This window comes from Diadema antillarum, unplaced genomic scaffold (genome assembly GCF_040938485.1).
Source record: "Diadema antillarum isolate AM-2024a unplaced genomic scaffold, OU_Dant_1.0 scf00000123, whole genome shotgun sequence".
Lineage (NCBI taxonomy): Eukaryota > Metazoa > Echinodermata > Echinoidea > Diadematoida > Diadematidae > Diadema > Diadema antillarum.
Window position 1 is genome coordinate 1948681 of NW_027271012.1, and position 144179 is coordinate 2092859.

Below are 144179 nucleotides of genomic sequence, written 5' to 3' on the forward strand. Positions count from 1 at the left end.
TTTTGTTGTTTAATTTTGCTCGCCTACCAAAAAAACCGACACTCTTACAGACACATACAAACCGTATACCCTATGTTATGTTTTGTAGACTGGCAATTTACATGCCTTTTCACCTTGCAAAACATTTGTGATAAAGCTCTTGAGCTCCAACGATCTGTAATAATCAACTATCATTATGTTAAATTCACACGATAAAATAAAGAGGATTTAAAATATTGACTACCCCTTTTATTCGATAGTGTAAACATGGCGTATAATACAGCATATCGTAGTAATGTTGTAGTCAGACATTCAAAACCATCAAACTTTCGGGACTAATATCTTTTGTTGTATTTTGATTTTTAAGTTATTTTTATTTTATCCAGCAAAGTTAAGCGTACGGAAAACTCGAACGCTTTGTTCCTTTATTTCACCGCTATGTTAGGTATATCTCCGACTCCTCGTTCACCATCTCCAAGATTGCATAAGAATATGTTCTTGTTACACAAGTAACATTACAAATCTGTCGACATTAATTCGTACTTTTTGCTCATTTTTGTGTGCGTATGCGTTTGAGTTAGTGAAATATTTTTTCTGATAGAAGTAATGTATCTTCATAAAATACATGGTGTGTGTGCAGGGATGCCTCCGGTGGAGGATTAAAACATATTATACTAACCAACTGAATAGGTATATTGTATGAAATAATCAAACATAACTGGACCGAGCGTACCAGGAGTTGAAGAGGGACGAATTGTCACGCCACACTTCCAGCTTCATGACGGGTCCGCTGTCCACGAGTTCCTTGGGGTTGAACGTGTTGAACTGGCCCCGCTCAAAATTGTCCTGCCAGAACGCCCCGGAGAGCTGCACGTTCTTCGTCCGCGTCTCCTGGGCCCCATGCAGCGCGATGAAGATATTGGCGTCCGTGCCTGCTCCCCGGCAGTCGCCGGTCTTGACGCGAATCGTGAAGGGGGTCTTCTGCTCCCCTTCAATATCCTCTCGGAGCTTGCTTAGGAACTCACCCATGGTTCCCCAAGCTGACCCACCTTTACCTTTTTTGCAAACAAAAAACTTTTAGTCGATTGCAGACGGCGTGTGGTTTTTCAATTCGCAATCAATCCAGATGGACTAGATGGCAATTGGCGCCACGAACTTATCGCGGATATATGGCGGTGAGGACTAATCAGTCAGAGCAAAGACGATCGCAAGGCCGAAATCACGATCCAGACGACACGATTGATGAAAAGTAAAAAGAACAACTACCATCACTGCCACCCGTAGAAAGGATGCAAAGTTGAAATGAATGCCGCAGTCGAGCCCCCCCCCCCCCCCCACCCACACACATAAAGTTAGCATTATCTTTATCATCTAAACGTCTTACGTCGGATCAAACTGGACCGGATAAGTGAAAACATCCCGGTTACCCACAACTCGACTGTCACCCGAAGATAGATCGGATGGTCAAATTTGACACTTGCGCGACTCCTCGAAAACACAGCATCTTTTCTTTTTATTTTATTTCTTTTTTCGGTGCGGGTTGTCCAAATGATTGATGGACACATGGATAAAAAGATCTTGTAGAAAGGCGTTGGTCTTATAATGGTTGTGTAGAGATGTTGCATGTACTAGCAGCATACATTATGATTTTCATTTCCGGGTAAGATCATTGTATTGGAGGTTATGTAAGGGACATACTTTATTACGTCAATGAGATATACAAGAATAATAGTGGAGATATACATAATAGATAAAGGGATACATTAATAGATAAAAATATAAAAAGTTAGATAAACAAATACAAACAAAACAGAGTAATGAATAGAATTGATTTCTGAATGGGCATTCAGAGTCAGACTGATGGGAAACGATTACTTAAGCAGGTACTAAGTGAATAGAAAAAAATAGTAAAAAGAATAAAATTAAGGAATGACTTAATGAATAAATAAATGAATGAATAAATGAATCAACGGATGAATGAATAAATGAATGAAAGTGTTTACCAATTTGAAAATGGAAATCATATATAAATACAGGGAAAAACAAGAATATTGATTATAAAGTATACAAGGCCATTTCACCATAAAGCACAAACACGTTAACATGTACGCACAACTAAGCAAGTAACTAACACAACTGCTAAAAAAACGATAGTACCCTTCAAAGCATTTGTAAGAGAAACACATAGACTGATTAACACACATACTGATTTGACCTCAAACACAATGCATATGAATATTATAAGATTAAAGATTAAATATACGTAATACGCAAAACTGCACACCTTACGCACAATATTATTACTTCTATGGTGTGTCACGGCAATTGGTCAGATCCTATCTATTGTCTAGATACTTTCAAAAATAAATTGTTGCCATTCTAGTCGAAAGGTGTACCGTATCTCGATGAGCTTTATCTAATGTCACTAGGCAGGGAATTCCATATACTTGGACCTGTATATGACAGTGAATGTTGTTCAGCACATGATCTTTGTTCCTTTTTTGCGTAGTTTGATACTCATGTTTAAAGAATGTGCAGTAATCGTCATAAGTAACGGGTTGTGTATCAAATAAAAAGCAAACGTAGCAATGAGCAATTATAGGTAGCAGGCCTCTTAAAATTGATGTACACTTTTCAAGTCAGAAAATGAACATACATGGAAAGATGACTGGGAAATACAAACAAACCATTTGACTAAAAGGCATCAGCCATCTCACTCCACACGAGAAAGAAAAATCATCATAAAATAACGTTTTACCCTGATGTAAACACGGGTACGTCACACACAATTGCACACACACGCACACACACACACACACACACACACACACACACACACACACACACACACACACACACACACACACACACACACACACACACACACACACACACACTGACCTCGCCTGCGTGCACTCGGCGGTTTTCAGACCCTGACATATGGGGCTGTATGACCGGTAGTTGAGCCCCAGTCGATATTTGATATTCCATGGAAAATATACAAGAAAATGACCTCGGATTGATGTCAATTGTGATTGATGGAGACACTCGAACGTCTGATCGATTTATTAGTGTATCTTCTTATCACAAGGCTATCCAGCCATCTTCTCAGATGGAAATAAACAAACAAACAAACAAACAAAACACATCTGCGAAGGTTTTGTGACAGATGAACACGTATAGGTGATTTCATCAGTTTATTTCTTAGTCACGTGATTACACAGATGACAAACAGAATGCGCACAACCAAATAATACATGTAAGTGAATAAAATAAATACATAATGCCTTGGATGTCGTCTGTATTGGAGAAAGCCACACCTAGCTATTCAGTTTGTTGAAGATATTTCACCTGTCACATCTGTAGAACAAAATTTATCATGAATGACTAAATTACTTTTGCAGATATTCTGTACGTCCAATGTGTATCATAGCCAAATAATCACGACGAAAATTGTCTTTGTTTATCATTCAACATTCGGCCTCAGAAGTGTTTCACATTTACGCTGTCCATCGGAGCATATGACAGTATTTTGATGGCGCCACCTATCGTCTTCACTAGCAAATGAGAGTACTGTGTGGTATAGTGGATGAGACTGTTCTTGACTTTGAAACTCAGGTCCCTCGTTTGAGTTCCGCTACGTTCTTACGCCCTTTGATGCATTTTTCCCCCAATAATGACGCCCCTTTCGCCCGAGGTGTTTATCAACAGGTACTTAAGAATGCTGTCGGTGGTTAAATAATAGCCTACTTGCAGGGTCCTCTGGAAGAGCGGTGCTATAAGACCAAAGAGGCAACTTTGGGGAAATGATATTATAATTATTTTGTAATTTTCAATGTTGTTGTCATCGTTACGATAATTATGATTTTTGTAATTGTCATTATCGTTAGTAGTAACCTTAGTTGTATATAGAAATATTCATATTAACATCATTATAATTATCATAAACGTACTGAATTATTAACGCGATCAGCGGTAGTACTGAAAAATCAAGAAATACCAAGAAACGGACAGACAATAATTCTTGATTTGACAGTCCTATACACAATTCTTTCCTTATCACCACTGTTTGACTATCCTTTGCGTCTTTGAAAAGACGCTGTTTAAGGTAATGCAGCTGGTAATACATCCATAAGGAGAGCCAGATTATTTTTTCTTTGACCCTACAACGTTTGTATATACGATCCATACAGTAATCCTTTAACAAAGGTGGCTCAAGGGCAACGCGAAATAGGGTTTTTGTAGACAGTTTGCCTTTATGAACAGGTTTGATGTGGCAGTCCTTGTAGCAAAGACATTCCAAATTTTCCAGTACAATGTACGTATAAGCGGCCTACCATCTATATAGACATGAACACGCACATAAACTTATCCATACACCACCGGCATCTGATCTATCGAGCACTTTGCTCTATGCACAAGGTGAGCAGTAGAAGGGATTTCTTTTGGAGTGTTTTTATTGTATTGAAGTAGATCAAATCTCCTCTCATGGCAATTTACCTTATAAATGCAGAGCTGTCACACGGATTTTCAAGGGAAATATTGAGCTTGTATATTACTTAACTCAGCTCAATGGCGATGAAATGCTTGATTAAATTAAGTAAATTCAGACGGAGTGATTAACCACTGCCTTCCATCTGTTAAACCCGTTCCATACTGAATTCTGCAATCTCCTTAGACTTGATACACAAGCCACCAGGTTCCCGTATGAAAGGGTTATAGTCGTTAAGCGAAGGATTCCATGGTAATTGTATACCCTACCATTGAAAATGAACTGAGATATATAGCCTTAGTAATTTGAATGTAATTGGAGGCGAATTTCGTTTGTTTTACAGAGTCCTTTTGTTCTTTTTTTATGCCAGGATTGAATACGTTCTTTCATATTATCTAACTATTCACTCAAACATTTTGAAAGCACCCATCACCAAAGGCGTGATAACTTTATCAAAATTAGCTATTTGCCAAGTCTATTATAACTGTTACAAGTGCATTTCAAAGGTATAATAGTCTTTGTATAGAATGTGTATCATATACGACTCTAGGATATACACCTTGCTAAGCGCATTGGGCAGCTTCTGATATGATTTGCGCTATATAAAAATATATTGTCATACACACTTATATTAACATGAATTTACAACGTGGGATATTGTGAATATGTTATGACTTTTGTTTTATTTACTAAACTGTCATCTTCTCTTTATTATTTTTGTTTATAATAATTGTTTTATTATTGAAATCTCAAATATCATAAAATTCCTTTTTGGAAGGGTTTCTTACACTCAGGAAGGAGTTGTCAGAAAGGAATAAATCACGGTTCAAAGTTCGAGTTCAAGCGAGCAATAGCATCAACTTATTTCCTTGCCATAATATTATTATCGACCCATTGTACGTTGCAGTTACCGTATATTAGCTAGACACCAAATCGGAGGAGGCTTTTAAACGTAGCAGAACGTTATTACCATTTGATCGCCAGGTAAGTGTTTTGCATTATCATTATTGCTGCTGAAATATGTCTATATACGGTATTCTTTCTTTATGTATATGTTTCTTGTTGATAATGATTACCATAAATGCACTTTAGATAACTACAGCGGTGGCCTAAATAACTCGGTAAACGAGTATAATGTAGCCCAAGGCCGAGCATCTGGAGACTCGGGTTTTGCCGAAGAAAAAATAGATTGTGCGTAACGGGCGAAATATGAAGCTGTTGATGATGCACACGTGCAAATACATGCCATACACACGGAACAGGAGCTAGATACCGCGATTTACTCATTCACATTTCTACGTGAATATTTGAATAGTTCGGTTTCAAAAGGAGCTACAACCATAATTTCAAGTTCTGAGAAAAACTTATATTTGTTTTACCTTTTGAAACTGAAATTGATTTTCACATACCAGAGATGGATTCATTTTGATATCATGAGTTATTTCATTGATTTACTTTTTCTAGGCATGGGGTTGATGGGGATGGGATACGAGGTCAAAGTGGCCTACAAGTAGGTAACTGACAATGCCCTGCCTCATTTAAAGGCATAATTTACCGTTTGCAGATGAAACAAAAACCCAGCATTAGTGCTTCAAAATAGTTCTAAAGTTAAGGAGGAAACAACCAATGCAAACATTTGAACCAGTATAATTGATATACAGTATTGTCAAATAATAAAAATGTGAACAATAGCTACAATAAAAATGTTTCCGGACTATAAAACCGTCTACAGTTATGATTTAATGAGAAAAATAGTGATATCTCCTTATATTTTAGGCTTTATTGCAAAAATGTTATACGGTAGGATGTTTTGTGATGCCACTGACCTACACATCTGCATCAAAAGTGATATCTTGAATATCTTTTAAATCACTGCTCCCAAAGGTAAACATGACGTTTAACAGCTAGAAATAACAAACCAAAGTTCACACCTACATTTGTAACCCCCATTCCCCACTGCTGACCAATATTTTGAATCAATGATTGTCATTGGTCAAAAGCATTCAAAACAAATTTCGCCAACTCCAATGTCCTGGATCCATCGAACATTTGGGGGGGGGGGGTCCATCATTCATTAAATGTAGTCGTAGGGGAGGGGTCACAAAAGGACAGCGCCCCAACACAGGATTATCGAACAAGGGCGCAGGGACAGTTGAACATAGTATGGTACTTACTGTTTCCCAATGCAGCTGCGTCTGCCCCCCCCCCCCCACAGGCTTTATTTCTCGTCTTCCTTCGCCACCACCCACTTTTTGTTCTTGTTTTCTTCCATTTCTTGATTTCCTGTCATTCTCACCATAACAGTTTTCTGTACCCACTTCTATTTCTTTCTTTCTTTTCTCTCACGGGTTTTTCTTATGATTTATTTTGTATTTCTTCTTTGTATTCACTTTTGGTTATGTTGCTTTCTCTACTACTCTGCTATTCATTATCTGTTTCCCGTACTTTCTTCATTTTCTTCACTGGACCTTTAAGAGCAAAAGAGGGAACCGAAAGCAGCATCTGAATGTGCTGTATTTTCTTAACATGTTATCAAATTTTTTACATGAATTTCATTCTGGAATTTATCTATAAGGCTAATAAAATCAAAATGGTTGATAAATATCACATGAGTGTTAGGACCAACTATACTTAAAACATGTTTGGCAATAGGAACCTATGTTTGTGACCTTGTAAAGTAAAATGTGAAATTAAACGAATTAATATGAATCCAGCTTATCTAGCGTTCGAATCAAGCTTCATGTCAATACTTTCCTGCCCTCGCACTGTACATTATGCGCCTATAGAAAAGCACCGAAGAAAACACTGTAAGGTGTCAATACACAAACAGTGCAGTCATACACACAGAAGCATAAGTACGAAGAGGAGCCATAAACTTCATGCCATAATTAAGATAAAGTAACTTTGCTTCCAGATTACTTGTCACACATTTAATTGCTGTGATGCCATAAAAGACATAGTCCATGCCTACAAAGTGCTTGAACTTGGGGACAATATGGCTCAAACACGACCAATGCATCAAAGTCAACACCCTATGCCGCACAGTAACTAACGCAGTGCATGGGTCTACACAAAAATCACTTATTTCTCCAGTTTCTACGCCGTTTCTCATTTGCTCTTGTCCTATCCTTTTCACCCCTTATCTTGGGATGACTTGTTATGTAAATACATTTTCCTTCATTTTCCTCACTTGCTTGCTAAAAATGTGATGAGTTTTTCCAAGATATTTGTCAGATTTGCGTGATGATTTTAACAGGAAGCCAAAAGCCAAAATCCAACTTCTATTGTTCACAGATTAGGTCAGCAGACAATGGTAGAGCGGTCATGTCAATACTACTCTCTGATCTGTCAATTTCTATATGATGTCATTGGAATGGATGTAGTACCTTTTAAAACCTAACTGATTTTTAAATTCATCTATTCGACACTTTCTGGTTAAAAATTCAGCTTTTTGTAAAGAGCGTAAAGCGTAAAGCGTAAAGAGGTCCTAAAAAAGAGTACATTCAGACCAAACAGTGAATTTTAGTGAAAAATAGATGTAGTACCTTTTGCAACTGAGCTCTTCATTTATGTTTTCTTATTCATTGGTTAAAAAAAAAATCTAAAACATTTCACCAAAGACGTGTATCATAGAGAATCGCTGGATTTCAAGTCCGAAAATGCAAAACTCCCTCGGTGGGATGAGGGATACCCCGCTCTTCCAAATCTAAATTTTGTCCTCCACCTCCCCAGTATACAGGTAACAGTGTTTGTTATAGATCTAAGGCTCTCACGATAAAGAATACAAAAGAGAACCATAAAGAGGATCGAAACTATAGGCTTTCATATTTCAAGTGGATTTGTATTAATCAACCCCCCCCCTTTAAGAGGACATAGATAAATGAGAAACAAGATGAGAAAAATGTACCTAATTGCTATTTTCATGCCTACAGTTTCAAAAAAAAAAATCATAGCTAAATATGGCTGCCCATCTTCCTGAAACGTATAAAAGTCGGGTTTTTTTTCAGCTTGATTGTAATAAACTCAGTGAGTGGCAAGATTGTCTTTATGTATCTCTTTACCTGGGGCCATCTTCCTCGTCAAGCTTAGCTTTAATATGATGATGGTCCCCTGCATTTCATTTTTATCATTTCCTATTGCTTCCTTTCATATATGATATTCGTTCTTGAAAAAAAGAAAATGATCCAAACGTTACGAATATTAGCTGTGTAAATGACTATGTAAGTATTTTGTTGATTTGTTGATTTGCATTGATTTTGAAATGCAGAAATAAAAACTGAACTGAACTGAACTGAACTGAAATAATAACAATAATAATAATAATAATAATAATAATAATAATAAGGTCTTCTTTACCCAGGGTAGCCTCTTCAGTGTTACCACTGCTCTACCAGAGGGCCCTGCCATTATCATTACCCTAGCATTGCCAGGTACCCATTTATACACCTGAGTCGAGAGGGACTTGGTGGGTAAAACATCTTGTCCAAGGATGTAAGCGCTGGGCGGGACTCGAACTGGGGTCCTCCGAGTCGGGAGACGCGAGTCGTATCCACTGTGCCACAGCGCCCCCACTAATGGTAACTCATTCTAATGTGCTGATGCAGAATATTGGTGTGTTGAATTTTTTTATGTTTAAAACAGGTCTTAATCCGAAGCAGCACAAAATCAACGATGAGTTTTGTGCGCAATCTTATACATAATGTGTAAAGCTTGTTCCGTCTCTTATCTATAATTTATCAATGGATAATATTGTGGATAGACATTCAGTAGGGAACCTACAGTTTGTTTGTAATGTATGTTTATTACAGTACGCAGTGATCTATTTTGAAGAATTTGAAGTCTTTGAACATGATATTTCTTAGTGTTCTTCCATAAGACATCGAAATGATTCTCGCTTACTGTATGATTATGACCAATTTCTAGAACAAAGGGGCAATATCTTCAGAAATAAAAGCCCTAGCTGTTTTCCACGAATTAATTGTACAATACTTTTAAGGTACTTTTGCATAAATGATCAATGAAAGGGATTGATCAACATAAACGCTAAAATATTTGCAACAAGAGACAATGTTTGATGAAATAATTATTGATATAATTGAAATTGTGATATTTTCTTTGTAAGTCGTTTATATGACTGATATGATCCAATTATCATAGTTTTGTAATTTTCAAATTTGAACCTAAATGACTACACTTCAGCCATTTAGATATTTATCATTTTCATAATCTGTTTTAAACTTTGCTTCAATTTGACTAATTCTTTTTTCAGAAAGATGAATACACGTGTCATCCGTATAGTATTTCACTGCTGATTTACCTGAATATGAATTGTATATTGATGGTACGTCTTTCGAAAAGAATCTCGGTGTGGTTATAAATGAAACCTGAAATGGGGTGATCATGTAAAACACGTTATGTTGCCTGTATCCCGAAACTTTGGTCTGTTAACTAAGCTTCAGTATTTTTTACCAACTCGTGTATTGTTTACACTGTATAATGCTTTGATCGTGCCATATATATCGTATTGCAACATTATTTGGGGCAACCCACAAATGTAACACAGACCGTATACTTCTGCAGAAAAAAAAAGCAATTCGAGTGTGCAGTCGAGATCGAGATCACACCGACACATTGTTTTTCCAGCTTAAATCCCTTAAGATAAATGATATAAACTTTCTCCAAAAAGCTGTATTTATGTTTTGCCTCAAGTCAAACCTCTTGCCTCCGATATTTAACAGAATATTTCGGTAAAAATTCAGAGATTCACTCTTGTCCTACCAGACAATCCACAAATTTGCATCAATTTAATCCCAAAACCACTTTGTATTCATTAAAGAAGGCTGTAAAACTTCACCTCCTTAAGCAGTATTCCCCAGGATAATATTTTGATTTCTTTATTGTTATACATTATAATCAAATATGTATATTAACATGTACGTGGTACATGATGCATTTATGTGTGCATACATAACTATTGATTTATCTATCTACCCATTAATATATTATAAATATGGGTATGTATGTGTATGTACAGGATAGGTACATAGCGTATATTATTTATATGAGCATGTATGTATGTATATCATGTGTCTTACCAATACTGTGCACATATAACCGCGACATATATTTTGTTATTTCATGTCAGATAAACACATGTAAGAATGCTTTGTATCCATTTATTACTATTTTCATAGTGCATATTCGGTTATTACTACGGCAAGGGCAACTGAACGTGTTAAATTTAATAGCAGACGCATTTATTATCATTACTGTAAAGTAGTTGTAACGTACTTGGAGTGGTACATATACACGCTGTAATTTTCCCTTTTCCCCCTATACCCTTCCCCCTTTTTCTATCCCTTATTCTATTCAGAGTAGCTAAGTATAGGGTCTCCATACCGTCAAGCCCCGGCTTATTTTGGAGACCCTTCTGTTTAAGTTCCCTTCCTAAGCTGTTCGTATTTGTTTTATTTTGTACCAAAAATATGTGTTGATATACTGTTTGTCATAAATGACTTGTATAAAATCATATCTGATGTAACGGAATTAAGCAAAAATAAATCAAATCAAATCAAATGAACAATTAACAAAAGTGAACAGAGATTAGACTCCAGTGCTGATTCCCCTACACCTCACATTTATTTATTTATTTATTTATTTATTGGTTTCAAACAATATTTCATTTCGATTAAGTCATCCAAACTTTATTACAATTGAACATTCAGTTATTGCTTGGGAGCCGCGTGACATTTCCAACACATCAAAAAGATATCACACAGTGATTCTTAGGACTGTCATTGTGTCAGATTTCTAATTATTGTACACTACAAAAATAATACACAGTAATTGCTTGTATAAACTCATCTAGAAAAATAATCACTAAATAATGCTATCAGTTAATGATAATGAGTCAACAAAACCGTATTACATATACAATATACATTACAAAAATATTTTACCCATCAACTGCATGCACTATTCTCGTCACAGCAGTAATTATTAAACGAGGGAATCAATTATTGATAAGAGGTCAACAGAAGGCCTATCTATAAAATGTAACACTTCTTCGTACAATTTGCAAAATGTACATTATCAATGTCTGTGCATATTAAGCCATATATACCAGTCTACAAAACATTAAAGGGATCGTATAGTTTTGGTTGAGACCTAATTTCAGGTTTTTAACATTTTTGGGTGAGATAATGAGAAACCTCTTTTGAAATATGAAAGAACATGTAATTCTATGTGTCTATGAGGAATTTAACATTTATTTGATAAAAATTGGTTTTCAAATGGCTGAGATATCTAAAAAAAGAGGGATTCTAATAAAGTGTTGGACCCACACTTTATTACGATTGCTCTGTTTTACTTTGTTTTTGGATGTTTCAGTCATTCCAAACCCGATTTACATCAAATAAACTTTGAATTCCTCTTAAAATGGTATGCTCTGTACTATATCAATTTCTTGGTATCTCGCAAAAAGTTTAAAGCCCGATTCTCATCTCCACCAATAACTGTACCATCCCTTTAACCCTCCATCGCTCACCTCATCAACAGTTCCCACTGGACTAGGCACACCCCATACAGGTATTCAAAACCTCACTCAAGCACTGACACAACTTAACAAACACATACACAAGCACACACACACACACACACACACACACACACACACACACACACACACACACACACAAAGAAACAAAACACAGAGCCTGTTCACCAAACGCAATCAACCACACAAGAGTCGTGCAGAAATGGTATAGCTATGACTGTGTTATCACCGTGCTACTCCCTGTACGAGCTGAAATTTTCGCGAATTTCACGAATCGCCTTTGAACCGCGAAAATAACAACACGAGAAAATAACAACGCCCGAATAACTAAGTTCAGTTAGACCCTCACAACCGCGAAATTAAAAACACGCGAAAATGTCATCCAAGTACATTGTAGCAATTCGCGAAAATATCTGAAAATTTCAGCTCGTACATGTACAAAATCATATTTGGCTCCATTTCTAGCTGTGCAAGGCAAGGGTATCCCGTTTCATTGCTGATTTCCTGTCTTTTTCTTAACTTTCCAACATACTTTCGCTAATTTCCCTTATAAATGGGCACTTTTTCTTTTCTTATCAAAAAATATAGGTACGAAAATCCGTTTTATCTATGATATCAAATGGTTTATCAATTGCCCTCTTTAGATATTCTGCGTTTCAGTACCGACAAGAACAGATTGCCAAACTTAAACTTGACTTCACAATTTCCAAATCTGGTTAATTTTTCACAATCGGAAAACTTAGTGTCTCAACGTCAGAACAACAAAATTTACCATGATTATCTCCTGCAAAAGAAAATTACCAATCATTGGTATACATTTAACCGTACAAAATGTTATTTTGAAGGGTTGGGATTTAAGTGCATTAACTTCAGTGCACTGAAAGCAACCACTCAAATAATCCCTAAACCTTTCATACGCAATAGAGGAGGACACATACCAATGGAGTGATCAACTGTATCAAATACTTTTTTGCACATCAATAGTAACCATGCCAACTATATTCCCTTGATCCATAGAACTTAACCAGTCTCGCGTGACTTGACTAGTGTGATTTTTACACGGGCATATTTATGGCTCTGTAGAATGAATTTGCTTTAGATTATGAATTCGGATGTTTACGCGTCACTGTGTATTGCATATACAGCGCCTATACTCTCGATAGGACGGCACTTCGCGACGGGCCTAAAGATACGTTGTTTTGCTCACGAAGCCCGCACATATCAATTCAACACCAAAGTACAAAATCCGCAAATAAGAGTTCTTATTTCTGAACGCGGTTCCAGCTGCCATAACTGTGGACGTTAACACGGCATGAGAGATATTTTCTGCTCATCTCGGCGGGTACGAGTTGCACCCTCTGCGTCTTAATGGTCAACCAATCCCCGGGGACTGATCTTTTTGAACCCAGTCAGTTGGTCGCACGTGCTTGTTGTTTGTTTACGTTTCGATGAAAGGTTAGTAGCAATGTGATCTTTTGAACGGTTTGACGAAGCCTGTGTTTGTCAATCAAAATAAAGGTGATCTATGACTGATATTACTTTTTTAGTGTGATCGGGTCAGAGTGAAAAAGTTTGTCAAACTGACAAACGGAATTTGATTTTGCGTCGGACGGTAATAAACATAGAAAAATGAGGCCAGTGACGCTTCCTATGTCGAGTGGTCGCTATTCTTTTCTTATGAGGATTACCTCAAACACCCATACCACTACCCAGCAATGGAACCACGGAGTCACGCACACAAGCTATAGAAGGTCGTATCACAGCCTGAAAGAAAAAAAAAAGAGCTTGTTGCGACGCAAAGTGAGGCATTAGGGAATGGTGTACAAAGTATAGAGACATCGGTCGCGCATATTGATCATCTGCAGGCCTCTGACGGTAGGCCGAAAAGGTTCTTTAGGCTATGGTAACTTTTTAATACTGAGGCAGGTGGGGTCACCTGAAATGAATAATAGTAGTGGGCCCTGAAGAAGTAAAGGTTGAGAGCCATACTCTACAGTATTTGAACATGTGTGTGTTAATTGCTCATGTAGACGCAGGAGATGATTGGTTCAATGGAGTCGATCTACTTTCAAGGCAGGGAAAGATTCAATCAACATGGCTCTCCAAGTGGTTAAGTCTGAACCTGCAAGGCTATCGCCAAGACTGGTGAAAAGAGGGCAGGGTTAAAGAAATGCACCCGTAAACTTGTCAGTTCTGGTGCCAGGTACGTGGTATGTAAGCCCAAATACTGCAAGAAAGCAGAGTAATAGGTCCCTTTTCTCTGTCTGTTGCATCATGGAACCCTTTCTTCAAGATTCATAGAACAACCAAACAGGCCAATGGTCAACAATGTTGAGGCATTTGCCTCAAAGGCGTTTTTGCCTCACAGGAAAAGCAGGTCTGGACAAGGAGAAACTCCCTCAAGGGGACTGGAAACTCGTTATCTGACTCGAACTAGGCCTGAGACCTGGACAAACCCCAATTCAGACTTATCATGAAGAATTCCTTTATCGAAAGTTAGAGAGCATTCGATAATATTTCCACATAATATTTTGGTAAATTTGGTCCCACGCCTTCATCGGCTACTAGGCGCAAGTGGCAAAGTGGATAGGCTCTCAGACAAAGACTGTTCAAGTCTTATTTCTTACATCTGACATCCATGGAAAGTTCTTCCCTCTATATAGATAGGGAATCGACACTTTTGTGTCTAATGTTAGACCTATGCCAATGCTAGGAGTAGACCCCAAACTGCCCGTGGCCCTGCCTGACTTTGACTCACACTTTTACACAGACGGGCTTGCGCATAGCCCTGTCAGTGCCATTTCATACTTGTTTAATCAGCATTATGCAGAATAAAAAAAAAAGGCAAACTAAAACGAAATCGCTTGACTCAGCAACCCCTTCCTGTATAAGCGGGGGAAAAAATAAGAATGGAATCAAAGATATATATTTTTTTAAATTTCAATTCAATCATAGTTTATTTCCAATCAACGAAAATCAAAACATAGTACAAAGTATACATGTCATGAAATGATATTGTTCAAACACTTGCAGAAGATCCATGTACTATACAAGATAAGTTATATAACAACAACGATAATTAGGAGAAACAATCCATATATACTTCGTGGGCATGCGGAAAATAAATTCGATTATGGGAAATAGTGATGCACTAAAAAGCAAAGCTTGTGGGACGTGGATCGCTAGATGATTAATAAGTAAACAATGTATTATTCAAAATTCTTTATAACTATTGTATCTAATATATATTATTTAAGTCATCTGTAAAAATATACATATAGTTATTTTAAGATACGCAGGTCGGGAAAAAAAAATTATATCATAAAGTATCAATGCTAATGCCCGGACACTGGTCATTGAACCGCGTGTACCGGGAAAATACGACAAGGACAACACACTCGTATACACAGATTCAATTACCCTCAAACATTGACGCGAGACAATACCGAGAAGAGAGAAGACGATAACAATACAAGTCTACGAAGAACAAAGGACACGAAAGGAAGAGGAGAGAAGAAAGAAAGAAGAGAGGTCTGCATACAGAACACGCCATGTTTCTCATTAGGCAAAAAAAAAAAAAAAAAATAAAAAATCGTTGTATTGGCGGGACCCGCCCGACCCTAACAAAAACCCCTACCCTGAACTTTTCAAAAAAAAAAGGAAATACATCGTTTTTACCAAGAGAGGGCGCGATACGGGTTTGCGAATTATCAACAACAACAACAACAACAACAACAGCTGGTGTCGGAAAATGGCCGCACAGTATAGTACAGCGTGTCGGCGACCGGCAAGTGCGGTTCGAAGATTTCAATTAATATTATTCGGAGAATCGATTTGTCTGTGGCGCTGGGTGATTTAGCCCAGGAATTTGTTCGTTCGTATTCTGACCGGTATGTCGTGACGGCTTTTAAACCGGTGATATAACAAACCTTGGATGCAACAGACCCTCTCTATCGAATGGGGTTTTGTTAAATACGAGTTTTACACGTAAAATACATGTAGCAAAAAACAAACAAACAAACAAAAAAATTCCGCCCGCCCGACCCTATTTGAAAATCTCATATTACGCCAATACAACATTTTTTTTTTGGCCTTATTTCATTCAAACGTTAATCTTAAATCTTTACTACACACAGTTATACACATATATGAGGAAATACGCATGGATTGCAAGAAGCTGTCTTGCACTGAAACTACTGTGTTTTTAAAACAAGTTGATGTGCAAGTCATACAAAACATATTACACGTATCAAAGACTGGATCAGGAAAAAAAAACCAGAAATCATACTATGTTCTAAATTTTGCACTTTTGCGTTTATTCTCACAGTTCAAGTCAACTCAAAAATAATCCAAGATGTGCGGCATTTGGGCAATTTTCGGCAGCGAAGTTGAGGTGTACAAGCATATTGGCTGCGCTATGCAGATAGCCCACCGCGGGCCCGACGCCTTCCGTGTGGAGAATGTGCCGGAGTTCAACAACTGCTGCCTGGGGTTCCATCGGCTGGTTATCGTGGGGAACGTGTTTGGCATGCAGCCACTGAAAATTCAGCAGTTCCCGAACCTCTGTCTCCTTTACAACGGCGAGATCTACAACTACGAGAAGGTGTGGAGACTAAAATAATTAAAAACAAACAAAACAAGCAAGCAAATAAGAAAAAAAAAGGTAAAACAGTGTCAGGCGTTATTTGTTTGTTTGTGTTTTTTTTTTCTTTTTTTGGTCGAGCTCGTGGGCTGTATGACTCATGGGTGTCGGTCTCGTGGGATGACCCCCAAGAGTCCTCCATTGAATGTCCTGAATGACCCCCAAGAGTCCTCCATTGAATGTCCTGTGTCGCACCTCGCAGATGTTCTTTTGGCAATGAACAAAGACAAAATACCTCAGTACAGTACGACAGTGCACTCCCGTTAGTTCTGTTAAAACGGAATTCAGTGGAATGGTTCATGGTTATAACGAAGTAAACATTCAGGCCGCAGCATTATCCGCTCTTTGTTTATGATTTTGTTTGTTTTTGACTGTGGTCATAACCAAATCACACAGGTCGGTGATGCCTTCAACTTCCGTTATGAGACCAACTTGGATGGTGAGGCGATCCTCCACCTCTACGCGCGAGCTGGCGTGGAGTATGCCGCCAGCATGTGCGACGGCGTCTTTGCCTTTTGCATCGTCGACACGGCCACTAGGAGTAGGAAGGTAAGTACAATAGTGAATCGTGCAAAGCATGTCCAAAGGGTTAAGATCGTCCCATAGCGGGAGCACTTCATCTATCTATAGCAAATATAAAGCTATGATATCTTGATATGATACATGTATATGTCAAATATAAAATCCTGTTATTATCCGTTAATTCAGTGGATCAAACTGAATGATTAAAATGCTATAATTGCACAAAATAAACCATAAAATACAGATATCAGGCATCACTGATGGTCCCATTCACTATAAATGAGTACCGAAGTTGATAAGATCTTTTATTTTGTCCCAATTGCATATCAGAAGCAAGACATAAGCGTCGTATTGGTGTAATCTCAATAACTTCCTACAGCTTTGAGTTATTACCATCATTCTATCAAATTACTTCACACATGATAATAACATGCAAATTAAAATGTCGGTCATGTTCGCATATTGGTTTAGTACAACAAAGCCAAAGGTCAAAAGGTCGATCAACTTGCACTGAAGCAATCTTATTTCGTGCATCTTTTCTGTGATGGTGCCAGGTACATATTGCTCGTGATACCTACGGAGTAAAGCCCATGTTCGCTTTGCTGAAGGACGATGGGTTCCTTGCCATCTGCTCCGAGGCTAAAGGTACGACCTTCGTAAATGTCTGCGCAAAAACCTAAAAATCAGAGGCGATCTATAGAGTACCATGAGCTTCTTAAAAACCGTAAGGTCAGGGATTTGGGCTTTCTGCTTCCATCGGGATCGACGCTGCGTAATTCTAAACAACACCCTGCGTAGGGTACAAACATGTCTTCTTGTGCTTTCAGATTGGAATGCGGTATCATGTTGAAGTTACCTTTAATGATGTATGTACAGTGAGGACAGTGAGACTGCAGTGGTAGAAGTTTCATCGAATGAGACACACCATGAAAATTATCGCATTCCAAGATTTCAGATTTTTTTTTATAAAGATAATAAATCAGCTACAATCACACATACAAAATACAATATGTGATGGTGTTATATCCTAGAAACTCTTCTACCAGTTTGCGTACAAAAGAAGTAAAATAATCCATGCTTTAAAATCAGTTCAGTTCAACAAATGCATGCATGAACTCTTTGACCATGTTCAACCGTGGAAGAAGTACTCCAGAGGTTCGACGAACATACAGATTTAGGGTTGCAAGGTTACTACAAGACTACTATAATGTGATGCAAATGATAAAACTTGCTCTCTTTCTCATTTGCCCTAGTCTAAAACATTTTCTTGAATGTCCAAAAATGAATCATACAACAGGACGGACACTTATGGTATTCAGTTGTTTATTGAATCTACTGTACTGTATTTTTCCCGTTTGTTTGATTTTCTATAATAAATATTTCTACAGTAATGTTGCGGTAAATTTGTATTACGTTTTCTTTTCGTTTAGGAGTGACTACATTTTCACCTACATTACGGGACAAGGACAAGGACTTTATTTTTAACAGAATTTTATGTATCCCTATGCGTATGTAGCCTGTATTTTTAATCTACTATGTAGATATTGATACCTCTGAATGTATGATAACTATACCTTTTATTGTATCTTTATGCTTTTAGTTCTGGTCCGTTGTTGACATTTACAGTGTACGCCATCCATGTGAAGTAAAAGATGGCATGTTGCGTTCAAGTATACAACAAGGGAATAAGTGTTTGTGCTATATAGAAGGAGTTTTCTTCTGTCTGTCTCCTCAGGGTTATTGGGCTTGATGCATGGATGCGACGATTCCGAGGTTACCATCAACCAGTTTCCTCCGGGTCACGCACAGTCTTTTAACCTCCTCCCCAGTGGGAAGGTGTCTCCACTGGAGCGCATCCAGTACACCACGGTTGGGCAGACTCCGAAATGGGCATCCGTGGAAGGCAGTGTCCAACCTGTAGGTGAGTAATGTATCCAATAACTTGTCTTCTAGCAAGAAATAGATATTATTAGATAGATAGATAGATGGATTTGAGATGGATAGATAGATAGATAGATAGATAGAAAATTATGTACATACATGTAGATAGATAGATAGATGGATAGATACATAGAAAATTATATACATATATAGATAGATAGAAATTATATACGTAGATAGATAGATAGATAGATAGAAAGATAGATAGATAAATAAATAAATAGATAAATTTGATATAGATATATAGACAGATGAATAAAAAAGGAGAGGGAGGGAGAGAGAGAGTTGTAAAAGAGAGAAAAAAGACTGACAGAAGAGGAAAGAGAAGGAAAATAAGGAAGAGAAAAAGAGAATTGGGAATAATATCATCAACCCTGCTCTATGACATGAATAAGGATTATTTACTTGTCAAGGAGGACTTACTGCAGAAGTAGTAAGCAATACATAGAGAGCGTTGTCTTTGCTTGCATTGTGCAATCAGGGAGGTCCCTGGTGCAGTCAATCGTGAGGGAACCTATAAAAGACCTGGCCTTTTCATTAATACAGTAGTAGATGAGAGAACTATAAGCGTGGAGCTACCATGTCTTTTTGGTAGCTCCATGCTATAAGTATAGCCGATCTTGAAGTCGTATACTGAGCTAGATAGCTACTTGCATAGAGCTTCAATTAGTCCATGTATTTATTACTCACACTCAAAGAATGCCTGTGAACTGACCGTACTTTCAGTACGTGTTCAGATGAATTCATAAGATCTACCTACCACCTTGTTGATATAAAAAAAGAATAGACATGAAAGAGATATGAATCGATTAATATGTCAGTTCAACTTGACTTCAAAGTTAGAAGTTATATGACATATCAGGATAAAGTTCAGAAGATGGGGAAAATCACCTCTGGAATGTTAGCATTATTTTGACGAAAAAAAAACAAAATTTTGGGATTTACTTTCGTTATTTTGTCTTGCTACAAGTGTATCTTTTCTGAAGTCTTGAATTTCTCGTTTTGTACAGATGAAGACATACACGCCAACATTCGGACCCTGTTCGAGGAGGCTGTGCGCAAGCGTCTGATGAGCGCCCGTCGTATTGGCTGCATGCTGTCTGGTGAGTTTAGCAAGTCGTCAACATAATGATGACACCTCTTTCGAGTTTTCTCTCGACTTTCCTCTACTAAAACCCGATGTCAAAGTGTCACCGGGATTAGCGAGCTTTAAATCTGCGACGGGAACGCTAAGACGACGCTTTTTAGGCAGAAAAAAACTAGTGTTCTGCACACCCGCAAAACATTTTTTTTCCCAATGTCCTAGCCAGGAGGAGGTATGGATTGCAGGCACAAACGCTTGTTGGTTGTAAAGGAGTCTGCACCAAGACTACTACATGTACCACTTAAACTGTCCCATGGGCCCTGAGTTGTAGCATGAGAGGCCGGTGTTTGACTGTGCAAAGATGACTGTGAGATAGACATGGCATATTATGAGAAGGATGACTATGAAATGAATGATTAACACGTTGTTCACAGTTACATTATCATAGACATAAAACGTGTTAAACAGACACAATTCACCTGTATTCACCTGTCTTGTCGGGCCTGTATCACTCACTTTGCTTCCTAAAATGGCCCCTGCAGCTGTCTACACGTGTATGAGCGTACTGTGCAAAATCGAGAGAGGAGGCCCAATTGGCGCGCTACCTGCGCTTCTATGCTGTTTGGTGTCCACTGTTTCTGCAAACAATCAGCTTGGCGATCTCGAGAGAGTCCATAGGAATCGCTGAATATGCACGACTGCTCACGATAGCCGAAAGAGTCTAGTACACGGAGGCTGCGTTTATCATCTTTCCCCTGTTTGAAACGGCTTTCAAAGGCCGTTTCCAAAGCCCTTTAGAAACGGCTCCCAAAATAGTTGCGTTTATCAACTCATCGCTAAAACGAAAACTGCGCCTTGTCACTGCGCCCCTGCATTGCGCAGTTTGGTTCGTAACCGCAGTATGTTTTTCTCGCTTCAAAGGGCTTCTAGAAACAGGTTTCTGGAAACCTGTTTCGAAAACCTGTTTCGGAAAGCACAGATTTGCTGTTTGGAGTGTCCGTACTCATAATACACAGGTGCAGGCCACAAGCTCTGCGATTCCTGTACACATCATGCGTTAGTGTTGAGCTTCCGAGGCGCTCTATCGTCCTTGGTGTCCCACTGTCTCTGCAAACGAATAGCTGAGCTAGAAAGCAAGATTTCGGCGTAATCGCTGAATATGCCCGGAGACTGCGCTCGATATGCATAATCTAATCATTTTGTTTTCCTTGCCACCCTCAACGTCGACACGGAAACGGACGAAACCCGGCCCATTCGATGTAAGATACTCTCTCGCTCCCGACGACACCGGTCGCGGCGGCCCGGGGCCGACGGCTTCGGAGGAGTAATATTCGAATAAACAAAGGAAATACACACGTTCATGCATAGGAATGACCTCTCGCGTCACCATAAGGCGTTTTCACATCAGCCCGATGTTTCGAAATAGCGCGCTATTTTCTGACTTGGGAAATTAACCCGACTACGAAATAGCGCGCTATTTGATAGTAGGCGTTTTCACATCAGCCCGATGTTTCGAAATAGCGCGCTATTTTCTGACTTGGGAAATTGGAAAATATCTCGAGCTTGGATTTTTATCGGGCTGATGTGAAAACGCTTAAAAATGTGAACACAAATTAGCGCGCTAATTGTATCGCTCTGATCGAGAAAATTTCTCGAGTCCAACTCTGGAAATTTCTGAAATAGCGGGATAGTAGCGCGCTATTTGATAATGTGAAAACGACTCGAGAAATTAGTGCGATGCGTCCCATCATGCCTAGCGTGTGTAACCCGATCGATCGAGGCAAACTGCACACAAATCATGAGGAATTTTTGAGAGGACACACATTACTGATGCTGTTTGCACATACTCAGCTGTCGAATTAGCTCGAAAAATATTCGGGCTGATTCTCTTCGGGCTGATGTGAACAAGAAATGAAATAGCGCTCTAATTCGCAATCTCGAAAAATATCTCGAGCTTGGACTTTTATCGGGCTGATTTGAAAACGCCTTTAGCGAGTTTATTGTTTAGATATATCTATGTAATTATGTATGTGTATGTCCACATGTACATTATTGTAAAAAGAGAGATGCCCCTGCTATGAAATCTTTCTCACAATCAAAACAGCTATAGCAATGCAAAGAGTATAATATCTTGCTCTGTCCTTTTAAGAGCTTTCTCTTCTTCTCTCTCTTTTTTTTTTGGGGGGGGGGTGTGTTTTGTAGTACGTCAGGAGAAATAGAATTAATGAATGAATTAAAGAAAAAAATCCTTTAACTATGATACAGGCGTAATATGTTCTCTTACTGTCACTGACATAAACTTGCAAAGTTGGAACATTTCATTGACTGTTTAAATCTCGACTTTGTTCTCCCACTTTGAAGACGTTTATCTGAACAAAATCAAACAGTTTATGTCAGTGGGTGTTTTTGTAATAAACGTCATGTTGTTGTTTTTTTTAAATGCTTAAAATGCTCAACTATAACATGAGTACTCTATTCACAATCTTTTTTTTTATGAGTGGATCAACTTAAGCTCTAAAATGTTTAGTTTTATACGACTTTATCAGTTCTTTTATTGTTTTTCTCTCTTTTATCTTCTTGAAAACGCAATATATTCATTTATGGAAAAAGTAAAAAAATGAAAACACACAAGTAAGTCTCCGCAATGAAATGCTGCTCTTTATATACGATCACTTCTTTGTGTCATCTGCAAAGTTCTCCAAAGCCACCAGTCTGTGTTTCCGTGAGCCTTGATTGATTTGAAAAGAACTGGGGGAAAATATTTAGAACGCGGTCACGAAGGCAAATCTTTTGACTTCGTCCTACGCATCATTATTGTTATCACTCCTCCTCCCTGCAAACCGGTTTGTTGCTCCTGGTATTATCAATCAAAAAGCTATGATTCTGAAGATTCAATGTCACTGAGCTCTATTGTTGGGGTAAATATTGCAACGCAGTTTCCTGGCATCGCACTCAAATCTTTAAGAAGCACTTTAAGCTCTTGCCACACCATGTATTTTCATCAAGTACTTGTCAGAAGCTCATTGGACCTTTCACCTGCCATGGATAATATATCGGGTGATATTTTTTTTTTTCGTTTTTGTAGTTAATCATGGATGAATTTCATACAGACTTGTAAAATACAGTGCATGGAATTGATCTTGCCTTTAACAGGGACTAGATGGGTCGAACTGCTAACACCATGATCTATTAGCTGTTCAGTTTTAAGTTAGATAAAGCACAGTCTCGCCCTGTCTCACTTTTCATAACAATGTTCAGTGCTTTTTGGAAACTTCATCCTTTTTTCCAGTTATTTCTGACTTTGTGTTTGTGTCGATTTGTAGCTGTTGCTGTTTTTTTTCCATTGATAATCCGTGCACTTCGAAGTTTTTTTCTCGACATTCTTTGCCTCGCTTGAGGTGCACAATGCGTTAGAGATGTGTTTCTTTCTTTTCGAATATCACCGCGGCATTACAATGTACGTGATGAGTTTTTGGAATGTTAGCTTTTAAGTCATACGTGCCTATCCACTTGTCCAGTCTCTTCCAAATCATATTTTCGCAGTGTATTGTGTAATTTCAATAATTCATTTCTCAGACATGTTAGTCTTACAACGATACAAGCTAGCTATGATTTGTTTTTAAAAAAATCATTAAATATTTAAAATTATCAAGTTCTTACTGTTTTTAGATAAAACCCTGTATGTCATCAACTTATTATGATCTATAGCTATGTGTACATTCCTAATCTAAATAGTATAATGTGTTGTTCATGCAATGTGTATTCTAAGTGTTCTTACTACAGTACTTTCCGCATAATCGGGTAGGCTCGGGCAGAGCGTTTCTTACCCGATTAAGCGGAATACCCGATTAACAGAAGAACACGTTTCATTCACAATTGACACACACAATGTGTATGTACATGCACTGTACACTGCACCAAACACCATGTATGCTTAACACGCGTGCTTGCACGGCACATAATACATACCTTACACTTGCTCAGTCACGAGCAATAATTTACACTCTTTTTACGGACAAACATGTCTTCAGAAAACTTTGTCGTTTGTCTATAGACTCCTCGCAACACGCAGGCGTTTTCCGAAATGAACTCGTCTCTTTGCCTGCACTAGTCAGGTAGGACGTCGGGTTACTTTTCAAGAAGTGACTGGGGAAAAGCAAAATTATGGAGCTGGTGAATGGCCTGATTTTCGTCGCAAAACTTCTTGTATTATGAATGTTGTTGCAGAGCAAGGGAGGAGCGCAAGTGTGTTCAACTATTGTCTGTCTATGCAGTTGTGAGTGCCAGCTACATGTGTAATTTTCGTTTACGTGTGGCAAGTCGGTACTGATGTGTTTTCATGTTTAATCACTCCCCAAATGACCAGTCTTCTTTGCAAAGTAAGCAGAGAATGCGATTAGCTGTGGACAATTTGACATTCATGATTTCTTTAAGTGTTATATCTGCGATAAAATGTGGGTAGAAATTACATATGAAGAAAATTATTTACCCATTTATGCGGAGAGGCAACCCGATTATCAGGTAATTTTAATGTGCATTGGAACTGATTTTGACATTACTACCCAATTAAACGGAGTACCCGTTTAAGCGATACCCGATTACACGGAGAGTACTGTACTAAGCACTGCTGGTATGCAGTTTCGATGCATGGTTGTTAATTACAGTGTATTTGCTTGTGCATGTGTTTGCTTGGCTTTGTTTTGATGCATGCAAAATCATTGTAATAGCAGACCCTGTAGAGGATAAATTTTTGGTAATTCTGAATAAACAACAATAATAAGAGAATCTACGTGTGCAATATCTCATGCTAATGTCTGACAAAAAAATAATCAGAATGTTTATGCAAAGAAACAAGCATAATATGCGAGGATATACAAGCATAGTCTTTTAAATGGGTGCCTCCACTTTTTGTTTCGCAGAGTGTTATAGAGTGTGTGTTTCTTTCTTTTTTTTACTGATCGTGTAGACATGAACATGTTGGTATCTCTATCTGGTTATGTATAGTTATTTTCAACGACTTGCATACAAATTCATCATTATTGTTTAAGGTACAATGTGTTAAAAAAGTGAAAATAAAGTTTGAATTTGAATTTGAATGTTAAAACAAACAGTTGTAAGGGGGGAAAAGTCGGCCAATGGGATGTATTGAATATATTTCTAAAGAAACACAAACACAATACACACACGCATACACGCCAACAGCCACATTACACCCACACGCACATACAGACACACACACATTGCGCTTTAGCACTTAAATGAAATATAAAAAAATCAACCATGTTTGACAATTCATCGACTCCGATGACATGTAGATTACATCATCCGCCCAAAGAAAAAGTCCTGATTCGTTCTGTGTCGTCAGTTTGTTTGAATGTTTGATGGATTGTATATTCGTGTTTTTTTGTTTGTTTGTTTTTACCCACAAATACTTTTTTCCCTTTTTACTCAGGGAAATTGGTAGTTGTATACAAGCTCTGCCGTTTATGCAAGTTCCCGCCATTCTCCTTACTCGCTAATGCTATTTCAGCTCAAAGTGATTTCATGACGGATCAAATCATTTGTATCTTTATTACGTATATTCATAATGATGTGCTTGTAAAGGTGCAGGGTATTTAATGTCTGTATACTGTGAACCACTCATCATACTAAAAGGGTGTTGCAGAATCGTATGTTGTCCATTGCCACTGCAACGGTTCTTGAAGACATAATGTATTACAAAATTCTGCATGACGGGCAACTCTCACGTGAGGACACAAATGTGACCCTGCACCTCAAAACAAACAAAAAGTCGCCAGACATGAATTTTTAGTTAAGACCATATTCTAAAAGAACAGACTTTAAGCTTTAAAATGATATATAACTCAAATCAAATGGACTCTCTTAACCAATCTAAATATTGGAAAGAAAGCACAAACTCAGGAAAAGTGTGAACTGAGGAAAGAGGCTCTAAAGTACAGTGTCTATTCAAGCGCTTAATCTTTACCAAACCGTGCTGGCTGTGCGATGAATGGGACAAAAACAGGAAGTAAACCACCAGAGAATGAAGGGATTATCAGATTAAACTGAAATCAAGCATGCCTCATTAACACATTCTGTTCATAATTAAGCAGTAGCACTATCCTTTCAAAAGTTATTAGACTTGAAAGTGAAGAGTGTGGACAAGGTTTTTCAGAAATCAAGAAGGGATTCTAAAGACACACCTAATCACACTATTCTACCAAAAATGTTCGAGATAAACTGCTAAAAAAACACACTTTCCTGCCCGTTTTATGATACCAAATTTTAGCATAATGTAAAAGAAGACCTGCTCTTTCAGAAAATATGAAAAAGTCAAGTTCGACTAGGTTGACCCATTTCACTTATTTTCAGTCCTCATGCAAAATCAGTGTGTGCGACTTTATGTTCGTTTTGAGGTGCACGGTCACAAAATGGTACAGAATAAAAAGTTTTATGCTGTGGTAGTATCAAAAAAATGAAGAGAATAGCCTGGTCTGAAAGCAAATCAAACGCAGAATTGCTGCAGATCGTATCGACGGAGATGCCCTTGGCCGTCAGGAAACGACGGATGCAGTTTTGGGGGACACGACAGAAAAGAAACAAACGGAGAATCTAGCCTTGACTGCATTTGTATCTGGCTAAAGGGTGCTACAACGTTTCAATTTCCTGTAAGCTATGGTTTAAGATATCTGGAAAGACGAGCAACCACAATGCTGTACTCATGCCTTCGAGAAGGATTTTAATGCATCAGCGACTGCCAACTGGCAGTGGTGTCCATAGCAAAGCAGAGAAACAAAGACACACGCGCACAAACTCCAATGGAGCTACTTCTTCCGTCCTAACAACAACAACAACAACAACAACAACAACAACAAAACAAGACAAGATAAGAAACAAAACAACTCATAGACTGCAAATGATCCATGAATTTTGTTTCTTTCGTATCTGGGATGAAAATTGATACGTTTTCACCCAGAGGAAGTAATTGATAAAAATTGATAAAAAATCGAATAAACGAATAAACGATGTATTAAAAAAGAAATCGATTCGAGTAAGTAATACCGGTATCCTCTCTCTTTGTCAATGTAGCAACTAAGATAAGATATTTAAAGCTACACTGTATTCGAAATAGAGCACAATTAACTGTTAGATTTGATTTTTCTGGTGATATGTCTATCTTGTGAGGGATCATATTGTACAGAATGATTAATCGTAAGGGTGAAAATGCAATCGAAGATTTTGTGAGTTTAATTCGTCCTTCGACGTGTTACCTCCTCGGAGAAGTATTTCAAACTCTACGATACAGACATATCTGTATGTTACTAACTACAGGAGTCATAATCTGAGATGAGTATATAGGTATGAGTGATTTTATTAACAACTATATCAAGAACTTAGAACAAAATGGGATATTCAGTTCAATTGAATTCAATCTAACTAAACAAATTTTATTTCATTCTTTTATCACACAAAATATAACATACAATGAATCAGGAATTCTTTCATAGGCATACATTCGACTGCGTGAAAGTCGATTGTCTTCAGATCTGCTCTTTCAATAACAATGAAAATAAGATAAGAATAAGAATAAGGGTAAACAGAACCATCATTATTACAAGGAACAATGCAGTGATGTAAAGAGTAATCAATGTAATTGAACGTCAGTGCATTTACAAATGATAAGGTGGATGTTATATTGTACTTAATGAACCAGTATGTAGGCCTACATAGCGCAAGTGAGTCTATTTCTTGCTATCTTTGGTAAGATTTAAAAAAAAATGTAACTGTGACGTAACTCTCAGATATGAAACCGAAGTGTATGCATGAACCTTTTGATTTTCTTAATCATTTTCTTTTTTTATACGAATCCATGTCACTTTGATTTCATATCATTTATCTTAGTTGTTCTTCATCTTCTTATGATTTTTGCATCATTATTATGCTGTGACACTGAACATTTTGCCTGTTGCGATACACCGTATCAGACCTGTGAACAAACAAGTTCGTTCACAAAAAATGATTTAAAGCGTAAATGTACATGCTTCTTTGCCTAAATAAGTTCATCTATTTATAACATATCGCAACACAAAAATGATCATCGCTGAAAACAAGATGGCTTGCACTCTATCTCATAAGATGTTTTTTTTTTATCTACACGTCTTTGATTGGTTAATGACTCGTTAATAATGTAGCTGTCGAACAGAGTTCGACCAAAAGTGAAGAGCAAATATCCGGGTATGTGTATTGCACTGAATTTCTTAACAACATGGGAGATCGAAAGCGGACTGGACACTGTGTTCGAGATACGATCTGTTGTCCATCATAAAACAGAGTACATCACCTATACGTGATGTCTTACCTTGGCCGATTATTGCTATAACCCTGTAAGAGCTATCAGAAAATACAGTCAACACTGCACTTCCCTACACGCATCCTATAACTCACTCACCCGTGCACTAATATATTTTCTATAATTATACTCACTCCCTCCACGCAATAAAACTTACTTAGTATGAAATAATTTGCAATTATACGTTGACCATTTTATGCCTATACTGTCTTGTAGAAGGCCGTCATCGAAATCAAACATCTGCTTAAGATAGCGGTATCCTTCATTACATTTTTTGCAATTACTTGAATGAATAATGAAAGATTTCCCCATTTTTCAAGGATACTACACTATAACGCTCAATATCATTGTTCATTATATCATTGTTTTCTTAAATTTGTTTGTAACCATTAATTCACTTTGTGAAAAGTGCAGAAATAAATTCTGTCAAAACATTCAATCAATTAATCAATCAAGCAATCGATCGGTCAATCAATCTATCTATCTATCTATCAAATAAATAATCAATTCATGAATGAAACACCTCATACACGTTGCTAGGTTGTTGTTGTTTTTTGTAAGTTTGTGTGCGTAATTTTGCTATTGTAATCCGTATACTATAGTATAATAATTATATTCTACACGTGCACTACTCTTGCTGTAATGAACGAACGGTGAAAATGTCATCATGGATACAATACCTACATGTTAAATGAGAATCTTCAATTAAAGTATGATTATCCGGCTCTTCATTATTTCAGACGACGTATTTCCATATAGTGAACTTAGTAAAAAGTTAAAATCGTTCAAAGTGTAAAAGATATTTTACATGTTTCGTTCTGGTCTCTCATTTTATTAGTCAGTCAAAATGTGAAATGAAGCAAAGTTTGTCTTCAAGCCCCTGTTTGCCACATGTAGCAGTACATTATCTTAATAAATTGATAAAATATTTGAAATATTGCATTTTAAGATACACTTTCAAATATACGGGACCCGTTCTATGGAACGATTTGCCAAATGTGATAAAGCTGTCTAATAGACTTTCAATATTCAAAAGAAGATACAAATCATTCCTTGTTCAGAAATATATATTATAGATTTGAAGCTTTATGCAGTGTACAAGCACCACACTTACTCTTGCCTTCTCATATGTATTGTGCACTTTTTGTAGTATAGTTTTTCTTGTGTCTATTGCATCAATGTAATTATTCTTAGCTGTAACATTTGGGATCAGCCATAGAAAGACAAATGGTCTATGTTGATCCCCCCCCCCCCCACAAACTTAAATAGCTGCTTTTATGTTGTGTTTGTCTGTTGTAAAATCCTTGTAAGTTGGACTTATTTAATGACATGAAAGGAACTTGGAAAGTTATAAGACAATTACATAATACAAAATCAAAACTCACAGAAGCCACAAAAACTTAATGATTAATGGCCACCAAACTGGAGACAAATAGCGAATCATTTAATGAATACTTTGTGAATGTATTCAAAAGGTTGTCAGAAAATGTTCCAAACAGCGCAAAGAAATCCTTTGACTTTTTAGAAAGTCCAAATTCTGAAACTTTTTTTTTAATCATTGTTTCCAGTCATGTGGAAGAGGAGGTAATTGATATTGTCAGTAACCTCAAGATAAACATATCCCAAAGATGTGATGGCCTCACAAACAAGCTAGTGAAGAAAGTCGCTGCATTTTTTGTGAAACTTTTCACTCATGTATTCAATATCTATTTTAAACGGTTACGTACGACAAAATATGAAAATTGCAAAAGTAGTCTTCAAGAAAGGAGAATTTCAAGAAGTACGTAATTATAAACCGCACTACTTCTTTACTCAAAACCTTTTCCAGAATCCTCGAAAAGCTCTTTTATAATTTTCATTTCATTTGAAAATCAGTTGAAAAGCATATTTATGTTCGTTTGATCAAATTTTCCAAGTCATGTGAAATATTAACTAATTTACAATTTTGCTTTCATGAAATATCACATGCGATGCTATATTCTATTAATAATGTTGCCTCGGCAATTGAGAAGAAGTTACATACTGTAGGTATATTTTTATACTATGCTAAAGCTTTAGATACCATTGATCAGAATATTTTATTGTACAAACTATCATATTATGGAATCAGAAGAAAGGCCCTGGAATAGTTTAGAAGTTACCTAACTAATATGAAACAATTTGTTTCTTTAAATGATGCGGAGTCTATATATATTGCGATCTATTTCTTGTGGTGTTCCACATGGGTTGCTGCTTGGTCCCCTACTTTTTATTTTGTATATGAACAATTTTCCCGAATTTCCTCCCATACTTCTTTCTTTCATATCATTTGCCGATGATTCTAGTATTTTCTTCTCTCGCAAAAATCCACACCAACTACTAAATATTATAAATTCGGAACTGAAATCGGCATGGATCCATGCAAACAGGCAGTGGCGTATCTAGGGGGGGGGGGGGCAAGGGGGACACGTACCCCGGGCGCCACTACTTGAGGGCGCCGCAAAACGAAAAAAACGAAGAAAAAAAAGAAAAGAAGAAGGAAAAACAGAAGAAGAAGAAGAAAAAAAAAAACTTTGCCGGACCGGGGGTGGGGGGGGGGGGGGGGGGCAGGGAGAATGGGGGAGGGAGAAAACCAAATCAACCACAAAAACAAGAAATGACAATGTGTTCACACAAGAATTCCATGTTTTGTAAGCTGAAATTTCGGCTCGCTCACTGCGCTCGCTCGCCAAAATTTATATACACATGTATATAAAAAAGAAGATAAGATCAAAACATTATGATGACGTGGACAAAATGACAATGTATACTAGCATTGTGTTCACACATGCCATCGCTAGAAGGCAAAATGTTATACGGAGCACCGGCTGCAATTTTATTTCCTTCGTTCTGAAGCGATCGCCCATTGGATCAAACGAGAGCGCCAAAGGTGTCGAACATATGGGGGGGGGGGGGGGGGAGGGGGCAAAAAAAATCAAACAAGATAACAAAACATAATGATGACGCGGCATTATACAAATTTCGGCTCACTAGCGCATATCTTTTTTTTTGTTTGTTCAAGTCCTCTGTTTGTTGGTATAAATCGTTATCTACAAGGTCGTCACTTTATCTTGATTGGAATTTTAAGATATAATAAGTAAAATATGACAAGAATTCCATGATTTGTAAGCTGAAATACAAGAAAAAAATGTTTTGCTTGCTCGCTGCGCTCACTGCCAAACTTTATATTTAAAAAAAATATTAACAAAACTTTATGGCGCGGAAATATGTAAATTTCGGCTCAATCGTGCTTACTAATTTGGAGTATTTTTTTCAATTCCTCAGTTTGTTGGTATAAATCGTTATCTTAATAAGGCCGTCATTATATATGTTGATTAGAAATGTAAGAGTTAATAAGCCAAAAAATGATAAGAATTCCCTGTTTTGTATGCTGAAATACATAAATTTTCGGCTCGCTCGCAGCGCTCTCTCGCTAGAATTAATCCAAAAAAAGAAGAAAAAGAGGAGATTAAAACATGATGATGATGCCAAAAAATATATTAAAAAATTCGGCTTGCTCGCTACGCTCACTCGCCAAAATTTATCTGAATTTATTACAAATAAAGACAGATTAAACTGACCAGAAAGAATATAAATTATTAGTGGAAAAGTGAGCAAAGAAAATGGGATTCCATCGGGATTCGAACCCGAGACCTCCGGATTGCTAGACCGGTGCTCTACCGACTGAGCTATAGAAAGCCCTAGTACAGTGTTCGTCCCAGAAACCCTTAATTCTCAATGCTCGGGTGGTCAGAAGCTATAGCAGTGTGTATGTGTGTGACACACACGCACACACTTGAACCTGGCATAAACCCGAAGGATAATTCAACTTGGGGATAAATGCGAGGGATCACCGAAGTGATGCAGCTTTTTGAGTTTGTAACAAATAAAGACAGATTAAACTGACCAGAAAGAATATAAATTATTAGTGGAAAAGTGAGCAAAGAAAATGGGATTCCATCGGGATTCGAACCCGAGACCTCCGGATTGCTAGACCGGTGCTCTACCGACTGAGCTATAGAAAGCCCTAGTACAGTGTTCGTCCCAGAAACCCTTAATTCTCAATGCTCGGGTGGTCAGAAGCTATAGCAGTGTGTATGTGTGTGACACACACGCACACACTTGAACCTGGCATAAACCCGAAGGATAATTCAACTTGGGGATAAATGCGAGGGATCACCGAAGTGATGCAGCTTTTTGAGTTTGTAACAAATAAAGACAGATTAAACTGACCAGAAAGAATATAAATTATTAGTGGAAAAGTGAGCAAAGAAAATGGGATTCCATCGGGATTCGAACCCGAGACCTCCGGATTGCTAGACCGGTGCTCTACCGACTGAGCTATAGAAAGCCCTAGTACAGTGTTCGTCCCAGAAACCCTTAATTCTCAATGCTCGGGTGGTCAGAAGCTATAGCAGTGTGTATGTGTGTGACACACACGCACACACTTGAACCTGGCATAAACCCGAAGGATAATTCAACTTGGGGATAAATGCGAGGGATCACCGAAGTGATGCAGCTTTTTGAGTTTGTAACAAATAAAGACAGATTAAACTGACCAGAAAGAATATAAATTATTAGTGGAAAAGTGAGCAAAGAAAATGGGATTCCATCGGGATTCGAACCCGAGACCTCCGGATTGCTAGACCGGTGCTCTACCGACTGAGCTATAGAAAGCCCTAGTACAGTGTTCGTCCCAGAAACCCTTAATTCTCAATGCTCGGGTGGTCAGAAGCTATAGCAGTGTGTATGTGTGTGACACACACGCACACACTTGAACCTGGCATAAACCCGAAGGATAATTCAACTTGGGGATAAATGCGAGGGATCACCGAAGTGATGCAGCTTTTTGAGTTTGTAACAAATAAAGACAGATTAAACTGACCAGAAAGAATATAAATTATTAGTGGAAAAGTGAGCAAAGAAAATGGGATTCCATCGGGATTCGAACCCGAGACCTCCGGATTGCTAGACCGGTGCTCTACCGACTGAGCTATAGAAAGCCCTAGTACAGTGTTCGTCCCAGAAACCCTTAATTCTCAATGCTCGGGTGGTCAGAAGCTATAGCAGTGTGTATGTGTGTGACACACACGCACACACTTGAACCTGGCATAAACCCGAAGGATAATTCAACTTGGGGATAAATGCGAGGGATCACCGAAGTGATGCAGCTTTTTGAGTTTGTAACAAATAAAGACAGATTAAACTGACCAGAAAGAATATAAATTATTAGTGGAAAAGTGAGCAAAGAAAATGGGATTCCATCGGGATTCGAACCCGAGACCTCCGGATTGCTAGACCGGTGCTCTACCGACTGAGCTATAGAAAGCCCTAGTACAGTGTTCGTCCCAGAAACCCTTAATTCTCAATGCTCGGGTGGTCAGAAGCTATAGCAGTGTGTATGTGTGTGACACACACGCACACACTTGAACCTGGCATAAACCCGAAGGATAATTCAACTTGGGGATAAATGCGAGGGATCACCGAAGTGATGCAGCTTTTTGAGTTTGTAACAAATAAAGACAGATTAAACTGACCAGAAAGAATATAAATTATTAGTGGAAAAGTGAGCAAAGAAAATGGGATTCCATCGGGATTCGAACCCGAGACCTCCGGATTGCTAGACCGGTGCTCTACCGACTGAGCTATAGAAAGCCCTAGTACAGTGTTCGTCCCAGAAACCCTTAATTCTCAATGCTCGGGTGGTCAGAAGCTATAGCAGTGTGTATGTGTGTAACACACACGCACACACTTGAACCTGGCATAAACCCGAAGGATAATTCAACTTGGGGATAAATGCGAGGGATCACCGAAGTGATGCAGCTTTTTGAGTTTGTAACAAATAAAGACAGATTAAACTGACCAGAAAGAATATAAATTATTAGTGGAAAAGTGAGCAAAGAAAATGGGATTCCATCGGGATTCGAACCCGAGACCTCCGGATTGCTAGACCGGTGCTCTACCGACTGAGCTATAGAAAGCCCTAGTACAGTGTTCGTCCCAGAAACCCTTAATTCTCAATGCTCGGGTGGTCAGAAGCTATAGCAGTGTGTATGTGTGTGACACACACGCACACACTTGAACCTGGCATAAACCCGAAGGATAATTCAACTTGGGGATAAATGCGAGGGATCACCGAAGTGATGCAGCTTTTTGAGTTTGTAACAAATAAAGACAGATTAAACTGACCAGAAAGAATATAAATTATTAGTGGAAAAGTGAGCAAAGAAAATGGGATTCCATCGGGATTCGAACCCGAGACCTCCGGATTGCTAGACCGGTGCTCTACCGACTGAGCTATAGAAAGCCCTAGTACAGTGTTCGTCCCAGAAACCCTTAATTCTCAATGCTCGGGTGGTCAGAAGCTATAGCAGTGTGTATGTGTGTGACACACACGCACACACTTGAACCTGGCATAAACCCGAAGGATAATTCAACTTGGGGATAAATGCGAGGGATCACCGAAGTGATGCAGCTTTTTGAGTTTGTAACAAATAAAGACAGATTAAACTGACCAGAAAGAATATAAATTATTAGTGGAAAAGTGAGCAAAGAAAATGGGATTCCATCGGGATTCGAACCCGAGACCTCCGGATTGCTAGACCGGTGCTCTACCGACTGAGCTATAGAAAGCCCTAGTACAGTGTTCGTCCCAGAAACCCTTAATTCTCAATGCTCGGGTGGTCAGAAGCTATAGCAGTGTGTATGCGTGTGACACACACGCACACACTTGAACCTGGCATAAACCCGAAGGATAATTCAACTTGGGGATAAATGCGAGGGATCACCGAAGTGATGCAGCTTTTTGAGTTTGTAACAAATAAAGACAGATTAAACTGACCAGAAAGAATATAAATTATTAGTGGAAAAGTGAGCAAAGAAAATGGGATTCCATCGGGATTCGAACCCGAGACCTCCGGATTGCTAGACCGGTGCTCTACCGACTGAGCTATAGAAACTTCCCTCAAAAGACCCCTTTTAAGTGCTTGAGAAAGCATATCATGTGAACTTTTCTGAAGTCCCTACCGGGATGGGGTTGGGGTTGAACTCTAACTTTTTCAGAAATTATAGTGGCGCGATTTTCGCGCTTGTCCCAGGCGCAGTTTTCCGTAGATACGACAGTGCAAACAGGTTATTTTTAAATTTCTTGAAAACCAAGTACTGTATGTGCTATTTAACCGTCCATTATCATCCTTGCCAGGCCATTATTATACTCTTTGATAATGTGCAATTTGACAAAGTCACGAATACAAAAATTTTAGGCCTACATATAGATGACAAATTGAATTTGAGAATTCATATATTATATGCTACTTTGGTAAATGTCTTTCCAGAAATGTTGGCGTTATCAATAATATAAAATCTATATTTCCAAAGAATATAGTGCGTATACTACTGTATACTCAACCCTTGTACTACACTATCTCAATTATGGTGTTCTTATGGTCTTATGGTGTTATAAATGAAAAAGTGCACAATAACTACACTCGGCAGTCTTCTTCTTACAACTGCCATCCATTAGAACCAACTTAAAAGGGGAAGGCTAGTAACTGATCAGTGGGAATCAGTGGAAATGCTGGGAGATGATTGTTCCAATCCTCATGGGATTCATTCAAGAGTTCATTGTATATCTATTGTTGTGTGAAAATGATTTGCTTCAGAACGGTCTCATATTCAAGTAATGTGCAGATTAATGCTCCGTCACTGACCAGGGACGCTCACCTGGAAGCATTAAACTGTACATTACTTGAATATGAGACCATTCTGAAGCAAATCATTTTCACACAACAATAGATATACAATGAACTCTTGAATGAATCCCATAAGGATTGGAACAATCATCTCCAAGCATTTCCACTGATTCCCACTGATCAGTTAATAGCCTTCCCCTTTAAACACAATACATTTGCTTTTTGAAAAAGGTTGAATTTCAGGGGTTATCAGGATAGTAGGACTACTGATGTGTGGTTTATAACATAATGGAGAAAGATTTCCACCCCAAAAATTGATCTAACCTACAATATCAACAACTTTCATGTACAAGCGATAGCGGCCATTTTGGAAAATGGCCACCATTTTTGTCACAGGTCGAATTTGAGATCATGTTGTGTGGACAGTAAAACTACTGAAGGGTGATTCTTAATGCATGAAAAAAGATTTTCATCCCTAGAATTGATCCCACTTACACTGAAATGTCAACAATTTCTAGCGAGAAATGGCGGCCATCTTGATATATGGCCGCCATTTTGAAACAAGTCAAATTTGAGATGTTACCTAAACAGTAGAACTACTGATGTGTGGTTTATAACATAATGGAAAAAAATCCATCCCAAGAATTGATCAAACCTACAATATCAATGACTTTCATATAAGAGATGGCGGCCATTTTGGAAAATGGCTGCCATTTTTGCCACAGGTCGAATCTGAAATATTGTGTGGACAGTAGAACTACTAAAGGGTGATTTTCAATGCATGAGAAAAGATTTTCACCCCTAGAATTGATCTCACGTACAATGTCAACAATTTCTAATGAGCAATGGTGGCAATCTTGAAAAAATGGCCGCCATTTTGAAAAAGGTTGAATTTCAGGGGTTATCAGGATAGTAGGACTACTGATGTGTGGTTTATAACATAATGGAAAAAGATTTCCACCCAAAGAATTAATCTAACTTAGAATATCAACGACTTTCATATAAGCCATGGCGGCCATTTTGGAAAATGGCCGACATTTTTCGTCACAGGTCGAATCTGAGATGTTTTGTGGAACGTAAAACTACCGAAGGGTGATTCTTAATGCATGAAAAAAGATTTTTACCCCTAGAATTGATCTCACTTACACTGAAATGTCAACAATTTCTAACGAGAAATGGCGGCCATTTTGAAAAATGGCGGCCATTTTCAAACAGGTCGAATTTGAGATGTTATCTGAACAGTAGAACTACTGATGTGTGGTTTATAACATCATGGAAAAAGATTTTCATCCCAAGAATTGATCTAACCTCCAATATCAATGACTTTAATATATACGATGGCGGCCATTTTGGAAAATGGCCGCCATTTTTGTCACAGGCCGAATCTGCGATGGCCCTATATCTAAAAATCACCACTGGGGCATAGTCTACACGCATGCCAAATTTCATGCTTGTTTCACCAAACCCACAATTCTTTCACCTATCTGCCGTACTAAAATTGATATCTAGATTCACCAAACCACGAAAGAGAATAACATAACATCTAACAATTTTGCTCATTCTTTTCTCTATGCCATCTACATCCTATACTTGTACAATATCTACCAAAAGTACATAACATCCTTTTATAGGTCGCTTAATGCCCTTATTTCACTTTCTCAGAGTAAAAAAACAAATGAAACAAAATAAGCTAACTAATCAAAAAATACCCACTTGTACAACTTCTCGAGTCGGCAGCAAGTTCAAATCCTTGATTACACGTACAGACGTAACTCCCGTTGGTATTTTGACACACATGGTCGCAGCCGTGAGCCCCATCGCATTCGTCTATATCTGCACAAGCGGTAGTTGTTATAATACAAGTTGGAATTATAAAAAATGTCAAGTGACAAAGGTGACGCGGTGATCAGAACCTCACGAATAGTTTTGATATTGAGGGCACATGTAGGTTACGTATTCCCCATTTACCTGCCTACTGTACACACACACACACACACACACACACACACACACCAACAATATCATAGGCGCCGGAAACTACTTGTATAAAACCGGAAGAACAATAAAAGATGTGGCGGTATATGTAGTCTTGAATCATCTCAATAATGAATGTTTAATTTCAAGAATGAATGTAAACTAAACTACTCTGATGGATTGTTGTATGGCTTACTAGTACCTAACGGCTTTAATTCAGATACACAATTAGTCTTGAATCATCTCAATAATTAATGTTTAATTTCAAGAATGAATGTAAACTAAACTACTCTGATGGATTGTTGTATGGCTTACTAGTACCTAACGGCTTTAATTCAGATACACAAATCTCAAAGTAGCCATTGCAGCATAATCTTATGCCAAATTTATTTGCAAATACCGCAAATTCTGTCATGTGGATAGAAGGCCCCTTTACTCTGTAATTTATGCTGGCATCCAATACGTCAGAGAATTGGATTAAAGTTTCTTCTCGTGAGGTATGAAGCACCGCAGATAGATTAAGCTACATTGTATAATGCCTATTAATCTATGTTATCACCACTTCCTCTTTCCTGTAGTTATTACTGTATTAATGTAAGATTTCCGATGCTTATGTGCACTTGATTCAATTTGCTGAAGAATTATTGCACAATGGAATTTACCATTGTAATTAAAAGAATAACCATGATAGTAATGTAAATACATTTATAATACTCGAAATAATAGTCGTATACATATACTTTTAATAATACTAATAATGAATACAACTGTACAGTAATAATGACACTACTTATTAACATTATTATTATTATTACCACTGCTTCCACAATTATCATTATTATTATTATCATCATTATTATTTATTGATACCATTATTGTTAACATTATCATTGTTATCGTACAAACTGATAGATTTCAAACACTTTGTACTACCTATGCAACCGTCTCCTTCTTTCATATACCCCTCGAAGCAGTTGCATGAAAAGCCTCCATCGTTGTTGATGCACATTTGGGAGCAATCATTGTTCTCGTCGGTGGCGCACTCGTTGATATCTTAAAGGGACATTCCAGATGATTTTCATAATTCCACATCATGTAGTACATAAATCAGCAACTCCATGTATAGATTTGTAGAATTTAGTGTGGTTATTGAGCAGAGAAACAATACTTTGAAAAACCTTAAACAAATTACACTGAACAAGGATGACGACATAGGAGGTTCACATATTTCAAAAATGTAGCAGTTCAATTCCATTACACTACCGCTTGCTTGTGAGTTCACCTGTGTATAATCTATGCATGCCTTCTTCTATTGTTCTGCTTCCTTGAGCCCCAACTCATGCATTCTTATGGTGACTCTGCCATGTCATCATCCTTGTTCATTGCAATTTGATCCAAATTTTGAAAACATTTTTATTCTTCATCCCAATTATCACAAATTCTGAATCTCTGTCCTCAATATAACTAATTTATAGTTGTTCAAATGAAAAAGTCTGAAAATCATTCGGAGGTCTCCTTTAAGTAAACAAAGAAGTACAATGTATGCAATTCATAAGTCAATTGTTGGTGTTTGCTCCAATCTCTTTCATGCGACGTACTCTTGCAAAGTATATCAACTTTCATAGAAGAATATGTACATTTTCATGTGATAGGCCTTACTTTACGCGTCACGCGCTGTGTCAATCACGTGGGACTGCTCACACATGCTCGAGATTTGTGAGCAAATGTGTCAATTTTCAAGGTCTGAACTGAATCATGCATCGCAGGAGTAATTTTGCTCACAGCAAGTGAATTATCTATTCAATGTTAAGATGATTTTACACTAAAAATAATTTCTAGCAAGCTCTGCTTTTCACTTGGTCTCTTGAGTTCAGTCATGAACGTTAATGTCAGTATAACAATGAAACCAGAAATTTCTGAATGAAACGGCACGGTTATCTATGTGATCATGATAATGATGAAGGATCCTTGCTCATATTTGTTTTACTTTTTTTTTTCTCTCGAACCAAAGGAGAAAAAAACAACAACAACAGCGACTTTAAATGAATAGGTATGACTTGCGTTACCCTTTTTGTTGCTGTTTTGTAATAATGATACCTTAGCCAGAGGTTATTTGTGAGAATAGATCTCCATAGACGTATCTCGTTTCCCTAATATGTAGGCAAAGATGTGTTTAACTAACCTAAGGATCCAAATTCACGAAGGTGGTACAATCTTGTCCCTGGGTTAAACCATGGACAAAGACCTTGGGGCGCCATGTGTCGTCCACGATATAACCATTTTGTTAAGGAAATTATAATTTCGCAATGTTTCGAAATGATGTTTAATTATGGACAAGATTGTACCACCTTCGTGAATTCGGGCCGAAAAGTACAGCTATTGTGGCTTGCCAGATTGTGATTAACGTTACAGAAAACTTTTTTTTTTCGGTGTGATATGACTTACAGACAGCTTGCTTGGCTGCCTGCTTGTTTTATGTATCTCTTCGTTACTTTGGTTTTAAAGGATCAAATCACTACATTAGGATTTTAAAGCAATCTAAAAAAAGATAATGACGCATTATAACATTGGTACATCGTTCAGTTACCATTCTGCAGATTGATGCACAATGATAACATTTCATCAAGCGTACTCACCCAGACACGAGTCACCATTTCCTTCGTATCCATCATTGCACGTACAGTTGTAGCCGTCGATGGTATTCTCGCATTCACCATTTGTGCATATTATGTCCGCGTATACCAAACATTCGTCTACATCTAGGGTGGGGATTAGAAGAGCGCCAAATCACTATATGATATAAAGCTTCAGTGAGATCCGTATTTTCATTGGGCAACAAAATGATATTCACCTAATACATCCAACTTGATAATGAATAAACATACGTTACTGGAAGGAGTGCAAAAGATTCCACAGAGCGAGATGGTCATTAACAAAACAGTAGCCAAACAAGCATCTACCGGTATGTTATACATAATCTATTTTTCAATGGCGATCACCAAAACGCATTCTCTGGCAGATCCAGTCATTCATCATACCTTACAAACAGAATGAACCTCGTCGTGCTTTTCTGTCCCATGCATTAGATAAACAAAAGCCAGCTATAGTGTAAACCTCCTCTAAATCTTCATAGGATTGCGAATGGTGCCCAATGCCTTATTCTGCAAGATAAATCCATCCTTATGATATGTAGCGCTGCAAGGCGAGACAAAGGACCAACATACCTTGGCAATGATTATAATCATGATTATATTTAACTTATTCATTCATGTATTTATTCATTTATTCATTTAGCGGATAGAGATATGAGATAGTAGCCAGCATCGGATTGCAACCAACAAAACTTACGCCAAGGTGTCCCCTCTTCTCTATTCTGCAATGAAATGTAATTGCATCTAATAGGCATCATCAATAGGTATATAAGGACATCTCTTGCCTCGAAACATTACGAGCAATACACTTGAAATCAGTTTCCCGCTTCGATTGTGAAACACTTTAGGGCTTTTTACACTTGTGTTTCTTAACCCCGGACTTTCTCTGACCCAGGACTATCGTTAGTCCCGTACCAATTTTTTCAGCTTTTTACACTCGCCAATTAGTCCCGTACTATCTCTTGTCCGGGGCTAAGGAGAAATCTGACCTTTTTACACTCGTATTTCTTAGCCCCGGACTTTCCAAACAACATGAATATTCATAATTACGCTGTGTACTGTACACGTACACGCACGCACCGGCAGCACTTGATTACCTCGTTTCTGATTGGTCAGTGAGGGTCGGACTTCGTCTCCGTCGCTTAGCCCAGGATTATTTTTTCGTTCTGTTTACACTCACTTGCTTGGCACCGCAATTGCGGTGATAGCACCGCAATTGCGGTGCTAACCCCTGCTATTTTGCAGGGCCAGATAGTACCGTACTATCGGTGGGGCTAGCCCACTTTGGCAAAAACGAGTGTAAACAGAAAGTGGGCTAAGGATAGTCCCGTACCAACGGTGGGGCTAAGGCCCCCCCTTAGCCCCACCGTTGGTCCGGGGCTAAGCAAAAATTTACAAGTGTAAAAAGCTTTTTTGATGTCCAGAGTTGCTGTCTCTTTCGTACGCGTGCGCGCGCGTGTGTGTAAGTGTGTGTAAGGTATATATATTTCTTTTTTATTCTAGAGGACCCTTGCCGCTCCCTGCCTGATCTCTCGTTCGAACGGCTTTACCCTTACTGCAGTGCTTGAATAGGTGCAAGCAGGGGCGGATCCAGGAATTCCGTAAAGGGGGGAGGGGGACGTTGACAAAGATGATTTGTTTTGTTTTAACACAAAATAAGGGGGTGCACCCGCTGTGCCCCCTGCCAATCCGCCACTGTACAAGATGATGTTGGGATCAGAAATAACATAATGGTTACTTAGCCCTCTAGGAGAACAATGACATTCAGGTTGAGGTGGAAATCATTATACACTGTAGTCTGTACCTTCAATTTGCACGATGTGGTTCGGCTCCACGCGATTAAACGTCGGGGTCAACCCTGCATAAAACACGTCTTGGAGGATCTCATCAGTGACATTAGTCAACGTCGGAAGAGCAACTCTGAATACGACCTCCATCAGCGTAGTGCCTACCAACGTGAAGTTGAAAACGTACACATCCAACGTGTCCGCTGTTAATCGTGATCCCCGCAGGTGTGTCAGGACCTAGAAGTTACAAACACAATGAAAAGCAGTTTACAAATGAAGTAAGCGTGATACAGGTGTCTGTTCCTTTTAATGTGCTTTAGTGTCTACTAAAACTGATTTCCGTTGCAAACTTCTCGTATTGAGAATGTTGTTGCGGAGCAAGGGAGGAGCGCAAGTGTGTTCAACTCCTGTCTGTCTATGCAGTTGCAAGTGCCAGGTGCATGTGTAATGTTCGTTTACGTGTGGCAAGTCGATACTGCTACATGTGTTTTCATGTTTAATCACTCCCAAAATGACCGGTCTTCTCAGCAAATTAAGCTGAGAATGCGATTAGCTGTTTAAAATTTGACATTCATGACTTGTTAAAGTATTATCTGCTATAAAATGTGGGTAGAAATGAAATAAGAAGACAATATTTATTTACCCGTTTATGACGAGAGACAACCCGATTATCAGGTAATTTTAATGTGCATTGGTACTGACTTTGACAATACTACCCAAATAAACGGAGTACCCTTTTAAGCGATACCCGATTACGCGGAGAGTACTGTATTACATCTTGGAGTTTTCTCCACAAATATGTCATGAACTCTCTGCTGCCCTCTTCTGAATGGGTGCACTTTTGAATGCTGGGATTTCCTTATGCCTTGCCAAATTTGCAATGATTAATTTGAAGGCATCAAGCATTTGAATAAGAATAACTTCGAACAAAGGTATTGGTTCCCTTTAAGAGAGTGTGGCTGGCATAAACTGCGAAATTTAAGAGCAGTTAAGAAACAAAAGAAAGACAAAAGAAATAAACAAAAGAAACAAAAGATTTTGATTAATATTAATATACAAAGCAAAAAAAAAATAAAAAGTTAACAATGATCAATGCGACACAATTTGCATTATTTTGTTCACCACGAAGACACTTCAAGCAGTTATTTCACACGCAGCAGGGTTATGCAATGACTTCCACATTTCTGCCTTTAAGAGTGACATCTCACACTTATTATTGTAACGTATGATTATGTTTACAGCACGCTTCGGATGTAAATCCTGAGCCTAATAAACAGTTATTTAGCACAGTATCACCGTTTCACATTACATCGGAGGAAGAGCCGTAACTTACATCGTCACTCAACAATTCGTAAGTAGGTGGGCTTTGCAATATGTCAGCATATTCAACCACTTCCAGTCCAGATAGTGTCGAAAATCTCACCACCAATGAGAGTGTGTTCGCGGCTGAAAAAAAGGAAAAAAAAACAACAAATTAGGATAGAAACATTGGTAAAATTGCTTTGTTTTGATTGGTCCTTCTGGGGTCATCCCACGAGACCGACGCCCACGAGTCATACAGCCTATGAGACCGACATCGAAAATAAGTCCATGAGTTATACACCCCACGAGTTATACAGATCACGAGCCATATAGCCACGAGTTCGACACAAGGCAAATGAATCCTGTGAGTTCGACAGACGGACAGTACGAGACCGACATGAAGAACAGCGCAATTTATTATGTCAACTACAATTATAATCTGTACAGGATGTTGCTTTTAATAACATCATTTAAGGGGAACAGAAAATATTGCCGCCTGCTTGTTTCGTGACAATAAAAAAAAAACGTTATAAAAAAAAGGGGGGTGGAGTAGGGGAACAAGATTTCCTTACAAGATAGAGAAATTAACGCAAACGAGGGTGCTTTTGCATTTTGGAATTGAAGAGGAAAGATGTGTGCCTTCTTTCCCAGTGTTGGTCTCAGTGAGCCTATTTTGCATAGAGTCGATCTCGTAGGCTTTGTCTGCGTTTGTCAGTCTAGAGAGCCCTTTTTCTTTGCAGCATCAGCATCCTGAACTCTTATTGCGTAGTGTCGAACGCATGTGTTAAATGACTCCGTGGGCTTATTTTCCTTGATGTCGAACTCATTGGCTTTGTTACTTAGTGTCGAACACGTGGGATGTATAACTAGTGGGTTGTATGACTTGTGTGCTGTATGACTCGTTGGCTGTATGAACACATGCACACACACACACACACACACACACACACACACACACACACACACATCCACTTGCATGGAGATTTGCACACATATACACCAAAACATGAGGAAACAACACCGTGAAACATGGAATCTCCGTCTATGCCAACTAAACTTCTTTTTTTTTTAATAAGAGGCAACGAATTACGTGAAACTACATTATATATATATATTTTTTTTTTCTGACCTTCCTTTTACTCTCCGTCTTTTAATCATATCTTTAGCGGCGTAATCCTTTTCCTCCCTTATCAGTAATTCCTTAATTGAGTATCTTTCAAGCATAGATTTTGTTAATCCACATCATCAATAAAAATACCCCACCTTTCCCCATACGTTACTAGCATAATTTATTATGCCTCCGCCACGAAGTGGTGCCGGAGGCATTATGCTTTCGGGTTGTCCGTCCGTAATGAATTTTGTGGCAAGTGTAACTTAAAAGCCTTTTGCGGTATCCTAATGAAACTTGGCATGTATGTGTATTGGGGGTGAAGTTGTTCCTATCAACTTTTGGGTGCACATGCTCAAGGTCAAAGGTCAAAAGGTCAAGTAAAAATATTAAAACTTCACTTTTTTCACCGTACCTTGGAAATTGTTCGAGTTATCTTCATGGAACATACATGTACTGACTGGCAGTGATTATCTAGACAATTTAGGGTTCATGGGGTCAAAGGTCAAGGGCAACACTTCAAAATTTTACTATTTCCCTCACGTTTATGCAATGCCAGCAGGATTATTATTTTTTTTCACTTGAAGTGTGCATGTATAACCTAATAGAGATTCTCTGGAAAGTTTTTTTTTTTCTTTTTGCCTCAAAGGTCAAAAGGTCAAAGATCAAGTGAAAATGCTGAACTAAGTTTTTCCTCCATATCTCGGAAGTGGCTCAAGTTATCTTTTAACTTTCTACATATTTATGCATGTTCTGTCTGACATTGATTATCTTATGAATCTTAGGGTCAAAGGTCGGATGAAAATGGTAACAATTTACTATTCAATACAGAAATTGCACTTTTTCTCCATACCTTGGAAATTACTCAATGCATAAACGTATGAATTGGTCAAAGTCAAGTTAAAGTCCTTAAATCCCAAATACGCATGCTCTCCTATTCATCCAATTAAACCTAGGTCAAGGAAGGTGAACATTCAACACATTTGTGACATACTTGCCATTTTAATATTTAGCCAATTTTTTGAAAATGTAATCACACATTGTCCACATGTGCTATCTAGACCTATTAGGAGAATCATGCATCATAGCGGAGGCATACCAGTCGCCATAGCGACATTTCTAGTTCATGAATATAATATGTGACCCCCCGCTACAACAAAAGGATCCTAAAGTCGCTGACGGCTGAGCCGAGAAAATTGAGTTTGAAGTCACATTATCAAAATTGGTCAAATTTTGTCGCCCCTACACGGATTGTCGCCCCCGTCACGGATTGTCGTCTGGCGACAATCCGTGATGAGGGCTGGCGGCACGGAATGTCGCCCGCCCTCGAAGCACATTTTGCTGGATAATATCGTTCTGGACATAGTCATTGAAATACTAACACAACTAACATGGCTACATCAATGCAAACAGGCCATGTAAAAAGTCATGGTGAGGTTTCAAGGAAGTGTGTATGTGCGCGCGCACATGATAATTTAGTGTCCGTTTGTGCGTGTGCGTGTGTGTGTGTGTGTGTGTGTGTGTGTATGATGGAAGAATGTGTTTATTATGTCAGCTTTTTGCGTATGTGTTTTTTTAGCTGCGCGTGGGTAGGGATACGTAGTAAGCTGTTGCTGGCATAAACGTTGATATTGATTTTATCAGCAGCTTTGACTTTGATGAGTTGGTTTGGCGGATTTGTTTATGAATACAGAGTGGTGCTTGCGTGCGGGCGGATGCTGCTTTTCTGCGTAAACTCCAAATCTTGGGGGGAACGAGCTTTCGCTCACGCTGAATCAACACTGTGGAATTCACTTCCTCGTGAGCTGAAAGACTCAAGCTCTATAACATCTATCAGGAGTGATTTAAAATCATATTTGTTTAGCAGTGCATTTTGAAGACCAGTGCCTTTTGAAGACAGACTTTCATGTCTTTTTTTTTCTGCTTCTTCATCTTCTTCTATTACGGTGATGTACTTGTATCTTCAGTCTGTTTGCTTTGATGTACAATTGTAAAGCGCCTTGAGCATTTAATCAAAGTGGAGAACGGCGCTATAGAAGTTGTATGTATGTATTATTATTATTATTATGTCTTATTTATCAACATTGGGAAGTCGTTTCATCAGGAAGGAATGTGGTATCGGTTCGGGGTGTGTGTGTGTGTGTGTGTGTTGGGAGGGGGTTACAATTCGTTATTGCAAAAGTTCGTTATTCTGAAGGCTCTTTAGTCCGAAGGTTTTTTATTCGAAGGTTCGTTATTTCGAATTTCATTTTTGGATCAACGAACCTCTAGGTACAGGGAATTGTGTGTTTTGGATAAATGAAGCTTCGGAAAAAAACGAACCTTCCGAATAACGAACCTTCGTTTGTGTGTGTGTGTGTGTGTGTGTGTGCGTGTGTGTGTGTGTGTGTGTGTGTGGGTGTGTGTGTGTATGTATGTGGGTTGGTGAATGTGGGTGTGGGATGATTAATTCTTTGGTCAATCAGGGGTTGGTGGGTTGGGGATTGGATTTGAAGAAGGATAGTTTTAAATGGTATGACAGATTTTGGTAGGATTTAATATTTAGGATAAATGTAGGCCCTAGATTTGTTTCGGCTGGGGGGGGGGGGGGTTGGTCGGGGGTTTTTTATGACTGATTTCATTCTAGATTTCTATAATGTATTTGTGTTTTTTTATGTATATGCCCTTATAAGTAAGGAGGTGTTACATGATCCAAACCAATATTCAAGGGATATAGGTTTGGTAGGGCCCTACATGTCAAAACTTTCTCGTGAAGAAATTGTTAGTGGGGTTGGTCTATAATCGAGTTATCTATGCTGAAGTGAGATTATTTGTAGTATAAAATGACAAATGGATTTGTTTGTGTTTCGAATTGCCATTTGTAACTTTTTTGTTCATGTTACATCCAGAATGGGTCGATTTATGAATGATTTGAATGAAATCAATACATATCAAGGAAAAACACAAAAAAAAAGGTGTTGAGTTGGCTTATTTGCATTATGACGATTTGTTTGAGTGTTTGTTGGTGTTTGTTTGTATTACGTATGTACTAGCGGTGTGCATATGGCAGTTCGTTTGTGCTAAAATCAACTAACGATTGACAAATTATTTACGGCGTGTGGAAATTATTCGCTAATGCATAAAGCATGCCAAACTTATTCCGGAACAAAGAATAGTGGTATGGACTTTGTAGTTACGACTGATGGAAGAAAATGACTGCAGTAAAAAATGAACAAAGACAGAAAACATTTGGGGAGGGTACCTCCATCGTATGTATTTTCTCTCGGTCTCTCTCTCGTCTAGCCCGCCTCACCGCTGAAATTGACACACCCATACTAATTTTAGATCAACGCTGGTGTGAACTCTTTAAACACGTGCTCATATACGCTGAAGGCATTTTCATTGCCACAGTAGCGCCTGCAGTAAAAAATGAACAAAGACAGATAACATTTGGGGAGGGTACCTCCATCGTATGTATTTTCTCTCGGTCTCTCTCTCGTCTAGCCCGCCTCACCGCTGAAATTGACACACCCATACTAATTTTAGATCAACGCTGGTGTGAACTCTTTAAACACGTGCTCATATACGCTGAAGGCATTTTCATTGCCACAGTAGCCCCTGCAGCAGAAGATTTATGGTCATTTTAGGTGGTACCCATATACGTATGACATCGCTTGACCATTGATGCTGAACATCTTTTCCTTGTACTCTTTGAATGTATATTTTTCGAAACTCGGAAGGTAATTTTTGGGTTGGGCATGAGGTGACAGCATTTTTTTTTTTTCACTTTTCTGGCCAGGAAGGTGTGGGACAGCGATAAACTATATAAAATGAGAACGAATTTAGTATTTCCCTATAGTCTTACCCACTTTACGCTCCATGGATATTACATTTTTTTAAAATATTGTATTTGGGTGTCGGAGGGGTGTCCGAATGTCCTATTTTTTTTTTCGGAAATGTAATAGACATTGCTTTGTTATAACAATCTCCTTAACATAACCCAGGAAGTCATGAATATCGCTGCACAATGACAACGTAACCACAGTTTGTCTATTTCGTGACTGCAAGTAATATTTTCTTACTCTGTTTAACTTATCGATCTAGAAAGCATTCTATTTGTGGTGTAATTATGTTATGTAGTCTTTACATTTATGATGTTTGTCCATATTTGAGCTGCACAAATAAAATTCAAACTTCAAGTTCAAAATTTCATATATCTTTCATTACTGTAAAGCAAATAAAGAAATGCGAAAATTTTTCACAACTTGTACGTAAATTCAATGTCAGTTTTCCCCAGTGTACAATGTAAGACAGTCCATATGTGATAAATTTGCTGTCATAATACATTGACTTGGCAGGGATCGTCATATTGCACATAATTATTTATAACAATCTGTAACTATCCGAAAATATCCGCAACTCTCCGTAAATAGTCGCAACTCTCCGCAAGTGTTCCGAACTATTCGGAAGTTTATGCAAGTTGAAAGAACAAAATTACGTGCCAATTCGTAAGAATATCCGCAAGTGGACGCAAGTATTCGCATTTGGTAGCATCTCTTCGTATCGCCCGCATATTTCTCCCCGTATGTTTTGTTAAAATGCTCTGATGACAGCAAGAGATCCCCAGGTGTCCGCATAAAAAAATAAAAAAAAAAAATTATTTTAACATAACGCCGGACGCAGAGCATTATGTGATTGGGGCCTTACGTATAGACACACGAACGCTCACACACAAGTCACATACGTAGGACCTACGTAGCCCACGAACACCAAACCCCTCAGATAGTCATGCAGGCACAAAACTGCGCCCACAAACACGCACCATCACATACCCTTTGATCTATACACATACGCCACTATATACCACATACACACGTGCTTACAGGCACACTATATACACAAACAAACCACTACCACTATACAACCCCCACACATGCACAGTCTCTACATACATTGTATTGTATTATTATACTCCAAGCACACACACACACACACACACACAACAATACGGAAACTCATACACAAGTCACTCATTGTACGCACCTACAAATCATACACAGCACATATCATGCAGCTCACAGCAAACAGACACACACACACACACACACACATACGCATAACTTACCAGTCATACCCATCCCACCAATGCTTAACATAGGAGGAACCACCACGAGCCCGGGGCGACAATCCGTGACGGGGCGACAATCCGTGTCGCAACAAATATTTTGACATCACGGATTGTCGCCTTCGAGGTCAAAAACTGGGAACTGCACAAGCGTCACGGATTGTCGCCAGACGACAATCTGTGAGGGGGGCGACAATCCGTGCCGCCAACTCCGTCACGGATTGTCGCCCCGAGCCGGGGGCGACAATCCGTGTAGGGCCGACAATCCGTGTCGCAACACCGATTTCTGTTTTTGGCATAATTTTGTAATCTAATATTTTATTTATCATCTGCTGAAATTTCGAAGCTTAATGATTAAAGGAAAGGTAAGAAATCAGCGTTCAACGTAACCGAAACGTGTCCGAAGATTTGTATTTAGCGCCGCAGCTAGACCCCGCCCCTAGCAACGAGGGAGTGATCTTATTGGTCAATGCGTGGCATCCTGATTATTGCTTGGTCGTGCGAAGACCGCTGACGCTAAGCTTGAATGAACATCGCGGAGGTCGCTAGGAGCATGCCTTCTATTGTCCAGCGATGAAAACTCTCTCTCCTCCCTTTGATCATGACAGCGTCGGAAGGAAAACTTTGAAGGCGTTTTTCTCCAAACTCTGATTTCCCCAACCACTTGACATGCGCTAATAAAAGTATCAATATTTCCGCAACTGAGTATTTTTATGAATTGTGCTACATAATTATGAAATTAAAGTAGAAGAGTAAGGGAATAATGTCATGCCATTTTCAGAAAACTGTCCTCCCCCGACTTTCGGATCCTTTTGTTGAAGCTGGTCACACATGTTTTCAAAACACCAATAAATGTGACCCGCTACAACAAAAGGATCCGAAAGTCGGGGGAGGACAATTTTCTGAAAATGGCATGACATTATTCCTTTACTCTTCTAATTTCATTTCAGTTATAGCAAAACTCAAAATAATACTCGGTTGCGGAGATAACGACGATTTTATTAGCGCATGTCAAGTGGTTGAGGAAATAAGAGTTTCGAGAAAAACGCCTTCAAAGTTTTCCTTCCGACGCTATCATGATCAAGGGGAGGCGAGACAGTTTTCACCGCTTGACAATAGAAGGCATGCCCGTAGCAACCTCCGCGATGTTCATTCAAGCTTAGCGCCAGCGATCTACGCATGACCAATCGGTAATCAGGATGCCACGCACTGACCAATAAGATCACTCCCTTGTTGCTAGGGGCGGAGTCTAGCAGCGGCGCTATATCCAAATCTTCCGACAAGTTTCTGTTACGTTGAAAGTTGGAGAAATCATGGCCAAGAAAAATGCTGATTTCATGCCTTTCCTTTGATCATTTAGCTTCGAAATTTCGGCAGATAGACAAAACATTACGTCACAAAATTATTCCAAAGACAGAAATCCGAGAGTTTTGACCAATTTTGATGATGTGATTTCAAACTCGATTTTCTCGGCTCAGCCGTCAGCAATTTTAGGATCCTTTTGTTGAAGCGGGTCACATACCATTTTAGATGACTGGATTGATTCAATATCTTGTACTAATAAAGCCATATCATCTGCATAAAAACATCTGTTTATCCTAACATCTGCTTGTCATGCTTCTCCATGTGCCAACACATCTATACATATAAAGATGAAATGATATGTGACAATTGATCACCTTGTCGAACTCCTTTTCAACTTTATAAGAAATGCTCGTCATGATCATGACAACATTCAACAACCCTGCAGTATACTAAATATGCTATCATTTAAAACGTAAACAGCAATTTAAAGTGAATCAAAATGATCATGACACCATTCAATAACCCTGCAGAATCCTAAATATGCTATCATTTAAAACTTAAAGAACAACAATTCTAAGTGAATCAAATTACCAAAGGGAGTATAACTACAGATACAATTTCTAGTAAAAGTCCAAAATATGACCCCATCCACCCTGAAATATCTACCCCTACACAAAACAAGGAATAGATCTACAACATCTAATCACACGGTCACTCGTACTGAACCTCCACAGGCAATTTCCCCCAACTGCTTTATAATTCCTACAAACAAAATACGGACGATATTACACACCTAGCAATCCTTCAGCTTAATTCCTCCTTCTCCTTGCCCATGACACCCCACTTCTTCAAAAATGTGATGCCATAGATAAGGAATCTATAATCATTTTTTTTTTATAGACAGCGTGTGACGTGTTATCGTAATGGGCTTCAGAGCTCAGTGGGTAAATCGAGTCCACCGCGTAGATTGCGTTGTAATTATGTAAACATAATTCATAAGTTTAGTTAAACAATTACACCATACAAACAGCGGTGAGTTGGTTCAGTCGGTAGCGCGTCTAGCTGCCTCACGATCACGCGGCCCGGGTTCGAACCCGAGTCTGGACTGAGCAATGTTGTGTGTAAGCATACCGTCCCCTCTAGCAAGAGGCAAAACACTCTGTCCCTCGGATAGGACATAAAATGGAGGTTCCGTGTATGAGAGAGTAACAACTCATGCACGTAAAAGAAAAGATCCCGCTTCATTCATTCATCGCAAAGAGCAAGGTGTTTAACCCGGTGAAGTGGTCCCACCTCACATCCAGCTGGACCCCATGGAAAACCAGCTTAACGTAGCTGAATATGGGCTATCCAGCCATCTTCTCAGATGGAAATGAAAAAACAAAACAAAACAAATAAACAAACAAACAACCTGCACCACACATGCCAAATGTGATTCCTTTCATGTTCCACAAACAAATATCACGAATCGAAGGAAGCTGCAGATAATCAGACATTTCAATACATTGTCTTCTGGAAAGCTCATCACGTGAGATACATGTAAGAGATATAAAGCCCTTACCTTGGCAAGATCCGTCACTAGCTTCGAAGGACATATCTGCGCATTCGCATTTGAATGATCCTACTGTGTTTATGCAAATGCGATCCTTGGAGCAGTTATGGGCACCCGTCATGCACTCATTTGCATCTGGAGGAACAACAGAATCATTTCAAAAGTAATAGAAAATGAGACCTTACATTCATTCCATCAAACAGTAGAAGACCAATACGGTTAAAAAGTGAATGCTATGTTCGGCTATGAAAATGTGGTTGAACGATGGAAAACGGCTTCCACCTCGAAAGGAAGAATCCCTTAACCATGCAGGCTTCATTTCTCTTCTAACTGTCTTCCATGTAACTTATTTGATCTTATCTTCAAACAAAGCAAGATGATTACATGGAAAAATTGGACGGGAAACAAGATCTAGTCATACAGAGATTGAACCATTACGATCATGAACGAACTGCCATTTTCTTTATGATTTATTTATGTTTTATTCATTTATTTACTTTTACATTTGATATCCCCTCACCTTCACATATTTTGGGACTAGAGTTCTGATAACCTGTACTGCAGTTACACGCGTAGTCTCCTTGCGTGTTGTGACACACCGATATACCTGCCTGGCAGGAGTCAGTGCTAGCAACACACTCGTCGAAATCTATGGATGAGAAGAAATGTATATGATGATATACCATTAATTAAGTTTAGTTATACTGTAATCATAATATCGGATGAAGAATGCAAAATACTAACCTGTTTGGTCCTTTGCTTCTTGAAACAAATGCTTTCCCGCATGATGACGTGTTTTCATCCATTTAATGTTTTTATCATCTAATAATTACAATACAAATTGTGTAATTTCATCACATGATTGCAAAAATTAGGAAAAGAGATACCTGGAAATACAACACGACGATGGACGTATAGAGGAAGTTAATCCAGACACGAATCAGAAAGGTTATCACTGGGGAGGAAAACTTGGTTACAGGTGAAAATGTAAACTAAATGAAATGACGTGCAAATATCGGGCACTACAGCCTTCTTGTCGAAGTTTCACGCATGTTTTGTTTTGTTTTCGGTCAGATGTCGAAAGCACATTTTGTGTGTGTGTGTGTGTGTGTGTGTTTTTGTGTTTTGTGTTTTTTGTTTTGCTTCAGGCCACTTACAAAAGCGTATTGAATAGAAGTTTGGAGAATCCAAATTGTGTTGGTCGACTACCAGGTCAGTGTCAGACATGTTGGGTGGTGACCCAATGAGGCTAGACCGTCCGATGACGGTCACGCACCACATGTCTGACACTGACTTCAAAGTCGACCAACTCAAGTTGGATTCATCAGACTGCAGTTCGAAAAACTTCAGAAGCAACAGACGACCTTAATACCCCTATTCCACAAAAATTGCTTGTCATCGGTCACTCGTCAGAAGAAAAGTTCGTTGCTTCCAGCCACCCGTCGAACTGCATCGGATGACATGTTACAGTCTGATGAACCAGACATCATTCTGTTGGTTGCCTATCAGGCCAGTGTCAAATATGTCGCTCTTGATCCTCATTGGGCGATCTTGCCTTATTTAATTCAATTCAATTCAATTCAGTGTTTATTTCATTTTTCGACGAAACGTTTAAGTTACACTTCTTTTGACAACAGAGAATAAGGTAAACAGAACATTATGTATTGAAGAGAATGTACAACAATTGATGACCTTATACTGTTATAGTAATTATACATTGTAGTGGAAAAGAAACAGAAGTGATCGAAATGAAGTACATGTATAACTTTGCTTAAAGTGCGACAAATGGAGAGACCCACTAAAAAGACAGAGCTTATAGAATGTGTGCCCCTCTGGAAAAATAACATCAATGGGAAGATTAATTGAAGCATCATAAATACAAAAGGAGAAAAAAAAAGGAAAAAAAAGAAGAGGGAGAAGTCTGGAAGCCCACTGAGAATTAGATTCACAGATAAATACACTTTAATACTTTCATAGCCGTAAGCAACGTAGAACAAGACTTGACAACAAATAAACTGCTGGAGAAAAGGATGTACGAGACAAAACGGGATGGACAAGACTAACAGACGCGAACAAACATGAAACACGACTAGACAACAAAACAGCTACTGAAGAAAAGGCTGTACGGGACAAAACAGAATGGACAAGACTAACAAACAAAAGACAAGATAGCAAACAAAAATGCACAACAGAGACAGCGATCTTCGACAGAAGCATGTTAAGAGAAACAGATGATAGTTGTGGAGAAAAAAAAAAGTGATATCGTAACTCCTGAAAGGAGAAAAGCAAGGAAATGAAGGGATGTATGAACAGGAGTAAGACAGAAATTCAAGTCTTTGACTCTTTGGGCGATAGCGTAGATGGCAGCAGACATCCAAAAGATTACAATTTATTCTTCAAAGCGAAGAAAAGGTGAGTAAGTCAGTATGTGAGAAAAAAAGGCCAAATGGCTAGCTCAGTACTGTAGAGGCCAAATGGCTAGTTCAGTACTGTAGTGTCATACGATTGCAGAAAAAAAAGGACTTCAGTCTCCTCTTGAAAGGATAATGGATGGGGCGTTTTTTATATGATTCAAAGAATTCCAAAAATTTGGGCCTATATAAATAAGTGTATTTTCAGAAAAGGATCGTACGTAAAAGGGGTAAATGAAATTCATTGGAACGCCTAGTGGGATATTAATGAAATGATTGGTTTTTGAGGAACATAGAATAAAAAATAGATGGAAGCAAATTGTTGCAATACTTGTACAGAAACTGGCCTAAATTGTACAAAAACAGATCTTTAATTTTTAAGAGCTTGTTAGAGGCAAACAACGTGTTTGTATGAGAACGTACGGGGGGAATGGCAGATAACGCGGAGGGCTTTCTTTTGCAAGAGGGACACTCTTTCAAGTAAAGTCTGATGCGTGTTGCCCCAAACTAAAACTCCATAATTCAAATGAGGCAATATTAACGACGCATATAACATAAGTAATGTTTTTTGTGGAATATGAAATTTCAATCTATTTATAGCACCTATATTACGCGATATTATATTACAAATAATGTGATCTCTAGGAAAGTTTATCGTCTACAATGAACCCCCAAAATTTAATATTTGATACTCTTTGTGGATGAGAATCATCTAAAACTATATTTGTGTTTAAACTATCAACAGTATTACTAAAAATCATATATTTCGGGGTTTTTTTTTTGCATAAGTGATAACTTATTAGCTCTGACCCAATTTGTCACTTTATTCAATTCAATATTGATTTTGTGAACAAGAAAATCAATATCATTATGGGCAAAAATACATTTGTATTATCTGCAAAATGAATAAAAGAGAGACCATCAGATACACGACAAAAATCATTTATATAGATAATGAACAATAACGGCCCTAATAGACTTTCCTGTGGGACGCCACATTTAACTTCTCTGATAACTGAATCATTATTTTTAATTGTAACAAATTATTTTCTATTGACTAAATAACTCTTGAACCACTCCAAGGCCTTCCCACGTACTCCATAATGTGATAATCTATGAAGTAAGATGTCATGATTGATGGTGTCGAAGGCCTTGGAGAAGTCCAAGAAAATACTAACTAAATGAGAATGATTATGAATGGCATGAACTACTCTATCAACGAAATGTAAAAGAGCATGCGAAGTACTATGTTTCTCACGAAAACCAAATTGAGAGTTCGTAAAAACTTCATGTACCTTCCAAAAATTGATCATTCTCTTATAAATAAGTTTTTTCTAAAACCTGAGACAGTGAGGACAATAATGAAATTGGGCGATAATTACTGACTACAAGTTCATCATCTTTCTTACATATTGGTATTACTTAAGCCAAATTCATTTTATCCGGAAACACACCGTTAAGGATTGACAAATTGAATATATGAACAAGTGGATCAACAATCGAGGAAATAACACCCTTAAGTATAAAATTATCTATCTCATCATAACCAGAACTTCGTTTGTTCTCAAAAAGAGGAAACTATGTCAATAATTCTAGATCTATTAGTTGGTGTAAAAAATATGGAATCAGAGTTGCGCTGGCCTAAAAATTCAGTACAATGAGTTTCTGTTGGAGGAATAGTTTGAGCATAATTTTCACCTATTTTTGAAAAATAGGAATTAAAAATATTTGCAATATGAAGAGAATCATTAATCAATTCATCATTCATTTTAATTTTGTCAATGTCAGAGTTTTTACTCGGAACATTATCGGAGCATCGTCCGATTTGTCCGACACTGACCCGATAGTCGACCAACACAAGTCGGATCCACCAGACTGTGAACATGTACTCTTACCAATATTCTTACTATGATATCCACTACAATGTCATATTAACCAAATTCAACTATTGATTAAACATGTTTTATGTCCAGTTAAGTCAAGATGCAGATGACGTTACTAAATTTCATGCATTGATACTTTCGGACACACTGAAGAGAGAGAGAAAAAAAAAATCACCTCAATTCGACACACCTGAGAAGCAACAGACTTTGCTCCCGACAAGTGACCGATCAAAAAAAAAAAAAAATCAGTTGAATGCGGGTATAACAAAGTAGCGTAGACGACCTTAAAGGGAGAGAGTTGTAGATACTGAGCAGGCAATTTTCATGATATCGAACAAACACCAATATTATTACTTTAATATCCACTTCAATGTCATATTTACCCAAATCAATTATTGAATAGCTTTTTTATGTCCAATAAAAGGGGAATTAACCCAAAATAAACAGGTGTATTGAGTGAATGCAGAAATATTAGTAGAGCACATCGGTGAAAGTTTAAGAACATTGGCCAATCCGTTGAAAAATTATGAATTTTTCAAATTTGGAGACGAGACCACTGGCTCAGAAGACTACTTCAAATCATGTTATCTCTTATGGACTACGATGATGAATAAAATATGAAAAAACTTATTTAAAAAAATGTCATATGTAAAGTACACATTCCCAGAACTTGCTACTGACATAATAATGTCATGGGTATTGTCCCCCCTTCTCCGCTCTGAGAAAAGGTAATACCAATGCTCTTTCATTATGCGCTAGAAAAAATGAAAAACAAATGTTAAATTGTCTTTATGTTTGCTTTATAATTATGGTAGCCCGTGTGGAATGTCATGATCTGTAGTTATCTTCTGATACAGCTGCCTCACAACCAAAACTTCAAAAATTCATGACTTTTGAACAGATTGTCCAATTTTCCTGAAACGTGCTCTGATGCATTCTACTACTATAGCTACATTAACTCAATCAACATGTATTTTTGGGGTTGATTTCCCTTTAAGGCGAGGTGAAGACGAAGTAAAAGAACTTCATGCACAGTGGAGGGATACTTTCGGAAACATTGAAGAGAAAAACAACATCACTTTTCATGTTAAACTTTTTAAATCACGCTTTAAGTAAGGGTTGATATCCAACCTGTACAGTTCTTTCGATCTTTAGACTCGTAACCATTGTTGCAAACGCAAAATGCTGATCCTACAGTATTGGTACAGGTCGAAAAGGAGCCGCAGAAATCTCCGTCGGGATCGCATTCATTTGCATCTGAGAAAATAAGCGAACAGATACAAAAATAATATCAAGTAGAACAAAAGAAAATATGCAGCTATCAAAGTGTTAATGGGATGTATCGATAGTTTTGCTTCTAGATGCTGTTGACTTGCCTCATAATAAGGGTGTCCCCTATATCTCTTTTATAATCTTTATAGTTATAGGTTTTCCCGGTCAATTTCGCACTTTTGTCACTCTATTTGATAGAAGGTTCATTCAACTTAGCGAAAATCCTCGTCACTGCACATTCTGTCATTCAAAATTGGAAGTTGTTCGTTCAATTTAGCGTTTCGATCGATGACATTTGCACATGTACCTTTCATATGCTCTTCAGTCATTCAAATTCGCCAGCACTAGCCGAAAAGGGTATTTCAGTCATTCACTTTCGCGTATGGGCAGTCAAATTCCAAATATATTATGTTCATCAAAATTAACGTCATGTTATTACGTTGCATTCTTCTTTGAAAAGGTGAGAACATTAAAACGCGTATTTCTATGTGACTTTTTGTTCCATCCAAGCACTGTTAAGCAGTATAAAAGTATTATATTTTTGACCCTATATAACTCTACTTTGTTGTTCTGTAACGCTACTTCTCTTTCATACTTGCCATTTTAGGCCTACATGTATCAATACTACAGAATAACATCATCTTCTAACAGTCATGACAACACAAGTTAGATACAGACGTATACTAATAATAATAATTGTCATGATAATAATGATGATATTGATAACAAATAACAATGATGCTCATTACATCAATGACATGAACAACGGGGAAAAGAGAAATATTTCCTATGGTCTTTATGTATATGTCTGTTTATACATCAATGTATATCGTAATATTGTCTTTTGTTGTAATTTGTATAGGTACACACAATTTTGAACTTTTAAATATAGGGGAAAATATTCGCTGTCAGCATTTTTTTTGGACTGAAAAGATAAAACAACGACCAACTTCTCTCTACCATAAGTTTCAAGTAGAGTAAATGATAGATTATGGAACCACAATTTGTGATCGTGCATCACTAAACCAACAAACAATCGCACATACTGATTTTGTGAGAGGACTGAAATTAGCTAAACAAAAATGTGTCAACCTAAACAGCCAATCTTGAGGTTTTCCTATTTTCTGAAAATGCAAGTCTTCTTACACACCATGCTCAAGCTTTGGATCATAAAACTGTGTCTTATACAGTTCCGTTTCACTTCTTAAAACTCTTGTACATACTTCCCTGTCAGCTCTAATAACGTTAGAAATGATAATACTACTGCTTTGAAAGGTAGCATTAATCATGAACAGAACGTGTGAATAAAGCATGCTAAATTTCAGCTTAATTTGATAATCCTTTTATTGATATTACTTTGGTGAATCACATTCCGAATAAGCTTTTGAATAGACCCTGTACTCTATAGCCCTTTTCTACATTCTAAAAGGTTCTCACACTTTCCCGGAGTGGGTGCTTTCTCTCCAATATTTGATAAGACAGGAAAGTTTACTTGAATTTATATAGACATCATTTTCAAAGTTTGCTTTTTCAGATTGTTTTCATAAGTAAAAATCCATGTCTTATGACTTTTTGTTGTTTTGTGATGGGTCAGATTTGCAGACTAGAAGACATTCTGAAAGATTCTCACACGTACCGGTGCAATTTTCACCGACCAATTCGTAGCCCTCGCTGCAGATACATAGATAGCTCCCGATCATATTAGAACACGTTGCCTCGGAAGGACAAATGTTGGGATCATCCCTACATTCTTCGATGTCATCACACCGTGAGTACGGATCGCCACGGTATCCTTCTTGACAGGAGCACACATATGAACCATTGGTGTTCGTACAGGTTGCAGTGTCAGCACACACCGTCACATCGTCACATTCGTTAATATCTATAATATACACGGACAAACAGATAGGCAAACAGGCGGACAGAAATCCATGAATATGCACATTCATTCACGCACACCAAGGCACGGACGTGGAATCAAAATGAAAAAAAAATGGGAGAATCGTGGTTGTTAAAATCTCGATTTAAAGAGTGTTTGTGCCCTTTATATACTTCAACAAAAAAAAATAAAACTCTTTCGCGAGACTTGAAGTGTGCAGTGATCACAAATTGGTAAATGAAGCACAAGTATTACGACAGAAGAAATATTGTCATACTAATGTGTTCAGTGTGTAGCTTCAAACAGAAATAATACCAAAGTAAGGTGTGTTGTGGTTTTATTTTTTACTTCACAATGTTGCATATCTATCCCAAAGAAAAAAGAAACAATATTCATGTAACTCATTAGATAATGAAAAGGACGTGTTGCAACGACTGTGTCTGTCGCAGGATAATATTTATGTCTCGTTAATATATATATATATATATATATATATACATGTATATTTGTATATATATATATATATATATATATATATATATACAACATCTAGATGAATCACAAGCAGAAGTTTAGATTGCAATTAGATTGATACTTGGTAAAAAAATTTCTCAATTTAGTTCTATGAGAGCAATAACCAAATACGGTTCTTAACTGGAAAGGGTGTTGCCTTCTGTCACGGAAACGTACCTGAACAAATATCACCATTCCCATTGTATCCATCGCGGCAGGTGCACATATAAGAACCAACGGAATTCACGCAATCTGCGTTGACGTCACACAACCCTCCAAAGCACTCGTCAACATCTGAAAATTGAAGAAGAGAGTGTGCTCTGATCTAATCGTGAAACTACGAAAGACCACTTGACATAATGTCGCCATTTGTTTTGATGTGGAAAACGCATTTTGTTACTCAAAGAATAATTGAGTTTCAAAAATATGAACATAATATAGATAAAGTAGCTTGTCAATATGAAATTTGGCAACGATAGTGCTGCACTTTTACTGATGACAGTTACTCTGTGAAATTCATGATAATGTTAATTGGCGTTTTAGATGTGAACACTATGCTTTTGTTAGTTAGCAATACACGATAACTAAATGATAACGCATACAACCCACTTAAATCAATGTTCTGTTGCTTATGAATTCAATGTACTAACAAAAAATTATGCCTTTTCCTTTCATTTTTATCTTTTTTGGGTTATTGTTGTTGCTGTTTGCTGTGTTTCATATTTTTTGTTTAGTTTAGTTTTGTTTTGTAATAGATTTATCTTCCAACTCACCTGTGCATGTGAAACCATTCCCTGTATATCCGTCAAAGCAGCTACAGGTGAACGACCCTTCCGTGTCATTGCAACGCGCGTTTAGACCGCATGGCGATGACAATACACACTCGTCGATGTCTAGTTACACATAAAGGAATATAATAGTCTTATTTTGTGTGTGTGTGTGTGTGTGTGTGTGTGTGTGCGTGTGTGCGTGTGCGTGTTCATGTGTGATATTCATATTTATTCCATACATACTATTAAAATGCATAAATGTTGACAACAAACAAAACAATCAACAACTACAGGACTTTCAAAAAGTTCTCCTCTTTTTAGATTAACCAAATGCGGTGTGAACAGGAATGTGTACATGCGAATTCGCCTTGTGCCGTAATATTATTGAATTTTGCACGAATACAATATATTTCTTATCAAATTGCACCAATCAACTGATCTACTACCATTCCAACGTCTCTAATACGTGTAGCTGTCCTATCACAAGTTTACCCGCAATTAGTCGAGATGAGAATAGTAAAGTCAACCAAATGAAGAAAAAAAAAAAGAAACGAGTTGAATGGTACATTGTGTCAGAGAGGGGTTACGTCGACTGAACTTGAATATTTGATAAGACAGGAAAGTTTCCTTGAATTTATATAGACATCATTTTCAAAGTTTGCTTTTTCAGATTGTTTTCATAAGTAAAAATCCATGTCTTATGACTTTTTGTTGGTTTTGTGATGGGTCAGATTTGCAGATTAGAAGACATTCTGAAAGGTTCTCACACGTACCGATGCAATTTTCACCGACCAATTCGTAGCCCTCGCTGCAGATATATAGATAGCTCCCGATCATATTAGAACACGTTGCCTCGGAAGGACAAATGTTGGGATCATCCCTACATTCTTCGATGTCATCACACCGTGAGTACGGATCGCCACGTAACGAATCCATTTTTATATCAAATGTTTTTTTTTTTTTGGTTTTTTGCAGGAAGCGTTACCATTATAGTGAAATTCTTTTATGTTTGAAAGGTCCAGCTTTACCTTTGGAAGCAGTGATTTAAACAATTTTCAAGATATCACATTCGATGCATATGTGTAGGTTTGTTGTATCATAAAACACCTTATAACTTTTTTTTTTTTTGGATATAAAGCCTAAAATATTAGAGATTACCTACACGAGGTAGTTTTGCGAGGCAATTACAGTTGGTATTTTGCAGGGTCGTGGAGTTCAGCGGGTGACATTAGAGCATATCACGAGCATCCAGGTTTTTACATATACAGTGGACTCCCGTTATATTGAAATCCTCGGGACCGGCAGTTTTCTTTCGTTATATCGGAATTGTTATAACCCAGCAAATAAACAATAGAAATAAATAGAGTGGATGACATTGCAGCCCAGATTTTTACTTCGTTATAACTAGAATTTTGTTATAACCGTGTTCGTTATAACGGGAGTGCACTGTAAAACAGGGAGGTGGGAAGAGGAGTGGAATCTAAACTCCCTGCTTTACATGTAAACATTCCGATCGACCACGAAGAGAAGACATTCAAGGAGGTCGCTGCGTGTCGATTACACGCACCGCAGAAGAACGCCGATAAATCAGCTCGTACAAGGTCGACTACTTAACAAGCAACACTTAGCGTCGAACAATGACTAGTCCATTTGTGCTCAATAACTGCACAGTGACCATCAGTTATTACAACTCTCCAAATTGAAACAGAAGCAAAAATTAAGTGTAAAAGCGTTCAGATGTTTGAAGTTCGCCTGTTACAACTACATATGTATCTTTGAAGTTGGAGTTGAATGATATATATTGATGAACAATTTGTCAATTATTCGACATGTTGGTGATGATCTACAGGTAGTCAAATATGGCTTGATCTATATCATAGTGCATAGCCGTATTCACATATTTTCCTAATTTACCTAGGGGATAGGTAATAATTATGATATTGACAAGCCTTGAGGATATACCAGATAAATAATTGCCCGCACTGAAAGAATATTTTCTGGTATCTCCCTCGAGGCCAGTTAATATTATATAAATGTAAGTATTTTTCTTAATAAAAGGTAACTGTAGACGGTTTGATCTGGAAACAGTTTTATTGTTATACCTATTGTTCACATTGTGTGTGTTTCTATCCTTAAGTCACATTTTAGAACTATTTTAAAGCACTAATACTGGGTTTTTGTTTCATCTGTAAATGGCAAATTATTGTGCCTTTAATATGCCTACTATAGGAAGTTAAGAAATGAAGCCACGAAGGCAAGTTTTATTTCAAAGGGTACTGAATTAAGTTGGATCCAATATCAAAGAATAATGTAGGACAATGTAGGAATATAGGTAGGTCATGTTTCATGTATCATATAAATTCTTTGGAGAGATGGAAGAAACAGGAGAATGCCTGGAGATAATCATAGCAGAAGAAAGACACAAGGTTATTACATTGTATAGATCACCCTGGCAATATGTTTGCTCCAAAAGGTGCGAAATCCAGACAAAAAAATAAAATCCTCCTAATTGCTTACACTTTAATACTCAACGTAAACAATTTTTTTTTTTTTTACAGGGGGTATCTTAGCGGCGAATGTTTGCAAACGTAGCAATTTTAGGTTTCGTCAAGTGTTTATTTAAAAAAATGGAATCAAACTCGGAAATGGTTTTCATTATCGCAAACAATTTTTCATATTCAAAACCTCTTTGTGCCAAGAACAAAATTTTGCGACTTTGATTGCAACTGGAAATTTACGAACACTTAACTTAAGAATTGCTTAGATTTGCAACGTTCGCAAACGTTTGTCGATCAGTGAGATACTCCCTTTAGGCACATTTCCTTTTCAAAGGCTTTGTTTATCCTATAGGAATCAAAGTAATTGTATGAAAATAACAAAAAAAACACGACTTAGATATTAAGATTTTCAAAATCAGAATACCATCAAGCATATATTTGACACGAAGACCTAAAAAAAAAAACAAGTAAAAATGAGCACAATTTGCTTACAAATAGATAAAAAGGTATATCGGACATTACACTACAATCGTTTGGTAAAATTTCTCTCTCGTTTGATTCCAAGCAATTTTCTCGAACATGCATTATTATAATGTTTTTTAAATGTGAAGGGAAATGCTTTTCATGATACAAATTATTATGAAATTTCAGCTGATAGAAGTTCTCTAAAATCATTGATATTTTAACGAGTCCCAAGATAAACAGAGGTTTAGAAAACAGGCTTTGGATTTTGAAGGAAAACACCAATTTCCTTCACAATTTCACAGTATCAAAATTAATGAAAACTGAGAGATCTGAAACAACTCATCTCAAATAATCGTAAAAATAAAGACGCAATCACCTGTGCAACGTCTATCAGCTTTGCACATTCTATGAATTCTTTTTTTTTCATTCCCAATTACGATTATGCCATTGGCTTACTTAAACAAGGATTGGCTATGTATCCTGATCCGCTGTAACCGGCAGGGCAGCTGCAGTTAAAACCTCCGACAGTGTTGCTGCACTCGGCGTTCTTCGAACAGATGTTGTGATCCATGCACTCGTCAATATCTATGATAAACATGCGTGTAAAGAGTTTGTTCTATAAAGAAGAAGACAAAAACAGCGACAACAACAACAAAACAAAAACTAGAAATGTCGCTAAGGCGATTGGTATGCCTCCGCCGTGATGCATGATTCTCCTTATAATGTACAGTACATATTGTGGACAATGAGAGATTACATTTTCACAAAATTGGCAAAATATTAAAATGACAAGTTTGTCACGAATGTGTTGAATGTTCACCTTCCTTGACCTAGGTTTAATTAGATGACTAGGAGAGCATGTATTTGGGGATTTAAGAACTTTAACTTGACTTTGACCAAGTCATAAGTTTATGCACTGAGTAATTTTCAAGGTATGGAGGAAAAGTGCAATTTCTGTATTGAAAAGTACATTGTTACCATTTTCATCTGGCCTTTGACCCTAAAGTTCACAGGATAATCACTGTCAGGCAGAACATGCATAAATATATATTAAGTTTCAGGATAACTTGAGCCACTTCCGAGATATGGAGGAAAACGTTAGTTCAGCACTTTCCCTTGATCTTTGACCTTTTGACCTTTGAGGCAAACAAAAAAAAAGAAAAAAGAGGAAGAAAGTGTCCAGAGAATCTCTAGTAGGTTACACATGCATACACCAAGTGTAAAAAAATAAAAAAAATAATCCTGCTGGCATTGCATAAACATGAGGGAAATAGTAATATTTTGAAGTGTTGCCGTTGACATTTGACCCCTGACCTTTGACCCCATGAACCCTAAATTCTCTAGATAATCACTGCCAGTCAGTACATGAATTACTATGTTCCATGAAGATGCCTTGAACAATTTCCAACGTACGGAGAAAAAAGTGAAGTTTTGATATTTTACTCGACCTTTTAACCTTTGACCTTTGACCTCATGACCCCAAAATTTTACCAGAAAATCTTAATTGGGTAATACATGTATACATTAAGTTTCAAGAAAATAATCTTCTGGCATTGCGTAGATATGGTGGAAATAGTGAAACTTTACGTATTTGACCTTGACCTTTTGACCTTTGACCTTGAGCATGCGCACCTAAAAGTTGATAGGCACAACTTCACTCCCTAATACACATACATGCCAAGTTTCATAAGGATACCTCAAAAGGTTTTTTCAGTTACGCTGTCCACAAAATTCATTACGGACGGACGGAAGGACGGACGGACAACCCAAAAAACATAATGCCTCCGGCACTACTTCATGGCGGAGGCATAACAAAACAAAAACAGATCAGTCCTTTTTTTTCATGAAAACCAGTCGATATTATTATACCGTGATCTCCGACGCGAACAACGCGACCAGTGTCATAAAGATACTCGAAGATGTGAAGAAAGAGCTTTTAAATCTACGTATTTCGTTAACATGCAAAACTTGAACGTTGGAACAAGTCACTTCCCAACTGATGTATTTCTCTCCTTTTTTTCTTAAATGTAACAAACAAGAATACGTAATAGTGTTCATGAAGAAAAAAAAACAACGAAACACACACACACACACACACACACACACACACAATAAGCGTCTTTTCCTCGCTCGGCCCACGGCCAATATTACAAAAGTGTCTGTGCATTGTATTCTATGTGCATTATTACCCCTAGCCGACTTCGATATCCAACAAGTCGTCGATGCGGTGAATATTGGTCAGGCAGTTGGCCCGACAAGTCACGACTATCCGTGTATCAACGAATTAATGTGGGGATATGCTAATTATGCAGAGACATCAGCAACGGAGGGGCGCCCCCATGTGGCAGGCACCTCTCTGCTTGCTGTTCACAGGTGAGTTGATGGAAATGAGAATGTCGCAAATTACACAAGAATTTCAGTGCTTAGATGTTATGGTGCTGTATTATCATTATTGGTAATTGTTATGAAGAGTTTCAGGGACCAAACAGGCATATTATGTGGAGTGAGAGTGTTTGTCATAATTTACATGAAGCCATTCCATTTGTCTCTGGTTGATGGTGGTTTTGTTCAGTGGCACTGAATGCACGGTAACCTATGTATGTACGTACCTGTGTTAAGTCGGTCTACGGACGTGTGTTGTGTGTACGGGCGTATGTAGTTAATTGCGGCTGCCGTAGTCTTGTACGCACAATGTATTCGTAGTGCAGTAGTACAATGCAAGGGCTGCAGGCCTGCGTAGGTTTGTGTACGTGACCAATTACGGTATTGGACAGTGTATTATGTAGCGCTGTGTAACAGTATAGGGCGTTTAGCGTGATCTGTGTACTCTCGTATTACATGGTGCTGTGTAGTACGGGGCGCCTATAATAGTGTGAGAAGATACCTAGTTGATGGTTTTTGATGGAAGCTATTTACCTATTTTGGTAATGCATTTATGGTGATAGAGTTGAGGAGGATTGAAGTTTAACCTGGGAGATGTGTAGCGTAGGCACATTATAGGTACAATGTTGCAACATTTGTAATGTATTTAAGGTGAAAGAGATGATAAGAATCAAAGTTGATCAAAAGAGATGTGCAGTGTAGTAAAGGCACAATGTTGTTCAATAAGGGTTGTACAGTAATGCAGCCGAGGTTTTAATTAATAGAGGGAACCTTTGTATTGCATTCCTTAATGATTTGCGATGGCTGTGTAGGTTGCAGTTATAGTGCTACAGCATAACTTTTGTACTAGGTGTTTCAAAAAACATTTCCCACTTTTGATTCTTAATAATTCATAAACTATATATCAGATAACACTGTCATTGATATGAGTAATAGCTGAATAGTGTATAATTTGGTTGGAGGTAGTTTGAATATGAAAACATAAATCAGTTTCATGAAATCCATGATTAATTTCACAGTTAGGTTCCAGATTTTGCTCTATTTTCAACCCTCTGTACAAAATTTCACTTTGCACAGGGGTCAATGGGTGTGTATGGGAGTGTGTGGTTAACACCCTGACAATGGTCCTAAACAATGGTTAGGGTTTGAATGCTTCATTATTTATTCATGAGAAATTCCACTATCACAACTAGTCTTTATTCAGCCTCTGGCAGTATCCGCATGTAAAAGTCAAATGCCTGCCGATACTGTTGTTGGGTCTCGACAGTGCTCTCCCTACTTCTGAAAAATGAAATTACAATGAATACCTTCTGTTCTATCGTAAACATGGTGACAGGAAGCAAAGAAAATCAATTAGAGTATACACTTGTGTGAATGGAGCCTTAAATAAATCTAGTGTGAAACATATTCCCCAATGATAAATGCTGCTGAACTCTTAACCAAAAATGATTTCTTTTTTGTCAGACTATTTAATTAGTAGACAGTTGTATTAAAATGAGGAACTTTAGATCATTTATGCTTATTTACATCCCAAATTTAGTGATATGTGAAGCAAAAATTGAAAATGATTGCCAGCTGGAATGGAATGTGGTGTTTGCAAGCACATGGAAACGTGTGCTTCCTCTTTCCATGTGCATGCAGTTTACCCTTTACCGTGCATGAATCCAGACTAGCAGTGCCCAGGGCAATCCACATGAATTATTGATTAAGCATTCATGTGCCTGGGAGCACAAGACTGACGCCTAGTCAACAGGTGGTTCAGGCATGTCTATTGTTCAGGGCCATTGTCAGCACACACTCACATACACATCATTGGTTCCTGTGCAAAGTTCATTTTTGTAAAGAGGGTTAAAAATTGACCAATATCTGAAACCTTACTTCAAAATCAATCTTAGATTTAATGAAACTGATTTATGCTTTCACATTCAAATTACTTTCAACCAAATTGTACACTATTCAGCTATCATTTATATCAATGACAGTTTTATCGGATGAATGGTTTTTGAGCTATTAAAGATCAAAAGTGGGAAATGTTTTTTGAAACACCTAGTAGTAGGAGGGTCTCAGTGTAAGAAGTGATGTGAATTAATTATCTCGCTTAATTATAGGCTACAATGAGTGGGTTAGAGGTGTGTGTACTTAGTGTCGATGGTAACATTTGAGTTATGTAGAGGCTATGGTAAAGAAGGAGTTTGATAGAGGTGTCCAAGATGAGACATTCTTTCTTTTAAGGATTCCAATTGTTTTAGATGTGCATAAATATAATAATTATTGGATTAAGCCAGGGTACATTTGGATATGGTACCATAATCATATGTCTGACGTATCATATACTTCTTATGTCATGTGATAGTTCTCACAATACATTGTTTGCAGTTCGATCCTTAACGTGGAAGGTTATGAAAGACTCGGTAGTAATGTTGGGACGTATTTTAATACTGTGCCTCCTTTATAGTATTGTATGCATATGTTTTTGAACAGTTGTGTCTAGTGAAATAACACAATGAGTTTTTAGGTTACATTCAGCTGTTGATGGCAGATGCTTCCATTAGTTATAAGATTATTGTTGATACCCCATTGTGGATTTTTATAGCTACAGAGACAAGAAAACTCACTTGGTATCTGTGTGTTATTATGAATGAGTTGTTTTGGTGTTAAACATGTGCGGATTTGATGATGTGCACATAGTGTTTCATGGGTTCTCCTAAAGTGCATTTTAGGAGCTGTAATTGTGTTATGACTATATTATGAGTCAATAAAAAAGACCTCTCTGCTTGCTGTTCACAGGACTCCTGTCGAGTGCTTGTCTTTATTGACTGCACGACCTCCCACCCGAACCCACGTGCCGTATAACCACATCTCCATCATGTAGACACACATACACACATGCCGTCTTCACAACAACCCGCCTTCTCCATCTCTCTCATCCCCCACATTTCGGCCCACCCCCTACATTAAGTTGATGAGTTATCGACGAAGAATGGTCTTCTTCAATGTTCTTCGTGGAACTCTCACCGTCATCCCTACAGGGCTGTAGGTTGGCTCAGTCGGGAGCGCGTCTACCTCACAATCCTTAAGCTACCCTGACACTTGCACGAATTTGGGCTTGCGCACTGCACCGCATTAAGGCGTACCAGTGTTACGTGGTATTTAGTGGTGCGCAGGCCGAGTTTAGTCATTTCGAATTTACGAATAGTTCAAGAAATGCGTGTTCTCAGTATAAAAACTCAATGATACGTCATGTTTACGACACATTTACGCATTATTTACATATTCGTATTCGTTGCAAGTACCCCACTTCCAATCAAAAGTAACGATCAGTACACATATAGGACTATGTGTATTTTTTTTTTCCGGGGAGGGGGGGTCCTGCCTTTGAGTTTATTGTTGTTTCTTTAAAAAAAAAATGCGTGACTCATCCTGATGATAATGTAGGAGAGGGGAAGAATATCTTTTCATCAGAATTCAATTATTACAAATTACGATAGCATCCCAGTTCGCAAATGAATGCGATAATGTTTACTGTACGTATGTTTGTATTAATTTTGTCAATCATATAGGCCCATGACGTACGTGTGTGTGTGTGTGTGTGTGTGTACGACATCTCATTCACTCTTCAATGCTTAAATGGAACGCAAACCCACAAAGCAACGTGGATTTAGGGAAAGCAGCAACATTGGTAGAACACACCAATGAGAGTTTGAGGACAATTGGATAATCGATGCATAAGTTATGATTTTTTTTCTAAGTTTTGCTGTATAACAAGGGACCGCTGGACGAGGAGACTACTAGAGGTTATGACGTAGTAGTGGACAACAATACAAAGAAAATATAAAGGAAATTCAACAAACATTCACTTCATTTAAATAGTATTATGAAAGAGCATTTAACTAATCGCTTTCAGAAAACAGGGGGAATAATTGCTACTCTTTACATACGTCAGTATCAAGTTGATGGAATTTGTAATTTTCATGAAAATGTGAATTTGTGTGGAATTTTCTTTATATTTTCCTTACATTGTCCAGTCAAACGTCATAACCTCTAGTAGTCTCCTTATGCAGCGGTTCCAACGCCAAAACTTAAAAAAATCATAACTTTTGCATCGATTGTTCGATTTTCTTCAAACTTTCACTTATTTGTTCTACTAATGTTGCTGCTTTCACTCAATCCACATTGCTTTTGGGGTTTGCGTTCCCTTTAATATCATACATTATTCAAAAATCTAATGACATCACCGTACTTTGTCACTAAAGGAATTTTATTTCATGATCTGAATTGTGAAACATACGTCATTATCGGATTATTGAGCCTTCATATTTTTGATATCAACGAACCTTCTTAATAAGGAACATTGTCCAATTTTCGGAACTAACGAACCCTGCATCATTATTATAAACAAACAATCGGAATTAATACGAAAAAGTGTAATCCTATAAGTTGCGCCCAAGCTTAGTTTAAACATCCTTACCAGCTCGTTTCCCTCTTTTCTTTTACTGCAATGTATTTGAACAATGCAACAAACAACATTATCGTGTATCCCAAAATGTCCTTCCTTGACCCACCAACTGCCTTCTTTCCCTTGTCTTTGACCTTTGAACAACTGGTCTTTGACCGCAGACTACTGAATCGACAGCCGATTTTCCTCAAACTTTGGCTGATATCATGACCTGCTAATACAGCTACTTTCACTCAATCCGAATTCAAAATTGGGTTTGGGTTTCCTTTAACGAGCATATCATGCGTAAACTATGCCGTTGACATGCGAAAACTATGCGGGAGTATGCGCATTTTATGCGCAAAGGATACGCAAGTTAGTCGTGAACTAGTTGCGAACTAGTCGTGATTTTGTCGTGACGTGCGTGCCACTAGGTTGATGGACACGCATTAGTACGTACTGGTACGGCTAGTTTGGGCATAGGTTGTGTATAGTTTACGACAGGTTTGCGAAACTTGCCCAAACATTTCGTCGTGCCAACATTTTGAACAGTTCGAAAATTTTGTCATGTCTTTCGCGCATTAACCGCATTGGCCAGCATCCTCCCGCAGGTTGCCACGACTGTTTCTCGCACTGGCACGAAATGAGACGTGTCAATGCTGAAACCATACGCAAACCAAAATTCGTGCAAGTGTCAGGGTAGCTTAGGGTGGGATTTCACAGAGCACGCGAACGATTTGCGAAGGACGCGAATGGCAAAATCCAGCATTCGTATTTTAGTCTGCAAAAGATCGCCAAACGAATGTGAGGGTTCGGAAGCGTCGTCAATTGTTCGCAAATGTCCTTTTTACTCCGGCGAGAATTTCAAAAAAGTTTGAAATTTTTTGCGAACCTCTTCCGCACGCTTGGTCGTAATTTGCTCGTGAATTGTTCTCGAAAGTGTCTTTAAAGCCTCGTCATATGCGCAAGACCTTCGCAAGACACGCGCGATGTTCGCAAAATGTTCGTGAAACCCCAAACAGACTCCGAAACTTTGGAGAATGTCTCGCGTACGTTACGCGAAATCTGCGAAGTTTTTCCGATTATTTTACGACGTAATCGCAAACTGTTCGCGTACCTTTTGAGACATTCTCGCGAACGTTTAGCGCACGTTTGGGGGATGTATGACCTATATGCTGTCTACAAATAAAAATCGTAGCATACATCTAAACATCAAACATGTATTAACAACTATAGTAACAAAAGAAATTAAAGACTAGCAAAGAGAAAGAAATTCAGTTCAAATTCAGTTCAAATTTATTTCATATTTCCATTTTCTCAATGATGAGATTACAAAATTATCTACAACAAGACAAGAATACAAAATATATACAATCATGTCTTTTGATTGTAGAAGAAAAAGAAAAAGAAAATATACTTGACACAAATGTACATGGTCATATCCTGTGAAAATGTCACTAGTAAGTATAAGAAATATGATGGGGCCTACATAAAAGCTTTAAAGCTTGTAAAACTGTAGATTCCCGAGTTCATAGGCATATAATTTTACACGGAGGACGGATATGTTTGTCTTGACCAACTAAAATTAAATGTTTGATATACAAAGAAAAAAATCGCAGAATACACTTAAAATTAATCTAAAGTGTGTAAAATTTCATTTGAACTATAGAGATTATGTGTTGGAGGAACTGCAAAAAAATCAAATGCTTTACTAGTGGAGGTCCTAGGAAAAAAATGTAGGCAAGCACACGATAGAGAAATGAGAGAAAAAGAAAGGAGAAATAGACGGAAAAAAATCAACTGAAGACAGCTTCCACCTCTCCTTTGGTACATTTTCTCCCATGATTATTGAACATTTTTCGTTGTTCGCATTTCCGTCGCGTGTTCTTCGTGTACGTAACATGCTGTACTTTAGCAATAATAAACACGACATTCGCACATACGTCGTGGAAACGTCGCACAAATTGCGCAAGAATAGTTTTCGGCTTCATTGTCGGAACACATTTGGAGAAAAACTTTTCCGAATGTTGGATATTGTCATGCTCCGTAAAATCCCACCCTTAGGGTAGGATTTCACGGAGCACGCGAACGATTTGCGAAGGACGCGAATGACAAAATCCAGCATTCGGAAAACTTTTTCTCCGAATGTTTTCCGACAATGAAGCCGAAAACTATTCTTGCGCAATTTGTGCGAAGTTTCCACGACGTATGTGCGAATGTCGTGTGTATCATTGCTAAAGTACATCATGTTACGTACACGAAGAACACGCGACGGAAATGCGAACAACGAAAAATTTTCAATAATCATTGGAGAAAAATTGTACCCAAGGAGAGGTGGAAGCTGTCTTGAGTTGAATTTTTTTCTTTCCTCTATTTCTCCTTTCTTTTTCTCTCATTTTTCTATTGTGTGCTTGCCTACATTTTTTTTCCTAGGACGTATCTCCACTAGTAAAGCATATGATCTTTTTTTTTTTTTGCAGTTCTTCCAACACATAATCTCTATACTTTAAATGAAATTTTACATACTTTAGATTAATTTGAACTGTATTCTGCGATTTTTTTTTGTACATCAAACATTTCTTTCTCTTTGCTAGTCTTTAATTTCTTTTGTTACTATAGTTGTTAATAATTGTTTGATGTTTAGGTGTATGCTACGATTTTTATTTGTAGAAAACGTATAGGTCATACATCCCCAAACGTGCGCTAAACGTTCGCGAGAATGTCTCAAAAGGTACGCGAACAGTTTGCGATTACGTCGTAAAATGATCGGAAAAACTTCGCAGATTTCGCGTAACATACGCGAGACATTCTCCAAAGTTTCGGAGTCTGTTTGGGGTTTCACGAACATTTTGCGAACATCGCGCGTGTCTTGCGAAGGTCTTGCGCATATGACGAGGCTTTAAAGACACTTTCGAGAACAATTCACGAGCAAATCACGACCAAGTGTGCGGAAAAGGTTCGCAGAAAATTTCAAACTTTTTTGAAATTCTCGCCGAAGTAAAAACGACATTCGCGAACAATTGACGACGCTTCCGAACCCTCACGTTCGTTTGGCGATCTTTTGCAGACCAAAATGCGAATGCTGGATTTTGCCATTCGCGTCCTTCGCAAATCGTTCGCGTGCTCCGTGAAATCCCACCCTGAAGCCTCAAACAGTCTCCGAAACTTTGGAGAATGTCTCGCGTATGTTACGCGAATTCTGCGAAGTTTTTCCGATCATTTCATGCAATTGCAAACTGTTCGCGTACCTTTTGAGACATTCTCGTGAACGTTTAGCGCACGTTTGGGGGATGTATGACCTATACGTTTTCTACAAATAAAAATCGTAGCATACATCTTACATCAAACAATCATTAACAACTATAAAGTAAAAAAAGAAATTAAAGACTAGCAAAGAGTAAGAAATGTTTGATTTAGAAAAAAAAATCGCAGAATCTGAAGTATGCCAAAATTATATTTGACACTAAAGATTATGTTGACGAAACTGAAAAAAAAAATCAAATGCTTTACTAGGGGAGAAAAGTCCTAGGAAAAAAAAAACTGTTGGAACACACACAATAGTGAAATGAGAGAAAAAGAAAGGAGAAATACAGGAAAGAAAAAAAAAATTCAACTCAAGGAAGCTTCTACCTCTCCTTGGGTACATTTTCTCCCATGATTATTGAAATTTTTCTTTGTTCGCATTTCCGTCGCGTGTTCTTCGTGTACCTAACATGCTGTACTTAAGCAATGATACACACGACATTCGCACATACGTCGTAGGAACTTCGCATAAGTTGCGCAAGAATAGTTTTTTGGCTTTATTGTCGGAACACATTCGGAGAAAAACTTTTCCGAGTGTTGGATTTTGTCATTCGCGTCCTTCGCAAATCGTTCGCGTGCTCCGTGAAATCACACCCTTGGAATGAGCAATGTTGTGCGTAATCATACCGTCCCTCTAGCAAGAGGCAAAACAGCCTGTCCCTCGGATAGGACATAAACTGGAGGTCCCGTGACATGCACGTAAAAGATCCCGCTTTATTCATTCATCGCAAAGAGCAGGGTGTTCAACCCGGTGAAGTGGTCCCACCACACATCCAGCTGGACCCCATGGAACACCAGCTTAGCGTAGCTGAATATGGGCTATGCAGTCATCGTTTCAGATGGAAATGAACAAACAAACAAACTGTGCAAACAATCGTTAGACATAACAAACGAGGCGCATCAGGGCATAGCGAGATTGAAGCAAGCCCTAGGCACGAAAGTTTGGTGGCCGAGGTTCGATGTCGATGCTAAGACACTTGTTCGAAGCTGCCCGGCCTCCCAAGCTGAGATGCCAACTCCTCCCTCTGCCTCTCCAGCCATCGCCGGCTCCATGCCTTGCGCTCCATGGAACAGACCTATGTGGACCTGCGTGGACCTCTACCGCCTGGAAAACGTTTCTATAGTCGTTGTAGATGTAACTATGCGATGGCCAGAAGCTGAAATCCTCTGATCAGCGACATCGCAAGTGATCACATCGCGACTAGATAGAATTTTCGCGCAGCATGGATTTCCGTGACCGACAATGAACCACAGTTTATTTTGAAGGAGTTCACGGAATGCCTGAAGTTGATCAAGTTTTTGTTTGTTTGTTTTTTTCTGATTGGAAGTTATAGGGCTTTGCCAACATGTATCTCATATTCTTGGCGTTTACTAGATAAGTGTGAAATATTGGACTTGTTGCAGGCATTTTTTCGGCTTTTCTATTTTTGTGATACAGCTTGGTCGAAAACCGTCGCGTCACAACCTATTACCCCCAAGCGAGGGCAGAGATATAGAGCGCTCCAACGCCACTATCATGAAAATAATCAGGATGGCGAGGAATTGCAATCCCGATTGGCATCATGCTAGGCTTGCTTTTTAGTCCATGGGCCAGGCCAGATATTGGTACCACCTGAGGTGGCAAAACCTTTTTGGTGTCATATTGTTTGTCGGGCATGGATATGCTTATCATGCTATGATAGCATTTCCAAATGAGTAGCTTAGTCATAATAAATGAATTTTTAACCAATTTGGTCTCGTTGTTATATCCATATACTTCCGAATCGAAACTAACCGCTATACAAAGAAGAGCACTGTCTTCTGTATGTTCACAGGTGTTCTGTTATAAACGCGGTGCGCTTAGTCTTTATTCAAGGCAGCGAAGGGAATATCCAAAGGTTATGATGTCCACAGCGCTTAGTCTAATATTCAAGACGGCGAAGGGAATATCCAAAGCTTATAATACAGTGTATATCCCTTTATCTAAAAACAACAACAACAAAAATGCAATTCTTCGTAAATTTTACCATATTTTTCAATTATTTATTATTTTCCGGTGCAAACGCTAATACCACGCCAATGTCGCTTTATTTCCATCCAGCAAATGAAAGATAATGCAAAAACAATGTACCGGTACACTACAATACATTATGATATATAATGTTGTAAATGAACAGAGTGATTTTTTGTTTAAAACTGATGTATTTGTTGAGAGGGTAGTATAAAAACCGTGTAGATAATCTCTTTTATTATGAACTTTACATATGATAACGGTACATTGTTCTAGATAAAGACTAAGCGCACCGCGTTTGGAAAATGCTATCATAGCTTGATAAGCATATCTATGTCCGACAAACAAAATGACACCAAAAAGGTTTTGCCACCTCAGGTGGCACCAATAACCCATTTTCCGGGTCTTGGCCCATGGACTATTTCTTCTTGTCTATTGACCAACGCCCCCTCCAGCGACACTGGCGACACCAGCAAAGCTTTTCTACAACCGTGAGTTTCACACACACACACACAAATATATTGTTACCTCAGGTATAAAATGTGACCTTTCTTCGTTGCGTTGCCAGCTACACGTGGTTGCTTTTGACGTGAATTGACATGCAGATATTCCACCCGGGCACATGCGCAATTCAAATTTCTTAATCATTGTTCGAAAAATGCGGAACTCCATCGATTACAGACAGACAGACAGACAGACAGACAGACACACACACACACACACACACACACATAATGTCCTTATTTACGGCCAAAATGCTGCTACTATCTTAACGTAATATCCGATACATTCGGGAAGAAAAAAAAATGTATTTGATATATTCACATCAAAATCAATGTGTGTGTGTGTGTGCTATTCAAATTGTATGAGCATGACTGGAAAAAAAAAAACACACCAAGATTTGCAAGATTCAAAACGCACCGATTCTACAACGCGCGTGGTGAACTATCATTTTTATTCTTCTTTTTTCTTCCGGTATTTTATCAAAATTCAACCTTCTAGAAAACAGACATTGATTGAATTCCATATAGGATTGACCGTTACATGGTTAGTTTTCTACGTCGATAAAATGGACCGTAAAATCGTGATTTAAGAAGAATGGAGTTGTCGCTTGTTGCGAAGCGTTTGCATTTCATTTTCCTCAAATGTATTTTCACTTACGTATTTCTACTACATTGATGCTTACTCACTCACGCTCCGCACTATCATCATTATCATAATCATGATTATTCATATTTCGACGTGTCTTTCCTTTACCTGACCAACTCACCTGTACAGTTTCTTTCGTTTGACTCCAGCATGAAGCCTTCGGAGCAGTTACACACGAATGAGCCTTCGGTGTTAAAACAGGCTGTCTCGCACATATCCATCGTTTCACATTCGTTGATATCTGCACATGACATGAAGAGGAAGAGCTGGGACACCACACAATCTTATAATCATAACTTTCCTGAGAACTAAAAAGTTTGTTATTTGAAGTGAAGCTTCATGATTGCCCTCTGCTCTCTCTTGTCCATTCCTTCGGAGAAAATAGCAATAAGATAATGCGAAGTTGTGAGTATCCACAAAATTATGGCAAAATATTACGAACAATAATGAGTGAAGTGAGCGCTTGACCAAGGACAATACTAGTACGTATCAAGCTATGAAATAAATCGATGTGTAACTGATAATGTAACTTCTACCCTGTCGTTACCTTTCGCTCATTACATTATATTAAAAGATATGAAAGGCAAACGAGGTGTATCCACTCATAACATCTGTTATAAATTTTTATAATGACTTCATTGAATTAGAAAAAAAAAAGCAATAACTAGAGTGTGCATAACAAAGTGATGTCCATGAAGTCCTCAATTGTTTCGGGAAAACGTACCCGTGCATGTCGTACTGTTGAACACTGTGAAACCAGCGCGATTACAGAAACACAGTTCCTCTGTGCCTACAGTCGCGCAGACTGTATTATCTCCGCATAGGTTGGTATTGCTACAAGCTGCATTCGACAGAACTGTTGATGCAAGGCAAATTAAAGTGTATAAAATCTGCAACTGTAGTGTCAAAAAACAACACACACATAAAAAAAGATGCTAAACAGAATGCTGAGTAAAAGAAGAGGGTGCGAAGTTGTTGTTTATTACTGTTTATTCTTTCAGTGTGTGTGTGTGTGTGCGTGGGGGTGTTTTTTTCTGCTGTTAATGGTTACATTTTGCTTCTCTTGTACCAAATTAATCAATCACGTAATACATCATTTGAGAAATCAAAAAAAAAATCTAAGGAAAATGAGTTGTGAAAAAGAAAAATTTTACCTTTTTTATATGGCGAAGTGTATTTTTTTTGGAGATTTGATACTCAAATATTAATTAAGAAGCAAATTGATCATTGTATTATGTATGGATTATTATATGCTTATGTATATATATATATATATATATATATATATATATACTAGGTGTCTCAAAAAACATTTCCCACTTTTGATTCTTAATAATTCAAAAACTGTATATCAGATAACACTGTCATTGATATGAGTGATAGCTGAATAGTGTACAATTTGGTTGAAGGTAGTTTACATATGAAAGCATAAATAAGTTTCATGAAATCCATGATTAATTTCACAGTTAGGTTCCAGATTTTGCTCTATTTTCAACCCTCTGTACAAAATTTCACTTTGCACAGGGGTCAATGGGTGTGTATGGGAGTGTGTGGTTAACACCCTGACAATGGTCCTGAACAATGGCCAGGGTTTGAATGCTTTATTATTCATACATGAGAAATTCCACTATCACAGCTAGTCTTTATTCAGCCTCTGGCAGTATCTGTGTAAAGTCAAACGCCTGTCGACACTGTCGCGTCAGTGCTCTCCCTACTTCTGAAAAACAAGATTACAATGAGTACCTTCTGTTCTATCGTAAACGTGGTGACAGGAAGTAAAGAAAATCAATAATAGTATATATACACTTGTGTATATGGAGCCTTAAATAAATCCACTCTCAAACAAATCGCCCCAATGATAAATGCTGCTGAACTCTTTACCAAAAATGATCTCTTTTTATTGAAAAAGCGAAAAATTTGTCAGACTATTTAATTAGTAGACAGCTGTACTAAAATGAGGAACTTAAGATCATTTATGCTTATTTATATCCCAAATTTAGTGATATGTGAAGCAAAATTTGAAAATGATTGCCCGCTGGAATGAAATGTGGTGTTTGCAAGCACTTTACCGTGCATGAATTCAGACTAGCAGTGCCCAGGGCAATCCACATGAATTATTGATTAAGCATTCATGTGACAGGGAGCGCCAGACTGACGCCTAGTCAACAGGTGGTTCAGGCATACATGCCCATTGTTCAGGGCCATTGTCAGCACACACTCACATACACATCATTGGTTCCTGTGCGAAGTTCAATTTTTGTACAGAGGGTTAAAATTTGACCAAAATCTGAAACCTTACTTCAAAATAAATCTTAGATTTAATGAAACTAATTTATGCTTTCATGTGCAAATCACCTCCAACCAAATTGTACACTATCTAGCTATTACTCATATCAATGACAGTTTTATCGAATGAATAGCTTTTGAAATATTTATGATCAAAAGTGGAAAATGTTTTTTGAAACACCTAGTATATATATATATATATATATATGTATATATATATATTATATATATATATATATATATATATATCCCTAGTTGGCACCTTAGGGAGACATATTGGGGGGAAGTGTCTTCATTAGGGAGACAACTGGTAATTAAGGAGACAATTTTCGTGTCTCCATTGCGTAAACTGCCATTGAACATGTATGAATAAATTTGCATATAAAACAAATGGAAATGTCTTCCAAATGACCCATCTAGGAGTATATATATATATATATATATATATAACATTGTTGTTGTTCTGCAGAGGACTGCAGGGAATGCATTAATAGCCAATCTTGATTTAATGAATAATCCGAATTTTCGAGGATCCTTCCTCTTCTTCAGGGATGACAGTGCGAATATTCACAATGATTATTGAGAGTGAGGTGTTACTACCCTGCTAGCGCGCGCAATATGTGTAACCACATATTTTGGTTACACATATTGCGCGCGCTAGCAGGGTAGTAACACCTCACTCCCAATAATCATTGTGAATATTCGCACTGTCATCCCTGAAGAAGAGGAAGGATCCTCGAAAATTCGGATTATTCATCAAATCAAGATTGGCTATTAATGCATTCCCTGCAGTCCTCTGTTGTGACTTTATCATTGCTATATACTGTATATGACTGTGCATCACAAAACGAACAAAAGGTCGCACCCCTTGATTTTACATGAAGTCTAAAAATGGTGAATCGGATCAACCTAGTCAGTTTTGAGTTTTCTACATTTTCAGAAAAAGCTGTACCTCTTCTACATTATTTCTAAGTTTGGGACCATAAATTGAATGGGAAAGTGGGTTTTCAACTGTTTTTCCACAACCGGTTTTTTTTTTTTTTTTTTTGTAGTGTGATTAGGTATGTATTTGAGGCCCCATTTGATTTCTTGAAAATCCTTGACACACTCTTTACTTTCAACTCTATTAACTTTTGAGAGGATAACGCCACTACTTTGAAAATTAACATTAATCATGGACAAAATATTTCAATACAGCATGCTCAATTTCATTTTACTGATAATCCCTTCATACTTGTTGCAGCGGTAGTTTACATCATGTTTTTTGTGCCATCCTTCACACAGATACCACAGCTTAGTAAAGATTAAGAGCTTGAATAGAGCCTATACTTCAGAGTCTCTTTTCTCAGTTCACACTTTTCCTGAGTGTGTGCTTTATTTAGATAGGTTAGGAGAATCCATTTAAATGGAGTTATGCATCCTTTAAAGCATATAGTCTGCTCTTACAGGATCTACCCTTAACTAAAAATCCATGTTTGGCGCCTTTTTGTTAGTTTTGTGGTGCAGGGTCCCATATATGTGACCCTGCACCACAAAACAAACAAAAAGTCGCCAAACATGAATATTTAGTTAAGACCATATTCTAAAAGAAGACTTTAAGCTTTAAAATGATGTATAATTCAAATCAAATTGACTCTCCTAACCTATCTAAAGATTGAAAAGTCAGCACAAACTCAGGAAAAGTGTGAACTGAGAAAAGAGGCTCTATGAAGTACAGTGTCTATTCAAGCGCTTAATCTTTACCAAACCGTGCTGGCTGTGCGATGAATGGGACAAAAAGCAGGAAGTAAACCACCCGAGTAGCAACAATGAAGAGACTATTAGATTAAACTGAAATTAAGCATGCCCAATTAACACATTCTGTCCATAATCAATGCCAACTTTCAAAGCAGTGGCATTGTCCTTTCAAAAATTATTAGAGTTGAAAGTTAAGAGTGTGTACAAGGTTTTTTTCACAAATTAAAAAGGGACTCTAAAGACACACCCAATCACACTATTCTACCAAAAATGTTCAAGATAAACTGCTAAAAAACACACTTTCCAGCTCGTTTTATGATCCCAAAATTTAGCATTATGTAAAAGAGGACTTGCTCTTTCAGAAAATATAAAAAAGTCAAGATCGGCTAGGTTGACCCATTTCACTTATTTTCAGTCCTCACGCAAAATCAGTGTGTGCGACTTTTTGTTCGTTTTGTGATGCACGGTCACATATATATATATGATTATTATGTATATATGTTTATAAATATATATATATATATATATATATATATATATATATATAGTATGTCCTCCCCCCCCCCCCAAAAAAAAAAAATACAACGGGACCCTCCGCAATGATATCTTAAAAAATAGTGAATCAATCTAAATACAAATTCATGGTATGAAATTATAACTCATTGCCCACATCTTCAAACCCCATTCGATTTGCTTCAGTGGTCAAAGAGAAATGAGGAATTCTGTAGAAATTGTCGGGAATCTCTTCCGTCCAAATTTTGTCTCTTTATCACACTCAAGAGCACTGAATTGCTAAAATTGGACGAATCAGACTCATGACATGCTTTACAACAATCCACATGTCACCATGACCGCTTAACCAAATTGAATGGGGTTTTCTGCAAAATAGAGCTAAGATGTTTTATTTCAAGACCCTGAAGTAGCACTTAGAAAGGTCGATCATATTGGGTGTTATCAATTCGAAAATCTAATTGTAATTTTTGGGGCGACTTACTGCAGTATGTCCCCCCAAAATTACAATCAGATTTTCGCATTGATGAAACCCAATATGATTAATTCTTTGATATGCTATTTCAGAGACTTAAAATATAACATTTTCGCTCTATTTTGCAGAAAACCCCATTCAATTTGGTTAAGCGGTCACAGAGAAATGTGGATTGTTGTAAAGCATGTCATGAGTCTGATTCTTCCACTTTAAGCAATTCAATGCTCGTGTGTGTGAATGATAGACAGAATTTGGACGGAAGAGATTGACGACATCCTCTACAAAATTCCGTATTTCTCTTTGACCACGGAAGCAAATCGAATGTTGTTGTTGTTTTTTTTTAAAGATGTGGGCTATGAGTTACAGTTCCATACCCTGAATGTGTATTAAGATTGATGGAATGTTTTTAAATATATCATTGCGGAAGGCCCCATTGTATTTTTTTTTTTTTTTTTGGGGGGGGGGACATACTGTATATATATATATATATTGTTTACACAGAATTATTTATAGATACCGCTGCAACTTTTGTTGTCCGAGTCCAGCTCAAATCCTTCTCCACATGTGCACGTGTAACCCGTTTCACTGTTAACGCAACCCTGCACACAGTCATCCAGTTGCAACAAACATTCGTCGATGTCTATACAGAAATTGTTTCAACCAATCAAAATTATTAGGATTGTAATAATGAAAGTATGTGTTCAGAAATCGTTCACTCAAAGCACACATGAATAAGACGGATATTTTGTCTCAATCACTCGGTCTTCTTGTTTAAACGTAGGTAAATATGAACACGCTGTTAAACAGTAAGGTTCAAACATGTTTTTTTTTTTATGCCGCTGTGTACGATAGTAGATAATAATATTCTCGAGTATATTTGTGCCTGCCAATCGTTTACGTTACTCACAAAAATTAGCTTAAACAAAAGGTTACCTTCACATGCAAATCCATTTCCTTGATAGAACTGGCGACATTTGCAGCCGAAAGATCCATTGAAATTTGTGCAACCTGCGTTTTGGGAGCATGGGTCCATACTGCATTCGTCTATGTCTGCACCAAAATATAGGGTTATTAAGCGTACATTTAAGTTTATGGCCAATGTACTTTGTTAGTACATACAAACACAAAGAAAAACAAAAACAAAACCTGAAATACAATGATAAAGTCTCACATATACAAGCAAAGAGAGCTACAGAATAGTGGGATTAAGAGGATATGAGCCCGTTGATGTCGTATATATTCATATATAGATTATATACATTTATGTGTATCACTTTATGACGATTAAAGCATTTCGATCTACTTTTTTTTCTCTTGGCTCGGTCTTGAGCATTTTTTTTTTCATCCTCTCACCAAGTTGCGAACATTATCGTAACTTTTACAATATCACTATTGCTAATCCCTTCCACACCTGTTGGGCCTATTTCACCTGATAATGTTCATGATTGTTGACGTGTGTGATACTGAACTCTCAATGAAAAAAAAAAATTGCAATATTATTTTGCGTACCTTCACAAAGGCCATTAACAGTCCTGTTGAATCCGTCCAAACAGGGACATTCAAAGCTCCCGTCTGTATTTACACAACGTGAACCAAAGGTGCAGTTATCTGAGGATTCATCACACTCGTCGACATCTGGAAATAATTCAAAAATAACAATACAATTACGCATAATTAGAATTATAAGCGCATATCTACATCATAACATGTATCTTACAACTGTTTATATGGCAACAACAATGATAGTAATAATGGTAATAATGATAATAATGATAATAATCACAACAATTAAAACAACAACAATAAAACGAACAAACCTACCGAAGCACACAACACCAGTTCCCCGATACCCGTCTAGGCACAGACACTTGTAGCTCCCTGGAGAGTCGACACAGTCAGCGAAGGGACTGCAGTTATTAGTTCCGTTTTCACACTCGTTGATGTTACTACAGGTGAGTCCATCTCCTGTCCAGCCGTCGTTGCAAAAGCAGGAGAAGTAGCCGAGTCCGTTCTGACATGTAGCCTGCTCGTCGCATCTGTTCAGAGTTGGGTTTCGACACTCATCCTCATCTGAAAGAAAATTATTTCTGAAAGAAATTTCTTTTGGCTTTTTTGATAAGACCCGAAAGACTACTACTATGAATATTGCATCATAATTATTGCAATAACTATCGCTAAGAGCAGCTGGCCTGCTCGTCATATCAATATTCAGCAAAAATCACTCTAAACATATCATAAAAATGTTGGGCTGCATATCATAATGGCGATATCATAAGCGATGTAAAGCTTGTCTTCATGGGGGGGGGGGGGTATATAGGCCTACTCATAGTTCCATGCGACGTTATTGAAGCAGAACTTTACCTAGGCAAGTAAATCCATCGCCGAAAAAGCCTCCACGGCAGGTACATGTGAACGAACCCAACACGTTCTCGCAGAGAGCGTAAGTGTCACACTGATCAGGGTTCAGGCACTCATCGATATCTCAAGATTAAAGTAAGGTAAAAGAGAGAGACAAAATAAGAAATCTAACGTGTTTTTTTTTTTCTTCAAACAGGAGTGTTTGAATAATCATTGCATTAATGCATAATTCATCTCGTCAACTTTTTTTTTTTAACAAATTGAGCAAAGTCTGCGGATTGAATTCTTTAATTGTTACATTTCTTCACGTTTACATTTCCTTTAACGGTAACATTGCCACAAAGAGAAAAGAAAGAGGATTCCATTTTACTAGACGAGTTTCCTATGTAATATACATTCACTGAGAAATGAATGTGAAATAATATGCAATATAATTGATAAACAGTCAGGTCGAAGAACAACGGGAAATGCTCCTCATTTTTGTCTGGTGTATAAGAGGAAAATGCAGGCCATCAGACTGAAATTAATTCATAAACGTAATCCTCACAGGGAACTTAACGGGATCCCCAAGGAGATCTTCATAACTATTTATCACGCACAGCTGCATTAATTACAAAAAAAACAACAACAACACCAAAACAAGTTTGTCTTCTTTCGCAAAATATCAGGAATTCAAATCCCACAGTACATTGTATGTTGCCTACGTAATTGTGTGTCAACAATAGGAACAGCCGTGTTCATGTGTTTTAAAGTATAAAGATAGAAAAACAGATATCAGTGAAAACGACAGCTCATATGAAAATATCTTTGTTGTGAATGCTGATTAATCATATATTGTCACTAGCGTAAAGCCGCACACGAGATGCAATCTCGTCTCTTACCATCGCACCGATTCCCCTCACCGACGACAGGCATGAACCCGGGTTCACAAGTACAGTTAAAGCTTCCATCGGTATTTATACATACGCTGTTGTCTGCACAAGTGTGTGTATCCCTCGAACATTCGTCTATGTCTGCGTAAATATGATATAGAAACCACTGAATAAAATACTCATAATTCGACACAAATCCCTGGTTGGTTGTAGGTTGTACGATACACATGAACCATCTATATTTCCATGTTCTTTTTTATTTTCTCTCTCGTGCTTTGAAGAGTGTGTTATTATTTTTGGCCCGCTTAGAAAAACGAAAACTAGAAATGTCGCAACGGCGATTGGTATGCCTCCGCCATATTAAAGGGATGGTTTTCCCTATAGGTCTATAGTACAATGTCTTGACAATGTGTGATGACAGTTACACATAATTTACAAAATATTGAAATTAAAGGTTTGTCACCAATGTGTTGCATGTTCACTTTCTTTGAACTAGGTTAAATTGGATAAATGGCTGTATAAAAGATAGCATTCTCCATGCTAGGGGAAGAGAATGACATTCACATCACGCCGACATTCAATAGCAATGCAATACTGTGTAGCATAGCATTTTAACAGCTTGTACGATCCGTAGCACGAAAAAAAAAACCACGCAAGCACGGTCAAAAAGGAAAGAAATAAGCGAACGCGCAATCATGCACGAACAAATGCTGTCGACTGGGCATTGTGCGAACTTTACTCTCGGTTAGCATCAACCAAACGCCTAACCAAAAAGATCACCCCACGTTGCTAGGGGCGGAGTCCAGTTTGTAAAATCAAAATCTCCGGTCATGTTTCTGCTCCGTTGAAACCTGAAGTCACGGCCCAGAATAAACGCTAATTTCTTGGCTTTCCTTTGATCATTTCGCTTCTAAATTTCAGATGATAGACAAAACCTTAAACAACAAAATTATGTCAAAAACACAAAGTCGATGTTTAAGACCGATTTCGATGATCTGACTTCAAATTCGATTTTCTCGGCTCAGCCTTCAGCGACTTTCGAATCCTTTTCACAGTTTCATTATTTTTTCCATTAAAAAACACATAGAATGATATGTATGTATATATATATATATACATACATATACATATATATATATATATATATATATATATATACATATACACACATTACCTAAGCAACTCCTCATATCAAGGCTGAGTGTGTATCCACTTAAACACGAGCAGGTGTAAGAGCCTTGGGTATTGTGACACTCCTGTTCACAATCATCCAACATCTCGGCGCATTCGTTGACGTCTGTTACAGAAATAGTTAAGAAAAAAAGAAAACAAAGAAAATAGCCTCAAAATAAAGACATAATGACAATGATTTCCTTTATGTTTCCCGACGTGACCATGCACCACAAATCAAACAAAAAGTTGCCAAACACGGCAGATTCTGAAAGAGAAGCCTCTAAGCTTTAAAACAAGGCAAGTGCCAAATTGTGTCTCGCCCATTCGCGTAACAAGAAATTAATATTTTTCTACCTCCCAGAAGTTCATTGACCCGCCCATGACCTTTGACCTTATGGTGACCTTCAACTCCTTAAGGGACATTTACCATCCAAGTTTGGTCACAAACGGACAAAGGGATCAAAAGTTATGAGCCATAATCGAAACGCGCCATAAAAACTTAATGGACCCTGAAATTTGCTGACCCCTTTCTGTGACCTTTGACCTTGTGATGACCTTTAATTCCCCAAGGGACATCTACCGTCCAAGTTTGGTTACAAACGGACAAAGGGATCAAAAGTAATGAGCCATAATCAAAACGTGCCATAAAAACTTAACATTCGGCCCTAAAAGTTTGTTGACCCCTGTCTGTGACCTTTGACCTTGTGGTAACCTTCAACTTCCCAAGGGACATCTACCATCTAAGTTTGGTCACAAACAGACAGATACATCAAAAGTTACGAGCCATAAACGAAACGCGCCTTAAAAATTTAACATTGGGCCCTAAAGTTCATTGACCTCTGCCTGTGACCTTTGACCTTGAGGTGCCCTTCATGATTGGTAAAATGTGTAACTTTGTATAACCACTCTTCCCCCCAAGTTTGAGTGAAATTGAAATCCTCAGTAGAGAGTTATTCATGCTTTTGTAGCGTTACGGACAGACGGATGGACGGACGACGGACGGACAGACGCCGCAGGCGATCCCTTAGTCTCACCACACCTCCGGTGGGCTCGACAATGATATAAAACCCAATTCAAATGGATTCTGGAAAGTGTAAAAATAATGAGAAAAGAGGCTCTGACGTACAGGGTCTATTCAAGTGCTTAATCTTTACAAAGCCTTGCTACCTGTGCCATGAATGGGACAAAACATGAAGTTAACAACCTTAGAACCAACAGATAAAGGATTATCAGATTAAGCTGAAAGTGGACATGGTCTATTAGCACATTCTGACCATGATAAATGTTAACTTTCAGAGCAGTAGCATTATCTTTTTAAAAGTCATCAGAGTTGAAAGTGAAGATGGTGCAAAGGATTTTCAAGAAATAACAGGGGCCTGTACGAAAAACCTGATCACAATACTCTACCCGAAAAAAAAGAGGTTATATGCAAAATTGCTGAAAACCCATTTTCCCATTAAATTTATGATCCCAAACTCAAGAATAATGTAGAAGACGAATAGTTCTTTCAGAAAATATGGAAAACTAAAAATTGACTGGGTTCACCGATTCCACCTTCTTGAGTCCTCACGTAAAATCAAAGGGTGCGACTTTTTGTTTGTTTCCTGATGCACGGTCACAAAGATTATAATTATGAAGACCTGAATATAAAAACGACCCAAGTCCAATTTTTTGGCCAAATTCAGTTTGACATGGGAAATTGTAGCTCATGCAAGGACTCATCTTGTGTATAAATGATATAGCTTAATTATCCCCGGAAGTGCCTCAAATGAATGAGTTAAATCTAATATGAATGTAAAAATGAAGGACTTGGGTCATTCTTACATTCATATTATAGCGCCCTCTCTCGTCCTTCTCTCATCTCTATAGCAGAATATCATGTATATGATTCAAAGAACGACCCAAGTCCATCACACAAAATGGCCTCTCCACAATTAATGTAAATGTTAATTGTCATAATGATATATGTTCTAATTTGTATATACAATGTTGCCTTCCCATCACACTTAAATAGAATACCATTGGACAAATAAAAAAGATAGGAAGCTTTTTTTAAGTTTACTCGAAATGGTCTTCCATGGACTTGGGTCGTTCTTATATTCAGATACTCATATATCATATGTGTGAACGTGTTTAACAAAGCCAACAAAAAGTCCTTGTCCATACTCTTCACTTCCAATTCCAATAACTTAACTAAGAATAATGCAACTACTTTGAAAGTCAGCATTATTCTTTGACAAATGTGTTAATGAAGTAAAATCTGATAATATTCAGCTTATTCTGATAAAACCTACATTGTTGTTGCTCCAATAGTTAACATCCTGTTGTTGTCGTTTTTCTTTCTTTTTTTGTTCCATTCATCGCACAGATAGCACGGCTTGGGAAAGATCAAACGCCTAACTTTCTACCCTGCACTTTAGAGCCTCTTTTCTCGGTTCACACTGTCCAGAGTGTGTGCTTTCTTTCCAATATTAGGGTAGGTTAGGAGAGTCTATTTTGATCGAATAACACATCATTTTAAAGCTGAAAGTCTGCTTCTTCAGAATCTACTCTTACCTAAAAATCCATGTCCGGTAACTTTTGTTGGTTTTGTGATACAGGGTAATTAATATATGCATGAATATAAAAACAAATGAATAGATATAACATGTATGTATATATATATATATATATATATATATGTATATATATATATATATATATATATATATATATATATATACATATATACATATATATATGAAGAGTTTGTTCGCAAAAACCGATAAGTCCATTTTTGAAGATTTTGAAGTACGGCCTCTGTCATAAAGTACAAAATAATACCTTTTAAATGATATATTGGTCACTACATAAAAAGGTACATTTTTGAAGTTATGGTCAAAAGAAGTAAACATTTTCTTATTATTCTCTTTATTTTTCTTGACCTTTAATCGCAAATAACTCCATTTGGCATATATGGACTTTTTGGTTTTTGCGAACAAACTCTTCATAATATATAGACCTATTCTATATTCATGTGTAATTATACACATACACACACACACACATATATACATATATAGGCCTATTATACACATACAAATGTAACCATGCATCACAATACTAACAACAATATCGGCTGCATGGATTGTTTAGTTAAAGCAGATTCTGAAAGAACAGACTTTAAGCTTTAAAAGGATGTATTACTCATTAAATCCAAACAGAAAAAAAATAATGTAATTAACTAGGGCGATCTTTGTTTCAAATAAATTATGATATATTACTTGAGAGTGATAGGGATACACATACAAATAGACATATATATATATATTATATATATATATATATACATATATATATAGAAAAAAATTGAAAGACACAGAGGGATAGAGAGAGAGAGAGAGAGAGAGAGAGAGAGAGAGATAGAGATGTGTGTCTGTAAATACTGCATTTTGTTAATAATGTTTTTTTTTTTTTTTTTAGTTCTTACAGTCTTACCGTAGCACACAAACCCGTCTCCCGCTAAATGCGGTGGACAGTCACCACATCTCGGCTGAGTGGCTGGTGGCGGATCATCGAAGCAAATGATGCCTAGGTAGCACGGATCTCCAGCACAAGAGTCCTCATCCATTTCGCAGTGGTCTCCATCGTACCCCTCGGTGCAGTCGCACATTACAACCTACAAAGGTAAGAGCCATTAAATGAAAAAAAAGAAGAAAAATAACCAAACAAATAACCCAAAACACAAACTTTTCCTTCAATAACTTTCAACAATTACATATACTAAGTACTTTACTGTTACGCTCACCTTCTCAGACGAATGCTTTCTTCGGTGTCTTTGTGTATCGCGCATTTCGCAAGTGTATGCCTTTTTTAAATGGAAGTTACAAGGATTTCCTTACTTAAAAAGATTTTGAAATCATCCAGACTTTCCACTGAGCATTTCAGCTTTTCTTCACTTGAGCAAAGACATAATCGTTCAAAATAAAAAAAAATACTTTAGACGATATTCATTCCTTTTATCATATTGATAACGGTTTTATACAGTTTTTGTTAGAGTCATTGCGATATTTTAGTTCAAGGTAAGCCACAAAGTATGTGTTGGGGTTCAAAAAGCTTGTATTTTGTTAACGAGTCTAACATGGTAATCTAAAAATGAAAATCACAATTTCAGTGGCACACAATAATTGGGATCTGTTCTTATATTCATTCTTTTCTTTCCTTATTTTTGCACATCACTGCACTTTCATATGCAATTTTTACTGCATTTATTGCATATTCTAATTATGATCATAACCTCTCCCAGTGTTCTGCCTCATGGTAAAATTAGTATCATCTATTTAAAGTTTTGCTCGTCACGGAAATATGGCCTATAGGATTCCCCTTCCACATAGGACCAAGAAAAAAAAACCGAGTTACAAACATGACAATGTTGGATATAATTTGAACTCAAAGTGTACATGATTTTCAACAGGTCTCTATTCTCACCGTTGATCTATCTTGAAGTAAATTGCCCCCGTCGACTTCGCTTTGGAAGTTGCAGGTTCCATTATTTTTGCATAAGCAGATCTTCACCAGAAGGGATTCAGAGGTCTGGACAGAGCCGTCGCTGACTACCACGTCAATACTTACTAGGTCAGTATTCATTGGAGTCCATACGAAGAGACCATCTTCCGGGGGAATAAACAAACACATGCATGATGTTATAAAAAGTGCATGAAATTGAATGTCGATATTATGTGATATTGATTAACAAATTACGAAAAACTACGAAACTACGAAAAACTAAATAAAACTAAAGATACTCGTGTCGAACATTAGGCAATGATTTCGCCTAGTCCAAGAGCATAACCACCGTATTGCCTGAAGAAACATAACCGTGATATTATGGGTAATATCATAAGTAAGCTACCCAACTTGTGACATGCTTATTTTGACAATAAGAAATAGTTATTTGTTGAACATAGATGTAGAAACTTGATATTTCGTAAGTCCCTTCAAAAGTAAGTGAAAAAAAAATCAATCATAATTTTCAAAGTATCACACTACCCCCAACTCTGGGCAAAGAAAAAAGATTCCCTATATGACCTAAGGTTCCTGTCGTATAAAAACGGACTCACATTCATTCTCCATTTTCGTTAATTAACATTGAGAATGGTCAGGTTTGATACCTATTGCAATGAAACCACAGCTTCATCGCAAAATACTTGAATGAAGGGCAGTTATTATTGTAATAAGACACGAAAAATAGCTATCCATGTACCAAGACGTAATATTTCGAAGGTCACAGAAGTCATCTATGAAAATCATAATTCGTATTATTTGTTCATGTTTGTTTTTCACGAAATTCTCTATCAAAATCTTAACATTACACTGTATATGAGTGCCAATAAACAACATCAACCAGTTCAACGTCGGTGCTTAATATGGTGAATTCTATGTTCAGGTTTCTCATGTAGGCAGTTTTCGTGACCCCAAATTTACACACATACACACGCAAACGCACACACACACACACACACACACAAACAACAACTAATTCTTGAAATTCACCTGTGCCAAAAAAGAATAAAAATAAATCAATGAAAAATATATAAAATAACATCATAATCATTTGATTCTTAATTTTTGTTTAAAGTATTCAACATTTACTCGTTTTTTATCACTTTTGTATCTACCAATTGAATGTAAATCTATGAAACTGGTAATGGGGTAAAAATGTCATACAATTTTGTTTAAAAAGTCATAATTTTGCACGTTTTGTGAAAATGTGTCTGCGACTTTGTAAAACCATTTATTGCCTTTGAAAAGGAAGATAATTACAAGAAAACAGAGCTCAATAGTAAACTAGTGCAGGGCTTGTACTTTGTAAACAATGACATGATGAATCGAATAGATGGGGCATTTTAATAGTGTAAAACTATAACTATTTTTTTCCCAATAAACCATAATTGTAGACGGTTTATTCTAAAAAAAATTACCTCATTTATTGTTCACATTTTGTATATTGAACAATCCTTATCATTGCTTACACTGAGCAACATTTTTGCATTGGTTGTTTCTGTCCCTAAGTCACGTTTTACAACCATTAAAGAAGCATCAAAGCTGCGTGTTTGTTTCATCTGCAAATGGAAATGAATGCCTTTAAATGCTCAAAACTGTGAGGGGTAGCTAAATCCACTGATAACTTGCATACCTTCCTATAAAAGAAAAATGATTCGACCATAACAACAGATTTCTGACAATGGAACAATGTGAAGATTCCATATCTGCATATGACAGTGATCGCTTACGCCAAATTGTATGCAAAATGCTAATTAAAAAAAATACAAACATGTTCCTATGGCAACACATTGTCCATCAGTGGCAAAGAAATGAAGTTCGCACATTTACATGGCTGTAGTGGTCACATGTGTCAAATGTCATGGCAAATGCTCAAAAACTGGCAAAGTTACGTAGATGAATCTTCATATTTTTGTATGCTTTATAAAAAAAAAATACTCTTGGCGTGTCAACCGATTTATGAACACTAACAAAAGAATATGTCTTGCACAACTAGATATTTTGTTGATTGCATGTGCACATCTCAGGTGTATCGCATTAAAATTGAGAGAGTAATTACTAATTTTGAGTATTTTTTAATGAAAGTTTGCCCTTGCCACGGCAATATATTACCCGATCCTGACGAAAAAATGGTCTTTACCTATAATAGCGGTCACACATGCTGAATTTAGGGTCAATTGCTCAAAAAACTGAGGGAGTTAGTCCAACTGGCATATCTTTTTTCTTATGATTTATATACAAGTACTGCTGTTGCCGTGAGAACACATTTCATAATAAGAAAAAAGGTAGCTTAGACAACGACGCATTTCACTGATTGCATGTGCCAAATTTCAGCTGAACTGCTTTCAAACTGAATGTACTTCACTCCACATCATTTTGTGATTTCTACGAAAATTTGCCGATGCTGTGGTAGCGCATTAGGCAATACTGATAAAAAAGGGTGTCTTTCACATCTTCATATGACAGCGGTCAGTCAACATACCACATTTAAGTTCAGTTGCTCAAAGAAATGAAAGAGAATTTCAAGCCAGAACATCTTGTATTATTCTTATGAAAAGTAGTTGTTACCATAGTAACGCATTACCTCATCCGGACGAAAATGTGTCTTGCCTATTTACCTCTGATAGAGGTCACATACGCCAAATTTTGTGTCAATTGCTCGAAAAATGAGAGAGAAGTTTGAGCCATAAAATTTTGCAACGGACAAACCGACCGCCGGGCATCCGACCTCATAGTGATCCGTAGCAATACCCAGACACATACTATACTGTATTATATGTGCGGGTGGTGGCATAAAAAAGTTGTTTTGTTCTTTAATAACATACCGCTACAGAATTGAAAATCCACGTTAATATGGGCTTGCGTCTGCTTTATATCACTATTCCTTACTATTGTCGATGGAAGAATTTTGAGGTACTGTTTCGTCGAGCGAAAATGCCACCGTGTCATTGTTGGGATCAGTTGCCGTAAATTTGAGGGTGTATGTTTCACCCACGATGACATAAAGGGTGTTATTTTCCATGAGAGCGTTGGTATCCCCGATCTCTATGATACTGATGATTTCTGGCGGAAAATTTTCTGAGGACAAAGCAAAGACAACAAGAATCGATGTGGTGGCATTCATGGGAGCCATTCAATGTTGTGGATTTCGTAAACATTTAAGATTGAAAACATAGGGACAGAAACACACTCAGAAACACACACACACATACACACACACACACAAGGCAAAGTTACCTTTGCCCTTGTCGTCTCACGATGGCATGTCACTCTGCATTACAAAACCAACAAAAAGATGCAGGACAGGGATTAATGGACAAACTCTAAAAGGGTGGACATTCAGCTTTGAAATAATATCTAACTCGATTCGAATTGACTCTCCTGTCAATTCTAAACAAGTAGAATGAAACACACTCTGGAAAAATGTGCAATGAGAAAAGAGGCTCTAAGGTATTGGGTCTATTCAATCGCTTAATCTTCCCAAGCTCTGTTCGGTGCAATGGACGGAACAACAACAAAAACAAAAGATGTAAAATTCCATAGCAGCAACAATAAATGGATTATCAAATTGAGCAAAAGTTGAGCACACCTCCTGGCCATGACTTACACCAAATTTCAAAGTGCATTGTCTTTCTATAGTTGAACGTGTGTGTAGAAGTTTTTAGAACTGACAAGTACCAAAAATATGTCTCGCTCATTCGCGTAGAAGACATTAATGTTTTTTTCTAACTCCCGGAAGTTCACTGACCCCGCCTCTGAGCTTTGACGACTTTGTAGTGAACTTCAACTCCCTAAGGGACATTTACAAGCAAAGTTTTGTCACAAAGGGACATATGGATCAAAGGTTATGATCCATAATCGAAACGCGCCGTTAAAACTTAACATCGGGCACTATAAGCGATACTAGGAAGGAATTAGGAAGATAATTATGATATTTTGAAATTCTATTTTTTTTTCGAAAAAAATGTTTCTTTACCAGTCCTGCTAAATATTCAAATCATCAAGTTGACTATGTCATGCTCTCACAACTTCTTAATCCTTTCGTATACAAAAATGACAAAAATGTCATTATTCCAGCTGTATAGATATAAAACTTGTCTTAAAACCACCCAAAATAAAAAAGAACAAAAATGTTAACTGTGATGTATATTGGTATGAGAACAGGCTATTACTTGTATAAACTAAAAATAACAATTTCTCCGAATTTGATATTCATTAAACATATAAAGATTGTGAGAGAATATTTTTCTCTTTCTTTTGAAGTTTATCAATTTCATGGGTGGATTTCTTCTATGAGACATTTAGTGATTTCAGCCTCAACATCAATGGCAAATTACTATTATAACTGAGCAGAACGTGTTCCACGTATCATTGTGCGTATTTACAAAATAATTAATCATCAGTATTCACAATCCCGCATGTTAGCAAGTCATAGAGTATGGAAGAAAAGAAAAACATGGGTTTCCTCCTATCTACATATCTGATCTCGATTTTAGGGACTCTGTATTACTAACGGGCAAGAACTGGCCAATAAAGTAGTTCTTTCTCTAAAATAACTCCATTCTCACCTAGACGCTGTTGATTTATCTCGTTTACTTCTGCAGTTGCCATGGTATTCAATCCAAAGGAGCGCCCAACAGCAAGATAGTCGAACAGACACTCCCTATCGTCACCACACGCCTCCAGAGCTGCTGCCCTCGTGGCTGGATCTGCTGCCGTCAACAGTTCGTCCAAGAAAGGCGGCCTGAAGTCCGGGTCATTGTAATCACTCCAGGAACCACTTCCATAGTCAAACAGTGACTCAGATGGATCAATCAACCCTGAAATGATATACGAACAAAGTGCGGGGGTGATCTTCACAGAAATCATTTTTCTACATCGACAAACATGTTAAAATATGTCTGTATGATACAGCGAGTTGAACAAGCATCTCGGCTGCTATAAAAGTACAGTGTAGTAATTATTTTGCTAATGATTCATTTCAATCTTAAAGGTTCATGGAATGATGAGTGTTCTTGGGGTAGCACAGGAAACAATTAGAAAGTTTCCTTCGAACCGTGACAGACATCATGTATGGGAACGGAGATTTTTTAGAACACACGATTTATAAAGTTGTCCTATGAATATGGTTTTATATCAAAAGCGGAGTTTTGTGGAGTATAGAAAGCTTTCATTAACGGCGACATATCAAGTGACAAAGTGGATACCGCACTTCGAACTTGAAAGAGCTACAGATACGTACATGTAGTTACTATAGAAGAAACAAATAAAGGAAAAAGGGCATATGAAATGGACTAACTAAAGAACAAACGTATTAACAAACCAACCAACAAACAAAAACCCACGCATACACATTCATGTTAAGACAGAGCCTTCTAGAGGATATACTCACATGACTGTCCAAATTCAAAAATCTCTGCTTCTGTCAGATTAGATCTAGGCGCTGGTAACAGAGTAGTCCCATTCCTGAACTGGAAGTCATCCTCTGGATCGCCGTTTACCACACCTAATAAAATGATAGTAATAATAATAATAACAGTAATGATAATAATAACAATGATAATACTAATAACATAATATTAATAATGATAATGATAATAACAACACTAAAACATAATTATAACAATGAAAATGATTACCATAAGATCATACTTGCTTTGTCTCAACATGAGGTTAAGATTCTTCTCCGATGTTTTATCTGCTAACAGTTATGTTTATGACATAAGGAAGTCGTAATACATGTCTTGGAATTGTTTCCATTTGGTTCTTCATTGATTAATTGAAATGTTCAATAAAGGAGGAACGGAATTCAGGAACTGACTGAATAATTCACACCACAACTTCTAAGGCGAGTATCAACGGTTCGAGACATTATGAAATCACATTTCAAGATGGCAAATGTAGCAGGTAAAAATCAGATGTGTTGTCTTTGATTTCTTTTCAACATGAAATCGTATCTTTCAAGCCTCAAGTAAAAACGATATATAACTGCAAAATATAGAAAAGAAATAAAGGTGGGACTCTTTATACCTTGATTTTTTTAATCATTCATAAAATATATGAGTATTTGAGTAAGTTTAAAATCTAAACGAAAATAAACCCTGCCATCTTGGGTGTGTGTGTGTGTGTGTCTTTGTCTGAGTGTGTGTTGTACAACTCATCAAAAATTGAAGGTAAACGTTATAGCCCTACTACATTAACATAGTTCACAAAATCATGTTACGTCTGTGAGATAACACGTGATGACACGATATTAGATTAGTTTTTCTAGTCAAACCACTTCTGATGGCTGTGTGAGAATCTGTACAGTAGCGATTCCTAGGACATACAAGTAACAGTCCGAGTAGATCCGAACTAATGGCAAATTCATGAACAGCCCACAACCTTCGGCAGTCGCTAGAAAAGGAAATGGTTGATACAGCATTATCAGAGTGCAAGTCAACACTTGATAAAACTATCACCGCTTACGTAAGATAAAAGATAGAATTTAGCTGATTTCCTTCACGACTGAGGACGGTGTTTGACCTCTCTAATTAACATTGCAGCATTACAGGAGAATAATGTGACCTGCTGCAACAAAACGGATCCGAATGTCGGGGGAGGACAATATCTGAAAATAACACAACATTATTCCAATACTCTTCCACTTTAGTTTCATATATAACACGACTCATAAAAGTACTCGGTTGCGGACATTATTATCGATGATTTTATCAACGCATGTCGAGTGGTTTAGGATATCAGCATTTCGAGAAAAACGCAAAGATTTCCTTTCGACGCTATATCATGATCAAGGGAAGGCAAGAAAATTTTCACCTCTTGGCAATAGAAGATATGCTCATAGCAACTTCCGGGATGTTCATTTAAGCATAGCGCCAGCGGGCTACGCACGACCAATCAGTAAACAGGATGCCGCGCACTGACCAATAAGACCACTCCCTCGTTGCTAGGCGCGGAGTCTAGCTGCGGCGCTAAATCCAAATCTTCGGACACGTTTCTGTTCCGTTGAAAGTCGGAAAATCATGGTCCAGAAAAAAAAAAAATAATTTCTTGCCATTCCTTTAATCATTAAGCTTCGAAATTTCGATAGATGATAAATAATGCACTAGACTATAAAATTATGTCAAAATCAGAAATCCGATCACTTTGACCGATTTTGATGATCTGACTTGAAACTAGATTTTCTCGACTCAGCCGTCGGCGACTTTAGGATCCTTTTGTTGTGTATACTTAAAGGACAAGTTCACCTTCATAGACATGTGGGTTGAGTGAATGCAGCAATATTAGTAGAACACATCAGTGAGAGTTTGAGCAAAATTGGACGATCCGTTAAAACGTTATGAATTTTTGAAGTTTCTGCTCTGTCACGGCTGGATGAAAAGACTACTATAGCTTGTGATGTCACATGAGTACAACGATATAAAGAAAGAATAAAGAAAATTCAACATATTTCCATTTTTCTCGCATAACAAAAGAACACTTGACTTCTCTCTTTCAGAAGGAAGGGGGAACCCGATTACCCTTAACATACGTCAGTAGCAAGTCGAAAAATGGTGCACTTTATTCAAAAAGTAAAGTTTTATGAAATTCTCTTTTTATTTAAGTTGTACGCATGTGACATCATACACTGTAGAAGTCTTCTCTTCTAGCAGTGACTGCGCAGATACTTAAAATATTCGTAACTTTTGAACGGATTGTCCAATTTTCCTGAAACTTTTATTGATGTGTTCTACTAATATTGCTGCATTCTCTCAATCCTTCTGTATATGAAGGTGGACTTGTCCTTTAACTTACCTAGCAAACCTCTTCCCGCTCCTGGCTCAACATCTTCACTGACAGAAGTAGTCACAGACAAAACTTCAAACTTAAATGTAACCGTGAATCCAGTCTCTTCGTACGTTCGACTGGAGAAAACTGCGCTGATTTGGATTTCATCACCCACCGATCCGTTAATATATGACAGCGAGAAGAACGCATCCGTGGAAACAAACCCTTCTGGACCGCGAGGGATAAGAGAGTAAACGTCGTAAAAAGTTATACAGGTGTTGTCAGTTCATTGCAGTTGAACATTGCCCTATGAATACTAGAAAACATACATGTACATAATGTATAATGATTATATACATATATTAAATCATTTGTTTCGTCAAAATGTATTGGATATGCTCCCTCTTATTTAAAAAAAAGAGAGAAAACAAATCTTACCTTTTCGTAGTGTGTTGATATCCAGGTTGGTGTCGTTTACTTGGATAAACAATTCAGTTCGGTTGTAATTCAGGATAAATCGAACCTGTGATAAGTACATGTTGAAAAAAAAAACAATATTATTTAGTTTATTCTTGGAAATAAAACTCAGTGGGTATCTGATGCCGTTTGGGGAGAATTAGCTTCCTCTTTCTCTCTCTCTCTCTCTCTCTCTCTCTCCTTTCTCTATGATAGAAATCTGCACAAAAAGAAACTAATTAGTAAATTGGACACAAAACAGTATTTTAGTATACACATAACGAACATTTACATCGTGTTGTCACGCGGTGAAAGGAATGTCACAGGAATGAGATCGTTTTCGGAAAGTGATGACATTGGTATATGTTTTTATTTTTTTTCACGAACTTAAACAAAAATAGTAAAGCGAATGGAAATATGAAAGCGAGCACAACACTGTGAAGCAAATGAAACAAATTTATTATTCATATGGAAGAAGACAGAAAAAAGCGTCGAGAGAACATACTTTGCAGAAAGGACACTATTTCGTATCAACATTCAGGTACCAACAAATGTCACATTATACGATCCATAAAACACAAAATACAATTTGACTGGCAGCAAAAAAAAAACCAAAAAAAAACAGTCTAAATAATGCGAATTCAACTTCAGTTATTATTGACTACAAAACATTTTTTTCAAACATACAGTATAATTATCTTTTTATTTCTCTCGCTTTGAATTATGCCAAAGTCGGCAAATATAGAAAGTACAATGTGGGCCTATACTTGCATACAAAACAAAAACAAACACACACACACACACATTTTAACACTATAGTTGCTTTTTGTAATTAAACCGTTCCTTCCGGAATTCTCTTAGTGCCTTTAATTCTTTTCGCCCGTCGACAGAGAGGCACACAGGTTGGTAATCCAGCTGCTTGAAAGCAGTCAAGCGCTTCATTGTGTCCCCCTTTCTACGGTCAACTACATGTGCCCGTGAACAATGGAAATATCGATCGGGTGCGAGGTATGAATAGAGCGTGGGCTAATGAGCTCTCACAATCTTTTGTTCTACACAAAACCAGCTACCTAAATGAGGTGACTGGGGTCAGCGAACCCGCATTTCTAACTCATCTCAGCGTTGATCATTATGTACATGTTCGTACGAGTTTACAGCAGAACAAGCAAAAAACTAAATCAGGAAAAGGTACATAATACTGTAAACCCCTTTTTTTTAAAACAGCAGGAGAACAAATCCTGATAGAATAAACTCTGATCTTTTTATCAAACCCACTTTTTTGAGCATTTTAACACAAAGAAACATGAATTTAGGCCACTGAAGCAGGTACCCTTGTCTTCATTTTGGGAACCTTGTAAACCAGGTTCCCGTATATCAGTTGCTCCCACGGGAACCTGGTAGGCCTAAACCTGGGGGGCATTTCATCAACGAGTTCGTCGGAGTTTTCACCGACAAATTTGCTATCAGCCAATCAGACGCAAGGATTTCATTAGCTTTTAACAGTTGTCAGTGTAAATCCTTACGTCTGATTGGCTGATAGCAAAATAATTTGTCGGTGAAAACCTCCGACGAACTCGTTGATGAAACGCCCCCCAGGTTCCCGTAAGGAACAGGTTAAGTATGAAAATATATATAATTAAGTTAATTCTATAAAATGATTTCATGTATTAGAGATTTAAATCTTTGTGTTACAAGCATTCTCAAGGCAAATGTGTAATCATTGTGCAATCAGCTCTAATAAAACTATAGAGGTATGTGTTAGATATTTCCATTGCAACAAGTAATGTACTAATTCGATAATAATTATCATATTAGGACAGGAAAATCGATAATTGCACAAAAAGCTAAACTCACAGTTGTGATGCCTTGGGTTGCAGCGAAACCTATGAACACCGTCCCAGTATCTATTTCCATCTGGCTTCCGTTAAATGCCTTCCCCGTCCTGGCTTGCAGCACGAAAGGATTTCCATTGGTGTATTCCAGCATGACGTATTCCCCTAAACCGTTAAAGGTATAGCCGCGTCCGTCTAGTGTGTTGATATGCGGGTCGCCGAAAAACCAGGCTGCTCAACAAGATGAAACAAAAGAGCAAGAAACGTGGGATATCTCAAGTTCACCTCTATGCATTCTTGCAGCTTACCTAAGAATATCACAAACCAGTGGGAGGTGAGGGCCACTATGGAGGATAATGGTGTCCATGTGCATGCTTTATCACGACGAAAAAAAACACCACAACAATCGCAAATGACAAAATAGGGCCCCAATTCAGCTCCTCCAAGATATATCACAATGCCAACAAAAGATCACAAGATATAGATTTTCAGTTACAGACATATTGTGAAAGAGCAGACTTGGACTTTAATATGATGTATAACTTAATTCCAGTTGACTCTCCTAACCAATCTAAACATGTGAAAGAAAACACGCACTCTGGAAAAGTGTGAACTGAGAAAAGAGGCTCCGAAGTATGGTGTCTGTTCAAGCGCTCAATCTTATCAGTTGTGCTAGCTGCGCGATGAAAGCGACAAAAACAGTATGTAAGACACCATACCAACAACAATGAAGGGATTATGAGATTAAGCTGAAACTAAGTATGTAGCCTATTGATTAACACACTCTGCCCATGACAAACACCAACTCTCAAAGCATGATAAAGTACCATCCCTTCAAAAAGTTATTATAGTTGAAAATTGAGCGTGCACACGACCTTAAGAGTGAAAAGGGGCCTTTATAAAAAACATCATATCTAATTACATTATTCTACAAAAGTGTTCTAGAATCACTGTTAAAAACACAACTTCCCATTCCTTTTATGACCTCGAAACTTTGACACAATGTCGAGAAAGAACACTGATCTTTCAAAAACATGAAGACATCAAAATTGACTACATTGAACTCGTTCACCTATTTTGCGTCATCATATAAAATTGTATTGGTCTGTATTACTTTTGTGACGCACTTTTTGTGTGTCACTTGGGTGATGCGGGATGGGTGATTTTGGACCAGGTGATCAAAAAAAGAAAAAGAAAAAAGAGAAATCAAATCCGCATGAAATAATCTTTTGGATTGTTGCAGATAACGCATTGATCGATAGATCGATCGATTGATCGCGAGAGAGGGAGAGAGTTTTGTTTTTGTTTTTTTTTTGTATTTGTTTGTTTGCTTGTTTGTTTGTTTTGTTTTGTAGCGGTTTCCAATATTTCTGTATCTTTACTGTCTGGCTGCCGTCAATTATGCTGTCTGACAACTCAGCATTCTGTCAACAGCCACGCGAACTTTCTTTGTGCGCCGGCACGAGACAGGTGCGCACTACATTCTCCGCCTTTGTCATCGTGCCGAGGTACGCGTACTTCACATTCCAACAGTAGTCGGATTTTCATAAACACACCTCTTGTTTTGCTGTCACGGAAACAACCTACCAATTAGTGGCGAGCTGTACACCTTCACCAGCCAATTACCAGCTCTCAAAGCTCCTGTCCGTGACACGTTTTCTCCGATCACGCTGTTTCATTTTTCACGCTTCCTCACTTCACGATTAGCTTTCATCCTGAGAGCACGTTCTAATCGTTGGAGTCACTCACGTCCGCATATCACGTCCGTATATTACTTCCCACGTCTTTTCTCGCGCATGATACCTCGCGCCGTGGACTGTCATTTCTTACGGATTATTACATTTCATACGGAATATTACACTTCCTTGGATTTCATACCTCGCGACATTCGCTCCTTTTTATATCGCGACTCGCCCTTTCTTCATGCTCTACACTCCAACCTGGGGATTTTCTGTGTAGCTGCATTCAACGCGATTCGCGTCGTTACATCGCTGCATCGGTCCTGCTAGCGTGCTGTCGGTGGTGTGCAGACTCTATCAGGGACCTCGCAGTTCTTCGACCCAGCGCTCCAGCGGTGGATTCTACCCTCGCTTGTGCTAGCCGCGGCACCCGGAGGCTACTCCACGCTGTCGCTGGATCATTTGTACATATTTATATGGGACACTGTCGTCTTCGGACACCCAAAGTGCATTCGGAGTTAGTCCATATTATTTAATATCATTTCGGGAAGTGCAATACCCATTTCAAGGACACTGTTCACCTCTACTGGTGCCCTGGTGCTTTCTACAGACCATACCCTACTGTCATACGGTCGGCTGCCATTCCTGCTGGTGGTACTTTACTTCAGCCCTGTCGTCCCGTTAGCCACTCGGTGAGTAATTGTTAGGTATTACATCATAGGCCCGTACCATAATACCTACATTGGTGACCCCGACGTGATCGTATAGGGCCAACCTCACGTCCCATTCTACATTCTCACCCTTCACTTCGACGAATACAATGGCTACCACCAGCCCCCCGGCGGACGTCATAGCGAACCTCACGGCGCAGGTTCTGCTGCTAACAGAGCAGCTGTTCATACTGGTAGCACGCATGGACGAACGACGGTCTCAGCGAACGTCACGCCGTTCGCAACGGAAATACCGTCCTCGTCCTCGTCAGCGGTCCAGATGCGGCAACCGCGGCCATGGAGGCGGGCCGCGCAGCGCGCCGCGGAAGCGAACCCCTTCCCAAATCCGACACGCTGGCAGTGAGTGCTACTTCCATTGGAGGTTTGGCGACGCCGCCCGGCAGTGCTGCTCACCCTGCTCGCGGCGAAAAAGTCCAATCACTTCCAACACGCCAGGGAAACAGCCCAGCCCCAGTCAGAGATTAGCGGCGACGAGCCCCTCTGGCAGCGACACAACTGGTCGCCGATCTCCCACTTCGGATCGACATCACCGGGCTGTCGAACACGATACACACCCCTCGACCGCCACCGCAGCCGAAGTCAGCGCCCGCCCTCCTTCACCCCCCAACAAGACGAAGCCCCCGCCTACACTTCATTTACAGGCGGAGATGAAGCCCCCCGTCACCATTCTCGGAGAGCGCTCGTTCACACCCGACTTTGGCCCTTGTCGCAATCTTCGACGCAAACGCAAACGGAACACCACATCCCACGCTCCCGCTCGTCCACACAACTCCACGCGTGATCCCAAGCATCTCACTCTGGAGATCAACGCCAGGAGGGAGACAGCCACGAGCGTTCCGCCCACCACACCGCGGCAGCAGCCTACGCCTATCCCCGCCAGGAGCCCGGCGAGCACACCGAGCGTCCAGCTCACCACACCGCGGCAGCAGCCTATGCTTGCCCCTGCCAGGACTCCGGCGGATATACCGAGCGTCCCGCTCACCACACCACCGCAGCAGACGACACTGTGGCAGCCTACACCACTGCAGCGGCCAACACGTGCACAACCGCAGCACGAGCTGCCAACACGAACGGCACGCACTGGCGGTAAGCACGTACACTGGCCAGCCCATTACGTACAATACAGATACTTCGACACGTGAAATTCTCAACCCCTACTTCCTTCACATTTCTCACAATCGATCGCTCATTTCTAGTCTTCGTCTTCACTGACTCCTCCACTAGCGATCTGGAAGGGGGCTAAATGTAGCGGTTTCCAATATTTCTGTATCTTTACTGTCTGGCTGCCGTCAATTATGCTGTCTGACAACTCAGCATTCTGTCAACAGCCACGCGAACTTTCTTTGTGCGCCGGCACGAGACAGGTGCGCACTACATTCTCCGCCTTTGTCATCGTGCCGAGGTACGCGTACTTCACATTCCAACAGTAGTCGGATTTTCATAAACACACCTCTTGTTTTGCTGTCACGGAAACAACCTACCAATTAGTGGCGAGCTGTACACCTTCACCAGCCAATTACCAGCTCTCAAAGCTCCTGTCCGTGACACGTTTTCTCCGATCACGCTGTTTCATTTTTCACGCTTCCTCACTTCACGATTAGCTTTCATCCTGAGAGCACGTTCTAATCGTTGGAGTCACTCACGTCCGCATATCACGTCCGTATATTACTTCCCACGTCTTTTCTCGCGCATGATACCTCGCGCCGTGGACTGTCATTTCTTACGGATTATTACATTTCATACGGAATATTACACTTCCTTGGATTTCATACCTCGCGACATTCGCTCCTTTTTATATCGCGACTCGCCCTTTCTTCATGCTCTACACTCCAACCTGGGGATTTTCTGTGTAGCTGCATTCAACGCGATTCGCGTCGTTACATCGCTGCATCGGTCCTGCTAGCGTGCTGTCGGTGGTGTGCAGACTCTATCAGGGACCTCGCAGTTCTTCGACCCAGCGCTCCAGCGGTGGATTCTACCCTCGCTTGTGCTAGCCGCGGCACCCGGAGGCTACTCCACGCTGTCGCTGGATCATTTGTACATATTTATATGGGACACTGTCGTCTTCGGACACCCAAAGTGCATTCGGAGTTAGTCCATATTATTTAATATCATTTCGGGAAGTGCAATACCCATTTCAAGGACACTGTTCACCTCTACTGGTGCCCTGGTGCTTTCTACAGACCATACCCTACTGTCATACGGTCGGCTGCCATTCCTGCTGGTGGTACTTTACTTCAGCCCTGTCGTCCCGTTAGCCACTCGGTGAGTAATTGTTAGGTATTACATCATAGGCCCGTACCATAATACCTACAGTTTGTTTGTTGTTGTTGTTGTTGTTGTTTGTTTGTTTGTTGTTGTTGTTGTTTTTGTTTTTTTTTTGGGGGGGGGGGGTAAGACAGTGTAGTGAATCCTGAATTCATAAAACATGTGAAGTACAGAAACATAAGGAAACGACAATGGACAATGCAAACATTTGCTATGCGGCGCCATCAGTTTTACTTGGGCAGTGTTATTTATTGATTATGGCAAATCATGATTACCTTACCAAAAAAAGGTGGTCTGTATCCTCGGCACGTAGAAGGTGGTCTCCTTGTCTCGTACAAATCGCAGAAATCTGCACTTCCAGACCGACTGCAACATTGGTATCTTGGGAACACATCGGAATCTTCAGAACGACGAAGCAATATTGTTTCACACTAATAAGCTTGTGTGTGCATGTGTGTGTGTGTGTTTGTGTGTGTGTGTTTGTGTGTGTATGTAGCCTATAGCCTATATTTTCGATACGAATACATCTTTCATTCCAGGCAGTATTTTTTTGAATGACGCACAGAAACTGAAAGAGGTGTATATATTCTTCACTGCAGCTTAAGAGCTAAGCTCTGTAAACTACTCTTACTTACATTGGTATATCGTGTCAAAATACAATACAAAGATGGTGTTTGGAAAGGATGCTTTATACTAAAAACAAAAACCAAAAATGACATGGCAACTGAAATACTAACACAGTGGAATAAACATACACATTTATCCAAGCACATCATCTTGGGCGGTACAGTGCACTCCCGTTATAACGAAATGCTCGGGACCGGTAGTTTTCTTTCGTTATAACGAAATTTCGTTATAACCGAACAAATACAATATATAACGAAAATAAGAAGCCACGGATATATCATGGTCTATTTGTTGAGTACTCATCATACACTTGAAAGCTTTGTGAACAATAAAACAAACAGTTATTCAATTTCAGATTATTGTATTACAATAACGCAAGTTCCCCGCGGAAACTGCGTTACACACGGAGCGAACACAAAGTGAAGTGACGCGTTTGCCCATGCAGAGACGCTATAAATGCTTGTTCCGCTACGTATTTTCGGAAGCGATCCGCATTTCGTTATAACGAAACACATTTCTTTTGTTTTTCTTTGTCCGTGGTGCTCGGAAAAGACTTCGTTATAACGGAAATTTCACTATAACCGTGTTCGTTATAACCGAATTTTGTACCATAGACTTTAATGGCGATAATTTTGGGTCCAGAAGTTTTACTTCGTTATAACGAAATTTCGTTGTAACCGTGTTCGTTGTAACGGGAGTGCACTGTATTTTCTTTTCATTTGTGTGAGCGTCATAAATAATTTGATAATAATAACTTAATAATAATTAACATTTATATTGCGCTTGATACACAGTTTCTAAGCGCCTTACATGTATTATTATAATTCATACCAAAACATAATCTTATATTCAACATAACTACAAAGCTCTAAAATAATTGACATTGCATAATATACTTCAGCAATAATGAAATACCAAAAATAACATACATAATAGACACAAAAAGAAGAAAACATAACATGCAGGAACATGACATCATTATTAAGTTCAACTTATATTGACTTCGTTAAATGATATTAATTTGATACACTGATTGCACAAAATTTTCAAACTGTAAGAAGCTACACTTTCTTTTGTGTACTTGAACAATTTGAATTGTCAAAGTTCGACAATTTCTATAGCAAAGCCGATACAAAGGTCATGATAATCACTCAGTATGAAAAAAAAAAATGATTGAGTAATATGTCCGCCACACGCACATAACGTATCGTGTGTTGTCGAGCAAACGCGAACTTACCAAGCCAGTCAAAATAAGCGTTTTGGGAGGACCAAATACCGTTTGTGGGGATGATTGATTGATAGTGGCTAGATTCCCAGAGGCTGTAATAGCCTCTGATTAAACCAGAATGCCTGAATGTACATCGGTATCCATCACCAGTTAATGGAAATCGTCGTTGAAAGCAACTTGAGGAATTCATATTGAAGATGCTTTGGTAAAACGAGCCTGTGTTAGAAACGTTTGACATGAGAAAACAACACTGCATTAATACATGCGCAAAATTAGTGTCAAAGTATTCTTGTTGTTGTTGTTGTTGTTTTAGCAAGGGGGGGGATAGAAAAGAATGGAGAAATGTGCCTGGGGAAGTGTTTCCAGTATATATATATATTTTTTTTTTTCTAAGCCAGCATTTGCGAGAAACAATGTATCTTTTCACATGGAATGAATTTTTGTTCATTTTAAGCAGATTTCAGGTTTTAATGAAGTTGTTAAATGACTGTGAAATAATGATACTCAATAAAGACAATTTAAAAGGTAAGGTATCTTGCAATAGTAAAAAAGAGTGATTAAGAACTAGGTAATAAAATTTCTAAACATTTTTAATTTCATTCCTTTGTTACCACATATCTCAGCCTCTACTTATTCATTTTTTTCTTTCTTACGTTCCCTATTCCAAGGCCGTTTCAAATTCTTCAGTTTATCTTCTCCCATGCCACTTCACCCTCTGCTCACGCATTCTCTATTTTTAAGACTTCTCAGTTAAGTCGAATTCCTTTCATTTTCTGTCAGCAGTCATCGTACCCTCTACTTAATTGTCTTTTCTTCATCCTCAATCACATAAACATCTCACATCATCACCCTCTAATTTTTTGTCTCTTCCTCGTCCTCAATCACACAAACACATCTCAAAAACAATGTAAAACCACTTAAACTGAAGACAAGGCTGGAGAGACATATTATTGACTTATTTGCATCCACGGCGTACATCTCCTTATTATGATATTATTGTGTGGAAAGATTGCACTCAGTCTCTCCCTTTCAGGTTACAGGGGAGCATGACGATAGAGTTTACATCATTATGGGTTTGTTCGAGCGCTATGCTGGTGAAAGTTTACCTTACCATATAACATAGCAAAACTTTTGGGGATACAAATTTCTACGATTGTCAGACTGAATTGCGTAATGACTTGCTCACTTACTGGGTGGGTTGAAGTCAGGAAGCGTGTGGGACGCAAAGTTGCAACGTGTGAACCGAACATCAACAAGTCCTTGGAAAACAGAACAAGGGCAAGGTCTCGCGGAAGACCCACTCAGGAACACTGGAGCTGCAGAATTATACCACTCCTGGCAATATGCTTTCGGATTGATAGTACCCATAGGGTTGGCATCAAGACGGTAAATATATCTCCCGAGCAGACCTGTGTTTCCGACTGTATTATCTGGTCTGTAGCTATCGGCGATAGCTTCAGGTGAATTCTGATTAAATGCATTGTAGATGTTTGTCCCAATATTGTAGCCTCTCTGTGCAGCTACCGTTTGTGAGTCTGTATTCCATAGCATACTCCCTTGTTGAAATAGCATTAATATTCCGCTGTGGACGTTGTCTGTGAACAGAATAGCCTGGTAGGTAATAATCTGCAAATGAAAAAAAATACATGGAGACACACGCTTAGCAAATTTGTTTGTTGAAGTGTTCGGGGAAGAAGGGGGTAGGAATGATGAAGGATGGCGAACTAGTATGTGGTTTATGTTTGTGCGTGTGCCAAAGCTGATAAAGTCTCCATAAAACTGATGTAATCACTTATTTCATGAAACTGTAATGAATTACAAAGTAATGACATTAGAGGTGGACTGCATAGCAAATAAAACTAGAAATGTCGCTATGGCGACTGGTGTGCCTCCGCCATAATGCATGGTGCTCCTAATAGGTGTATAGTACAATGTCTTGACAATGTGTGATGCCAGTTTCACATATTTGGCGAAATATAAGTTTTCCCGGCAAATTTCGCACTATTGTCAGTCCCGATTCCTTACTGCTGCATTCAAATGAGCAAAATTAAGCGTAGATGACATGTTCGATATTTCAATTTTGTGATCTCTTCATTCAATTCATTTTTTGAGCATTCAAAATACCTTTAACCTCATTCTAATCAACTCTTTTTCACTTTAAATTCGTAAAACAAGCACCATTTCGTTAGAATTTAGAATGATATGATCAAGTTATCACATATCTTTTGCAGTCAATTTAGCACACATGTTTATGCTTTGGTTCTTTCTTTATTCTATACAACACAGTTTAAGCATCAGAATACACTTCATATTTTCGTATTCATTTTGGAGATTTCGGCAACAGCTTTTTTTTTTTTCAATGTGCTTATTGAGTCTCTCAGTCCCATAACTTATCTGGCCGTTGTTTGCTTCACTCCGAGAGTGTCAGCCAGTTCTAGGAAATCAAGGTTATGATCAAATGTTCCTATAATCCTTTCTCTGTCTTCTTGAAATATACGCCTGTATCTACCTTGTGCCGTCATGACTGTAAGAAATAGTATCGGTACATGTAGGCCTATAATTATGTGTGAAAGAAAAGGGGAGTTACAGAACAACAAACTCGAGTTATTCAACTTCATGACATTCTTCCGTCGAGATGTTTTTCATTGCAACTGATCGACAAATTGCCCTACATCGACGATGTAGGGCAATTTGTCAATCAGTTGCAATGGAACTCGAGTTATATCGGGTCAAAAAGTGATACTTTTACTGCTTAACAGTGCGTGGATGAAACAAAAAGTCGCGTAGAAATGCGTACATATAAATGTGACCCTGCATCACAAAACCAACAAAAAGTCGCCAGATGTGGATTTCTAGTTAGGGGCAAATTCTGACAGAGCAGACTCTAAGCTTTAAAATGATGTATAACTCAATTCAAATGGACTCTCCTAACCTACCTTAATACTGGAAAGAAAGCACACACTCTGGAAAAGTGTGAACTGAGAAAAGAGGCTCTGAAGTATAGGGTCTTATATTCAAGCGCTTAATCTTTCACCAAGCTGCGCTTGCTGTGCGATGAAAGGGACAAAACACAGGATGTCAACCACCGGAGCAACAACAGTGAAGGGGTTATCAGATTAAGCTAAAATTGAAATGCTCTATTAACACATTCTGTCCATGATTACTGCCAACTTTCAAAACAGTGACATTATCCTTTCAAAAGTTATTAGTCTTGAAACTGAAGAGTGTACAAAGGATTTTAAGAAATGAAAATGGGCCTCTAATTCATACCTGATCATTCTACTCTCCCCCCAAAAGGGGTGTAGAAAAACTGCTGAAAACACACTTTTCCATTCATGTCATGATCCCAAACTAAAGAATGAAGTAGAAGAAAATATAAAAAAACTCAAGATTGACCTAGTTGACCCATTTCACCTGTTTTGAGTCCTCACATAAATTCAAGGGTGCGACTTTTTGTTTGTTTTGTGGTGCACGGTCACAAATGTTCTCACCCATTAAAAAAAGAAATAACATGACGTTAATTTAAATGAAAATGTTCGGAATTTGACTGCCCATTCGCGAAATTGAATAACTGAAGTACCCTTTTCGGCGGGTGGCGGCGAATTTGAATGAACGTAAAGTACCAGGCAGTTTGAATGCCCTTTTTACGAATTTGAAAGTCACATGTGCAATTTTATTGATCGAAATGCTAAATTGAACGCACAAGTTGCAATTTTGAATGACAGACTGTGCGATAACGAGGTGTTTTTGCGAAATTGAATTAACCAGTCCTTCTATCAAATGGCCTGACAAAAGTGCAAAATTGACGGGGAAAACCTATATTAAAATCACAGGTTAGTCACAAACGTGTTGAACGCTCACTTTCCTTGAACTATAGGTTTAATTGGATGAATGGCTATATTGTCTAAATGTGCAGTTATTTGGTGATTTGAGGATTTTTACTTGACCTTTGACCCTTCTATAAGGTTATGCATTGGGTAATTTTCAAGGTATGTAGAAACAGTGTAATTTCAGTATTAAAATTAATATTAAGACAGTATTTACACCTGGCCTTTGACCCTTGACCTTTGACCCCATAGGTCTAACCCAGTAACCCTAAAATTCCGAAGATAATCACTGTCAGGTAGAACATGCATGAATATGTACTAAGTTTCATGATGATACCCTTAGTCACTTTCGAGATATGGAGGAAGAACTGAAATTTAGCACTTTCGCTGGACCTTTGACCTTTTGACCTTTGACCTTTTAGGCAAGAAACCTCCCAGAGAATCTCCATTGGGTAAGGCATGTATACATTAAGTTTCAAGAAAAATCCTGCAGGCATTGCATAAATATCAGGAAAAAGTGAAATTTTGAAGAGTTGACCTTGACTTTTCATCCTGACCCCTAATTAGATATCCTAGATAATCAGTGTCAATCAGTACATACATATGTTCTAAGTTCCTTGAAATACCCATAACCATCTGCGAGATTTGAAGAAAAAAGTCAAATTTTAACATTTTCACTTGACCTTTGACCTTTGACCTCACGACCCAAAACTCTCTCTGGAGAATCTTTATTTGGTAGTACATTGTATACACTAAGTTTCACGAAAATACCTTCGGGCATTGCATAAATATTGGGAAAATAGTGAAATGTTGAGCGTTTGACCTTGACCTTTTGACCTTTGTCCTTGAGCATGTGGACTCAGAAGTTGATAGGCACAACTTCGCCCATCAATACATATACATGCCGAGTTTCATTAGGATACCTCTAACGGTTCTCAGCGCTGTCCACAACATGGATTACGGACGGAAGCACGGACGGAAGGACGAACGGACGGACAACTTGAAGACATAATGCCTCCAGCGACACTTCGAGGCGGAGATATTAACTCCCCCCCCCCCAAAAAAAACAAACAAACAAACAAAAAAAACAAAAAAAAACAACAACAAAAAAACAAAAACAAAAACAAAAACAAAACAAAACAAAAAAAAGAAGGAAAAAAGCATCGCTTCCACTTTCACGACAGCAAACACTGGAATCAAATAGGTTAACATCAGTATTGTGTCCTTATCGGGAATGACGAGCCATGTCCAGGAATCCACACAAGTATTGTGTGGAACCCTGGTTGCGTGCGACTAGTGGATGCCCGCCCACACTGCTCTTGCTTTTGTCTTATATTTTGCTGATTTTTGTATAATGTTTGTGCTTGTGCTGTGTACCATCTGGTTTCTGTTCGTGTACAGAATCAACTAGACAAATCTGTGGCTCTGGTAAGCTTATTTTGTTACAGTGCTCACTGAATTATTTGAGGGTGGCCCTACTCTAGCCATAGCGTGTGCAGCCATGTTGTGTGCATTACACATGTAGCTACTGGTGCCTTGCTGTTCAGACAAGCTCGAAGTATTTTCATTGATCCTGTCACTGTTCAGTGTTATTGTTAATCCACTGAGTACCAGCTGTATATCATTCACAATGAAGCCAGTCACCTCTATAGCCTTTGTACTTACTGTGATCCTGTTGTGCTATTGCTGTCAAGGGTACTGCTTATATACATGTACGCCTACTATCTGCCTTCATAATGTTAATGTACTTCATGCACAACCCTATCCATCAAAGGGGAAATAATAAGTTGGTATACCCCTGTACGCTATTATGCTAACTCAGAGGCTACATTTCAGAGTATGTTATTGATATCGGGAGATATGAATCCGAATCCTGGCCCTGAGAGTGGTGGACTGCAATTGTCGACAATCGGCAACTCCTTGAATTCACGACATTCATCATCATATGTTACACAAATCCTTCGTTCATTTAATTCAAGCCATATTTCAACTAGTTGGCGCCATGATAACCCCATTGTCTGGAATCGGATTGTCTCTCTCGGTATCAACAGAAGGCGGAAGACACATAAGGGAAAACGAGGTGGTCATTTTTGCTTCGATAATACTTTGAATTTAGGTGTTTTAAATGCCCGTTCCCAGGGTAATAAATCTTCGGTATTCCAAGATTTTGTTACCGATCACCGTTTAGACTTCACGTGTATCTGCGAAACCTGGTTGTCCTCGTCTGATGATGCAGCTATTGCCGATCTTTGTCCGAGTGGCTATACCTTCCATCACTGTCCCAGGGTCTCCAAGCGCGGAGACGGAGTCGGGTTTCTCTACAAGGACAATCTTCAAGTTGTCATAAACCCATCACGGAAATACACTACCTTCGAGTCAATGCATGGAACTGTGTCGAATGCACACTCCTGTGTGGACATCGTCGTTGTGTAGAGACCTCCTGGAAATCACTCCTTCTCAACATTTCTCGACGAGTTCCCACAGTTTCTTGATGAGACTATGTACAAACCATCACCTCTGGTGATCACGGGGGATCTGAACATCCATTTTGACAATACTTCATCCCCAAATACGCTGAGGTTCAATGATCTCATCAGTGGTCATGGCATTTCCCAGCTTGTCTCATCTCCTACGCATGATAAGGGTCATATTCTTGATGTCATCATGGTGCGAAACTCTGATAATGTTCTCTACTCCAGCCTCAAGGTCTTTTCTGGTATCTCAGACCATTCTGCAGTTTCCTGCTTGCTCAAGTTTGTAAAGCCTTCTCGTGTTATTTCCGAATTCACCTGCCGCAACGTCAAGAAAATCAACAGGACAGCATTCGCCGAGGATATTGTCGGCTGCAAATTGATGCCTTCCCCAACTGACAGTGTGGACTGCGTTGTAGAAAAGTACAACTCAGCGCTCAGCAGACTCCTCGATATACATGCTCCTGCAAAGACTCGGAAGATCAGGAAACGCACTGACGGTCCTTGGTACAACTCTGACATTGCGGAGGCGAAGCGGAAACGTAGGAGACTCGAGCGCAAATGGCTTTCCAACGATAAAAGTGACATTGACAGGAGATTATTGTGTGCTCAGAAGAATGTGGTGAACTCCCTGCTGAAGAAGGCCAAGCGATCTTACTATGTGGGCCTCATCGAAGACTGTGGCGAGATTCCAAACGGCTCTTCTCCGTTGCCAACCGCCTTCTCAATCGAAAGCAATCTTCACCATTACCATCCCACACGGACAGTTCTGCAATGGCCGAGACTTTCATTGATTACTTTCGGAATAAGGTAGAGACTATCAGTAACAGTCTCTGTCCAGACGAATCGGCGCAGGAGCCCCTCACGACAGCTTCCCTTGAAACCCTGAAGCCCACTGATCCCGACGAGGTCCAAGCTCTTCTTCGCAGATTACCTCCCAAGTCATGTCCTTTAGATCCAGTCCCCACTATATTATTGATAAAAGATTGTTCATCCATTTTCGCTCCTATTATTTCAATGATTATGAACTTAAGTATTGATCAGTGTAACGTCCCCTCATGTTTGAAATGTGCATATATAACACCTCTTTTGAAAAAAGCCTTCTTTAGACCCAGATACACTCCAAAACTACCGCCCCATGTGTAACCTTCCATTTTTGTTTAACAGTCTTGAAAAGATTGTTTCCTCCAGACTTACAGATTATCTCTTGATTAATAATTAATTTGATCCCTTTCAATCCGCATATCGCCCTTACCATAGCGTAGAAACCCTTCTCCTTAATGTGTCGAACTTCATTCTACAGGAAATGGATCGGGGAAATGTTACTGCTATGATTTTACTTGATTATTTTGTCCTCCGCCTTTGATACTGTTAACTATACAATTTTGTTAAACACCATCCAATCTCTTGGTGTAAAAGGTCAGGCATACGAATGGCTTAAATCTTACCTTTCATGCCATTCACAGGCAGTGTTTGTCAACAGTTGTAAGTCTAATGCTATGCCTCTCAATTGCGTTTTCCACAGGGCTCTGTGGGCGGGCCCAGCTTGTTTTCTATTTGTCTTATTGGCGTGGGACACATATTGCGTCAGCACAAAATTAACTGTCACATTTACGCTGAGGACATTCAACTTTATTTATCTTTCAAACCTAACCAGGCCGATGCCTTACATGCTTTGAGTCAGCTTGAGAATGCAATGAACGATGTTTATTCGTGGCTGAACTTACATTCTTTGAAATTGAATACGGCTAAATCTGAGTTTTTAATGTTTCGTTCGAAGACACAATTAGGTAAAATTGACATAAATTCCATCTCTTTTTCCGGCATGTCAATATATGTGTTCCAAACCTGTCGCATCCTGGGTGTAATGCTAGATTGTAATATGACTATGTCTTATCAAGTTTCTAGCATTTGTAGAACTGTAAGATACCAACTTCGCAATATCGGCTTCGTTAGAAAATATTTGAACCGATCTTCTACCGGAAAATTAGTCCATGCTTTGATATCCTCTAGGCTAGATTTGGAAACTCCGTCTTATTTAACTTACCACAAACTCAGCTCTCCATGCTACAGAGGCTTCAAAATGCGGCAGCACGCATTATTACAGTATCCAAGAAGCACACTCACATCACCCCTATTTTGAGATCACTTCATTGGTTACAAGTCAAAGATCGCATTATTTTTAAGATTTTACTTCTGACTTTCCATTACATTCAGGGCCTTGCTTCTCAGTTTAACATTGACTTGCTCCATAATTACATCCCTGCTAGATCTCTACGCTCATACAACTCCGGTTCTCTTATAATTCCAAGATTCACTACAATATGGGGCACACGTGCCTTTGGCCATGCTGCTCCGACCTAATGGAATAACTTACCTTCAGCCATAAAAAAAAAAAAATGTTCTTCATCAGATTTCTTTAAAATCAGTTTTAAAACTCACCTGTTTAAGGCCTCCATTTGATTACTCATTAGGCCTACATGTATTTTGAAACTGGTATGTTCTTTATCTCCTTCACTTTCTATTCCTTCCGCGCCTAGAGCACTCTGCAGAGTGGATGTGGCGCTATATTAATCATATCTATTATTAGTATTATTATTATACTCAGGCGCGGGTATGCCACCACATATGAGTTTGTCATGTTATATTCTGAAAGGGTGGGTTCTTCTTACACGTTATTCTTGAGTTTGGGAGCATAAAACAAATAAGAAAGCGTTTTTAAACATTTTTTTCTAGAACACTTCATTCTCGGCTCTAATAATCTAATAACTTTTGAAAGGATGATGGTACCAGATTTTAAGGTGTTGAAATCATTTGACAGAATGTAATTGCCTATAGAAATTGCTCAATTTTAGCTTAGTATGCTCAAGGAGGTTTAAGAGTTGGAGTTCCAACTTGCTGTAATTATTCAAACAGTAGTCAGATTTTTATTGATGTACAAAAGAATTTCACAGGTGCTTTTGTGCCTTTGATGATTGATGTTCGACGCCGCCGTCTTGGTGAGCAATCTGAAGATTCATTTTGAACATAAACATAATATTGACCATATTTTGTTTATTCATTTACTGAATGAAATGTAATTTCACTCAGTGATAAAGCATGTTAAACAAAAGTCAACCCCATGCTGAAATCTGTGCAAAAAATGTAAATCAGAGCTGTATCATGTGAAAATGTTTAAAGCTGTACCATCCTGGAAAGCCGGTTTTATCATTTTTCCACATAATTTCCATGAATAAAACTAACATGGAATACTCTTCAAGTATAAGTCTTTATTGGTAAATATATCAGATTAGTGCCCGGGTATGCCCAGACCAGTCGAGTAATTTTCATCTTTATTTCAGCTTTTTTGTGCAATTTCTATTCGCACATCCTCGTGTCTGTACCACCTACCTTTTATAAGAAATGATAGCGAAAAGTAATGATCATCACAAAGATATAATCTTCCTTAGAAAGTGGCTGGTGATTATATGTAATGAGACACGAATCAATTATCTTCGTATGTGCGTGGCAGATCCTGTTTGGCACCGTCAGTGCTTGAAATAGTTTTGAGCGGCGGCATCGAACATCTACCATCTAATGGTTGTGACTTCATTCTCTTGAACCTGAGTCCTTGATGTGAACGCCTGTGATGGAAAACAGCAATGAGAACCCAGGGAGGGGAATAAAAAGTGCCCATCCGGGACACTAGAGAGAGAGAGTTGGTTGCAAAAATGGCGTGAACCTGAGTCCTTGATGTGAGCGTCTGTGATGCAGAACAGCAATGAGAACCCAGGGAAAGGAATAAAAAGTGTCCACCCGAGACACTAGAGAGAGTTGGTTGCGAAAATGGCGTGAAAGTTGTCATTTTGGTTCTCAGAAGGTTCACGTCTCGGTGTTGGTTCCAGATTGTTTGTCGATGCATGACATGGTTTTGTTGGTGCATGACATATGTGGGGAACATGTCCGGGAAATTATCATACAAACAACCCGTCTTGTGGGGAGTTATTTGGGCGGTGTTTGGTACATCGTTGTAATCATTGATGCCCGCTGGAGGTATGTGTAGTGTTCGCACTCATGTGAGATGTGTACACAGGGTCGTAACGGTGTTGTTCGTTCGTACCGGTATTCTATAGGCCTCACGCTCTTAATTCAACTCGCGCATTGCCTACCGGGAAGGCAGTACAAAGATGAGGTAATGTTATTTTTTACCAAAAAAATCATTTAAAATCAGTCAAGTGGAAAATTGCCACTTTTGGTAGTGTTTGACATTGCTTGAGGACAGGAGCTTCTGCAGGTTATGAAGAAGTTGAATGAATCAGGGTTTTTTGTATTTTTAATGATTTTTTATTGATGTATGAGGTAATTTGCTATTTTTATCATTTTTGAGAGTGACTGGATGACTAGTCTCGTATGGAGGTTCTTAACTTTTTTTAGAGCTGGACAACATCCCAAAATATGTTGTTTGCTTGAAAGCAGAGAACATTTCCCTTCATCTACTTCAATTTAAAAAAAAAATCTATGATTCGATTGATTTTTTATGATTCATGGAATATGCTGCATTTAACACAGGTTTATATGGGAGCCCGGAAAAGGAGCGTGAGGCCTATACTGTGAGACTGGTAGGCAGTGGGCATGAGAGTCGTCTGCTAGAATGCAATGTTCTCGCCAGCAAACGGCGTGCAGAGTGTACGGGAAGGTTCCCGGGGTTACTGCCATGGTACCTGCTAGCTTATCTTCGGAAATATTCTTTAAGGGGTAAGTCAGACCACTAGTAAACAAGTGTAGTCCTATTTCTAAGGTAGCCCTTGCCCTCAACTCTTACCATAGAACTAAAGTTGAATCCATTGCAGACCCAAAGTTAGATTTCAGCCCCAAATCAGATTCTAACCCCAAATTTAACCCTGCCTAACATTAGCTTTTAAAACCCTTACCCTAACCCTAACCCAAACCCAAACCCTAACCCAACTCTAACCATAGCCCTAAAGTTGAATCCATTGCCAACCCAAAGTTAGATTTCAGCCCCAAATCAGATTCTAACCCCAAATTTAACCCTAGCTGTTAAAACCCTAACCCTAAAACCCTATTAACCCTAACCCTGTACTAACCCTAACCCTAACCCTAACTAACCCTAACCCTAACTAACCCTAACTAGCCCTAACTAGCCCTAACCCAAACCCTAACCCTAACCTAACCCTAACCCTATCCCTAATCCAAACCATAGCCCTAAATGCCAACCCAAAGTAAGATTTCAGCCCAAAATCAGATTCTAACCCCAAATTTAACCCTAGCTGCCTAGTATTATGAACAAGGCTCAAATTTAACCCAGTCTAAGCTAGTGTAGAACTCTAGTCTAAAGTTAGACCGAGTAACTTACGCCCTAGCCCTCACCCTGCGTAGCTTCCCCTCGTCCTAACTGTGGGCCTATATCCTTAAGTTTACTTGTACACCTCAAAACTAGCACCCAGTGACAGTATAACTGTATTATTTTCACTTTTACTGTGAAAATGGAGAGCTATGTGTGTAAAAACTGTGATGGACGTGCTTGGTCCCATGCAGACAGTGGTTTTTTGTGTTGGAAGTTTCCTTGCTGGACGAATTCATGTTCACGCACCAGCCATGTGCCATTTATTCACCACTCATGGTCTACACATTCACTCCATTGCATTTCATTCTAACAACGAACTCAGCATCATTCTCTCAGAAAAATGTAGCAGGACTATCAGTTTTCAAAGTGTCATAGTCATTTACTGACATTTAATGAATAATATATCTGTGTTGCAGGTTGTCATACACAATATTCTGGTCCTGGATCTGAGGGAGCCAGCAGGTTTGTTCATGAACGTTTTTATACAACAGTGTTTGTTTGTTTGTTTGTTTGTTTCTTTCTTTCTTTCTTTCTTTCGTTCTTTCTTTCTTTCTTTGTTGTTGTTTTTTGAGGGAGGGTGTTTTATGGCGACAAGCAAGAAGATTTGGATATGAATGCGGAAGAGTGGAGCAAACATTATTCCAAACAGTTAGAAATTAAGATGGACAAGAGTGCGGGTGATGATCCAGTGGTATGCTGGCTTTTTACAGGCCGAGTCAATAAGGCTGTGACCATGTAAATGTGTTGGAATAATAATACTGGAGAACAGTGAATAAAGAACACTTGCATTCTGACTCCAGATCAAAGCAGTCAAGCATCTCACTAACCCCACAAAACATAAAATGTATAAACCTTTACTCCTCTCTGTTGTTGCCCTTATGTAGGGCCATTCTGTAGGCATGTCCTGTAACCCTCCCCCCCCCCCCCACATTTCCCATCCTATCTTATTTTATCCTTCATATTCTAACCTCTGTGAACTCTAATCCCTACCTTATATCGAGTTTTACAGTGATATATATTTTAAAAGTACATCATAGTATATTTATGGCCTGGTGGTGGGCTCAAATGCTCCATTGCATGGAACAGTGAAATTGAACTTCCCTTTCTTGCTCATTGAACTTAAATATTTACCTTGATATAATATGAATAATTATTTTGATATTTTGGGAGGTTTTCAGGGTATCCAGCATTTAAACCTTCAAATTGGACTGAATGAATGTCATTGAATTATTGTCTATTTGGGCCCTACATCCAATTTCACCGAACCCAAGGTATAATGCCAGCAAGGGTGCATTGATTGGATTTCAGTACATGGTGCATTGTAGCTTGATGGGGTCCACTCTGCTGAAAACAAGCATGAAATGTAGAAAGTTTTATATCGTTGTAGTCGGAATTAATATCTCTACAAGATGAAAGCGTTCAAAAAGTGTTTGGAAGCACTTGACTGCTCTATAGGCCTCACGCTCCTAATTCAACTCGCGCATTGCCTACCGGGAAGGCAGTACAAAGATGAGGTAATGTTATTTTTTACCAAAAAAATCATTTAAAATCAGTCAAGTGGAAAATTGCCACTTTTGGTAGTGTTTGACATTGCTTGAGGACAGGAGCTTCTGCAGGTTATGAAGAAGTTGAATGAATCAGGGTTTTTGTATTTTTAATGATTTTTTATTGATGTATGAGGTAATTTGCTATTTTTATCATTTTTGAGAGTGACTGGATGACTAGTCTCGTATGGAGGTTCTTAACTTTTTTTAGAGCTGGACAACATCCCAAAATATGTTGTTTGCTTGAAAGCAGAGAACATTTCCCTTCATCTACTTCAATTTAAAAGAATTCTATGATTCGATTGATTTTTTATGATTCATGGAATATGCTGCATTTAACACAGGTTTATATGGGAGCCCGGAAAAGGAGCGTGAGGCCTATACTGCGTGACATTGCATGGTATGTGTAATGGGGCTGCGTTAGCAGTGGTTATTGTGAATTGAAGTGCGACTGGCGAAGCGATGCTATGAGTATGTTTTGCGCACTTGTACTGGTCTTCTCGCAAGCTGAATACCAGGGTTGCAGCATTGATTGCTGGAAAGGAAGGGTACGTATTATCGTTTCCGTTATGTCATTCTATCAGATTAGTGTGTAACTTTCTGGTTATTTGGATTAGCATCGTTAGATGTGGCTTTGTGTGGAAATTGGTCTCTCGAGAGATATACAAGTGTTTGTCAGGTCTGAATTGCTTAGACCATTCTCGTAGTTTGGTACCCTGTTGGGGTGTACTGTGATAAGTTGCGTAAGCGACGTAGTCTTGAAATCTAGTCGGAAAGCTAGATGTGAATAAATCATGGCAGCCAAGTTCGATGCAGCAGAGTTTGTGAAATACGTCACTCTTGGTAGATTGAGAGGGTTAGTAAAAGCCCAGTTGATTGAGGTTGCAAGTCATGTAGATGCTGATATCAGAGAGTGTAGTCGAAAGAAAGAAATTTTTGCAGTTCTGGTAAAAAAGCTTGAACTGGGTGGTGTAGAATATGAACAGATATACCAGAGTATAGATGAGATTGAGAGCACTGGTAGAATAACTGCTCCAAGTACTACCACTACTAGACCTAGTGATACGAGGGTAGATTCCACACTAGAACTGGCTAGATTAGCGTTAGAAAAAGAAAAAAAATGAAGGCAGAAAATCTGAGACTTGACCAAGAGTTAATGCAACGTCAAATTGAGTTGACCCAGGCCCAGGCCAGTAGGGTCCCAGGGGATAGGCCTAATGTTACTATGTCGAGACCAAAGACGCCCGACATTGCAAAAATGGCAAATAAGTCCCCCGCTTTGATGAAGAGGATGTAGACTCTTTCTTTTTCTCCTTTGAGAGAAGAGCAAGGAATTTGGAGTGAGAGAAGAAATATTGGTCTATGATAGTACAACAAAAGAAGAGTTTGTTTGCAAAAACCGATAAGTCAATTTTTGAAGATTTTGAAGTACGGTCTCTGTCATAAAGAACAAAATACCTTTTAAATGATATATTGGACACTACATGTAAAGGTATATTTTTGAAGTTATCGTCAAAAGAAGCAAAAATTTTCTTATTATTCTCTTTATTTTTCTTGACCTTTAATCGCAAATATCTCCATTTGACAAATATGGACTTATCGGTTTTTGCAAACAAACTCTTCGCTCACAGGCAAGGCACATTCAGTAATGTCTGCTCTCTCAGATGGGGAGGCAAATAACTATGACACAGTTAAGAACGCAGTCCTTCATGCCTATCAGTTAGTCCCAGAAGCCTACAGGCAAAAGTTTCGAGGATACAGGAGAAGTTCGGGACAGACCTACGTGGAGTTTCAGAGAGAAAAAGAAATTCTGTTTGATCGATGGGTTCGATCAATGAAAGTAGATCTCACTTTGATATGAAAAATTGAGAGAAATAGTGTTAATGGAGGAGTTCAAGAAATCGACACCTCCAGATTTGAGAACTATGTGACCCTGCACCACAAAACAAACAAAAAGTCGCCAGACATGATTTTAGACCATATTCCGAAAGAACAGACTTTATAAGCTTTAAAATCATGTATAACTCAAATCAAATGGACTCTCCTAACCTATCTAAATATTGGAAAGAAAGCACAAACTCGGGAAAAGTGTGAACTGAGAAATGAGGCTCTGAAGTACAGTGTCTATTCAAGCGCTTAATCTTTACCAAGCCGTGCTGGCTGTGCGATGAATGGTCAAAAAACAGGAAGAAAACCACCAGAGTAGCAACGATGAAGGGATTATCAGATTGAATTGAAATTAAGCATGCCTCATTAACACATTATGTCCATAATTAATGTCAACTTTCAAAGCAGTAGCACTATCCTTTCAAAAGTTATTAGAGTTGAAAGTGAGGAGTGTGTACAAGGTTTTTCAGAAATGGAAAAGGGACTCTAAAGACACACCTAATCACACTATTCTACCAAAAATGTTCGAGATAAACTGCTAAAAAACATACTTTCCCGCCAGTTTTATGATACCAAATTTTAGCGTAATGTAAAAGAAGACCTGTTCTTTCAGAAAATATGAAAAAGTCAAAATCGGCTAGGTTGACCCATTTCACTTATTTTCAGTCCTCACGCAAAATCAGTGTGTGCGACTTTATATTCGTTTTGTGGTGCACGGTCACATATTTGGAAGACCGAAGAGTACATGATGTAAAGAGTGCAGCAGTCACCGCTGACCAGTGTGAGCTGACACATAAGGTGAAAACAAAAAGTCCTGCAGGAAAGAGGAATTTTGATCAGCTGAGAAATCCTGACACTCAAAAGTGGCACAGTAGTCATAGTGAACGCGGGTATAAAATAAAGACTGAATCACAGAAAGAGCGTCCGAAATTGCCACTGCCTCAATACAAAGAGGTGAGATGCTTTTTCTGTGGAAAAACAGGTCACATTAAGTCCGAATGTAGGCGATTCTTGGAACTGAATGAAATAAAGGAAAAACAAAAACAAAAAGCAACACATGGTTTAGTCCATGCAGACACACGTCCACAGAACAGTTCAGATGCTGAAACAAAAGAGAAACCGTCCCAAACAGCCACCAATGGTTTTGTTAAGTCAAGTGTAGGTGATGAACAGCGTCATCCAAATGTTTTGAAAAGCAGTGTCTAAAAAATGGCAGATACGTGCTCAAGTGGTCGTGTGGATGAAAAGTACAAGGACTTCATTTCCAAGGGTAGAGTTACCATTGCAGAATTTAGAGTTCCGGTTGTCATCCTTCGTGATACTGGAGGTACACAGTCTCTCATGGTAGGAGATGTAAAGAGTATGCCCATAGACCGTAACACGGGTAGAAAAAATAGGCCCTACTAATACATGATGTCAACGGAGGAACGCAGGCGGTCCCTCTATTCCGAGTGGATTTGTGTTCAGTCAGCAAGCTTTAATCAAAGCACAGATGGAAGATGAGGAGTTGTTGAAGTTGAGAGAGGGTGCATTGACTGTAAATGAGGCGAAGAGAGTGCCAGAATGTTTGTATGTAAAGTCTGATGTTTTAATGAGGAAATGGCGGCCTCCAGATCGTCCCGCAGATGAGGACTGGACGATTGTCGACCAGAGAGTTGTACCTCCGCCGTATCGAAAGGAAATTCCACGTCTTGCACATGATATTCCAATGGCCGGACACATGGGTGTCAAGAAGACTGTGTAGAATCAGAACTCACTTCTTTTGGCCCAAGATGAGAAAGGATGTGTCTGAATTTTGTCGAACATGTCATGAATGTCAAGTGGTAGGAAAACCACAACATGCCATTAGACATGCGCCGTTGGTTCCTATGCCGGCTTTTGAGGAGCCATTTAGCCGTGTGATGATAGAAAACGTAGGTGCAGTTGTGAGTGAGAGTGTCCTACACAGTGCTGGGAAAAGTGCAGAAGAGTTTGAACATGATGCTCCAGATTCTCAGTGTAAGTTTCAAGTCAGGAATGATTCCGCGAGTAGAGAACTCAAAGGCACTAGAAAATCCAGAGTTACTGCTCAGTCATCTGTCTGATTCAGAGAGGCGAGATGTTGTCGACATCTTCCAGGAATTTTCGGAAGTTTGCAGTGATAAATTGGGTTGTGCGAAAGACACTGTTCATACGGTAGATGTTGGTGAAAATGCACCCAAAAAGCAGCATCCATATCGGATTCATCCTGCTAAGAAAGAACAGGTGGATAGGGAGATAGATTTCATGCTTGCAAATGGAATCATAGAACCCAGTAACTAAAACTGGAGTTCCCCAGTAGTGCTAGTCCCAAAGCCAGACGGAACGTCCAGGTTTTGCATAGATTACCGGAATGTCAATACCATAACCAAGACTGATTCGTTCCCGCTTCCTTTGATTGAGGAATGTATTGATCGGGTAGGAAGTGCTGAGTATATTAGTAAATTTGACTTGATGAAATGGTATTGGCAGGTGCCATTAGACAAGGATGCAAGAGAGATCTTGGCGTTTGTTACGCCCTCCAGTTCATACCAGTGTCGTGTCATGCCCTTTGGGATGAAAAATTCCCCCGCCACTTTTCAACGGATGATAAATGGAATTATTGCTGGACATGATAACTGTGTTGTCTATATAGACGACGTGTTGGTTTTCAGCAATACGTGGGAGGAGCATGTTGCTCATCTTCGAGAGCTGTTCCGGAGGTTGTCACATGCAGGACTCGTTGTGAATCTGGCCAAATGTGAGTTTGGAAAAGCCTAGGTCACAAAGTAGGCCGAGGTAGCGTCGCACCACGAGATGCCAAGGTCCGAGCATTCGTGGACTTCGGAGCTTCAGCGCTTTCTGGGAATGTGCGGATTCTACCGTAGATTCGTAGCCAACTTCAGTCACTTGGTGGTGCCCTTGACGGACCTGTTGAAAAAAAAAAGGGTACAACATTCCAGTGGTCGGCGAACTGCCAGGGTGCGTTCCAGAAGCTGAAGGCCGTTCTCATTAACGATCCCGTGCTCATTGCACCAAACTTCAAGAGGAGCTTCCAGCTGGCTACGGATGCTAGTGATCGAGGAGGAGGAGCCGTGCTGCTTCAGGACGACGACAACGGACACAGCAAACCCGTGTGTTTCTTCTCAAAAAAAAAAAAAACACTGAATCGCCATCAGCAAAAATATTCTACGGTGGAGAAGGAATGTCTCAGTGTCGTTCTAGCGGTGCTACATTTCGAAGCATACTTGGACGGTGGAAGTGACATCGTGGTGTACACTGACCATAACCCAATGACGTTCTCAGAACGCTTCAAGCACAAAAATCAGCGTCTCTTCCGTTGGAGTTTGATTCTCCAGCCGTACCGAATTGTGCACATAGCAGGAAAGGACAACAAATTAGCAGACGCTTTGTCGGGAGCTTGGAAACTGTGCACGCGCTGATAATGTTGCCGAACGATAACGACCTCAAATCTACAGTAAAACCAACATCAAGCAGAACATTTGAAACAAGACTCAAAACAGACAAGAAACTGATGTTGTTGTTTTTTTCGTATATGACAATGTATACATGTGTTTATGTATTCTCGTTCAGTTTTCTTCCTTTCCCAAGGATCTGGGATGGAAGTAATTGTATTTATGTTAATCATTTTTGTTTTAAACGAAAACAGTATATGTGAGTGATGCTAGGAAGTATGAGAAAGTACACACTATTCTGTTTTTATAAGGAGACATTACTTGAAAAATGTCATGATGTGTCACACGCCAAGCATTATAATTATGGTATTGTGAAAACCCAACATTACAGGAAGCGCCAGGATACAACATTTGTGGTGTGTAGCTTACAGTTAAAGCTGTGCTTCAGTTGCACACTTCTATTTTGATTTCATTCAATGTACCCCAAAGAGTCAAAGGATTCAGATTTTTATGTATACTGGTACGTTACAGAGTTAAAGATAATATAAAGTTTTGGTTCCTCAAAAGTTTCCCTGAGTTTCCTTGTCTTAGTTTGTGTTTCAGGTTAAAGTACCTTTCATATAACTAACACTGTGAGACTTACTCGCCCCAAAGTGCTCTCATGTCTAGTAATCATGCAATAATGGTTTCGTACAATACGTGTATATTGATTGTCGTCGTACCGCGTCGAGTCAAACTAACGGCTCGTTCGAATTTTTCAGAGCCCGCTCTGCTCTGGTACGAAACCATTATTGCATGATTACTGAGACATGAGAGCACTTTGGGGTGAGTAATTCTCACAGTGTTATTTATATGAAAGGTACTTTAACCTGAAACACAAACTAAGACTAGGAAACTCAGGGAAATTTTTGAGGTACCAAAACTTTATATTATCTTTAATGCTAGAAAATGCAAAAACAGTAGACAGTGTATATAGCAAAACACAACCGACCAGTCACTAGAAAACTGTTGATCAAATATTGAGTTTTATAACAACCAATTATTTTGTGTTTAAAAAAATAAATTGTTTTTTTTTGTATTAACGAAAAAGTGTTGACAGTGAGGCATAAAGAAGCCAAGATATAACGTCACTTTTGTAAATTAATAACCTGTATATATATATATATATATATATATATGTATTTTGTTACAGAGTGGCAGAGTCACATTTGAGTGTTAAGTATGATCTCGATATTTTCCAGAGTTTTCACATATATTATACCATCCAAACGGGTGACAATACATATGCCTGAAGGTACAAAAAGAAATGTCCAGATGGTTAAATTTTTGTTGTTGTTTCGGCCAACTTATGACGCAGAGTTGACATAAGTACACTAAGATTTATTAGCAAGTACATTGAGTGTATGTACACATGTGTCATAGTGTTTTAATACGATTTTGTTATAATCAAGAGATGCGTGCTGTTACCTCATTCAGTGAAACTCCAGTTGAAAGTTTGTGTTGGAGAAACAGACATATTTTTGCAACAGTCAGCACAATTTCATGAAGAAAGTGTATGTTTGGTTTCCACATTTAAAGGTGAAGTGTATGTGTTGTAAAAAAGAAATATATATAAATATATATATATATATATATATATATATATCATATACTATACATGCCTGAAGTTATGTAAGTTTATTGGTCAAGTATGTGAGGATATAATTATAGTCGAGACTACCAGAAAGCACAGTCTCAGTCAAAATATTGATATTATTGGAGAAATGATTGATTACATCTGTTGTAATCTTTCCGGATTATGTGCACCCATATGTGCACCCGTTGAAAACAGTTTCACACGTGTATTATTGTAAACACATTGCGTGATTGTTGTATTTATATGTGTTGTAGGGGGCTTGTCAAGTTTTCATAAAATTATATTGTTGTAAAAGTGGATGGTTGATGCCGGAGTTAACTGATTCTGATAAGGCTCAAAATCAGTAATTACAAGTGTAGTATGCCAGGTGATGTTTTAAAGGGTGTGTACAGTTCTGGTCGAGGTAAGGATTTAGCTTTTTACGTTTTGCGAGATATTCAGAAACCACTCTGCGAGCTGTCAAAGAGCACGCAGTTCTAGGGGGTATCAAAAGTTTATTCGATGAAAATCGGCTTTGAAATGGCTGAGATATCTAAAAACAAGGTGAAACAAAGAGATCCTAATAATGTTGTGGCATGTCGCCTTTTATTATTAGCACTTTTTGGGATATCTCAGCCATTTGAAAACCAATTTTCATCAAATAAACGTTCAATCCTTCTTAAAATTACATGCTCTTTAATATTTCATAGGAGGCTTTTCATTATCTCACTTAGGAATGTCCAAAACATGAATCCCCACCTCAACCAGTACTGTACAGCCCCTTTAAGAAAACAACACAAAACTATGTAAGTTTGTAATCGTGTAAGCTGAATAGTACGCAAGAACAGTGAAGTAAGCCTTACAATGAAGGTGTTTATCGTCGAAAAGTTACATTCATAACTTCCTCTTGTTGGGGGGAGGTGTGATGCAGAACAGCAATGAGAACCCAGGGAGGGGAATAATCATTCAAATCACTCAAATCATTGATTTTCGAAAAGATCGGATCACCTTATTAGGTTTGTCAGTGTTGACAAATTCCAAGTGTAGTTGTGTTTGAATCCGGAGCATATTTGTGTAATGATGTATTATGTGATAATGGTTGTATCCGTTTTACATTGATATAGCTGATTCTGGGTGCATGCACTGGTCGGGGAGGAAGGTCTCGAGCCTCGGTGATTAAGTTTGCTTTTTCCTCCCCTGGCAACCAGCAGCATGCACCTGGAACTACCACAATTTTTATATCAAATATTTACGATTTTCTGTTTGTATTTTATGTCAGCTTGCATTGTATATTGAATTGCCGAATAAATAATAGTAATAATAATAATAAAAAGTGTCCATCCGGGGACACTAGAGGGAGTTGGTTGCAAAAATGGCGTGAACAGTTGTGGTCATTTTGGCTCTCAGAAGGTTCAAGCTTTGGTGTTGGTTCCAGATTGTTTGTCGGTGCATGACATGGTTTTGTTGGTGCATGACAGCGTCTGTGTGTATGTATTATGAATGTGATTTCATAGCTCTTCTTTTATGTCTGGACATTTCTTCCGCACACTAAGGCCCTTTCAAACACATGCTCTCAACCCCGCCTTTGTTCTTGTGTTCGCACAGGCGTGACGTCCCTTTTGTTGAAAATGCAATCGCCTGTGCAGGACAAGCAAAAGGTATAAGCAAAAGCAAGAAATTCCTCTTAACCCGTTCCATACGGGAACCTGGTGGCCTGTGTATTAAAGGAGCTCTAGAATCCAAATGCATATTGATTTGTGTTGATTTATGATACCCTCAACAGCACTTTAGCAGTGAAACAAACATCTAGAAACATTCCATATATTTTTAACAATATTTCTTCTATTTTTCTTCAGATTACTTGGGAACGCCCACAAAAAAATCCTTCCAAACAAATATTCTGGCGATGACCTCATCTGTCAATCATTGCTAAAGTACTGAAATGTCTAACAAAAGACAACGGAATGCACCTACCCCTAGACTCAGCATAACTTGCATGTTCCCTCACCATGTCTTTTGTTAGTCTCATCAATATCACAGAAACATGCAAGTCAGTGGCGGATCCAGGGAGGACTGCAACCGGCGCAAGCCCCCCTTTATTTTTTGTTAAAACAAAAGAAATAAAAAGAAAAAAATGGGGGAGGGGTGTGTGCGCCCCCCTTTAATTTTGTAAACGCGCCCCCTCTTTACGGAATTCCTGGATCCGCCCCTGCAAGTTATGCTGAGTCCAGAGGAAGGTGCATTCCAAGGTCTTTTGTTAAACATTTCAGTACTTTAGCAATGATTGACAGATGAGGTCATCGCCAGAATATTGGTTTGGAAGGACTTTTTGTGGGCGTTCCCAAGTAATCTGAAGAAAAATAGAAGAAAAAATCGTTAAAAATGTATGGAATATTTCTAGATGTTTGTTTCACAATCAACACTAATTAACATGCATTTGGATTTCAGGGCTCCTTTAAGTCTATGGGGATTTCAGAATTTAGTATGGAACGGGTTAAGAAGTGTAAGAAACTTTTTTGTTTGAACAACGGAAGTTCCAGTACTTTGCACGCAAAATGTGATGAGAAACAAGTAGGCACGGTAGGATGTCGTGACATCTGTGGAGAGCAAGGAGACATCTATCCATGTGCGGCCTGGCAAATCCTGGGCTACTATAAAGCAGTGTGGGAATCAGCCTATACGTGTGTGTATGTAGATGTGTATATGCTTCTGTGTGCATTTATATGTGCGTCATTTCATGTAGCTCTTTTGCTATTTCAGGAAATGATTTCGCACACACACGCCCTTTCAAATACATGCCATTGACATGCTGTCACACCCGCCGTTGTTCTTGTGTTCGCACATTCGTGACGTCCCTTGCTGGACAATAAGCCAGTTCGGGGTTCCACTTTGAGCATGAGCAGAACAAGGTCATTTGTACCAATAGGGCAGGTTCGTATTTAGATTCACTAAGATAAGCAGCTGTGGTGTAATTATTATTCACGTAATCCTTATAAATGATGCTTGCCAGCACATCCACCTGACAGCAAAAGTCGTATTTGGCAATATCAAAAGAAAACAGATTGTTAATACATTCAAAATAGAATAATGAAATGCATGCTTTCCCCAGGGTAAATTGATGGACCATTCTCGTCACGTCACCTGGTCTACAAAACTGCATTCTTTGTTCGAACACGACTGATGGATTCCATAAATTGTTACGTCTGGCAAGCTTATAAATTTTGTCACTTTGAAAACAAGGGAAGTGCCTAACCAAAAAAAAAAAAAAATAAATAAAAAAATGAAAGGTCATTTGTACTCAAGTGCACATGAGCTAACCCCGTACTGGCCTATTGAAAGGTATAAGCACAAGCAAAAGGTTATGTATATACATTTAAGGACTCAATTGCTTGAGCTACACGTTTTAATAGCTTTTAAGCTTTTCGAGCTTTTAGACTTTTTAAAACTAGCACTTGCTAGTTTTATGCATTCGGTCCAATGCCATCACTGTTTATTATAGTAGCCCGGATCTGCCAGGTCGTCCGTGAGAGAAGTCTCCGTGCTCTCCACAGACGTTAGACATCCTACCTGTTTTTCAACACATTTTGCTTGCTATCCACTGGAAATTCACGTTGCTGGAACGGAAAAGCTTCTTACAACTTAGGAGGAATTTCGTATAGATTTATACCACTCCTGCACAAGTTTGGTTTTTCTTTCATGAATATGAAAATGATACTTAGAAAGGGAACGTTCTCGCTTTTTGGCAAAAGCTCAAGCTCATTTAACGGGGTTTGGGAAATCGTAAGCAATTGCTAGCAAGAAAAAGCAAACTGTCTGTTTTATGTATACGCTTTTAAGCAAATGCCTTTAAGCTATTGCTTGCGCTTGCTTGCAAAAGCTTTTAAATAATTGCTTGTTTTTTATGCATACGGATTCAAGGGTAGCACAAGCGAATGCCAGGTTTCATTCACCCGGCCCCATCCATCATCAATTCACAGTGTGAAAGAGAACACAACTATGTAAACACTCTCTGAAAATCACACCTAAACTCGAACATTTTTACACAGCTGACCATGTGAACACATTATAAAAGATGCTGTGGAACGCTTTTTCTTCAGCAAGGTATACACGAGGAGATGAAAATGTCGCGTATAACATAATCCAATCACCGCTCTGACTTTCAAGATATCAAATATTTTCACAACATAACATAAGCATTAGTGTCAGGGAAATTTTGCTCTTACTTCATTGTCATCTGTGAGTGATGCTGATCCAGGGGGCTGAACGTCCATCCACGTAATAACGAGTGCAAACTTAATGCCGTCAAGGAAGGATTGAGATTGGATTTCCTCAATTCCAAGACTAGTAGCTGCCTCAATTTGTGCTCGCAACTCGTCACGAATCTCAAAGAAAACATTATCCGGCGTAGTTCTTTCATCATACACCTTTAAACGGGGAGAGAAAAGTAAAAGAAAACAATTGTTTTAACTTTAACAGCGAAAGAAAATTGAAATTATTTTACGGAGATCAGCTAATAAGATGTGGTTGTTCCTTTCAAGCAAATCCTTTCCGAAATCAATTGTTTCCCCTTGGATTAATGCTTAATGGAGGTAATATTTTGGTACTCATCTAAAGCATGCACTTACGTTTCTTTAAAATATTCTGTCTTGTTTTGATAATATCTATTTTTAGGTGAACATACCGTTTTTAGCAAACGTTCCATATTGGTTTAGGGGAAAAATGAAATAGAATAAACTGTGTTTCTTCATACCACATTGGACAAACAATACGAAAGTTTGTACCTGAAAGAATATCTTGGGGTCACCTGAAGTGATATCAACAGCTGCACCAAACACGGAGACAGCAAGGTTGCTATTGACTTGATCTTCTAGAGTGTATAGTGAAGGGTTGGTATATCTTTCGCAGTTGTCTTGAGTCGTTTCCCAAAATTCGATCACGCCAGTTGCTGTAAACTGTTTCGGGAAAAGGATGATTACACAGTCAACAACTCGTTATCAGTTACTGAAGTCACAAGTCACTGAGAATCGTGAGGCGATTTGACGGCGGTGCCTTTCCCGAATTTATTATATCAAAAGTATAGGCGGCAAACCAAAATGATTTCACATACTCGACGCTGGTATAAGGGTATGATAAATCATGTGGTTTTTTTTCTTGATTAATTAACTTGCTTTTTTTAAGATGACATTGTTTATGTGGAAGTAGTTCGGAAGACTATTTGAGTCATTTCCAAAAATATTATTCTTTTATAAACACAAATCACTGTTTTCTTAACTAGCAAAGAACGCATTACATGCCTCACATGCATTCATGTTTTTGTTTGTTTTTTTTTGTAAAGAAAATTAAAGATAATGTAAAGTTCTGGTACCTCAAAAGTTTCCCTGAATGTTTGTGTTTCAGGTTAAAGTACCTTTCATATAACTGACACTGTGAGACTTACTCGCCCCAAAGTGCTCTCGTGTCTTAGTAATGATGCAATAACTGCGACCAGCAGCCCCATACGCATAGCGTAATGGGGATTCGCATTGTAGCATTTAGGATCATGACGGATTTAGTATCGCGGGTAAATATCAACTTAAAATCCAAAAATATTTCTTCAATTTGAAGACTTACCAATTAAGTTGAAGTATTGAAAACAGGCTTCGGGCAACGTTTGGTTCTGGCAATAGTCCCTTTCTCTTCGAATTGATGACTGAATGTGACTCGGTCGAGAGGACCTTGGGAGAGCTGCATACACTGAATACTACGGCCAGCGCATGCGCACACAAACATCTCATCCGTTCATGGATTTGAAATTTGTGCGCATTGGATTTTAAGTTGATATTTACCCGCGATACTAAATCTGCCATGATCTTGAATGCTACAATGCGAAGCCCCATTTTTTGGCATTACGCTATGCGTATGGGGCTGCTGGTCGCAGTTAGCTATGCGTACACGTGTTTTGTATGGGGCTGCACGCTGCTGGTCGCAGTTATCATGCAATAATGGTCTCGTACAATACGTGTACTACCTCGCCGTCGAACGGCGGCGGCTCTGGTACGAAACCATTATTGCATGATTACTAAGACATGAGAGCACTTTTGGGCGAGCAAGTCTCACAGTGTTAGTTATATGAAAGGTACTTTAAACTGAAACACAAACTAAGACAAGGATATTCAGGGAAACTTTTGAGGTACCAAAACTTTATAAAATATCTTAAATGTATAATGCGCATTAACATTTTTTTTTTAATCAAACTAGGCCTATATCTCATATGCAATCAGATTGAAAATCCAGAAATTGAATCAAAAAGAATAATTATTCTTTTTTTATTTTGATGGGAGTGTACTGATAGAATTAATCAGAAAAGCCTATGTGGTGACGGACGCAAAAATTGTCTGATCTATTGTACAATATGTGTCAGTTGCTTTATATTTGATCTGATTATGATTTGTCAGGTCCTCCATTTCTGCTCTTTTTTTTTCTTTTTTTATGTTTCATGTCCATGTTTCTTTTTTCCTTGTTTATGTTTCACATTATCGTGTAAGGATGACTATACAAACTTATCAGAAAGAAATCCTGAAAGGACTATAAATATCAGTCGCATTTAGAGTAAAGCAGAGATGCTGCTAATAATCAACGGTGGTGAAGGAGAGGGGACAAACTATCACTTCCCAGGCGATCTGGATGTATCTGTCTTTCCGAAGCGCAGCTGAGGAAAGATAGCGTACATATTCAGATCGCCGAGGAAGTAATAGTTTGTCTCATTGCCTGAAAGTAAAATTTGAATTTCTTCTTTATATGTGACCCTGCACCTCAAAACAAACAAAAAGTCGCCAGACATGAATTTTTAGTTAAGACCATATTCTGAAAGAGCAGAATTTAAGCTTTAAAATGATGTATAACTCAAATCAAACGGACTATCCTAACCTATCTAAATATTGGAATGAAAGCACACACTCAGGAAAAGTGTGAACTGAGAAAAGAGGCTCTGAAGTACAGTGTCTATTCAAGGGCATAATCTTTACCAAACCGCGCTGGCTGTGCGATGAAAGAGACAAAAAACAGGAAGTAAACCACCAGAGTAACAACAATGAAGGAATTATCAGATTAAACTGAAATCAAGCATGCCTCATTAACACATTCTGTCCATAATTAATGCCAACTTTCAAAGCAGTAGCACTATCCTTTCAAAAGTTATTAGAGTTGAAAGTGAAGAGTGTGGACAAGGTTTTTCAGAAATGAAAAAGGGATTCTAAAGACACACCTAATCACACTATTCTACCAAAAATGTTCGAGATAAACTGCTAAAAAACACACTTTCCTGCCCGTTTTCTGATACCAAATTTTAGCATAATGTAAAAGAAGACCTGCTTTTTCAGAAAATATGAAAAAGTCAAGTTCGGCTAGGTTGACCCACTTCACTTATTTTCAGTCCTCACGCAAAATCAGTGTGTGCGACTTTATGTTCGTTTTGAGGTGCACAGTCACATATTCCACATCTATAGGGTGCTAGATATTCCCATGTTATTCCACATCTGAAACCATTTTAGCTGTTTTTACGTATCCTCAGGGTTTAGACTACGTAGTTTACTTTAGACGTATGCTGCGTAGATGACAAAACAACGCATTTGCTCCGTGCCCCGCGCATGGCACCAAAATAAAAGTGCGTTGCACTGTGGTCTATCACTTGACCCAGGTCAAATGATAGGCCACAGTGCAACGCACTTTTATTTCGCGCGTACTCAAAATTGTAAGTTATATCACGCGTTAGGACTGTGTGGACCAAGAGATCAGCGAAACAAAACGACTATCATCATGGAGTGTAACGAACTTTTCTTCTCAGGTGATGTGATGGGCAAAACTATGCTTCATAGCGTTATCAGTTCTTGCCAAATCCTATAGGAAGATTCTTAGTCTGCGTAATTCTTATTATCACAACCATACTAGTATTTCACAATTTACGTGTGTGTGTGTGTGTGTGTGTGTGTGTGTGATGGTGATAAAAAAACACGATTGTTATTTTTGTGTGATTAAAAAAAAGAGTAGCGATGATTTAGGAATACACACCTCGGACTTACACATCCATAGGCGAGAACGGCAATGTGTCTCTCCGCATGATAGTTTGTGTTATGGCTTTGGAAAAAGGTATAATTTGTCAGTACCAATCATTGATGTAATGCAGATGCCATGAAAGCCACTTTGGATAAAATAAAAACCAAAAGAACAAAAATTAAGTGTCTCCTTGGTGTCTATAATCATCTTCTTGCGTGTATGTTTTCCTACTCTAATCTACTAACATCAATTCCCGACGAAACAATGAAATTATCAGAAATGATTCAGGCTAAACCATTGATTTCAAGAGAGTTACGCAGCACGGTTCCAGCACGGTTTTTTGATTTTACCGTTATATGTGAGTGGAAGTTGTCTCCAATTGGAAATCCCGTGTCGATATCCACTGTGTGAAAGGTACAGTTCGCGTTTTCTTCTGTTGGTGTGCCGAGCGCCAAAACTTCCTCATCACCGACCTCAGTACCAAATCTCAGATAAATAATTTCTGAAAAAAAATATTCAAATGCAAAGTAAAATTTGAATGGTTAAAGACACGATTTTAAACAGCTGCCAAACTGACATGTAACTTCTGAAAGTCCGGTTTTCTTCTAATACCATGCAAGGAGTCATTGATGTAACGTCAATCTATTGATCGGCACTTACCGAAACATTCGTGCCCATTTCCGAAATATCCCGTGTCACACGCGCACTGGAAAGTACCGGGCTGGTTTGTGCAGTTTGCGTTCTCATCGCAGTCGTGCATATTCTCAGAACACTCATCTACATCTGTGGGAGCAATACGGTTCAGATTATGGTGATAGGAAAGTGGTAATGTGTTAAGTTGACGAAAAGCATTTCAATCAAATCGAGAACCGTAAATTTGATAGTTTTTACTTTGCCTACCGGAACCTAATGGTCGTTGCGAAAAAGCCTACATATACAAAAAAGTTGTATGATCACTAGGTCAACCAAACCAATCTTGACTTTTTCATATTTTCTCCAAGAGAAATTCTTATTCTACATTATGCTAAAACTTGGAATCATAAAGCAAAGAGAAAAGTGTGTTCAGGTTCACTTTATTTTGGGTTTTCTTCTTTAGTTTTTTTTTTTTTTTTTTTTTTAGAGTAGTGTGATTAGGCGTGTCTTTGAAATCCCCTTTTCATTTCTTTGATTCCCTGTACACATTCACTTTCAACTCTAATAATTCTAGAAACCTTCTGAACCCTTGTGAAAGTTATAGCCAGCAGGGCAGCACACTGCATATCGCTGACTTAGGTGTTGAATACACGTGCGTGGTTATGCTGTAAGTGCCCCCTTGAAGCTCTCCGACGATGACACCTTAACTATATCATTTTCTAATTTATTCCATGCCATGGGGGTCCTTACAAAAAATGAGTTCTTGTATGTATCCGTTCTTGCAAATGGTATTTGGATTTGCATGTCATTTTTCCTCCTTGTTTTCCTTTCTGGCAAATGTGTGATGTACTTATTGGCTGATATCCCCACCAGTCCCCGCTGTATCTTAAATAACATGGTCAATCTATTCCTTTCTCTTCTTGTTTCCAGTGTTTCCCATTTCAAATCTGCTAGCATCTGTGTGACACTGCTACTCTTGCTGTAGTTTCCTAGGCAGAAGCGTGCTGCTTTCCTTTGTATCCTTTCCAACTTCTCAATCTGGCCTATCTTGTGTGGATCCCAGGCGCAAGATGCGTACTCCAGTATGGGTCTTACTAGTGTGGAATAAGCTGTTGCTTTTACTTCCTTGGGACAAAACCAGAGGTTCCTTCTCAAGAATCCCAGTGTCCGGTTTGCTTTAGCGACAGCGTTGTCTACATGTTCCCCCCACGAAAGCTTGCTGTCAATTTGAACTCCGAGATAGGGCTGGGAACTTGAATGATGGAGGGTCTGCCCACAAAAGACATAGTCTCGAGTGGGTGGTTTCTTTTTGTTAGAGATAACCACAATAGAACACTTAGAAGGATTAAATGACATCTTCCATGTGTCTTGCCATGTTTCAAGAGCCTTGAGATCTTCTTGCAGGATGTCCGTATGTTCTTCTTCTGTGACAGATGTGTATATCAGACAATCGTCTGCGAAGAGCCGCGTTGTACATTTAATGTGTTCTGGGAGGTCGTTTATGTATGTCAGGAACAAAAGGGGTCCAAGAACCGTGCCTTGAGGTACGCCTGACAGAACTTGTTCTTCTGAGGACATGCTTCCTTCACAGACCACCCTTTGTATCCGGTTTGTAAGGAAGTCCCTGATCCATACTTGTAGGTTGTTTCTAATACCATAATACTCAAGTTTTCCTAATAACCTTTCATGGGGTACTTTATCGAATGCCTTTGAGAAGTCCAGTATTGCCATGTGAGTGGATTCCCCTTTGTCCAATGACTGTGAAATATCATCAACTGTGACTATTAACTGTGTTTCTGTTGAGCGTTTTGCTCTGAATCCATGCTGTGAATCCACAAGTACTCCATTCTCCTCAAAATGGCCCATGATGTGAGAGTGAGTGATATGTTCTAAGATCTTGCATGTGATGCTAGTCAAAGAGACTGGTCTGTAACTATCGGGTGCTTCCTTACTTCCCTTCTTGAATATCGCACAGATGTTTGCTTCCTTCCACTGCCGTGGTAGTGATCCTTGGTCAATTGAGGACTGGAATAGATCTGTGAGTATTGGTGCTAATTTCATAGCGAACATCTTCAGGAACCATGGTGGCAACTGGTCTGGTCCTGGTGCTTTATTTGGCATCAAATTCATCAGTTGTTTCAAAACTCCCGCTTCAGAGATGATTAATTCTGGAATATCCCCAATGGCGCTGGGTCCCATTGATGGAACACTTTCCTTGCTTTCCTTTGTGAATACACTTGCAAATTGGTGATTGAGTGCTTCCGCTTTCCCCTTGCTATCGCTTATAATAGTATTGCTTACCATAAGATCTGCAACTCCCTTCTCTCCATTTCCCAGGCGTTTCATGTAAGACCAGAACTGCTTAGTGTTCTCCTTCATTGCTGAGATGAGATTCTTTGATGTAAAATCTTGTTCAGCTTTATTCAATTCTTTCCTTAATTCCTTTTGGCACATTACAAAGGCATCCCAGTCTCTTTTGTCTCGAGTTTTCCTTGCCCTGTTGTACGCCCTCTGTTTTCTGCGTCTGAGTCGGTGGTGGTGCCTAGTAAACCACGGTAGGCTACCTGGTTTAGCGGCTGTTTTCTTTGGGATATGTTTATTCATGATATGTTTGATTTTTGTTTCAAACAAGTCCCATTTTTCCTGAACGGAGGTCTTCCCCATCAAATAAAACTGTTCCTTTAATTCATCCAGCTCATTTCCAATCTGATCCTCATCTGCTTTACCACGTACAAAATATTTCCTCCTGGGCTGATGTTTCCGTTTGGCCAACAGATCTAAGTTTGCGATGACTATGTCATGATCACTTACTCCTGGCTCTACCTTAATATCCTGCACAAGACTTGTGTTGTTTGAGAAAACTAAGTCCAAGATATTGCCTCTTCTAGTTGGTTCCTTTACATGCTGATTCAGCCAAAACCCGTCACGGTCCCGAACAATAATTCTGCTGTTTCCTTAGATGCAGAATGGTCCTGTGCTATTTTAGAATCAACCCAATTGATGTTTGGCTGGTTAAAATCACCTGAGAGCACTATGTTGTACCTCTTGCCTTTGTTGCATATCTTCTCGAAAGAATTTTCAAGTTCATATACAAACTGTTTATCATCATGTCTGGGCTTGTATGCAGTACCAATCAAAAATGAATGCCGGCCTTTTAATTCAATTTGATTCCACATTATTTCAGTATCTGTTTCAAACTCCTCTTTGCGAATCATAATGAGGTCCTTCTTACATGCTGTTAGAATGCCCCCATGAATACCCTCACTCCTGTCCCTTCGATAAACATCATAAGTATCAGGAAAAATTTCACTATTGTTTATCTTCGGTGAAAGCCAAGTTTCTGTCCCCTGTATGATATCAGGTTTATGCTGGTCCAACAACACTTTGAGTTCAGAAGTTTTATTCCTGATGCTCTGAAAATTGATCACCATCACTTTGAGTGATTTCCTGCCATCATGTTTATTTATAACTGGCTTCTTTTTAACTGTCCTTTTCCCTTGGGGTTTAGACGGTATTGAGTATCTCTGATGAGTGTATCCCCTTCATCATCTTCCAGAACAGAAAAAGCATTAGATGTATTGCTTTCCATTGATGAATTGAACAGCGTTTCAGATATATTCATGACTTCACATATTGGGCAAATCCAGACACAGTTACTCCCCTGTAACCTACTGTATGTTTCATCACCTACTCCACAGCATGCCGCATGTATCCATTTCTGGCATCCATCACACTGAATGCCTTTATCTTGGCTAGACACCATTTCCATATACATCCCACATGGTTCAGGTTTACAATTTACACATTGTCATCCAAGATTTTGCTTCATGATGTTCGAATGTTCTCTCATAGTCACCTCGGCACATTTTATGTGATATATTTCGTCACAATCGGTACACTGAATTTTTCTGTTTCGTGCTGTCACTTGTTTGTTACAATTCCCACACCTAGTGCCAGTGGGCCCTGGGTTTAGGTTAACATCACCGGACAATAACAGAATGACGAAGAAACCGATGTGCTTTTTTGGTCTGAGTTCAATGTTCATACCAGATATTGGCCTGAATAAAAGCCTGTAGCAGTGTGTGTAGCATGTTGTGTATCTCATGCTCTCTGCTCTCATGGCTGACTGTGTAAACCCTTCTTCGAGGACTGACACTGATTGATGCTCCTCACTATACATCTCCAATGAGTTCATTTGCTGCTTTACCAAAAGGACTAGCAGAAATATGCTGTAGAAACTGTGTAATATGGCCATTATAAATTGTCTTTTTGACTCTCTACTCAAACAGGAAAAATGAAAAGACCACTTCCCTTTAACTTGTGTTATCCCACGTTGTAAATCAGTAACTGCAGTTTGTAGCTCTCACCACTGCCGTGTTTCATATGCTGTTGCACTTAGCCTGAAAAATCCAAGATGGCCGCCTTTTTCCCGCCACTTCCAAGATGAAGTAAAAACATCTATATGTGTGTCGTGTCGCGATAAAAATACCACTTAACAATGATAAAAGAGTCGATTAAGAAGATCTTTGCACGATTGAATCCGGATAACTAGGGATTGCACTCAAAATGTTCTTTGCACTGGCCGTCTTCCCTTGCGTTGTATCAATAGCGGGCTGCGGGCTCCCTTCCGCCGACTTGTATCTCGCCTGCGCTATCGGGGTCTCGGTCATCCGCTGTCCGCTACGTTCCCTCGTGAAATGTCCGCGGAGATTCGCGAATAAAAACTATGACTTGGCAGTTAAAAATACGATAGATATTGAACTCAAAAACTCAGTTCCAACGAAGATAAACATATTCCACACATCACAAGTATAAAATGTCCACACAAAAAGAAATTTAATCAACAAAATAAAAGAGAATTTGATTAAAAAAACGGAGCTCCGCAGAGGCACGTCCAGTACGTCCAGCACGCACTACTCATTCTATATTCTCGATAACGATAATGCTACTTCTTTTAAACTTAGCATTGATAACGGACAGCGTGTGGTAACAGAGTATCCTCAATTTCAATTTAATCTGATAATCCCATCATTGTTGTAACTGCGGTGGTTAACTTCCTGTTTTTTGCCCCCTTCATCGCACAGCTGGCATGGCTTGGTAAGAATAAGCGCTTGAATAGACCCTGTACTTCAGAGCCTCTTTTCTCTGTTCACGCTTTTCATGAGTGCGTGCTTTCTTTGCCATATCCAGATAGGTTAGGAGAGTCCATTTGATTTGAGCTATACATTATTTTAAAGCTTAAAGCCTAGTCTTTCAGAATATGCTCATAACTAAAAATCCATATGTGGCGATTTTTTTCTTGGTTTTGTGATACAGGGTCACTTATAGATATGTATAGATAGCCATGTATATGCCTTGTATGTGACCCCGCATCACAAAACAAACAAAAAGTCGCCAAACATGGATTTTTAGTGTACGGCAGATTCTCAAAGAACAGACTCTCAGCTTTAATAGCTCAACTGAAATGGACTCTCCTAACTTATCTAAATATTGGGAAAAAACACGCACTCTAGGAAAGTGTGAACCGAGAAAAGAGGATCTGAAGTAAAGGGGATATCTGTCTATTCTTAATATTTACCAAACCCTCACGGTGCTAGCTGTGCGATGAATGGGACAAAAAACAGGATGTAAACCACCGGGGCAACAACTATGAAGGAATTATCAAATTGAGTTGAAATTGAGCTGGCTTTATTACCACATTCCGACCATGATTAATGCCAACTTTCAAAGCAGCAGCCTTATCCCTTCAAAAGTTATCAGACTTAAAAGTGAAGAGTGTGCAAAGGGTTATCAAGAAATGAAAAGGGTCCTCTAAGACATACCTGATCTCACTACTCTACAAAAAAGAGTTGTAGAATAACTGCTGAAAATGCAATTTCCATTCATTTTATGATCCCAAATTTAAGCATAATGTAAAAGGTTAGTTCTTTCAGAAGATATGAAAAACTCAATATTGACTTCGTTGACCCGTTTCACCTTTTTTGCGTCCTCACGTAAAATCAAGGGGTGCGACTTTTTGTTCGTTTTGTGATGCACGGTCATACATAATATATATATATATATATATATATATATATATATATGTATGACGCGCATAGCATTGTTGTTATGATTCATGTTTATCATTGTCCATCATTGTCTTTGCACTGACGAAGGTCTGAGGCAGACCGAACATTTTGTAATAAAAATTTTTGTAATCGTTGGATCCATGGCGTACTTGAGACTCTTTCTTCTAATAATTACTATATATATATATATAGTATAACTCAATTCAAGATGGATTCTCCTAACCTATGTAAATATTGGAAAGAAAGCACACACTCTGGACAAGTTTGAACTGAAAAAAGAGGCTGTGAAGTACAGGGTCTATTCAAGTGCCTAATCTTTACCAAGCAACTACCCGTGCCATGAATGGGACAAAAAACTTGACGTAAACCACTGTAGCAACAACAATGAAGGAATTATGAAATTAAACTGAAATTGAGCATGCTTAATTAACAAATTCTGTTCATAGTAAATGTCAACTTTCAAAGCAGTAGTGTCATCCGTTCAAAAGTTATTAGAGTTGAAAGAGAAGAGTGTGTAAAGGTATTTTTCAAGGAATTAAAAGGGGTCTCTAAGAAAAACCTGATCACACTACTTTACCAAAAAAGGGATGTAGAAAAACTGCTGAAGACCCACTTTCCCATTCAACTTATGATCCAAAACTTGAGGATAATGTAGAAGAATAGCTCTTTCAGAAAATATGGAAAACTCAAATTGACTCGGTTGACCCGTTTCACCTTTCTTGAGTCCTCATATAAAATCAAGGGGTGCGACTTTTTGTTTGTTTTGTGATGCACGGTCACACACACACACATATATAA

The 144179-nt window shown here is 38.5% G+C and overlaps 3 protein-coding genes and 1 non-coding gene across 4 annotated transcripts in view; 1 reads left to right on the forward strand and 3 right to left on the reverse strand.

Moving 5' to 3' along the window:
• Window positions 1–1008, reverse strand: part of LOC139720207 (polyunsaturated fatty acid 5-lipoxygenase-like) — a 14302-nt gene extending 13294 nt beyond the window's left edge. The window contains exon 1 of the mRNA XM_071631568.1: window positions 713–1008. Within this exon, the coding sequence (XP_071487669.1) occupies window positions 713–1008 (296 nt within the window). The remainder of the gene's footprint in view (window positions 1–712) is intronic.
• Window positions 1009–16380: 15372 nt separating this feature from the next.
• Window positions 16381–20260, forward strand: LOC139720208 (asparagine synthetase [glutamine-hydrolyzing]-like). The gene is made up of 5 exons (XM_071631569.1): window positions 16381–16629; window positions 17065–17217; window positions 17745–17835; window positions 18926–19111; window positions 20142–20260. The coding sequence occupies exons 1-5, from the start codon at window positions 16381–16383 to the stop codon at window positions 20258–20260; spliced, it is 798 nt and encodes a 265-aa protein (XP_071487670.1).
• Window positions 20261–22884: 2624 nt separating this feature from the next.
• Window positions 22885–114922, reverse strand: LOC139720209 (uncharacterized). Its single transcript, XM_071631571.1, has 26 exons — window positions 114891–114922; window positions 106974–107059; window positions 102038–102246; window positions 100166–100250; window positions 99755–99955; window positions 97353–97466; window positions 96529–96780; window positions 94850–95038; window positions 91886–92067; window positions 90896–91076; window positions 87420–87542; window positions 86255–86386; window positions 84837–85085; window positions 84525–84650; window positions 83949–84065; window positions 83533–83655; window positions 78129–78248; window positions 65205–65333; window positions 61789–61908; window positions 61193–61309; window positions 60260–60505; window positions 53578–53706; window positions 53067–53192; window positions 40885–41007; window positions 37988–38107; window positions 22885–22943 (listed from the first exon to the last, which is right to left on the reverse strand). Exons 1-26 carry the CDS (start codon window positions 114920–114922, stop codon window positions 22885–22887), a joined length of 3690 nt encoding a protein of 1229 aa, XP_071487672.1.
• Trnaa-agc (transfer RNA alanine (anticodon AGC)) lies at window positions 35470–35542 on the reverse strand. The gene has a single exon. It is a non-coding gene; the product is annotated as a tRNA-Ala (tRNA).
• Window positions 114923–144179: the final 29257 nt, after the last annotated feature.

Bases quoted from the DNA above. Each gene is read 5' to 3' on its own strand.
- LOC139720209 (XM_071631571.1), bottom strand. From the start codon at position 114,922: ATGGATGTTCAGATCCCCCGTGATCACCAGAG. The intron at 92,068-94,849 runs GTAAGGAATAGT...TTCCCCCGGAAG, and splicing joins AAATTCTTCCATCGACAATA to ATGGTCTCTTCGTATGGACT. The intron at 53,707-60,259 runs GTACGTGTGAGA...TCTCATCCATAG, and splicing joins GGTCGGTGAAAATTGCACCG to ATTTCGACGAGTGTGTTGCT.
- LOC139720208 (XM_071631569.1), top strand. From the start codon at position 16,381: ATGTGCGGCATTTGGGCAATTTTCGGCAGCGAAGTTGAGGTGTACAAG. The intron at 17,836-18,925 runs GTACGACCTTCG...CTGTCTCCTCAG, and splicing joins CATCTGCTCCGAGGCTAAAG to GGTTATTGGGCTTGATGCAT. The intron at 19,112-20,141 runs GTGAGTAATGTA...CGTTTTGTACAG, and splicing joins AGGCAGTGTCCAACCTGTAG to ATGAAGACATACACGCCAAC.